Source organism: Dendropsophus ebraccatus, chromosome 8 (genome assembly GCF_027789765.1).
Source record: "Dendropsophus ebraccatus isolate aDenEbr1 chromosome 8, aDenEbr1.pat, whole genome shotgun sequence".
Taxonomy (NCBI): Eukaryota; Metazoa; Chordata; class Amphibia; order Anura; family Hylidae; genus Dendropsophus; species Dendropsophus ebraccatus.
The window spans coordinates 99,277,761-99,421,939 of NC_091461.1; the positions used below are offsets into that span (position 1 = coordinate 99,277,761).

At 44.6% G+C, this 144,179-nt stretch overlaps 3 protein-coding genes across 9 annotated transcripts; 2 read left to right on the top strand and 1 right to left on the bottom strand.

Annotated features, from left to right (window-relative positions):
• Positions 1–969: 969 nt before the first annotated feature.
• On the top strand, positions 970–28,820 carry LOC138799689 (vitamin D3 hydroxylase-associated protein-like). 3 transcript variants are annotated; one of them, XM_069981192.1, is made up of 15 exons: positions 970–1,275; positions 8,864–8,977; positions 9,068–9,211; positions 9,327–9,460; positions 22,179–22,385; positions 23,542–23,582; positions 24,324–24,448; positions 24,547–24,672; positions 24,773–24,870; positions 25,088–25,187; positions 25,274–25,317; positions 26,027–26,066; positions 27,980–28,088; positions 28,178–28,323; positions 28,574–28,820. In XM_069981192.1, exons 1-15 carry the CDS (start codon positions 1,111–1,113, stop codon positions 28,688–28,690), a joined length of 1,710 nt encoding a protein of 569 aa, XP_069837293.1. In that variant the 5' UTR covers positions 970–1,110; the 3' UTR covers positions 28,691–28,820. The 3 variants fall into 3 exon arrangements, 2 of the variants coding, with proteins under 2 accessions (XP_069837293.1, XP_069837292.1); XR_011364297.1 differs by lacking the exon at positions 970–1,275 and adding an exon at positions 2,021–2,568 and having other exon boundaries at positions 28,216–28,323; positions 28,574–28,662; XM_069981191.1 differs by lacking the exon at positions 970–1,275 and adding an exon at positions 2,025–2,568.
• Positions 28,821–37,648: 8,828 nt separating this feature from the next.
• LOC138798772 (vitamin D3 hydroxylase-associated protein-like) lies at positions 37,649–62,752 on the top strand. Of its 5 annotated transcripts, none has more exons than XM_069979359.1 (16): positions 37,649–37,828; positions 39,145–39,277; positions 46,660–46,970; positions 52,617–52,730; positions 53,101–53,244; positions 53,363–53,496; positions 53,897–54,103; positions 58,489–58,529; positions 59,452–59,576; positions 59,666–59,791; positions 59,872–59,969; positions 60,193–60,414; positions 60,738–60,777; positions 61,566–61,674; positions 61,753–61,898; positions 62,087–62,752. In XM_069979359.1, the coding sequence occupies exons 3-16, from the start codon at positions 46,764–46,766 to the stop codon at positions 62,201–62,203; spliced, it is 1,830 nt and encodes a 609-aa protein (XP_069835460.1). In that variant the 5' UTR covers positions 37,649–37,828; positions 39,145–39,277; positions 46,660–46,763; the 3' UTR covers positions 62,204–62,752. The 5 variants fall into 5 exon arrangements, with proteins under 5 accessions (XP_069835460.1, XP_069835462.1, XP_069835461.1 ...); XM_069979361.1 differs by having other exon boundaries at positions 39,148–39,277; XM_069979362.1 differs by lacking the exons at positions 37,649–37,828; positions 39,145–39,277 and adding an exon at positions 44,200–44,594 and having other exon boundaries at positions 60,193–60,292; positions 60,371–60,414.
• Positions 62,753–104,678: 41,926 nt separating this feature from the next.
• Positions 104,679–124,367, bottom strand: DMBX1 (diencephalon/mesencephalon homeobox 1). The gene is made up of 5 exons (XM_069979363.1): positions 124,283–124,367; positions 112,908–113,073; positions 112,585–112,763; positions 106,638–106,992; positions 104,679–105,234 (listed from the first exon to the last, which is right to left on the bottom strand). Exons 2-5 carry the CDS (start codon positions 113,059–113,061, stop codon positions 104,840–104,842), a joined length of 1,083 nt encoding a protein of 360 aa, XP_069835464.1. The 5' UTR covers positions 113,062–113,073; positions 124,283–124,367; the 3' UTR covers positions 104,679–104,839.
• Positions 124,368–144,179: the final 19,812 nt, after the last annotated feature.

The following is a 144,179-nucleotide window of genomic DNA, read 5'->3' on the forward strand; positions in this document are numbered from 1 at the left end:
TATACATATATATATATATATATATATATATACACACACACACTGTGCATACATATATACATACATACAGACAGACACATTGTGCATGTATATACATATATATATATACACACACACACTGTGCAAACATATATACATACATACATACAGACAGACACATTGTGCATGTATATACATATATATATATATATACACACACACACACACACTGTGCATACATATATACATACATACAGACACACACACACTGTACATACATGAATCCTATATACACACATATATACTGTACATACATGTATCATATACACACACACACACCATACATACATACAGAAATCCTTTCCTCACACAATACACATACAGGGCACATTACATACTAAGACACACTATATACACACTATCACTTTGGACACACACACACCAAACAACAAGAAACAATCACTTACTGTCCATGAATCTGAGCTGCTGACAGGCCCTCTCTTCCTCGCAGTCAGCATGGTGCTCCCCTGCCCCTCCGACTGCAGGAAGGAGATGATGACGTCACTGTGTGGGCTCAGGAGACTTGGTTGCCTGGTTACACAGCAGGGGGAGAGGGCAGGCTCCGGCTGTAGCTTGGTGGGAAGGACAGGTTTCTCCTCACCAAGCAGTGCTCTTTAATAGCAGCAAGGGCCCCCTCTGTGTCAGCAGCAGCCACTCTGTGCTGTAGGGGGCAGAAGCTGCTTCTCCTCTCTCCTCCAGGAAGCGGATCCTCTGCGGCAGGAAATGACGTCATCTGGCAGGTTGAAGAGTAGGTTGAAGCTGACGGTGCCTGTGCGGCACCTCCACTACACATGGGAGGGGGAGGGGGAGGGGGAATGTGCCGGCCCTGACCAATCCGGCAGAGGCTGAGGGAACAGCGCAGAGGCCAGCAGCGCTGCTCTCTCAGCCACTGCAGGGGCCGATGTAAGTGTGCAGGGGGACCAGCGGCCCCTCTGATTGGTAATCAGGCAGCCCAGCGGGCATTTGCCCGGCCTGCCAGATTACCAATCCGGGCCTGGCCTGGCCTCCCTCTCCCATCTGTTTCCTTCACTGCTCGGCAGGGTCGGGCACACATCACATGACCAGACTCTCATGCTGGAGACAAGCAAAGAGCCGCATAGGCAGGAGAGGAGGGGGAGGAGTCTGCCTCTGAGGTCACATGTGCCGGAAGGAAAGGGGAAGCAGTGTAGAAGAATTACAGCGATTCTGCTCTGCAAGGAACCCTGGCTGGTGGGCGGGACCTCTCTCTCAGCCGAGGTAATTACATTAGGAGGTCGGCCCACCAGAGGATCCTCCGTGGCTCAGTCCGACACAGAATGTGGGTGCAGTGAGATGTAGCTACCATGGTGGCAGGCCCGGGCCCCATAGCAACTGCCTTCCCTGCCTCCATGGTAGCTACGCCACTGGCTAAACGGCAGAAAGGATCAGAGCCGGTACTGCCAATCCCACCTGGACAAAAAACGAGGCATAAACACTATATCCCATGTAAGGTAATTATTGTGGGGCTCAACTTCAAAGATAAAAGATACTTAATCATAATATGTGTGTGGAGATGAAAAGAATTTTTTTTTGTAACTAAATTCAAAAAGTTCTTTACTTTATTCCAATATCAGTGTCACAGGTAGAGAATACAGCGTGCTATGTGGGTGGGACCACAATGAAATTATAAAGTACTGCAAATAATTCAGTAACACAATAAAACTGCAATGTGTGAACACTGCCTAGATGTTCTGCAACAGCTTTGGGCGGGGAATAGGCAGGGTGGGGGACTGTGATCATCAGCTGAGGAAACGCAATGCATTCTGGAACCTGTAGTACAGATCTCATAGACTTCTATGGGGGAATCTGTGCCTTGATCCCGTTCAAGTTATGACATGTCCTATTTTTTCACGGAATGCATTGCGGATCCGGATGGTGCAGGCTGCTGCCGTGTGCTCCTGAATCTGATCCACAGCAGCTGCAGAGATCCCTCTGGGGATTAGGAACAATTACCCAAGTTGCCCCTCCCCTGATAATTGGTCTCGGTTTACTGGATTTGGTCAGTAACCGTGCGGTATGACTCCACCTCTGATTTTTGCCCGCTTTTATTTTTTTCTGATATTTCCTGTCAAAAAAGTTGCAAAAAATTCTGTAGCTTGTGGCACAACCCTGTGACTGTGTAAACAGCAGTGAAGGAAGTGCCTAGCATAGCTATGAGGGTGTGACTATGGGGGCATGGCACCTTCCTTGAATGTCCCTCTTTGCTCTCAGCAAAAGTTGGCAGGTTTGGAGTCTAAAACACAGATGACCTTGATGTCTGCAATGCAATCAGTACTTTGGAGCTGAATCATCAGACTGTGCAGAATGCAGGTGAAGATGGCTGCTGTCCTCTCTGAGCACCTCCTGGAGGGTAAGCTCTTGGTGAGCACAGGCTGCATCTTGGCTGCATCTTTACTTGTCCTGAGATGGAGGAAGAGACGGCAAATCCGCAGAAGAATAGAGGAAGAGAGGAAGAGGAGGGAGGAGAGCGTGCGGCTGATGAGGAAGGCAATAGAGAAATATCATGAACAGGTACTGTGGTAACCAAGAGGTGTTAGGTGTTCCTTGCAAGGGCAGGTTTTGTCGTACTGTTGTAGCACTTGTCACGGGACTCAGAGTGGTATATACCCTCCCTGGGTCGCCACACACCTGGAAAAGGTGTGTCTGCCCTGGTGTTGTGTTACAGTGCAATAGAGTAAGTACAGAGTCCAGAGTACTTAAAGGGGTTGTCCAGCGGAAATTTTTTTTTCTTTCAAATCAGAAAGTTATATAGATTTGTAATTTACTTCTATTTAAAAATCTTCCCAAGCTACTATATATCCTGCAGGAAATGTTGTTTTATTTACATTCACAAACAGTTCTCTTTGCTGACATCTCTGTCCATGTCAGGAACTGTCCAAAGCAGCAGCAAATCCCCAAAGGAAACCTCTCCTGCTCAGCACAGTTCCTGTCTCTGCCAGAGATGTCAGCAGAGAGCACTGTCTGAATGTAAATAAAACACCTTCTGCAGGATATATAGTAGCTTAACCCCTTAAAGACAGAGCCCATTTTGATTTTTGCGTTTTCGTTTTTTCTTCCTTGTGCTTAAAAGGCCATAGCACTTGCATTTTTCCACCTAGAAACCCACATGAGCCCTTATTTTTTTGCGTCACTAATTGTACTTTGCAATGACAGGCTGAATTTTTGCATAAAGTACACTGTGAAACAGGAAAAAAAATAAATGTGTGGTGAAATTTTAAAAAAAAAAACCGCATTTTGTTTATTTGGGGGAAATGTGTTTTTACGCCATTCGCCCTGGGGTAAAACTGACTTGTTATGCATGTTCCTCAAGTCGTTACAATTACAACGATATATAACATGTATAACTTATATTGTATCTGATGGCCTGTAAAAAATTCAAACCATTGTAAACAAATATATGTCACTTAAAACCGCTCCATTCCCAGGCTTATAACGCTTTTATCCTTTGGTCTATGGGGCTGTGTGAGGTGTCATTTTTTGCGCCATGATGTTTACTTTCTATCGATACCTTGCTTGCGCATATACGACTTTTTGAATACAATTTTTCTGGATTTGATGCGACCAAAAATGCGCAATTTTGCACTTTGGGATTTTTTTGCGCTGACGCCGTTTACCGTGCGAGATCAGGAATGTGATTAATAGTTCGGGCAATTACGCACGCGGCGATAGCAAACATGTTTGTTTGTTTATTTATTTATTTACTTTTATTTATAACCTGGGAAAAGGGGGGTGATTCAGACTTTTATTAGGGGAGGGGGCTATTTATTGACACCAACACTTTTTTTTACTTTTACACTTATACTAGAAGCCCCCCTGGGGGACTTCTAGTATAAGTGCACTGATATCTCATAGAGATCTCTGCAGCATAGATTTGCTGCAGAGATCCAGGAGATAGGCACTCGTTTACTTCCGGCTGCTGCAGCCGGAAGTAAACGAGTGCCGAGTCGGGGACGGCGCCATCTTGGAGCGGTCCCCGGCCGGCTTCAGACAAGGAGATCGCTCCTCTGGGACAACGTCCTGGGGGAGCGATCTCCACCACTAGACACCAGGGATAAGCTGAATCTGGTAATCGGATGCAGCTGTCATGTTTGACAGCTGCATCTGATTACTGTATTAGCGGGCACGTCGATCGGACCGTGCCCGCTAATACCTGCGGTCCCGGGCTACAAGCGGCACCCGGGACCACTGCGGTTCAGAGCGGGGTCGCCGCGCGGCCACGCTCTGAACGCCCTTACCGGCAATAGGGCGTAAATATATGCCCTTTGTCGTTAAGGGGTTAAAGTGACTGTACCACCAGGCCCAGGCTAAAGCACTGGAGGCGGGCCGACCCACCCTTAGTGGGAAGAAACCCCAGCCCCTCCGTGACATGACTCCATTAGAATCAATGGAACCCTACCATAGAGGGGCTAGGGTTTCCTCCCACTATGGGTGGGTCGGCCCGCCTCCAGTGCTTCAGCCTGGGCCTGGTGGTACAGTCACTTTAAAAGGGTGCCTTTACACAGTGAGATTTATCTGACAGATTTTTGAAGCCAAAGCCAGTAATGTATTTGAAAAGAGGAGAAATATCAGTCTTTCCATTACGACCTGTTTTCTGTTTATAGTCTGTTCCTGGCTTTGGCTTCAAAAATCTGTCAGATAAATCTCTCTGTGTAAAGGCACCATAAGTATGGCAAGACTTGAGATTTTTAAAGGAGAAGTCTGTCGAAAACTTTAATTACGGTATTATATTGCCCCCCCAAAAGTTATACAAATCACCAATATACACTTATTACGGGAAATGCTTATAAAGTGCTATTTCCCCTGCACTTACTACTGCATCAAGGCTTCACTTTCTGGATAAAATGGTGATGTCACGACCCGACTCTAGAGCTGTGGCTGCTGGAGAGAATGATGGCAGGGGGATGCTCAGTGTCCCTCCAGTGCCCTGTGTCCCTCAGTGTCCCCCTCCCATCATCCTCTCCAGCAGCCACAGCCCGCACAGCTCTGGGAGTCAGGTCGTGACATCACCATGTTATCCAGGAAGTGAAACCTTGATGCAGTAGTAAGTGCATGGGGAAAAAAACACTTTATAACCATTTCCCGTAATAAGTGTATATTGGTGATTTGTTATACTTTTGGGGGGCAATACAATACTTTAACAAAAATTTTCACCAGACTTCTCCTTTAAATAGAAGTAAATTACAAATCTACAGTATATAACTCTCTGACACAAGTTTATATGAAAGAATTTTTTTTTTTAAGCTGGATAACCCCTTTAACCAGATAAACAACTTTACGTGCACGTTATTATAAAGCAACAGTACAGTGCATTTTGGTAACAAGTTCACAACAAGCAGTTTTGTCTAAGTAGTGCAGAACTCTGTCAGGGTGACTGTGTGACTTTACTTGTGGATAGGTAGAAGAGGATACTCATATCCAGGAATACGGCCTCAGTCTAGGCCAAACAGTTGGAGTTAATCCCTTGAGTTATTCCAAAGTGATCGAGCAGTAGTCAGCGGGGTACTTTGGTGAAACAGCAGCTTCTCCAACACACTGGAGATAATCTTGTGTCAGCTGACAAAAACGTAGATCAGTCCCCCTAGATGTAGACAGGTTGTCCTGTAGTGTTTCCCTGCACAGCATGATGTATCAATATCATGCCAGGAGTGGGGAAACCATTTGAAACTGAGCCGCGTGGCTCGGTCACTACAGTGCCATGGAGATACGTCATGCTGTGCAGGTAAACACTCCAGGACAGAGATTCCACGTCCGTGCCCTCCGTTATTCACAGAGCGAGCATGGATTGTGTGAATACGGCCTTATATAAAGAGCCTAGACACAGCAAATACCTCAGTGCTGACAAAATGAAAGGAGAACCCAGCAGTGGCACATAGATTTCAGGACACTGCAGGTACAATGGGCTTTATGGGAATGTATCACTTAAATTTTCTTTTAGGGCCCATTCACACTACGGATTTGTCGCAGAGATTCTGACGGGAACCTCCGTCCACAGACTCCAAGCCAGATCCCTCCTGCTATGTTTTTTTAATGGGAGAGCTCGCGTGCAGAGAGTGGAGGCGCCCGAGCCCTCCCATTCTATGACATAGCAGGAGGGATTCAGTGGCAAATTTGTAGTGTGAACGTGCCCTTACTAAATAGAACCAGATACTGAAACATATTTTTTTTCTAATATATTTTTTTTACATAGTTATCGGGGCTGTCATCACGGCCGAGATGTTTTTGACAGCATTTAGTGACATTAGTGCAACTATTGGACATCACATGTGCAGCGAGCCGGGGTAATGGGAAGTGAGGGGAATGAGGAGAGGATGATGGTGATGGTAGTCTCTCCTGAGCGTGGCGCTGAGCTCCTCTGTGAGGGGATGCACTGAGGGCTGCAGGGGGAGAGTGTGCTATACCTGCAGGATGGCTGGAACTTGTCACGGTCACAGGTGGGCACGAGGGCTTCTGCAGATACAGGGGGACTCTCTGGCGCTTCCCGGGTATCTCTCTCTCTTCTGTGGCTGCTGCAGCGGTTTCTGTAGGGGGGCTGCACCCGTGTGTAAGGTGGTCGGTGGTGTGGACCTGTAGTTCCCCCGGGGCCAACCCCAAAATACTGCTGCCTGGTAATATGGCCCTTGATGGTGGTGTGGTGCAGGTGGACCAGACAACAGGGAGACAAGGAGGGAGGCAGTGTAACAACAACTCCTTTACTGTAAGACTTGCAGGTGTTACAGTCCTTTAGCATACAGTGATGAATACTGGCGGCTTTGACTGAGCTACTGTGCTTGTGAGAGCCTGGTGGTGTGTAGAGAGACGACCTGCCTTAGGTCCTGGTCTGCCAGTACGTGTGGGACGCTGGTGAGCACTGTGATCCTGTGGACTTCTCCCCAATGGTGCTTGAGTCTGCTTCTCCCCTCCCTGTCTGCCAGGGAGCTTCCTGCAAAATTACTGGGCCGGGCCTTAGGCCACAACTTTCGGGTCCCAGAGGATCCAGGGGTCCTAGTCAATCCTACCCCCCGAATGTCAGGAAGATGGGTGCCAAGGCCTAAGTTAACTCAGCTCCCCTTACAGCCAAGTCTCTCCACTGGGTGTCTGTCTTTAGGATTCCCACTGACTGTATATGTGCTGGCCCTTTCCTGAGGGGGCACCTGACAAACTGTCTCTCAAGGTCTCTCTTTCTCTCACCTCCAGCTGTTTGTTCTCTTGCTGCTCTGTGTAAGATCTTTCTCCTTGTTCCCCTCAGCAGCTTTTCTCTCTGTGGTGATCTCCTGAGGTGATGTTATTCCCTCTACAGCTGGTCACTTGTCTCACTAGTCTCTTGTCTCAGCTAAACACTGCAACAGCTAGCCTTATATAGGGGGCCTATCTGCATAACCACACCCCCTTCTAGCAACTTCCAAGCTTACCACACTACCTAAGCAGTTCCCACTAAGGTCAGTAGATGTCGCTGTAGTGTGTTGTGTGCAGTGCAAAGCATGTAACCCATCTCTGCCTGCCAGTTACTGGTACAGAGAAATACAAATAACAGTTTAGACAATAAAACACTTGTTTACAGGTGCCATCCTCAGCCCAGCCACAGGAACCATGCTCTGGTACACTACACATGCGTCCGTGTTTTGCCACCATGGTTGTGACTTAGACTTGTCTTCTCATGTCTTGGGGGGGGGGGGGGGGGGAGTTAAAGTGCAAGGGAGCAGAAGGCTTTAGCTGTGCTCCCTGGACAACCTCATCGACGTAGATGACAGTAGACCGGACCTGCCCCCTTCAGATGAATGTGAAACATCACTTTACAGCAGCCTCCTATTTATCGTTACAGACAGAACAGGAAGTCTCAGCTTTTTTTTACACCTAGTGGTGAGAATGAAAACTGCAAGATTTCAGGATTATTTTATAATATAAATAGTGAAATGAAAAATTAGAAAGAAACAGTCTTAAACAATATGATAACAGAAAAACTTGATTTAAACAATAGGCCATATTCTGATAACAGATTCCTTTTAAACATGTCACAGGGTTATATGATGAGCAGCCTCTATACATGTTATAGGGTTAGATGAGGAGGGGCCTCCATACATGTTACAGGGTTATATGAAGAGGAGCGACCTTTATATACGTTTTAGGGTTAGACGAGGAGGAGCAGCTTGTATGCCTTTTACAGGATTATATGAGGTGGAGCAGCCTCTATACATGTTACAGGGTTATGTGAACTGTTAATAACCAACTTCACCTTCAGCAGAATTATTTACCCCAAGGCGGATGCCCACTCATGACTGAACAAGACTGATGGGAGGTGACAGGTGTGGCATCTCACTCACAGTTCATTCTTGGCATCAGACTGTAAAACAATTGGCTGATAACTTGGCTGAAAAGCTGTGCAATTAGGGCCCTATTACACGGGACGATTATCGTGCAAAAAATCGTTATATCGTTCGAATTTAAATGATCGTTCTGCGTAATTGCAGGCAAATCGTTCGTGTGTTGTTGACCGTTTATTTAGATCTGAACCTAAAATCATCGTTAATCGTTTGCTGTAATTCCACATTCGTTCGCTCTAGTTCCGCATTTTTTCAATGATCGTTCAGTGTAATTGCACATTGTTAATTGTTTTGCTGCGAGCAGTTGGAGCAAACGATCATAGTAACGATCATAACTAACGACTATCGGTCTGTGTAATATGGTGAACGATTTTGGGTTAACGATAAACAATCTCGTTTGCGATTGTTTATCGTTAGTCGTTAATCATTAAAAATCGCTTTGTGTAATAGGACCCTTAGTTTAACATTGATAACACTGTGATGGCATCTCATAACAGTTTTTCTTCCAGAATCCTGGAGTGGATGGCAGGGGGATCCTGGAGCTGACCTTACCGGAGCTGAGCCAGAAGCTTAGGGATGGGGCCCTGACCCCTGAGAGCGTCCTCTACTCCTACATAGAGAAGGTCAGTGGCTATATGTTCTCATGTCTCAGGCTCAGATATAGGGGTTCTGGTTTTTCATGTCTCTCAGATATGGCATTCTAATTGTTGCAGGCCCTAGAAGTAAATGACGACCTGAATTGTGTGACAGTTTTCCTGGGCGACTGTGAGTCACAGCTGAAGGGGTTGAGGGATTGCAGCGTGAGGGGCCCCCTGTATGGCATCCCGGTCTCTATAAAGGAACATGTTGGCTATCAGGTAATAGCTGCTCTCCAGGTCTGAACTTCTTCTCATGTGATTAGATTGTAAACTCTCCAAAAAAGGACTGTGGAAGATTGGGGGGCAACTAACTAGATCTGGGGTGCATTTTCAGGGTCACCCCTCCACCTGTGGTCTGGTTCAGTATCTGGATGTCCTGGAGGAGGAGGACAGCTTCATTGTCAATGTCCTTAAGAAGCAGGGGGCCATCGTTTTCACCAAGACTAATGTACCCCAGACTTTGCTGAGGTGAGTACAGGGTCTGAAGTAAAACAACCTCCCCCCTATTAATCCATCGATACTCTGGTATACAAATGCAGTGTCCCAGAACAGCCCTTCTCATGCTCGCACTTGTATTATAACCAGTTCTGTTCTGGAAAGCTATGGCCCACTGCAAACTGCGTGTATTGTGTTACCCTTTTCAGTATTCAGGTCTGCTATTCCATTCATTTCTTGTATATCTATTCAGGTATCAGTGCCTAATGGTATTATGTCGCCCCCCCCAGTGGTCAAGTATGGTACTTCTCATGTATATTTCTCTGTATGTGCCTAATGGTGTGATGATGCAATGGCTGGATGTCACGTGACTGTGCCCTGCTTCCATGGTATTTCCAATGGTCATCGAGCTTTGGCTGGGGTTACCATGTGACTTCCTGTTCTACCTCAGTCTTGTCCTCCACCTTCAGGGAGACAAGTGTTTTTGTCCTCTCTCCCTGCTAAGAGAGAGGCCTGCGTGTGCTCTGCTGCTCCAGTCCACTGGCTGTGTTCCTGTCTCAAGTCTCAAGATTCTCATCTGGGTGTCGATTCTTCAGTTGTTCCTCTCATCATCTTCTCTAATCATCAACAGCAAGTATTTCATTCAGGTCTCATTCCACCCAGCATCTCAACTTCAGTTTCACTACTACTCCCATCATTCAGCACGCTACTCTTACAGCCTATTGCAGCATCACCCATTACTCTGCTTTATTCAAGATTGCCTTATTCCCTGTTGCATCCGGAGAGACTGTTGCTACTAGTTACCACTGTTACAATAAATATACAACTACCGTTGTTTCTGAACCTTGGCATTGGTGTGATAATTGGTGCCCTGACTAAGGACAACGAGGAATCGCATGCCCAGTATTCCCGCATGGTCAGGAGTCCGGTTTCCAGCTGTATCACCCTTGTGCCTACACCGTGACAACGCTATACCCTGCAGCTGCACCGGTTCCTGCCTGTTAGCACCATCTACCCCCTGCCTCCTCTGTGGCCCCCGCCCCCCCCCCAGTGGCATTCTGACTGGCCCCCCTGTCTGTGGCTCCAGACTCCCCCTCCTCTCTGTGGCACTTGACACCCCCCCCCCCCCGTGGCTCCTGGCTCCTCCTCCAATTTCTCCTCTCTGTGGCTTCTGACTCACCCCTCCTCTCTGTGGCTCCTGACCCTCCCCCCCTTTATGTTCTTCCCAACTCTCCCCTCCCCTTGCTTCTCTCTGTGGCCTCTGACTCCCCCCTCCCCTGCTCTCTTTGGGTATGGGGGGGGGGAGTCTACATAGTTTTCCCACAAAAGTAGGAGGATAACTAGAAATACAGTATATGTCTATGCTGACCCCACCAGAACAACATCTCTTTGTGAAAAAATACAGTGTTAAAGCAGCATAAAAGCAGTACAAATGCTCCTCAGCTCTCCCCTAATCCAGGCCTGGATTATAACATGTTAAGGGGTGTGAGGAAGGGCTGGTACTGTAATAGGTGTCCCAGTAGTATGAAATTTTCTTTATTTAGCCCATGGGGACCATATTTTGGAGAATTTTGTATGTGATCTATGTTCCCAATACGCCAATTCTTCTAGTCTATAGATTTGATCGATTTTTGCATTCCAGACTTGTCCATTCAGTTATTTTCAGAGATAAAAGTTGTTTATAAAAAGTGAAAAGGAGACCTAAAGGCGGCCTTTTTTTCCCCTCATTCTTATCCGCTCTTGATGTCTTAAATCCTCTACTCTAGGTCCACTCTGACCATGCTCAGCTCCCTCTTCTCCCCTCCCTTTTGTTGTCACAGGACATATGATCTCCTCTGAGGGGGCTGGGTTAGCTGTCTATTGACTTAGTAACCCGAACCCCAGGAGACATTATCTGCATCATCTCCATGCACCTGTGCTGTTTGCATAAACTTACATGTGTCCCTGAGCCTAAATTTCTGTAATATAAAAAGTTATAGTTCGATCTCTGCTTGCTGTCAGTGAATGCAGGCATATGTACCTGTCTTTGTGTAACAGCTCTGTGTATTGTAAGTGTTATATATGTTCTTAGAGTCTGGATGGAACTAGAATGTTTTCATTCACAATCAGCAAGCAGAATTCTAAACCTACACAACACCCCCTGGTAAACAGATGCCCGTTATGCAGCACATAGCTACATCATGCACGTGTCAGCTCTGCTACATAATCAGCTAGTATCATAAGCAAAATTTGGGGGGTGCAGGGGGGGCAGTGGCTCCTGGGCCCACACTGGCAGGGGCCCACTGAGGTCTCAGAGGCTTAAAGGGGTTATCCAACGCTACAAAAACATGGCCACTTTTCCCCCTACTGTTGTCTCCAGTTCAGGTGCGCTTTGCAATTAAACCCTATTTACTTCAATGGAACTGAGTTTCAAAACCCCACCCAATCTGGAGACAACAATAGGGGGAAAGTGGCCATGTTTTTGTAGCGCTGGATAACCCCTTTAATGCTGTCTGCAAAAGCTATTTTTTTTTGCAGACAGCCTGCAGAGCGATGAGGAAGGACCTGTGGTGACGTCATAAGGGGCGGGGCTGAGAACTGGAGAGGATTCTTGTGGATGAAGGACCTGTGGTGATGTCATGAGGGGGTGGGGCTGAGAAGATGCTGGTGCATGAAGGACATGTGATCATTGTCCTCTTATATCTCCTCCTGTAATGTGATAGAGAGATAGATAGAGAGATAGATAGAGAGATAGATAGAGAGATAGAGAGATAGATAGAGAGATAGATAGAGAGATAGAGAGATAGATAGAGAGATAGATAGAGAGATAGATAGAGAGATAGATAGAGAGATAGGACAGATAGATAGGACAGATAGATAGGACAGATAGATAGGAGATAGATAGGAGATAGATAGGAGATAGATAGGAGATAGATAGGAGATAGATAGGAGATAGATAGGAGATAGATAGGAGATAGATAGGAGATAGATAGAGAGATAGATAGAGAGATAGATAGAGAGATAGATAGAGAGATAGATAGAGAGATAGATAGATAGGAGATAGATAGGAGATAGATAGGACAGATAGATAGGGGAGATAGATAGGACAGATAGATAGGAGATAGAAAGATAGGAGATAGAGAGATAGATAGATCAGATAGATAGATAGGTAGATAGATAGGTAGGTAGATAGATTGGTAGGTAGATAGATTGGTAGATAGATAGGTAGGTAGATAGGTAGGTAGGTAGATAGATAGATAGATAGGTAGATAGGAGATAGATGATAGATAGATAGAGAGATATAGGAGATAGATAGAGAGATAGATGATAGATAGAGAGAGATAGATAGGAAATGGATATCTAGCAGCTCATCACATATCTTGGATTGTAGATGTATGATCACAACCAGCTCACCACTGTAAATTTTTTTGTGGTTCTATATGTTAAATGTACAGAAACTTCTTACACTGCTCTTTATCCTTATTCACTATGAGTAATGTAGAACAATATTCCCTTTATTATTCAGAAAGCCTTGTCACCTGCTGAGGTTCCCTATGGGTGAGGTTGGTTGGGGCCCACTCAGACTCACTCGCCCCCCCCTAGGCTGAACCCCTAGCTACGCCCCTGGCTAGTATGGAATACATATTGGGGTGATGTGATGCAAAATCAGTGAAAAAACAGTCCTGGGTTTACTGTGCAATAGTAATGATAGCAGTGGGCAGGAAAGAAAGTTAGGGGGGCAAGTACACAAGTGGACCAATCAGGGAGATGCATAATCGGACATGGAATTTCCTATCTTGGTTATAGTTCGGCTTTTAGAAAAACTTATAACTCAGGAATGGCAGCAGCTAGAAAAACAGTAGCTCAAAATACGTAGGGGGACTTGGTGAGTAAGACCAGCTAGCATTTCATTTTTTCACTCTTAGGTGGTTACCCCTTTAAGTGCTGCTAATATCGTATGAAAAGATATCAAATCTAAGCTGGGCATATTGGTGAGCGAGCATATCTCTTCTATGGTGAGTGGTAAACCATGTAGGAAAAGTTGAACAGAATGCTTGTTAAGTCTCAATGACAAGGGGTACGTGCCCTTCTTTGAAGGGTCAGTAGGGGGGAGAACATCTCTGAACACCTGTAGAATAAGTGAGGGAACAGAGACGTATTTGGCTAGTGTAGCTATTAAGGTCCAGACCCGAAGCATTACCTTGGTGAGCATGTGTGAGTAATAGACGAAGGGTTAAAAATAGTGGGTGTGTTTAGAATAAGTTACCTTATAGGTATGGGGGCCATGTAGTCCTCAATGGAAATTCATACTTTTTGTTCTGACTGGCGTAACCAGTCCAACACCCTATTCATATGCACTGCCGTGTAATAAGATTTTATATCAGGTAAACCTATTCCGCCCTTAGAGTCTGGTCTCATAAAGGTGGAGTAAGCCATCCTGGGGCGTAAAGATTTCCATATAAATTTGGAAATCATGTTGCGTAAGAATGTAAAGAAGGCTGAAGGGATGGAAATCGGCAGTGTTTGGAAGAAGTACAGTATATTCAGGATGATCAAGCTTTTCACCATATTTATTTTAAAGCCTGAAATATGACCAAGAAAAGCAAAAAGGCATTCTATGAATTGAAGGGATGACTCCAAATTTGAGGAGATCAGTAAGATATCATCAACAAATGCTGAGGCTTTATATTCCCTAGATCCGACAGTGATACCTTTAATTTCCTGGGGTTCTCTCATTTTTTATTAGGTAAAGTTTCAATTGTGAGAAGAAACAAAAGAGGGGACAGTGGGTATCCCTGGCATGTGCCATTACTTATGGGAAAAGAAGGGGAGGAAGTATTATTAACCAAAAGCTCATGGTATGTAGTATAGATTGCGCTAATGAATATTTGTGGGCTGTAATCATAAAAGGCCAACTGATCCTGTCAAAAGCCTTCATGGCGTCTAATTCAAGAAGGACAGAGGATATTTTTGTTGTTTGTGCTAGGGAAACCAATTGTAGGACTTTATACATGCTCTCCTCTCCTTCCCAATTTGGAATGAAGCCGACTTGGTCGGGATTGATAAAGTAGTGATAATCCAACAGTGAAATGTTCTAGTTGAACCTCGAACAGTAGTGGTGTTCAGTTCGAGGTTCGACTCGAACTCGGACTTGAACCCCATTAAAGTCAATGGGAGATGTTGGGGTTAATTTTGACACCTATATGTAGTAGGAGAAACTGTAGGGGGGAATAAAATACTGCATTTCTTTCAAGGGATAAGTGGAAAAGAGGACAGTGGCATAGCTATAGGGGATGCAGAGGTACGGGGCCCTGCGGGGTACTTCACCTCTAAAACTAACAAAAGGGAGCTTTTACCCACTCAGGAAAACTTTAACCACCAACTCCTCTGTACGAAACATCAATATATCTAACAGATGAAGACATTATTTAAAAAAAAAAATTGTTCTGCTACGCAGACTGTCAAAGATAGGCTCTGTACCCACTCAGGATAAATGTAACCACCAAATCCTCTGTTCGAAACATTGATTCATCTAACACAGTGCTTCTCAAACTTTTTCTACTGGAGCCTCACCCAACAGACCAAGGCAATGCCTGGGCCTCACCAGAATGACCAAGAGGGTGCCAGGGCCTCACCAAAGTCTATTTAAAAGCTGAAAATAATGCTAGGGCTACCTTTTACCCATCTTCCAAGCTAGATACTAATAAAGCAAGTACTAAATAAATTAATAATTTTGCTAAAATTGAGATTTTTGCAAACAGCAAAAGGACTGTGGAGATTATAGTAAATTTTCTGAAAACTGGCTCCCCAGCTGAGCCTCACCAACAACTAGGGGGCGCCTCACTGGTGAGGCCCGCCTCACAGTTTGAGAAGCACTGATCTAACAGATGAAAATATTATTAAAAGGAGTTATCCAGTGCTATAAAAACATGGCCTCTTTTCCCCCTCTCTTGTCTTCAGATTGGTGGGGTTTCAAACTCAGTTCCATTGAAGTAAATGGAGCTCAATTGCAAACTACACCTGAACTGGAGACAAGAGAGGGTGAAAAGTGGCCATGTTTTTGTATAACCCCTGTAAAAAAAACAATTGTTCTGCTATGCAAACTGACAAAAATGGGCTTTTTTGCCCACTCAGAAAAAAATTGACCACCAACTCCTCTGTAACAAAGATTGATTAATCTAATAGATGTTGAGATTGATTTTTCAAAAAATTATTCATTAATGCAAACTGACAACAAATGGGCTTTTTGATGTAGTGTAGTGGAAATGTGTAATTCACATTTTCAAGAAGACATGTTTTAGTTTACTAGTCAGTGACATCGGCAACCTGGGCAACAAAATGGTCAGAGATCCACGCTTGATTAATTTTTATAAAACGTCAAACAATGTCAAACGATCCACATTGTCAGTGGATAGATGGATTTGTTTGTCAGTTATCACCCCGCCAGCTGTGCGTTCCGAGATAACATGCTGGCTGCTGTGTAAGATAACACTTCTATGGCTTGTTGAGCAAGCTCAGGCCATTCATCCAGTTTTGACACCCAGAAGTTGAATGGGTCAAGACAAAGTCCAAAAACATCGATGTTGAAGCGCAAATAGTCATGAACCATGGTCTTAAGGTGGTCTCTGTGTGTAATAATGCTGCCCTGCCTTGCCGACGTTGGTAAGGTGGTAAAAATTGATTGCCATATGTCACCCAGTAGGGTTCTGCCACACTGCCTCCTGCTGCTGCGACTACTTGTGATTCTACTGCTGCCGCGTTGCTGATGCTGTTCCGCCGTGACATTAGAATGTGAAGACCCAAAAGATGTCTTGAGTTGGTCAATGAGCACTGTCTCAAAATCCTGCATTCTACTATCAATTTCTATGGGTGGAAAGAAATTGCTCACTTTGGTCTTGTAATGTGGATAAAGGAGGGTTGCCACCCAGTATTTGCTGTTCAATTTTATTGCCTTGATGCGTGGATCATGTTGGAAGTAATGTAGCATCCAAGCTCATGTGTGAGATGTTACCGTGATCTCCCAAACTTCGTGGGTCTTCTTCCTTTTTCTTCTTCCTCTTCCTCCTCCTCCTCCTGTAATCTGGGCAAACCTCTTAACAGTGAAGAGGAATCAGTACCGGTGGTGTCCACCCCTGCCTCCTCAGCCTCCTTCACTTCTTTTTCCTGACCGTCACCAGAGGCCTGACTAGCCTTATGCGCTCTACTGTGGGAGCTGTATTGTCGCCCTGCACCCGCCCTCGACCTAGAACCAGTGCCTAAAGTAGACCTATACAACTGTGAAACAGTTGGGTCCTCTACATCCTCCGGTGAGTAAGGTTCCTTGTCTGCCTCCTCCTCTGGACGCTTGTTCCAGTAAAAATATCATCAGAACGGTGATACTGACATGGGCATTGTATTGACTGACCATTTTGGTGGCCTCTTCAAAACTGGCAAGGATGGTGCACAGATCTTTCACCTGTCTCCACTCTCTATGAGTGAACACCCCGAGGTACGTACCACTTCTAGTCAGGTCATGCGACATTTCGTACTGCATAATGGCATTACGCTGCTGGCACAATCGCTGGAGTATGTGGAACATGGAATTCCAGCGTGTTGCCACATCACAGATGAGACCATTGACGGGTATGCCCAGATCCAGTTGCGACAATGCCAGTCGTGCTGAGCAGGGTGCGAATGTTGGAAGTGGGAGCTAAGCCTCAAGCCTCAAGCCTCAAACCTCAAGCCTTCTTCAGGAGACCGTGAACACCAGGGTAGCACTTAGTAAATTTCTGCACAACCAGGTGTATGACATGTGCGAGACAAGGCACGTGCGTAAGTCTGCCGATATTAAGGGCAGCACGGAGATTGCTTCCGTTGTCGCACGCCACCTTACCTGGTGCCAGGTTCTTAGTACCTAGCTAGTGGTCGGTCTGAGTGCGCAGAGCCCTCCACAGCTCTTGACCGGTGTTGACGGTCTCCAAGACAAATTAATTTAAGAATGGCCTGGTTTCTCTTAGCACGTGATGCTACCTGTCGAGGTTGGGGATCCTAGCTGTGCACCATCCCACCAGTTTTGGAGACTGTTGACGGAGACCCAGAGGCACCAGAGGCTGTGTCAGCCACCAAAGTCCCCCAGTGAGCAGTCAGGCATATGTAACGACTTTGACCGTTCTTACTAGTCCATGTGTTTGTAGTCAGATGGACCTTGGTGGACACAGATGCAGCCAAGGCGCTTAATATATTTTCCGCAACATGCTGAGCCAGGGCAGGGACAGCTTTTCTTGCAAAGAAATGCCTGCTAGGCATCTGATACTGGGGACATGTCAGGGCCAGAACGTGTCAGAAGCCATCTGTGTCCACCAGGCGGAAATGCAACATTTCCAAAGCCAACAGCCTGGCAATGCCGACATTAAAGGGGTACTCCAGCGTGGGGGCAGTTTTTCGCTGGGACTGGGGAGGAGGTGGCCGAGGGAAAAGCGGCGGGTCCCACATCGCAGCGCTCCGGTGCCCGTTTCCGGAGGTTTCCGGGTGTCTGACGCGGGCCCAAGACGTGACGTCTCAGATCCACTCAGTGAAGGAGGCGGGATTCTAGTTTGACTGACTATGATGATGAAGAGATTTGTGACCGTGACTGAGAGGAAAAGAGGACTGATTCAGGGTCTGTTAACCACTGAAGAACAGATTGTCGACACATGTTCACTAATAAGGCGCACAGGAAACCGAGCAAGAGAGGACAGGCCTAACGGTCCTGCTGCTGACGATGCTCTTGCTTGTATGTTGGTTGGAGCACTAGAAGTAGTACCTTCTATACTACCTCTATCTCCCCTTCCTACACCTGATATTACTCGCCTACCACCTCTGGTTCTCACCATGTTCAGAAGATAGATATTATATCTATGATAGAAGATACAAAAAAAAAACAAAAACAAATCTACCCACGAAAAATCCACGTAGACAAATCATATGTACGATTAAAGGGGAACTCCAGGTACAGATTAAAAAAGCATATGCAGATTAAAAAAGGATATGCAAAAGCATATAGCATTAATTACCTATCTATCCCAGTTTTGAAACCAAAAATCCATTTGTTTGGGGAAGGGGGGGGGGGTTGTTCTGTATTGTCTTTGTCCTTCCTGGTTGAGCAGTTCCCAGAATGCAATGCTTTCCCTCAGCTGATCATCATAGTCCCCCACCCATCACAATCAGTAAAATTAGTGCTGCACCTGCTTCTGGCCATTCAGAGATGGTGGATCACTGAGGGGATTGGGGGATTCAGCCAAGCCTCCTGTGACATCACGCCCTGCCCCCTGTCTGCATCATCAGCCTGCACTCAGCAAACACACACCATGTGAGACAGAAGATTGGACATGAAAGATTTGTCTCCTAAGGGGGGATAGCAGAAGGAGCAGGAGACTATGTGAATTGGCACAGAGGCCATTTTTTTCACTTCCTGGATTTTTATCAGCTACCAGTGTGGCAGAACCGCACAGATATGGTAATACATTATATAGACACATCTATATAACTTTTAATGTACTTTTAATAGAAAACAAGTTTTTCTTATCCGGAGTTCCCCTTTAATTAACAGATGTCAAGTATTCTGTATTTTTTGTTAATGGACAGAGAACGTATGTGTGATCATAGGAATACAGCTGTAATCACTGAAAAAATCCCCGTACACAAATCAGATATACGATTAATTACTGGGTATAACAGATGTGAGCACACCAAAATACACTTTTCGGCACTATGTATAAATTTGCAAATCCAATATGCAGCCTGCAATACCAAAGCTAACTATTGCTGTTACGGCAATGCTGTCTATGGACAGGAAAATGCTTGTTGCAAAAATGCTAGTCTAAACTTGCTAAACACCCCACTAATCTCACTAATCTCACTATCTGTCTAATCGGAATGGCAGCATGCATGGAAACAATGAAACACTGAGAGAGCACTCTATCCAGCACAGTGAGTGAGCTAAAAATGGCGTCCATAACACATCACAGTAAGTTTTATATAGGATGGTCATGTGATTTTAGCAGCCAATGAGACCCCTAGGCCTCACCAATGACGTTTCTGACAGTTTTGTGTGGTCTGCACTGATTGGCTGGAACAAAGGCGCTCAAACGCTAACTTGAACTCGAACGCTAACTCGAACGAACATTAAAGTGTTGGATTTAGTTTGAGTTCAAGAAAATTGAGATGTTTGACTCGAACCTAACTTTTCTCGAACAGTTTGTTCAACACTATTGATAAGGTAAGGGGGAAGGTTCTGGAGCCTAGACGCTACTAATTTGTCAAACAGTTTGAGATCAGCGTTAACCCCTTCAGGACCAGACAAATTTTCATTTTTGCATTTTCGTTCTTGCCTCCTTGTGTTCAAAAGACCATAGCGCTTTTTTCACCTACAGACCCACATGAGCCCTTATTGTTTGCACCACTAATTGTACTTTGCAATGCCAGACTTAATTTTTCCATACAATATTCTGTGAAACCAGAAAAATATTATTCGTGCAGTGAAATAGAAAAAAAAGTAATTTGTTATCATTTTGGGGGGATTTGTTTTTACGCCATTCGCCCTATGGTAAAACTGACCATGTTATGTATGTTCCTCAAGTCAGTACGATTACAATGATATGTAACTTGTAGCATTTTTATTTAGTTTGACAGCTTTTAAAAAATTAAAACCTTTAAAAAAAACTAAATGGGGACATGTATCATCTGGCGTATCTTTGATTTTCGGCGGAAAGTGCCGATTTGCGAATATTTTATTTGCAAAACGGCCATTTTGCGAAAAAAATATTCGCAAAGCGGCACTTTCCGCAGGGTACGCCGGGGGGGGGGGCGGGGAGAATGTGTGGAGGGGGCGGAACGGGGGCGCGGACTCATAGTCCATGCGATTCATTATTTTTTTTCTCTCACAGTTATGCCAAAAACCTACTCCAGCCCTCAGCTCCGTAGCGCTGGAGATGCGGGGACATTTTTAAGTCCGGCGTAAAAAACATCGGACTTAATAAATGTCCCCCTAAATGTGTTTAAAATTGTTCTATTCCCAGCCTTATAACACTTTTATCCTTTGGTCTATGGGGCTGTGTGGGGTGTCATTTTTTGTACCATGATCTGTTCTTTCTATTGGTACCTTACTTGTGTATATGCGACTTTTTGATCACTTTTTATTACACTTTTTCTGGATTTGATGTGACAAAAAATGCACTTTGGCGGGTTTTTGCGCTTACGCCATTTGCTGTGCGAGATCAGGAATGTGATAATTTAATATTTTGGGTGATTATTCACAAGATGATACCAAGTATGTTTGTTTATTTATTTATTTAGTTTTATTTATAAAATGGGAAAAGAGGGGTGATTTAGACTTTTATTAGGGGAGGGGATATTTTATTAATAAAAACACTTTTTTTTCACAGTATACATGAACTTTTAGTCCCCCTGGGGGACTTTCAGTATAACTGCAGTGATCTCCCATAGAGATTACTGCAGTATACTTTATACAGCAATCATCAATCAGATCATTGCTGTATTACACCGCTCTGCAGCAGACCAGAGGAATCGAATGCCAAGCCGTAATCAGCATTGGAGCGATGCTGAGTCCCGGCTTGGTAAGCAAAAGGGATCTCCCCTCCGCGATTGCATCACGGGGGGGAGATCCCCCGCTAGACACCAGGGAAAGGGGGCCAGTAATTCTTTTAAATGCAGCTGTCAGTTTTGACAGCTGCATTTAAAAGTATAATCGGTGATCAGACCACACCCGCTAATATCCGTGGTCCCAGGCTACACATGGCACCCGGGATCGCGGCGGTTCAGAGGGGGGTCCCCGCGCAGCACCCCTCTGAATGCACCCTCCCGCATCAGGATGTACAGTTACTCCCGATGCGGGAATTGGTTAAGAAATGGTCTGTAATTACTACTAGTGCGATCACAACCATCTTTGGGAATAATAGAAATATGGGCCATTAATGACTGTTTAGGGGAAAAGGAGAGCCATTTAGGGCGGAGTTGAACAGTTTGGTAAGATATGGAATCAATGTAGATTGGAAAGCTATGTAGTAAAAAGGGGGGGGGGGGGTTCTGTCCAGGCCGGGACACTTATTTTTGGGAATAATTTTCAATACCCGTATAACTTCCTGTTTGGTAAATGGTTCAAATAAAGTGTCAGCCTGTGCTGGGAAAATATAAGGTAAGAGTATATGCAGATGTAGTAATTCTAACAGAAAACTCTGTGCTGCAGGCTCCATAGACTCCATTATATGCTCGGGTAGATTCTGCTGTCCGCCCAAAGAATTCAGTCAAGAGTTTTTGGTTAGGTGCAGCTTCTGATGTGAGATGGAAGGAGTATTGTTGATATCTAGGATATATTAATTCCAAATAGTATTCGGAAAATGCCTTTGCAATCGATTCCATATAATGAATTCATTGGTCGTTAGGGCTTTTAATTAATGGAATGTGGCTCCTGATTCCTAAAGCACCTCCCCATGACTCCTGACCCCCCCAAACCCAATTGGCTCCTTACTTAACCCTCTTCTCTCTGTGGCCCCTGACTCCCCCTCCCTTTAACTCCTGACCTCCCCAAAACCCCACCACCCCTTCCCCACTGTGGCTCCTGACTCACCCCGTTCTGTGTCTTATGGCCCCACCACCAATAACATGGATTTTGACTATCCCTCTGGTTCGGATTGACTCGAGCATGCTCCAGGTTTGCTCATCTCTACTTATGACCCCCCAAATACCAACCCTTCTTTAAACTTTATAATTCATCCCATCCACATTTCTCTTCCAGCGCTGAGACCAGTAACCCAATATATGGAAAGACATTGAACCCCCATAACAAGACCAAGGGGCCCTCAGGGTCCTCCGGAGGGGAGGCAGCACTGATTGGGGGTGGAGGCTCCATACTTGGCATTGGCACAGATCTTGGTGGCAGCATCCGTCTCCCATCTAGTGCCTGTGGCATTGCTGGATTTAAGCCAACTCCAAACAGATTGAGGTAAGGACCAGGAAATCCATTGGATTCATATTACATAAGGGGCACATGGTGGGTAGTGGGGTCGCTGCACGGTGGGAATGTGACAGCATAGTCCATTTGATTGGCAGCCTCCATCTTGTATGGTCAGTGTGAAGATGTGACTAGAGGGGTGCATTATTTTTATTACCTCACAAGCTTTGCTGGTGAGGACAAATTCATGCACCTCTTAGTGAATCTGGAAGGGCTATTGGGGGCTGGGACTAATTTAAGATCGGCGTACCAGTACCCCGGTCTTCATAAATGTCCCCCCCTGTAGAGGTTTAAACAGGTTGGTCGTTAGAAGAGGAAAGGTCATGTGACCAAAGTTCCATACATCCTTTACACACAGAATTCACCAGTGGAGGCAATAAAAAGCTAAGTTTTAACCCAACAGGTTATTTATACAGGTAAGGGCCAAATTGCACGGGACAATTATCATTCGAATTATCGTTACCTCATTTGGATATAAACGATAATTATTCAGTTGAATAGCAGTTAACGATTAAACATCGAACGAGAAATCGTTGATCGCTTAATAAGACCTGGACCTATTTTTATCGTTACTTGTTCGCAAATCGTTCGCATTGAATAAGAGGTCGTTTGCAGTAGCAATGAACACAATATGACAAGACGACCGCAAGAACGATCATAAGTAACTATTATCGTTCCATGTAAATGGGTGACCGATTTCAGGCTGATCGCAATAGCGGTCAGTTGAAATCGTTTATCGTTAACGATTATGCAAACAATAATCGTCACATGGAATAGGGCCCTTAGACTCACTATACTCAGATACAGACTTAGACATTTACAGAGAGCCACACAACAACTTTATACCACAGTAACTAGGGCATGGGTACCGGGACACTGCATGTACATCCTCCGCACCTTTTCAAGTCACAAGCCATTCCTCCACCCATAGAAGGAGCAGATCTCATACACTGCAGTTAGACAGTACAAGGCTTTCACACAAGTATCATCAAATGATAATGGAAGGGTTAGGTCTATGCAGGATTTCTTGCTGTTCAGTTTGATGTCCAACTGCCCTGATCTCCCCCAGGAAGGTGCAGGAAGGTGACATTATGTTGCTGCAGGACAGTGACATTATATGGCTGATAACGTTTCCTTTATGTCGCAGCACTCATGGCATCCGTCCCTGTATCGATGGAATGACTGCAGGTAAAGATGGGGTATTTGGAGTAACGGTGAAATCTTCTAGTGTTTGGGATATTGGGATAGGGGTTACTGGTTGTACACTGGCTTCTGGTTACTATAGGGAGATTACAGCACATCCATAGCCACAGGGTATATCGAGCTGGGTTCTTTCTCAGTGATGGTATGTTGGGTCCTTGGTGTAGACTGATGGCAGTGCTAGTGTCTGTAGGGTTATGCTGGCTTGTCCTAAGTGTAGACTGGTGGCAATGATGATGTCTGTAGAGTCATGGGGGGTCCTATGTGTAGAATGATGGCAAGATCAGCGTCTCCAGGGTCATGGTGGGTTGTTCTATATGTAGATTAATTGCAGAGTCATGGGGGGTCCTATATGTAGACTGATGGCATTGTGCTGTCAATGGGGTGTAAATTGATTGTAGTAATGGTGTCTGATTAGTAATGATTAGAGGTCCTCTGTGTAGATTGATGGCAATTATGGCATCTGTGGGGGTTCCTAGGTGCAAACTGATGGCACTGATGTGTCTGTGGAGTCATAGGGGGGGTCCTATGTTTAGACTGATGGCATTGTGGTGTCTATGGGGTTCTGGTAATAGGTCCTAAGGGTAGACTGAAGCAGTGATGGTGTCTGTGGGGCCATGGTAGTGGGTCCTAGGTTTAGCCCGATGGCAATGATTGTGTTTGCTGGGTCACGTAATGGGTGATAGATGTACTGTAGACTGATGGTAGTGATGGTTTCTCTTGTTTCAGTGCCGTTGTGTGTCGGACCAATGGCAAGAGATATAGACAGTCTGGTGCTGACCATGAAGGCTTTATTGTGTGATGAACTTTTCAAGCTGGACCCCAATGTTCCCCCACTTTATTTCAATGAAGAGGTAATAATGGTTTATTCAGGTCTGTCCAGTTATTTGTTATCTTATGGATGCACTATGTGTCGTCTGATCGGCCCTTCACCTCACTCCTTGCTCTGCAGAAGTTCTCCTCTGTTATTCCTCTCCGCATTGGATACTACGAGGAGGATGGATTTTTCCAGCCCAATCCCAGTATGAGGCGAGTTCTGCTGGAGACCAAGAAGCTTCTGGAGGAGGCCGGACACCAGGTGATCCTTAATCCTGTCACTCTGTTTTTTGCATCTCCTTTCTCTATAGTGGATATTTTTTCCTAATTTGCTCCTCTGTAACACTTTGCCTTCTCCTCAGCTTGTTCCCTTTACTCCTCCACGAGTGGACTTTGCCTATTACATGTTCCTGAAGACAGCGTTATTCAGTGATGAAGGGAAAACAGTAGGAGACAAGTTGTAAGTGATACTCAATGCAGCCAGAATCCTGCATCTTCAATGGTGGAGACCATGGGGCCAGCAGGGATCACATTTGTGTGATCACAGTGATAGGAGATGCCAATTGCTACACAACATTAGGATATTCTCCATTACAGAAACCTTCATCATATCAACTTTGTTGTATTGGCGCCCTTCCCACAAGGCCGCAGCTTTAAAACATCTATTTCTGTTTCAGTAATAACAATATTGTGGACCCCAACATGGAGGAGAGTCATCGACTCTACAAGATGTCAAGTGGCATGAAGCGGTTCCTAGCCTTCTGTCTGCGGCCTATAGTAAGTACAGGATACGGTCATACAGCAATTGAGCCTCCCCCGCTTTGTCCATATAATAATATAATAATGTTCCATGTGTTCCCTAGTTTCCTCGGATGTCCAGGACTCTTCTTTCTGCTGTTGGTGCCAGGTGAGAATGCACTGCGCTTCAGTGGTTGGGAAAACCATTGAACCCAGATGTCTTTGAATCTACAGATGGTCCTTCAAGTAAGCAGCATTTACTGCTAAAGATAATTAGGGCCCTATTCCACTGGACGATTATCGTTCAGATTATCGTTAAATTGTTCGAATCTAAACGATAATCGTTCGGTTGAAATGCAGTTAACGATTAACGACCGAACGAGAAATCGTTGATCGCTTTATGAGACCTGGACCTATTTTTATCGTTGCTCTTTTGCAAAACGTTCGCTTTGAATAAGACATAGTTCGGTCGTTCGCAATAGATACGAACGCAATAGCGAATAAATAGCGAAGAAAAACTATCGCAATTACGATCATAAGTAACGATTATCGTTCCATGGAAATGAGTAAACGTTTTCAGGTCTTTCGCAATAGCGGTCGTTTGAGATCGTTAATAGTTAACGATTATGCAAACGATAATCGTCCAGTGGAATAGGGCCCTTAGGCCATATTCACACGGCCCTTTTGAGACCCTTCTGGGCTTGGTCTGGCAGGATATTTTCCCTGCAGCGGCTGTGGTGAATACCTGGTTTATCAGATTGGCACAGCACATATTGTCCTTCTCTATGACCTTGATATGCCCTAATACAGTACGGAAATCACTAAGGGGCCACTAGTGTATCTTTTCTCCATTTAATATGTTTCTTCTGCCCCTTCAGGACAGTAACAAATTGTTGGCTGGACCAGACAGCTTTGCAGGTATGTGCTGTATACAGGAGGTGTATACATGAAGGGAAGAAATCTCCCAAGAATCCTTACAAAGCTTACACCCAGGGTTATATGACAAGCAAATATTCAGATGGTGTGTAGTAAGGATCCCAGACTGTGTGAGATGTGGGTCCCAGATGGTGTGTAGTGAGGACACAAGACTGTGTGAAGTGTGGGCCTCAGATGGTGTGTAGTTATGAGCCCAGACTTTGTGAGGTGCAGACTTTGGATGGTATGTAAGTGAGGAACCTTAATGGTGCATACCGTGAGGTGTGGGCCCTGTATTGCAAGTGTGGTGTCCCACCACAGGTGTTTCTATTGGTTACACCCTTCGTAAAAGCCTGTACTGTTAAGAGTAAGTGGTAATGTAGTAGTACCAGAGTTTTGCCACAAGATGTCTATACTACAAGTATGTATACCTAGATATTGCACGGCTGTAGCACCCAAAGGGTTATTGTTTGTTTGTGTACCACATGAATCTGCACACTAATGAGAGTTCTTTCTTCTCTTCACCTATAATCTCTCTCTTTACTTCTGTACATGCACTCCTCACCCCCCCCCAGCACACCTTACAGGGGCTGTAGGAGGGAAGTCACATGGGTAGAGGAAGTGTAGGGTCTTTTGCCTTTGGATTCTGTAGAGGAAGGACGCAAGCTAGAATGCTCTCTAAAGCAGTAAAGTCTAAGTTGTGCAGTCTAGACGTAGACCAGAGCACATGCAGCTAGCTGCAGTTTCCTCTCAAGTAACCTCACTCCACACTATGCAGTGTTAAGCTTCAACACAAGAGGACAAGTCAGGGATCATCCTAACTCACACCATGGTCAAGGAGAAACACAGTACAGGACAGTATCCATAAAGAAAAAAGGAACTGGATAGAGCAGAGTTGCTAGAAGCTATGAACTCTATCTCGCAGCGTGGGTGTCAGCAGGGAACCCTCAGCATTCCGCTCATCCCAGGAAACAAGGTCTGGGGCTTGTGTCACCCTCTAGGATGGGTCACTCGACATTGGTGGGCAATAGGTGTTGCAAAGACCAAAGAGTCAAAACACAGGCACAAGTATTCTCTCTACTCTCAAGTATTCTCCTATCTTTACCTCCAAAGTTCCGGCAGAGCACAGTACTACATTGGGTCAGGACTCTCTTGACATCCTCCTCTCTACTCTTCTGATCCTCTATTTCACCTCTCATCTCGCAACCCAGTCAGCACGACTGTACTACTCCTTCTACTAAGTAACTTATCTAGTGTAAAGTGTCATATCAAGGCAAAGCTGTATTATTTGCTGCCTATCTCAAGTATCTTAAGAGTAAACAAGATTGTATTTATGCTAAAGAGACTCTGTGATTCCTTGTCAAGCACCGACACAGCCCACACACCTTCCTTGGGTCATCTCCACTTTCTGTGGGTGGCAGTGCCAATAGTCTAGGTGGGTCACTACTCCACTCGGGACCACCGTGATAAGTACCCAAGGGACCCTGCAACAACCCGGCAGGTCACTGTACACAGGGGAACAAGGTATAGCCAGCCCACTTCAATAAAAGCAGGTTTGCCACCATACCTGTGTGCCCAACCGGAACTGGCGTCACGACACGGTGGTAAAGCTATATCTCGGCCAACCACCATAGAACTGGTGTCACACCTAATCATGTGGCAAGTGACTGGCCGTACCTCCACACCTGGGGTGAGTTCCACACATGTAGTGAAGCCCCCAGAGAGAGTGTGCAGAGAAGACTCTGTCCCTGAGGGGAACACCCATCCAATCAGCTTTTTGGTGGGATTTATCTATGTAGCTTCTGAAGACTCATGCACCTTCATGGCTTCACGACTACAAACAAACCCTGTGTGAATGAGCAGAAGAGACCTCTTTCTATGTTATTGTCAGTTCTTGTGGTTTCGCCCTCTTCCAGGATTATCAGACAGAATTTATCAGAGAGTGGAGGAAACTGTGTCTGGATGTGGTTCTGTGCCCCATGTTGGGTCCGGCCTTCAACATCGGTTATTATGGGCGACTGCTCGGTAAGCATGTATTGCCCTCATCAGCAGTGGTGTAAATATTTTCAGTCCCTTAGATAATGGAACAACACTGACCCTATTTGCACCCTCAGCCCCAATCTCCTATACCATGCTCTACAACATCTTACAGTTCCCGGCTGGAGTTGTCCCTGTTGGTTCTGTCACTGTAGATGATGAGAAGGACTTGAAGCATTACAGAGGGTACAACCATGACCCCTGGGACAAGCTCTTCAGAGAGGTGAGTTCAAGGCATAAGGGGAGGGGCCATTGTACCTCATGGGAGTAGTAGTCCTGCATCACTACTAGTGACTCTATTGGGAAAGCAGAACAGATCCTTGATGGCTGTCTTCCCTGTCCCATCTGGATGGATAGCTAGGTAGATAGTGTGTCACATCTGCCTCCTCTGGTGACTCTCCCTGTATAGTGGTGATACGGGATGTCTCTCTTCTGCCCCCTCTAATAAACCTCTGTACGCACTTTCTCTGCAGGCAGTTGCAGATGGGGTGGGCCTTCCCCTGTCCATCCAGTGTGTGGCGCTCCCCTACCAAGATGAGCTCTGCCTGCGCCTCATGAAAGAAGTGGAGACCCTCAGCCGCCGGCCCTGATCATGGACTGTCTGATGGGGAGTCGCGTATATCATTCGATGTAGTGGGCCACAAATGCCTCAGTTTATCTGTCAGGGAGTTGATGTGTTACATATTATATGTAATAAATACTCATCAATGTTAGAGATTAGGATTTCTCCTCATGTGCTTTACCTACAGCACAAACAGCAAAAACTTGGGTGAGGTGATGACCTCTGCTGTCTGCTCCCTCATAGTGCCTCCTTTTTCCATGGAGACACATAATGGAGTCGGTCCTCAGATCTCAGCTTCCATTTTCTGTAAGAAGGAAAAGCTGCCACCTAATTTATAGGCAACATCTCTGTGCTCCACTATAATCCATGATGATCATCTCTTATAACAACACCCAGTTAAGAGTCTGATACTTCCTCCTCCCCAAACTCAATGGACGCTTGATTATCACATGTGTGTATTGAGAATCCTGCAAGTGGGCTCCATTTTCTAGGGTCCCAGGGATGGTTTATCCGGATGGTGGCTGTTGATTATATGGTAGGTATTCAATAAATATTAGTGTCATGCTTAGATACAAGTAAAATTTAGGGCCCTTTTTACACGGCACTACATAGGGCCATGCAAGGATGCAAATAAGCAACCATCAGCAAGATTGGCGCTCGTTTGTAATGCCTTTACACAGCACAGTTAACTGATATCTTTTTGTGTTGTCCCACCACGGGTGTTGCTACTTTGCATACCCCTCGCCAAAGCCTGTACTCAAAGTCCAGTGGTAATGAAGTGATGTCTCAGTTTTGCCACTAAGTATCGCTAGTATGTATATCTGTATTCGCATATTGCACAGCTGTAGTGAACACAGGGTTATTGTTTGTGTGTGATCTGCGCACCAATTACAGCTATTCTTCCCTTCCACCTATCTCTATCCTCTTCTCTCTTTGCACTCTCTTCTCCACCACTCACAGGAGCTGTTACACACCCTATAGGAAGATGTCACATGGGGAAAGGAAGTGTAGACCCACACTTAGGGAGTTTGTTTCTCGGAGAGGCAAAACACACAGACCAGAGCCTCCTGCACAGTTTAGCCAGGAGCCTCCAAGACAGACGAGCTGAAGGGTACGGCCACTCATGGAGAACACAGAGACTCCTTTTCTTTAGAGCAACACTTATTCTTACCATGCAGTGCTAAACAAATCCAGAGAGGACAAGTCAGGGATCACCCTAACCCACGCCGTGAACGTCTCTAAAGGTGCAGTTTCTACAAGCCTACATACTCTATATTGCAGAGCAGGTGAAATCAGATAACTTTGGACACCTTGCTCAACTCAGGTAACAAGGTCTCAGGCTTGTGTCACCCTAGGAGGTCACCCTAGGAGGACGGGTCACCCGACACTGTAGGGCTACAGATGGTTAGAACGACTAAGGTGGAAACATGGGCACAAGTATTCTTCTACTTCTTCTTAAAGGGAAAAACTTGTTTTCTATTAAAAGTACATTAAAAGTTATATAGATGTATATAGATCTATATAATGTATTACCATATCTGTACGGTTCTGCCACACTGGTAGCTGTTTTAAACCTAGGAAGTGAAGAAAAATGGCCTCTGTGCCAATCCACATTGTCTCCTGCTTCCACTGCTCTCCCACCTTATGAAACAAAGATTCCATGCCTCTGTCTCACATTGTGTGTGTTTGCTGAGCACAGGCTGATGATGCAGACAGGGGGCAGGGCGTAATGTCACAGGAGGCTTGGCTGGATCCCCCAATCCCCTTCACCATCTCTGACCGGTCAAAAGCAGCTGCTGCACTGATTTCAGGGCTATGTTCACACATGTTGGAGTTTTATTGCAGTACTGCAGCGATGATGCAGTAACACAAGTAAATTATGCTAAACGGCACAGAGGATCAGAGCGGGCACTGCCATACCCACCTGGAGAAAAAACGAGGCATAAACAGATCCCATGTAAGATAATATGGGATAAACTCCTTATTGTGGGGCTCAACTTTAAAGATAAAAGATGCTTGATCATAACATGTGCGTGAAAATTAAAAGCAAAAAATAAGTATATTCAAAAAGTTCTTTACTTCCAATATCAGCGTTACAGGTAGAGAATACAGCGTGCTGTGTGGAGTTACAGGTAGAGAATACAGCATGCTGTGTGGTGTTACAGGTAGAGAATACAGCGTGCTGTGTGGTGTTACAGGTAGAGAATACAGCGTGCTGTGTGGTGTTACAGGTAGAGAATACAGTGTGCTGTGTGGAGTTACAGGTAGTAACTATGTGCTGTGTGGTGTTACAGGTAGAGAATACAGCGCGCTGTGTGGTGTTACAGGTAGAGAATACAGCGCGCTGTGTGGTGTTACAGGTAGAGAATACAGCATGCTGTGTGGTGTTACAGGTAGAGAATACAGCGCTGTATGGTGTTACAGGTAGAGAATACAGCGCGCTGTGTGGTGTTACAGGTAGAGAATACAGTGTGCTGTGTGGTGTTACAGGTAGAGAATACAGCGCGCTGTGTGGTGTTACAGGTAGTAACTATGTGCTGTGTGGTGTTACAGGTAGACAATACAGCGCGCTGTGTGGTGTTACAGGTAGAGAATACAGCGCGCTGTGTGGTGTTACAGGTAGAGAATACAGTGTGCTGTGTGGTGTTACAGGTAGAGAATACAGCGCGCTGTGTGGTGTTACAGGTAGTAACTATGTGCTGTGTGGTTCCAAGCCAACGATCGGCACACCAGCTCACCGAGGTGCCAAGGGAATAATCGCACATGTATAAAGAAATAAATCCCGGCACTCACGTATTGCGAAGTAAGATAAGGCTCTGTGTTTATTCACACATGGGACGCTGCACGCGTTCCGGCCATCAGGCCTTTTTCAACAGCATACAGATGAACACAAAGTGCAGCTTTTTATCAGCAAACAGGCTCACAAAAATGACGTCATCAGGTAAGTCATGAGAATGGCCCACGAAATCCTGAGTCATTAACCCATGACTGGCCCTGTTACAATTCACATGGAAAATATATAACAAGACGTATAACATCTAGTCTTCCGATTTAGTATTGATTTTCTCCCGATTGTAGAAGCTGTGAATAAAATGTGCAAAACACAATAAGTATAAAGAAAAAGAAAAAAAGAAAGAAAAAAGAAAGAAGAAAACACTTATGAAAACTGGCTGACTTCATAATCTCTGTTCAGACCATGCGGTTCTAATGTGTTTAAGACATGAATCCAGTAAGCCTCTCTATATAATAAAAGTTTTTTAATATTACCACCACGTCTGGGAGTTTGTACTTTCTCGATAATCTGAAACTTAAACTGTGATAAGTTATGATGACATTTTTCAAAGTGTGCTGGCAAAGGAAGTAAGGTATTATGACATCGGATAGTGGACTTATGCTGGCTCATGCGCTGTCTAATTCTTTGCATAGTCTCACCAATGTATAGAAGCCCACACGGGCATTTAATCAGATAAATCACACAACTACTGTTGCACGTATGGTGGCCCCGAACATTGAACTCTTTCCCAGTGTGTGGGTGATAAAATTTATCACCCCGAATAATATTAGAACAAGACTGGCAATTCAGACATGGAAAAGTACCATTCTTCTGAATTGTCAGTATCCTTTGACGCCACGCTTTTTGTTCAACCCCTAAGTCTGCGCGTACCAATTTATTGTGTAAATTGGGTGCTTTCTTGTTGCACATAAGAGGAAAGTCCTTAAATTCTGGAATGTCAGGATGGGAATCCCGTAAAATGTGCCAATATTTCCTTATGGTGGTATCAACTTTATAATTTAGAGGATGAAATTTCCTCACGAATGGAATACGGTTAGACTGTTGCCTCGGCTGCCTGGGGCCCTCACTAAGTGCAGATTTTAAAATGTTACTGGGATAACCTCTCATGAGGAACTTCTCTTCCATTTACGTGCAACAGTAGTGTGATTTATCTGATTAAATGCCCGTGTGGGCTTCTATACATTGGTGAGACTATGCAAAGAATTAGACAGCGCATGAGCCAGCATAAGTCCACTATCCGATGTCATAATACCTTACTTCCTTTGCCAGCACACTTTGAAAAATGTCATCATAACTTATCACAGTTTAAGTTTCAGATTATCGAGAAAGTACAAACTCCCAGACGTGGTGGTAATATTAAAAAACTTTTATTATATAGAGAGGCTTACTGGATTCATGTCTTAAACACATTAGAACCGCATGGTCTGAACAGAGATTATGAAGTCAGCCAGTTTTCATAAGTGTTTTCTTCTTTCTTTTTTTCTTTTTCTTTATACTTATTGTGTTTTGCACATTTTATTCACAGCTTCTACAATCGGGAGAAAATCAATCAGATAAATCACACAACTACTGTTGCACGTAAATGGAAGAGAAGTTCCTCATGAGAGGTTATCCCAGTAACATTTTAAAATCTGCACTTAGTGAGGGCCCCAGGCAGCCGAGGCAACAGTCTAACCGTATTCCATTCGTGAGGAAATTTCATCCTCTAAATTATAAAGTTGATACCACCATAAGGAAATATTGGCACATTTTACGGGATTCCCATCCTGACATTCCAGAATTTAAGGACTTTCCTCTTATGTGCAACAAGAAAGCACCCAATTTACACAATAAATTGGTACGCGCAGACTTAGGGGTTGAACAAAAAGCGTGGCGTCAAAGGATACTGACAATTCAGAAGAATGGTACTTTTCCATGTCTGAATTGCCAGTCTTGTTCTAATATTATTCGGGGTGATAAATTTTATCACCCACACACTGGGAAAGAGTTCAATGTTCGGGGCCACCATACGTGCAACAGTAGTTGTGTGATTTATCTGATTAAATGCCCGTGTGGGCTTCTATACATTGGTGAGACTATGCAAAGAATTAGACAGCGCATGAGCCAGCATAAGTCCACTATCCGATGTCATAATACCTTACTTCCTTTGCCAGCACACTTTGAAAAATGTCATCATAACTTATCACAGTTTAAGTTTCAGATTATCGAGAAAGTACAAACTCCCAGACGTGGTGGTAATATTAAAAAACTTTTATTATATAGAGAGGCTTACTGGATTCATGTCTTAAACACATTAGAACCGCATGGTCTGAACAGAGATTATGAAGTCAGCCAGTTTTCATAAGTGTTTTCTTCTTTCTTTTTTCTTTCTTTTTTTCTTTTTCTTTATACTTATTGTGTTTTGCACATTTTATTCACAGCTTCTACAATCGGGAGAAAATCAATACTAAATCGGAAGACTAGATGTTATACGTCTTGTTATATATTTTCCATGTGAATTGTAACAGGGCCAGTCATGGGTTAATGACTCAGGATTTCGTGGGCCATTCTCATGACTTACCTGATGACGTCATTTTTGTGAGCCTGTTTGCTGATAAAAAGCTGCACTTTGTGTTCATCTGTATGCTGTTGAAAAAGGCCTGATGGCCGGAACGCGTGCAGCGTCCCATGTGTGAATAAACACAGAACCTTATCTTACTTCGCAATACGTGAGTGCCGGGATTTATTTCTTTATATATGTGCTGTGTGGTGTTACAGGTAGAGAATACAGCGTGCTGTGTGGTGTTACAGGTAGAGAATACAGCGCGCTGTGTGGTGTTACAGGTAGAGAATACAGCGTGCTGTGTGGGTGGGACTACAATGAAATGATAAAGTACTACAAATAATTTTGTAACACAATGAAACTGCAATGTGTGAACACAGCCTAGATGTTCTCTAACAGCTTTGGGCAGGGTGGGGGACTGTGATGAACAGCTGAGGGAAAGCATTGCATTCTGGAGCCAGTACTGCATTCTGGGAACTGCTCAACCAGGAAGTACAGAAACACAACATAGAACAAAAAACCCCAAAACAAATGGATTTTTGGTAGTTTCAAAACTGGGATAGATAGGAAAGTAATGCTATATAATTCTGCAGAAGTTTAATTTTTTTAACCTCTACATGGAGTTTCCCTTTAAGTTCTGGCAGAGCACATAGCACTCCTCCCCACTACTCTGAACTCACCCTGCCTTCTCAGCATGCAACCAAGTCAGCACTGCTATTCTACCTCCTGTTCTTAGCGCAGATCTAGTAAAATCAAGATTGTATTACACTATTCACTTGTTTCACGGAAGATCTACTTGTAAAAGAAGAATTTATTTATTTTACCGGATTTCAGTGGTTATTGCACAAGCACCTACACAGGCTACACCGTCCTTCGTTCATCATCCCTTTCTGTGGGTGGCAGTACCGACAGTCCGGGTGGGTCGTTACGCCACTCTGGACCACCATGATAAGAGCCCAAGGGATTCATCACAACCCAGCAGGTCACGACCATTGGGGAAAAGGGTATAGCCAGTCACAAGAACTAAAAGCAGGTGTGCCTCATACCTGTTTGCTGGATCAGCACTGGCGTCACAACAACATAACATCTGGCTGAGCTATACTCCACCGACCAACCACCACAGTGGCGTCACACAGTACCATCTAGCAAGTGACCGGTCGAGCATACACCACACTTGTATTTTATATATTTTCTGGTAGATGCATACTGGAAACATTTTACTACTGCTCCCATGATTTATACTACTACTCTCAGTGGGCTATAAAGAGTTGGGGAGTCCCTCTCCGCATGGCAAGGCTATAGGTGTGATCAGTAAAGTCACACTCTCCTTTATCTGTATGGTCAGGTTCACACAGTGCATTACATGTCCTGACCGCAAGTTCACTGACCTGGAGAGGAGGCCATTACTCTGAGAGCTCACCTTGTGGTCAGGACTTTGGCCTTCTGGAGGAGAAGATCATGGAGGCCACCAGTAGGTGAGGAACACAACATGTGTTTAGCATATGAATGGGGCACAACACATATACTGTTCTCTGGCCAGTACAGAGGCATGGAGGGAGGCCAGTAAGAAAGGAGGCAGCAGCCATTGACTTCTATTGGGGAACAAAATCACATGCAGTTCCATAGGTTATTAGGTCTTTCCAGAGTGCAAATAATAGGCTTGTGTGGCGGCCAGTATCCTGGTATTACTGGGGGCTCCTCCAGCTGTGTAACTTTGCACATAACCTAGAACCAGGGCCGGCGTTAGGGGGGGGCAAGCAGGGCAAATGCCCAGGGCCCCCATCCCCCAGGGGCCCCCTACCGCAGTTCCAGTAGGAGAGGAGAGCACAGGCAGCGTCCTGCAGCGTCTGTGAATGATCCCTGGCTGCTGCCATCAGGGGTCACGCAGAGGCTGCAGGACGCTGGGCTCGGTGTCTGTTCTGTGTGTGTAGCTCCCCCTCCCTCCAGCTCCTCTCTGCACGTGACTTCCTCCTCTGGTGTGGAGCTGTCGGGACGATGGAGGAGAGGGCTGCCGGGTGAGGATGACAGCCTGCTGCTGCTGCAAGGTACATGAGGGAGATTCACCACTACACCCAGCATGCTAGAGGGGGTAAGTATACTGTACATGTAGTGTGTAATGTGTATGAATGTAAGTGTATAATGGATGAGTGTAGTGTGTGTTACATGTCCTGTGTATAGTGTATGGACTGGATGGTTTGAATCTGTATAATGTGTTTTCATGGATGTGTGTGTGTGTATATATATATATATATATATATATATATATAAATATATATATATATATAATGGTGTGTGTATATATATATATATATATAATGGTGTGTATATACTGTATATATATAAAATGGTGTGTGTGTGTATGTATATATATATATATATATATATATATAATGGTGTGTGTGTGTGTGTGTATATATATATATAATGGTGTGTGTGTGTGTATATATATATATATATATATATATATATATATATATAAATAGTGTGTGTGTGTATAAGCACTGCTGACTCCAAGTGTTGAGGTGAATAGACTGTATATAGGAGCTGCAGCCATTCTCTGGCCTCATCAGTCCTATGTAATTGCTGCAGGTGACCACTGAGGCCGCTGATTGGCTGCAGCTCCTATGTATATAAGGCAGTACGGTGAGAAAAAAAAATAAGGTGGTATTCAGTCCTTAGGTGGTGGTCACTGTATGGCGGTAATATTGGTCTGTATATAGAGTCATTATGCAGGGGTCACTCTTTGGCATTAATATTGCTCTGTATATAGTGTATATATAGTCATTACTGCCATAGATTGACTACCACATACTGACACTATATACAGACCAATATTACCGCCATACAGTGACCACCACATAATGACTATATACACTATATACAGACCAATAGTACAGCCATAGAGTGATCGCCACATAATATTGGTCTGGATACAGAGTCATTATGCAGTGGTCAATCTATGGCGGTAATATTGGTCTGTATATAGTGTGTATATAGAGTTATGTGGCGGTCACTCTATGGCGGTAATATTGGTCTGTATATAGTGTGTATATAGAGTTATGTGGTGGTCACTGTATGGCAGTAATATTGGTCTGTATATAGAGTTATTATGTGGTGGTCAGTCTATGGCGGTAATATTGGTCTGTATATAGAGCCATTATGCGGTGGTCACTCTTTGGCAATAATATTGGTCTGTATAAAGTGTCATTATGCAGTGGTCACTCTTTGGCAATAATATTGGTCTGTATAAAGTGTCATTATGCAGTGGTCACTCTTTGGCAATAATATTGGTCTGTATATAGTGTATATATAGTCATTACTGCCATAGATTGACTACCACATAATGATACTATATACAGACCAATATTGCCGCCATACAGTGACCACCACACAGTGGCGAAATTTGGTGGGGGCAAAGGGGGCGGTCGCCCCCGGGCCCACTCAGGCAGGGGCCCACTAAGGTCTCAGACTGTTAATGCTGTCTGCAAAAGCTATTGCTTTTGCAGACAGCCTTAACACATGTCTGTAGTGGCCCCCAAGAAGGCAACAGCACCTGACAATAGCGGGCCCCCTGCTCCTGAGGGGCCCGCTCAGCAGGTCGGATGCAGAGCCCGGCCAGGGCTGGATCTTCTCCCTGCATCTTCCTGCTTCTTCCTCACACGCTGCTGCTGGCCCCTCCCCCTCACTGTCCTACAGAGCTGGTATGAGGGGGAGGGGAGGGACCAGCAGCTGGAGGGATCCTCACCGTCTATGGCTGCCAGGGAGAGACTGAAGACGTCCAGCAGCAGCTCTGACAGGAAGTGAGGCTGCCCAGTGCTAGAAGATGTCAGGTACTGAGTGAGGACTGTGAGAGGAGTGACAACACACAGACAGACAGACAGAACCACATACCCACCCCACTGACCAAATGATCAGGAGGAGATATATTATATATATATATATATATATATATATATATATATATATATATATATATACACACACACACACAGTATATGTCTCCTGCTGCTCACTTGGTCACTGCTGTTTATATACGGTATGTGTATATATATATATATATATATATATATATATGAGCAAGTGAGCAGCAGGATATATAAGTGATAAGTGACCGGCAGGATATATATATATATATATATATATATATATACAGCTCTGACTTGCAACAGCTGGAGGGACTGAGTGTGACATCCTTGCTGTAGTCAGTGTGTAATGGAGGTCACCCAGCTTTCCCAGTGTCCTGTCGTCAGTGTCATGGAGGCCACCCAGCTTTCCCAGCATCCTGTATGTCAGTGTGTAATGGAGGTCACCCAGCTTTCCAGCATCTTGTACTTAGTATGATGGAGGTCACCCAGCTTTCCCATCATTTTATAATGGAAGTCACACAGCTTTCCCAGTATCCTGTAGTCAGTATAATGGAGGTCACCCAGCTTTCCCATCATCATACAATGGAAGTCACACAGCTTTCCCAGTATCCTGTAGTCAGTATGATGGAGGTCACCCAGCTTTTCCAGCAATAGTACTCAGTATGATGGAGACTGCACAAGGGTCTGTACTAGGGATGGTCCGAACCCGCCGAGGTTCGGGTTCGGCTGAACCCGAACGCTCGGCATCGGATTCCCGCTGTCTGCCCGCTCCGTGCAGCAGGAGGACCGCCTGGAAAACTGGGATACAGCCTATGGCTATGGCTGTATCCCAGTTTTCCAGGTGTTCCTCCCGCTGGATCCGCCTGCTGCACGGAGCGGGAAGACATCGGTAATCATTGCGGATGGTTCGGGTTCGTACGAACTCTGTTCGGACCATCCGTAGTCTGTACTAAACGGAGGAGAGGAGTGTACTACACACGGGGGCATTACTATAGAGAAGCCTACACCCCAGAGAGGGGGGGCAATACCACAGAGAGGCCTATACTATACAGAGGCTACATAGAGGGGGCTACACTACAGAGAGGCCTATACTACACAGAGGCTGCATAGAGGGGGCTACACTACAGAGAGGCCTATACTACACAGAGGCTGCATAGAGGGGGCTACACTACAGAGAGGCCTATACTACACAGAGGCTGCATAGAGGGGGCTACACTACAAGGGAGTTTGTATAGAGATGAGGATAATGCTGGAGCGAGGAGCCTAAAATGTCTCTCTAGCAGATCCTGTGGAGACAAGTCATGGTCGGAAAAGTCTTCATGATGGCCGGAGCCAGGCGGAGACCAAAGGAAAAGTGAACAACCTTGAATATAAAAAAAAAAAATCGCAATCCATGCAGAGAAGCCGCCTTCTGTGAGTGACTGAATGATGTTTTTGTATTTGGTAGAACACTGCTCTATGCCGTAATTCACACACTGCTTCTTCCAAGTAACCCCAATCTTCATGAAAGCCCCCCTTCCTTCCCCAGTGCTGAACTGAGTAAGGTCCGGGGGCCAAAGGCCCCCCACATCGACTCTGATCGCTAGCCTTCCTCCTCATGCAGCACCCACACTCTCTCAGAGGCCATGCTAACTTGTGTCCCTTTTTTAGAGCTCTTACCATGGTGAACGCTCTCCCTCCCTCTGCTGCTTGGCCCTTACCACATTTTCACAAGCGCCCCCAACACATTTGACCCCCTTGCTATACCTGCTCCATCATGTAGTTGCAAATGCAGGTATCTATACACCTTATGCTAAAGTAAGTTAAAGGGGTACTCCAGCTATTTTTATTTTTTTAAATTAACTGGTTTCAGAAACTTATATAGATTTTTAAATTACCTCTGTTTCAAAATCTCAAGTCTTCCAGTACTTATCAGATAGATAGATAGATAGATAGATAGATGGGAGATAGATAGATACATAGATAGATAGGAGATAGATAGATAGATAGATAGATAGATAGATAGATAGATAGATAGATACATAGATAGATAGGAGATAGATAGATAGATAGATAGATAGATAGATAGATAGATAGATAGGAGATAGATAGATAGATAGATAGATAGATAGATAGATAGATAGATAGGAGATAGATAGATAGATAGATAGATAGATAGATAGGAGATAGATAGATAGATAGATAGATAGAAGATAGATAGGAGATAGATAGATAGATAGATAGAAGATAGATAGATAGATAGTGAGATAGATAGATAGATAGATAGATAGATAGATAGATAGATAGATAGATAGGAGATAGATAGATAGATAGATAGATAGATAGATAGGAGATAGATAGATAGATAGATAGGAGATAGATAGATAGGAGATAGATAGATAGATAGGAGATAGATAGATAGATAGATAGATAGGAGATAGATAGATAGATAGGAGATAGATAGATAGATAGATAGATAGGAGATAGATAGATAGATAGATAGATAGATAGATAGATAGAAGATAGATAGATAGATAGATAGATAGATAGATAGATAGATAGGAGATAGATAGATAGGAGATAGATAGATAGATAGATAGATAGATAGATAGATAGATAGATAGGAGATAGATAGATAGGAGATAGATAGATAGATAGATAGGAGATAGATAGATAGGAGATATATAGATAGATAGGAGATAGATAGATAGATAGATAGGAGATAGATAGATAGATAGATAGATAGGAGATAGATAGATAGATAGATAGATAGATAGATAGATAGTGAGATAGATAGATAGATAGATAGATAGATAGATAGATAGATAGGAGATAGATAGGAGATAGATAGATAGATAGTGAGATAGATAGATAGGAGATAGATAGATAGATAGATAGATAGATAGATAGGAGATAGATAGATAGGAGATAGATAGATAGATAGATAGATAGATAGATAGATAGATAGTGAGATAGATAGGAGATAGATAGATAGATAGATAGATAGATAGATAGATAGATAGATAGATAGGAGATAGATAGATAGGAGATAGATAGATAGATAGTGAGATAGATAGATAGATAGATAGATAGATAGATAGATAAATAGGAGATAGATAGGAGATAGATAGGATAGAAGTGGATATCTAGCAGCTCATCATATATCTTTGATTGTACATACATGTATAATCACAACCAACTCACCCCTTTTAATGTCTAAAAGCTTATTACCTATACCACTATTATTTTTAGGCAAAGATAATCTGGTTAAAAGGGTTCTCTAGAATTAAAAGAAAAACAGCATATTTGTTTTCTTCCAAAAACAGCGCCACCCCTGCTCTTAGGTTGTGTGCGGTATCACAACTTGGCTCCATACACTTTAGTTGAATACCACACACAAACTGAGGACAAGAGTGGTGCTGTCTGTGGAAGAAGGCAGCTATATTTTTCTAATCTTAAGCCCTTTTACTTTTTTTGTGGTTCCATATTTCAGATGTAGAAACCTCTTACACGGCTCTTTATCCTTATTCACTATAAGAAATGTAGAAGAATATTCCCTTTATTATTCAGAAATCCGTGTCACCTGCTGAGATTTCCTATGGGTAACAATGGTTGGGGGCCCACTTAGACTCACTCGCCCCCCCTAGGCTGAACCCCTAGCTACGCCCCTGCCACCACATAATGACTCTATATATAAACTATATACAGACCAAAAGTACACATAATATTGGTCTGTATACAGTGTATATAGAGTCATTCATTATACAGTGGTCAGTCTATAGCAGTAATATTGGTCTGTATATAGTGTATAAAGCAGGGGTGGGGAACCTCCGGCCCGCAGGCCGCATCCGGCCCCTGACACCTCCGGATGCGGCCCGCGGCACCCCTGTGACATGCGCTACTCTGGAGGAGAAGGAGCCGGCATTCACAGCTTCCTCCTGTGTCTGTGACAGTTACCAGACACAGGAGGACGCTGTGTATGCCGGCTCCTTCTCCTCCAGAGCGGCACACGTCTTCTGCGGTTTGCGGCTCTCCTGTCATGTGCGCCGCGGTGGTGAGGCAGGAGCCGACATACACAGCATCTTCCTGTGTCTGTGCCGGCTCCTTCCCCAGCAGAGGGGCGCACGTCTTGTGACTCCTGCGGGCCGCGCGCGATGACGTCATTTCACCGCGCGCCGCCTGCAGGAGAAGACCGGCACAGAAGAGAGGAGGGAGAAGAGGACCTGGATAGCGTGGGAGCGGAGGAAGGGTGAGTGGGATGTTTATTTTTTTTTTATTTGGGGCAGGCACTGGGGATTAACTAGGCCACCAGGGACATGACTGGGGGGGATGGGGGGCTAAGAAGGCCACCAGGGACCTGACTGGGGGGTTAAGAAGGCCACCAGGGACCTGACTGGGGGGTTAAGAAGGCCACCGGGGACCTGACTGGGGGGTTAAGAAGGCCACCAGGGACCTGACTGGGAGGTTAAGAAGGCCACCAGGGACCTGACTGTGAGGTTAAGAAGGCCACCAGGGACCTGACTGGGGGGTTAACTAGGCCACCAGGGACATGACTGAGGGGGTTAAGAAGGCCACCAGGGACCTGACTGGGGGGTTAACTAGGCCACCAGGGACATGACTGAGGGGGTTAAGAAGGCCACCAGGGACATGACTGGGGGGTTAACTAGGCCACCAGGGACATGACTGAGGGGGTTAAGAAGGCCACCAGGGACATGACTGGGGGGTTAACTAGGCCACCAGGGACATGACTGAGGGGGTTAAGAAGGCCACCAGGGACATGACTGGGGGGTTAACTAGGCCACCAGGGACATGACTGAGGGATTAACTAGGCCACCAGGGACATGACTGAGGGGGTTAAGAAGGCCACCAGGGACATGACTGAGGGGCTTAACTAGGCTACCAGGGACATGACTGGGGGGTTAACTAGGCTACCAGGGACATGACTGGGGGGTTAACTAGGCCACCAGGGACATGACTGGGGGGTTAACTAGGCTACCAGGGACATGACGGGGGGCTGACTAGGCTACCAGGGACATGACTGGGGGGTTATCTAGGCTACCAGGGACATGACTGAGGGGCTAAACTAGGCTACCACGGACATCACAGAGGGGCTTAACTAGGCTACCAGGGACATGACTGGGGGTATTAATTAGGCTAGCAGGGACATAACTGGGGGGATTAACTAGGCTAGCAGGGACATGACTGGGGGGATTAACTAGGCCTACCAGAGGCATCATTGGGTGTGGGGGGGGGGGTAATTAGGCTACCAGGGACATGACTGGGGGGTTAACTCAGGCTACAGGGTATCACTAAGGATTCACATCAGGTACAAGGGGCATCACAGAGGGTTAACTACAATAGCAGGGGCATTAGGGGAACAATACTTTGCCTTGCCCCGGGTGCTGCAAACCCACGCTACCCTGCTGCGCATGGTATGCGGCCCTCAAATGATTTTATAAATGCCCGACCGGCCCTCGACATGGAAAAGGTTCCCCACCCCTGGTATAAAGAGTCATGCGGTGGTCACTCTATGGCGGTAATATTGGTCTGTATATAGTGTATATAAAGTCATTATGGGGTGGTCACTTTATGGTGGTAATATTGGCCTATATATAGTGTGTTTTCTTCAATAACGGTATGGAGGTAATATTTGGTCCTGATTATAGTGATTTTTTTATTTTATTTTTTTAATGCAATTCATATAAATAGTTCTTGTGTTTACACCACTAGCGGCAGTCCTGGCATGTAGTGGCAGTCCCATAATGTAACGGCAGTCCCAGAATGTAGCGGCAGTCCTGGCATGTAGGGGCAGTCCCAGAATGTAGCGGCAGTCCTGACATGTAGCGGCAGTCCTGGCATGTAGGGGCAGTCCTGACATGTAGCAGCAGTCCTGACATGTAGTGGGAGACCCATAATGTAGCTGCAGTCCTGACATGTAGCGGCAGTCCTGGCATATAGCGGCAGTCCCAGCATGTAACCTTCTGAACTGAGTAAGGGCCCTAATACATGGAGCGAAAATTGTCCGAATCAGGACGCTATCGCTCTGAGAGGACACCGGGGAACATGATCAGGTAGTATATATCTTTATTGTTTACTATATTGTTTACTATATACAGCAAGGATTGCACACACATCACTAATGATATACTGTATATATACACATAGGGGGAGATTTATCAAACATGGTGTAAAGTGAAACTGGCTCAGTTGCCCCTAGCAACCAATCAGATTCCACCTTTCATTACTCACATTCTAAGTAGGTGGAATCTGATTGGTTGCTAGGGGCAACTGAGCCAATTCTTCTTTACACCAGTTTGATAAATCTCCTCCATAGCTTTTGCTGCATCATAAAGGAGCCATGTAGTAGGCTCTCTAAGCGAGCTCCATTCTACCAGATTGGCGCTCGCTTCTGCGGAATATCAGGCCTTGTAATACGGCCTTAAAAGTGGCCGTACACTTCCAATAACTGCTGGCTGAACAATCCTTCAGCTGACAATTATCTCTCCCATCCGGTCCCGTCCTCCCCATACACAGAAATTTGGCACATCTGAGTGTTCCTGTGTTCTCTATGAGAGGGGAAAGCCATAGCCATACAGATCTGATGCCGGCTTATCTCTCTGAGAACAAAGAGGTTGGGCGTTGATTTTCCATCAAGCTCGACCCCCTATGTCCACTGATATCATCTGTCAGAGGACTGTCCAGAGAGCCCCATACACTTTACACTGATGGCCGAACCCACCAGGAGCAACAGGTACCACCAACAAAAGAGTCAAATGTATAGGGACCTTAAATTGTTGCTAAAATATTTCAGCATTTGGGGCCCCACCTTCAACTTTGCCCAGGGCCACATCTAGTCTAAAACCGGCCCTGCCTAGAACCTACTGTGTGGATCCAGAGGAAGGCAGAAGCTGATCACGTGGCTTCATCTATAACAAAAAGGTGTCGGGGCTCCTCCCATATTATGGTATACCCTGTCCTACAGCTATCAGGGGTAGCCAGTCAGGATCCTGGGCCTAGTGAAATTTGTGTGATCTGCAGACACAATCAGTATGCCTCCTGAAATATATTTATAATAATGCTTCTCAGATATTAGACAAGCATAGAGACTTATACAGGGACGCAGCTTCTGACATTGTGTGGGTCTCCGCAATGTTTTCAATGGCAAAGCTGCCATTCACAGGGAAAGCAATATGAAGCTGACTCCACATTCCATATACAAAGAGTGCAGATCTCCATATAGTTCTATACTAAGTCATACAAAATAAGGGCCCATTCACACTGAACAATAGGCAAGGAATTGAAGAGGAAAGATTTCTGCTTGGAATTCCTCACCTGTTCAGCTTTGGCAGCATAGGAGCAGAATTTGAGTAGAATTTAGGAAGAATTCAAGCGGAATTCAAGCCCCATTCTAAAGGATTCCTCTAGCGGAATCCACCCCAAGAATTGACACATTATTTCCGCACAGAAATTCCTCCATGTGAACAGCACTGTGGAAATCTCATTGAACTTTAAGAATAATTGCTTTGCAACATTTTTTCAGGAGGAATTTTTCATGCGGATTCAGCGAGGATATTCCTCGCTTTTTGCTCAGTTTGAACTGGCCTTAAAGGACAACTCTGGCCAAAAGTATTTTTTAATGTGTTATTACTTAGACAAAGTTAGACAAATTCCTAATGTACATTAATTATGGGAAATGCACATGTAGGGCTATTTCCCTTAATTTAATAGATCACGTAGACTTCAAATTCTCTCAAAAACCGTGACGTCTCGAATCAGGTGTAATTCTAATGGAGTGTCCAGCAGGGGGCGCAGTATATGTAAAAGCCTATGGACTGTATTGAAGTATATGGCGTATGAAATGTAATGTAAAAAACTACACTTTATTAATGGACTATGTGCATGGAATAATTTGGGGAGCAAGGATACTTGCTCCCCAAATGGAGGGCACCGATCAGGGAGGTAGAGAGGTGCATCACCAAATCCCCCACCCACCCCACACCCGCCGCTGCACACAGTAACCTCCTGGTCCCCATCAGCAACCCCCCAGCCTCCCCCCATACTATAAGCAGATGATGGGAGGAGTAGTGTCTATCTGTCCCACTACTCCAAGCAGGGAGGGAGGGAGGAGGTAGTTAGATACACCGGCACCTCTCTCCCTCCCTGATCGGTGTCCTCTATTTGGGGAGCAAGTGTCCTTGCTCCCTACATGATTCCATACACATAGTCCATTAATAAAGTGTTGTTTTTACTTTACATTACATACTTCATATACTTCAATACAGTCCATAGGCTTTTACATATATTGCGCCCCCTGCTGGACACTCCATTGGAATTACACCTGATTCGTGAAGTCACGGTTTTTGAGAGAATTTGAAGTCTCCATGATCTACTAAATAAGGGAAATAGCCCTATGTGTGCATTTCACATAATTAATGTACATTAGGAATTTGTCTAACTTTCCATAAGTAATAACATATTAAAAAAATACTTTTGGATGAAACTTCTCTTTTAAAGGTCACTTAATGCCAGCCTCATGCTGAAGATAACTTTCCCTAATCCAGGGATCCTTACGGTTGCTCCTGATGAGTCTTTATCAGTCTTTATCAGTTACATTGGGATTATTTTAGGCTGTGGTATACTGGATTTTAGTAATGGTATTAGTCACTAAGTGGGGATAATATTTGTTTCTTATTTTCTGACATTGTAGGTCTTGGTCAGTAACAGTGTGAACAGCAGTGGGAGAAGTGTTTGGTAGGACTATGGGGCGTGGCTATGGGGGCATGACTCATTCCTTGAATTTCCCTCTTTGCTTTCAGCAAAAGCTGAGAGGTTTGCATGATGTGCTTAAAGGACGGACAACCTTGATGTCTGGAATGCTATCAGACCTGTGGAGCTGAATTGTCTCCGCTCAGAGTGCAGAATGCAGGAGAAGGTGGCTGCTGTCCTCTCTGAGCACCTCCTGGAGTGTAAGCTCATCGTCATTGCCGGCTGCATCTTAGCTGCGTCTTTACTTGGCCTGGGATGGAGCAAGAGACGGAAAATCCGCAGAAAAATAGAGGAAGAGAGGAAGAGGAGGGAGGAGAGCGTGCGGCTGATGAGAAAGGAAATAGAGAAATATCATGAACAGGTACCATGGGCTTTAAAGGGAATGTATTGCTTAGATTTTTTTGTACTGAGTAGAGCAAGATCCCTTAACAGGTTCTTTTTATGTAATCTGTTTCTTTTTTCTGGTTGTCATTTTTTTTTTTTTTTCATTTTTATACATTATTATGGGGGCTGCCATCTTATCGACTTGCTTTAAGGCAACACAGGCAAAAAAGACAAATTTGGTCGGCTGTCCTACAACACCATTCACTAGGCAGAAGCACGTTGCTATAGCTGAAATTATAAACACACAAAAACACAAGAAGTGCAACAGCTCACCGCAGTGGCAAGATACAGACCCAATACAGATATGAAGATCACTAAAAGCTGCCCCCCCAACTGCAAAAAAATCTCCATAAAAATAATGAGGCTCTTAACACCATTTGTAAATAGTGTAAACCATCCCACCAACGATAAGGTGGCCTCATGCCCGGACATGCTTTAAGGCATCCCTTAGACCATGAGGTGTTATATCGGAGGAGCGGACGGTCACTTGCTAGGTGTTGTGGTGTGACGCCACTTCTGTGGTGGATGGCCGAGATACAGCTGGACCTTATTATGTTGTCACGTGACGCCAGTGCCTGGTGGGCACACAGGTGCGATCAGCTGCCTGCTACATCCTTCAGCATGACTGGTTTGACAGTGGGTCAGTAATGGTGTGGGGTGGCATTTCTTTGTAGGGCTCCATGTGCTCGCCAGAGGTCGCCTGACTGCCATTAGGTACCGAGATGGGATCCTCAGACCCCATGTGAGAACATATGCTGGTGCGGTTGGCCCTGGGTTCCTCCTAATAAAGAACAATGCTAGACCTCATGTGGCTGGAGTGTATCAGCAGTTCCTGCAAGATGAAGGCTATGGACTGGACTGGCTGTTCTTCTGGAACATCATGTTTTGCTCCATCCACCAACATTACGTTACACCAGACTGTCCAGGAGTTGGGGAGGAGATCCCTCAGAAGACCATTCACCACCTCATCAGGAGCATGCCCAGGCATTGTAGGGAGGTCATACAGGCATGTGGAGGCCACACACAAAACTCAGGCTCATTTTGAGTGGTTTAAGGATATAACATCAAAGTTGGATCAGCCTGTAGTGAGTTTTTCCACTATAATTTTGTGTGTAGCTCCAAATCCAGGCCTCTATTGGTTAATAAATGTGATTTCCATTGATGATTTTTGTGTGATTTTTGTTGTCAGCACATTCAACTCTGTACAGTATTCAGTGAGAATATTTCATTCATTCAGATCTAGGATGTGTTATTTCAGTGTTCCCTTTATTTTTATAAGCAGCGTATGAAAATATTGTAACCTGAGGCCATTGTAAGGGAGGGATTATCGTATATATATATTTATTTATTTTATTACTTGTCCCACTAAGGGAATTTGAGAAGCAATCGGCAAATCACTGCTATAATACTCCATGTGGCCACGTAGCCAGAGACCCTTGTGAGGTCAGGGGGCATTCACAAGGTTTTTTTTACTGCGTTTTTTTTTTCTTTTGCTATTTATTTGGTGTTTTTTTTTTAATTTAAAGTGCATTAGTATTGGCATTTTTTATTTAGTGTTTTTTCCTTACGTTTTCTTTCATTATGTGACTTGTCACATAAGAGTCATGTAACTCTTTCATGATGTGACTTCTATTGAAGAATTGGGGCAAATAACGCCAACATACATAAAGTACATACATTTAATTTTTCCCACCTGTGGAACTCTATCGAAGTAAAAACCACACTATTTATTAAAAAAGAAAACTATCATACCCTGAGCATACTGTGACTTATCATACCCCAAGCAAACAGTCTGAACTTAAAATGTCACAAAAGTGTAAAAAAAAAACGATAAAAACCAAAATGCAACTGTGCCCTGTCTGTGGACTTGGGACATTACTGTGGGTAGGTAGTGCCTGGGGTCTGTGTCTTCCTTGTACCTTTTTCATCAGCTGTGCATACAAACAGGGTAAAGTGAGACGTCAAGTGGTGATTGTCATGATTGTGCCTGAAAAGACATCAGTAGTGATAGACAGGGTGGGCACCACCAAAAGAATATATATTGAATAATAAGATATTCAGCATTAGGGTGCCACCCCCTCCCCTATGAATAAGCTTTATATAAACAAGAGGAAAGGAGAACAATAGGGTATATCAGTAAGGCGCACACCTGAGTAAATCATAAAATAGCTTTATTGGCACCGGCTACAAAAAATTTAAAAACATTAAAATCACTATACGGCAGCCTCCTATGATGCAGGAAAGTGCTCACTGCTACACCCAAGCTGAATTAGCAAAATTTGGACTAAACAAAGAGATGATTAGCAAATAATAACAAACGATACCATATATATAACATGATACAAAAACATGGTAGAAGAAAATATTACCCCACAGTATACAGTCCCAATGTAGCAGGAGCTAATTCAGCTTGGGTGTAGCAGTGAGCACTCTCCTGCATCATAGGAGGCTGCCGTATAGTGATTTTAATGTTTTTAAAAAATTTTGCAGCCGGTGCCAATAAAGCTATTTTGTGATTTACTCAGGTGTGCGCCTCACTCATATACCCTATGGTTCTTCTTTCCTCTTGTTTATGAAAAGACATCAGTGCCACCCAGGGGTGAATTAACTTTACCATAGGCCCCAAGCTGTTCACCATGCTTGGCCCCACCACGCCCCACTGTAACTATGGCAGCACTAGCGTGGTGTTAATAGTACAGGATAGATAATGTCATGATGCCCCGATTTGTGCAAAATTGTGATAAAAAAGCAGTGATTTTTTTTGCAAATCATGGCAGAACTGTAGCCAGGAGACAATACACCACTGAAAGTATAAGTCTTTTTGGGTGGCCATGGGCCCCCAGGAGCTCAGGGCCCTGGACTACCGCCCGAAAAGGACCTATTATAATCCGCTACTGGTGCCACCCTCTGGGGTGAAGATCTGATCTCTGTGCCAAAGACTGCGCTTTTGGCATTAAGTCCGTGCCTGGTTTTGTTCTGTTCTTTGCTTATGTCTTCTGTGATCCGGTCTATGTTTTCTCAGTTCTCCCTGCACTTTCCTTGCTGTGGTCTATTCACTAATTGTCTCTGCTGTGTTCTGATTGACAGGTCTCTTCACCTCTGGCTGTCTGTGATTCTCTTGTGTGTTTCTCCTGCTCTAACTATTAGCTTTGAGATCCGGGACTTCTGTTCCCTTATAGCTTGGTCTCTCCCTTCACTCTGTGCTCTTTATAGCTTTGTCCAGCTTGTCTGTTCAACTAGATCCAGCCTTTTTTGCCTGCAGTCTGTGTTCCTGGTTTCCTGACTGTTTTGCCTGTTTCTTGCCATTCTTTGTCTTTTGGTTCTGTGTCTCGCTTTGTCCTCAGTGTATCTAACTTAGTCTTCAGTTTACCTTGCTTAGTTCTCAGTGTGCCTCGCTTAGTTCTCAGTGTTTCTTGCTTTGTCCTTAGTTCATCTTGGTACTATCTCTGGCTTTCGGTTCTCTGTTTACCTTGTTGCATCTCTGGCTTTTGTCCTCCATTGGTTTGGTCCCCTGTTCCTCGCTGCCTTCTTGGTCCTCTCCTTCTGTGTGACTTTGCCTTGTCTACTGTCATTATACCTTGTTCGCCTGTACTGTGTCTTGTCTGTGTTTTGCACTTATTTGAGTGCAGGGACTGACGCCCAGTTGCAGACTGTCATTTAGGACCTGCACTGCAAGTAGGTAGGGACAGTGTGGGGGGGGGTTAGCCATAGGGCCCATTTGTCCTTTGTCTCTTTGTTCCCCGGGGCCTGACATTATCAAGAGCCTATACATTTTTTTACTCCTTACCTGAAGCCAGTTATGGATTCAGCACAGGAGTTTTCTGCCCGCTTTGAGGGTCTTGCTACCCTTGTTTCTGAGCTGGCGAAGCTGGTCCAGCTATTGGCCCAGCAGCTACCTGCTACCACTCCTGCCACCCCAGTAGTCTCTCTTAAGGAGTCTGACAATTTTTCAAGGGACCTAAACACATATGTGTCATTCAGAGAAGCTTGGGTTAGTCACCCCACCCCTAGCTACCTTGAAGAGGCCATATTCCTGGCGATTACTATTGATCACACGCTAAGACCAAGCCAAGACCACCCCTGTGTCATTGATGTTCCTTCCTCTGTCCCCTCCAAACCATTGCCTACTATGTCTCGTCCTCTGGTCACCATGGAGGAACCTTCAGATCTGGGCAAAATTAAAAGATCTCTGGCCCGTAAGGAAGAAGGAGCGGACTTTGTTTTTATTGCGGCGAAAGTGGACACTACATCAGCTTTTGTGCAAGTGTCCTTCAAGGACCGGATCAATGGAGGACGAAAGCCAGAGATGAAACAAGGTAAACAGAAAACCAAAAGCTGGAGATAGTAGCAAGATGAACTAAGGACAAAGCAAGAAACACTGAGAACTAAGCGAGGTAAACTGAAGACTAAATAAGATACACTGAGGACAAAGCAACACATAGAACCAAAAGACAAAGAATGGCAAGAAACAGGCAAAACAGTCAGGAAACCAGGAACACAGACTGCAGGCAAAAAGGCTGGATCTAGCTGAACAGACAAGCTGGACAAAGCTATAAAGAGCACAGAGTGAAGGGAGAGACCAAGCTATAAGGGAACAGAAGTCCCGGACTGTAAGCTGATAGGTAGAGCAGGAGAAACACACAAGAGAATCACAGAAAGCCAAAACCTCCTTTTACTGCTTCGATAGTCCCTCTGTGTTACTAAGTTATCCCTGTTTTTTTAACTCCCCTAAAGGTATTCTAGCCAGACATAGCTAGCTAGATAACTTATATAGATAACTAGATGACTTATTTGCAGAAACCTTTCTCTACTACTCTCATACTAACTTCTCTCCAGCAATACAATAACTAAAACTATGTCTAGCTTAGCACACTACAAGTGTTCCAGAGAGAGAGAGTTCTTTCCAGGCCTTGAAAAACTGTTTATTTTCCGCAAAAGACTTACTACCGTTATGGCCTACTAAACCCCAACAGGGGCAACTACCACAAAAGAGGGACCCAAACCTGTCTACATCTAGGGACACCATCTTTCTATGAGTTTCTGCAGGAAGTCCTTCAGCTACATAGGACTGTCCACATTGTCGAAGTACCACGTTGACCTTTGTTGGATCTCCTTGGGTAATCTTGAGAGATTAGCCTTACTAGGATGTATCCTCCTGGGGCCAAGAGTGTTACCATAGCCTACTGTACAAGTCACAAAACTTGACACTACTTAAGAGACCGTTGAAGTCAAGAATAACCTTTTCAAAGCTTCTCACCAGTATTCAAGGAAAAACACTGGTAATTATTTCTTAAGCGCAAAGTGCTTATTGTAAACTTGTTCCTAAACTCCTGTACTGTTCCTTTAAGATTTCTGCCCATAAAAGTATTCAACTGGTTAAGCACTTAGTGATGAGAATAAAGACTGCAAGATTTCGGTATTATTTTACAATATATACAAGAAAAATCTGGAAAAAAACCACCAGAAATTCTTAAACAATATAACATAAAAATTTTATCTAAACAAAAAGTAATTTTTTGACAGTTTTTTGAGGAGGACACGTTACAGAGTTATATGAGGTGAAGTGGCCTTTATACATTTATGTATACTTGATGGAATCTGATGACATCATTTGTTCTTCCAGAATCCTGGAGTGGACGGCAGGGGGATCCTGGAGTTGACCTTATCGGAGCTGAGCCACAAGCTTAGGGATGGCGCCCTAACCCCTAAGAGCGTCCTCTACTCCTACATAGAGAAGGTCAGTGGTTCTATATGTTCTCATCTCTCAGGATCAGATATAGGGCTTCTGGTTGTTCCTGTCTCTCTGGCTCAGATTTGGGGTTCTAGTTTTTTCAGTCTGTTGGGTTTAGATATAGGGGTTCTGGTTGTTCGCATCTCCCTGGCTCAGATTTAGGGGTTCTGGTTGTTCCCATCTCTCCGGCTCAGATATAGGGGTTCTGGTTGTTCGCATCTCCCTGGCTCAGATATAGGGCTTCTGGTTGTTCCCATCTCTCCTGCTCAGATATAGGGGTTCTGGTTGTTCCCTTCTTTCAAGCTCAAATATGGGGTTCTGGTTGTTACCATTTCCCAGGCTCACATATGGGATTTTGTTTGTTCCCATCTCGCAGGCTCTAGAAGTAAATGACAACCTGAATTGTGTGACGGTTTTCCTGGGTGACTGTGAGTCACAGCTGAAGGGGCTGAGGGATCACAGCTTCAGGGGCCCCCTGTATGGCATCCCGGTCTCTATAAAGGAACATATTGGCTATCAGGTAATGACCGCTCACCAGTTCCTTACTTCTTCCCATGTGATTAGATTATAGACTTTCAGAGGGAGGACTGTGGGAGATTGGTGAGGGGCTCCTTACCAGATCTGGGGTGTATTTTCAGGGTCACCCCTCAACCTGTGGTCTGGTTCAGTATCTGGATGTCCTGGAGGAGGAGGACAGCGTCATTGTCAATGTCCTGAAGAAGCAGGGGGCCATCGTTTTCACCAAGACTAATGTCCCCCAGACTGTGCTGAGGTGAGTACAGGGTCCGAAGTATAGCAACCCCCAACCATTAATACTCCTGACTCCCCCCTCTCTGTGACCCTCTGACTCCTCTTCTCTCTGTGGCCCTTTCCTACTCTTTGTGGCCCTTTAATCTGACTCTACCTCTCCTCTCTGTGGCTCCTGACCCCCCCCCCCCCCACACACACACACACTTCGTGGCTCCTCTGACCCCCTCCCCTCTCTGTGGCTCTTGATTCTGCCCCTCCCCCCTCCATGGCTCTTCCTCCCCACCCTCCACTGTGGCTCCTGACTTCCCCCCTCCTCTCTGTGGCTCACACCCTCCTCCTTTCTGTGGCTTATGACCCCAACTCCCAACCCTTTCTTATGTTGTTATGCGCTATAATCCATGACATCCACATTTCTCTTCCAGCTGTGAGACCAGTAACCCAATATATGGAAAGACATTAAACCCCCACAACAAGGCCAAGGGGCCCGCAGGATCCTCTGGAGGAGAGGCGGCACTGATTGGGGGTGGAGGCTCCATACTTGGCATTGGCACAGACCTTGGTGGCAGCATTCGTCTCCCAGCCAGCGCCTGTGGCATCGCTGGATTTAAGCCAACTCCAAACAGATTGAGGTTAGAACCATAAAACGCACGTGATTCATATTACATAAGGGGAACCCTATCGTGGGATCACTTTCTAGAGGAAAGGTGAGACTGCATGGTCCATGTGATTGGCAGCTTCCATCTTGTATGGTCTGTGTGGAGATCATAGAGGTGCATTACTTTTATTACAAGTAGAGATGAGCGAACCTCGAGCATGCTCGAGTCGATCCGAACCCGAACTTTCGGCATTTGATTGGCAGTGGCTGCTGAACTTGGATAAAGCCCTAAGGCTATGTGAAAATCATGGATATAGTTATTGGCTGTATCCATGTTTTCCAGACAACCTTAGAGCTTTATCCAAGTTCAGCAGCCCCAGCTAATGAAATACTGAACGTTCGGGTTCTGACCAACTTGAACCCGAACCCAGTTCGCTCATCTCTAATCACAAGCTTTGCAGTTACAACTGTGGTACCCACAGGGAGGATGGCTGGGGTTGCTCCGATGGCTTTGTGGTTGAATAACCCTATAAGTTCCTTGTGGAAAACGAGGAGGTCTGTACATTATATAAAGTCTCTGTCCCTGGGGTACACTTGGTGAGGTGTTGGAGGTTATTTTTCCATGATGCATTACTGGATTGGGGGGCTGTATCTGTGACAGTCCAGACAAACTGGCAACTTAAAAGTGGGGATAAATTTTACAGGAAGTCACTGGGAGAGATTTATCAAAGGGTGTAAAATTTAGACTGGTGCAAACTTGCCACAACAACCAATCACAGCTCCTCTTTTCTTTCACCAGAGCTGGAAGCTGAGCTCTGATTGGTTGCAGTGGGCAGTTTGCACCAGTCAAAATTTTACACCCTTTGATAAATCTCCCTCACTGTGTACAATCCGGCATTCTTAATTGCTTCTCCTTCCAGCACAGGCTGCAGAGTTAGGCCTTATACACATGTTCTGTGTTTCACGGACATGCCGTCCTTGGAAGGCCGGAAGTGGAGTTCCCCCCGGACGGCTTCAACTATCAATATGCTGCCGGCAGAGGGGAAAACGTTTAAATATTTGTGATACTATAATAAAGCAGTCATGCAGGTGCTTTATTGCAGTGCTGTGAATATTCAAAGGCTTTCCCCACTCCCAGGAGAATATTGACAAATCACACGTGTGTGTGTGTGTGGTGAAGGGGAGGGGGGGGGGGATAGGAAACTCCGCGTCAGGCCTTCCACAGACGACATGTCTGTGAAACACTGAACACGTGTATAAGGTCTTACACACTTGAAGATGAATTAATGGGAATTGCCTTGGTAGTTGATTTGTAAGCCATTGTACTGACTTCCTCACTATGCCTCATGCACTTTATGCTGCTGGTAGTGATGTGTATATGGCCTGGTAAGATTATTGTCTCCTGTAGAGGCTTAAACAGGTTGGTTCCTTGTCATAAATGTACTCAAGAAGAGTTTACCCACGGTTAGACATGGCACAATGGTTGTAACATGTAAGCCATGCAACGCTAATTCCAGCCAGAAGACCACAAAGAGTTTAGTGATTGAAGAGTCTTTACACAGATATACCCTCTTCTGACTAAACTATTTGCTGTGCCTCAGAACCCATGTGCCACTGCTATTTATTTTGTATTAGAGATGAGCAAACTTTTACAAAACTTTGACAAAAATGCTTTTAAATGTCTACTAGTTTTAAATTGCAGAAGAGACTGAAGGTCTGTGTCTGAGACCATTGCCAGGAGCAGAAGCTATCCCGACAGCTGCCAAAACCCCTTTGCCAGTCCCTTCTACTTGCAAGGGTGTCCCCAAGTCGGCAGAGATCATCTACCTTCCTTCTGCTTTAGTAGCAGTTGTTCCCCCGGAACCAGAGGGAATATCTTTCACCATATTGGCTACAACTTCAAAATCTACAGGCTCCCAACTGTCTGTGCCAGAGTGAGAGGATGCCGAAATATCTCAGGGGCCAGAGGTCGAGCTTATATCTTTGCCCTGCATAAGTGACTTGCTAATATGAGACAGTTCTAGAGCCTCTTCTGCCCTAATGTTATGTAGGATTTGTTTTGAACTTGTGCCATGTTGGCTAGATGTAACATTAAAGAAATGTGCCTGGTTTTCGGGCCAAGAAAGGTAATGCTTGATGTAGTTTTAGTCCATTATACACAAGAGAGATGGGTCATCTTAAGTGACACCACAGATCTCCACAGGTCATCTTAAGTGACTCCACAAATACAAGACTGTAACCTGTTTTACCTGATGTTCCAGAAATCTCACTGTTGAACCATAATAGCTTGTTTCCCTGTTGGCCCCAGGTAAAACTACAAGATTTATCAATATCACCAACACCTACAGCAGGTGCAACCCTCCTTCAACTTCTGTGGTACATCTCCTCATGAAAGAAAGTTATAGGAACTGCCTGTCTGTAACAAGACTTTATTATTGCTTCAACATATTCTGTCCCTAATAACAGGGTTAACTTCACCCAGGAGAGATGTGAAGCACCTGCTAGTTTACATCAGATGGACTGTTGTAAAACCGTGCCTGGCAGCAGAATAATTGTCATTGACAAAGATACTTATTCTGCTGCCAGGCTGCCATGGTTTTAGGACAGGCCACTGGATCTACCTGGTAGGTACTTCACAGGATTAACTTGAACATGGGCATTAACTATAGAATAACGTAAAATGTGCACCTGCCATCTTGGACCGGGTTTGTACAAAGTTCGGTTTGGAGAGCACCCAACTGTCCATGGAGGGTGCCCACTGACTGTATGTGGCACCTCCAGGCAGGCGTTTGGTCTTTTACCACTTCCCTTTGCTGTGGTTCCACCAGGAAAGGATTGATATGCTCCCTTTTTTCTCTCCACCTTTTCTTGTAGCAGCCCAACCCTATCTGTTCCTGGGTTTTCTGGCTTATCCTGAGCCACTTCACGTCCCTCTTCCTATATATATCACGGCTGCTTTCCATAAGTCCTCCAGTCCACAGATCTGAGCTTAGCTGGTTGTCCGTTCTCCCCCTGCCCTTTGGTTCAGTAGTTGCTTTGTTGATCACCACTCAGCAAAAGTTAACTTTGTGTGATGTGATTTTTATTCCTGGCACAGAGTTTTAAGAGAAAAGGGTAGGGGGTCGTTTATGGGTTTGGTATGGAGTGTACAAGCAGGCCTTAAACACACCAACCTTTTTGCGACATTCGTAACGATTCTCGGTTCAGAAAGTTCAATTCGCTCATCTCTAGTATGTGTGTTTGTTGGTCAGCACAGTTATGTCTATTACAGTGTTTTATCAGGAGATAAGGATGTAGTACTGCATCAGTACAAGTCACTAGATGTCACTATATGCTCTTCTTTTGCAGCAGGCACCAGCTAAGGTCTATGTATGGGTTAATGTATTACTGTGACTAAGCACTTTCTGTAAGCCACCTGTAGAGCAAATGGTTTGTCAGCCAGCTCTCTACCTATGGTCCTATGTCAGCACTGCTAAAATTATACCATAAATTCTAACCAATACTGGGTCGAGTTACCTGAGGCTCTTCACCACCAATAGAAGGTCACCAGAAAGTCTAAAATTTAAAGGGGTTTTCCAGCGCTACAAAAACATGGCCATTTTCCCCCTACTGTTGTCTCCAGTTTGGGTGGGGTTTTGAAACTCAGTTTCATTGAAGTAAATGGAGCTTAATTGCTAACCGCACTGGAACTGGAGACAACAGTAGGGGGGAAAGTGGCCATGTTTTTGTAGCTCTGGATAACCCCTTTAGGGTACGTTCACACTTACCGGATCCGCAGCAGATTTGATGGTGCAGATTTGATGCTGTGTTCAGTTATTTAAATGAAATCTGCTGCGGATCTGCTGCGGATGCGCAGCAGAAAATACGCTGCAGATCCGGTAAGTGTGAACGTACTCTTAAGGTGGAAAGGGTCATGTGTGGTCTATTGGCTGTGCCATCTGTGGGGGTGGCCTATTGAGGGTGCCATCGGGGGGGGGGGGGTCTATTGGGGTGTGGCGTTACAGTTAAGACAATACAGAGAGAGAGCATATTAATTACCCCCCCCCCCCCACCCCCACCCCCATTAAAAAAAATAAAAATACATGCTCACCTGACTGCAGTGCTGCAGTCCTCTGGTGACTCGGCTGTTACTCATATGCCTGGAAGCTGAGGGGAAAGAGCGGCCTCGTGTGGCTGGAGGCAGAATACTGCTTGCGGATACTAGAGTGACTGCCAGAGCGGAGAGTCAATAGTTTCTCTGTCAGTGAACCTCTTTTTTTATAGGCACTCCTAATGAGCATTTATAGTTATAATCAAAAGCACTCATTAGGAGTATTAAAAGCATAGGGGTCAGGCGGGTGGAAGCTGCAGCAAGATGACATTATGTTGCTGCAGAAGGAATGGCATTATATGGCTGATAAAATGTCCTTTATGTTGCAGCACTCATGGCGTTCGTCCCTGTATTGATGGAATGACTGCAGGTAAACATGGGATATTTGGGTAAATGGTGGAATATTCCAGTGTTTGGGATATTGTGATGTGGGCAACTGGTTGTTTACTGGGTTCTGGTTACTACAGAGATGGTGCATCATGTCTATGATATACAGCGCTGCATATGTGGGGTCTTAGATGTAGACGGATGGCTGTGATGGTATCTGTGGGTGGGGGGGGCGGTCAGGTGTAGACTCATGGCAATGATGGTGAATGTGGGGTTATGGTGAGGGGTCCAAGGTATGGATTGATGGCAGTGATGGTATCTGTGGGTCAGAGTGGGGGACCTAGGTGTAGACTGATGGCAGTGACAGTGTCTGCAGGGTCATAGTGGGTGGTTCTAGGTGTAGACTGATGGCAGAGGTGGTGTCTGTGGGCTTATGGTGCGGGGTCCTAGGTGAAGACTGATGGCAAGGTGATGGCATTAATGATGTCTGTGGAGTCATAATGGGAGTCCTAGTTGGTCCTTGGAGTAGACTAATGGCAATGATGGTGAAAGTGGGCTCCAAGATATGGACTGATGGCACTGACAGTGTCTGCAGTTTCATGGTGGGTAGTCCTAGGTTTAGAATAATGGCACTGATGTGTCTGTGGAGTCATAGTGGGGGTTCTAGGTATAGACTGATGGCATTGTTATGTCTATGGTCTTATGGTGAGGGCTCCTAGATGTAGACTAATTGCAGTAGTGGCGCCTGTGGGATCATATTGATGGTTCCTATGTGTAGACTGATGGAACTGTTGGGTCATGGTGGGGTTGTCCTAGGTTTAGACTGATGGTAGTAATGGTATCTGTGGCGTCATATTGGTGGGTCATAAGTAGAGACTGATGGGAGCAATGGTGTTTGCTGGGTCATGGTGGTGGGTCCTAGATTCACAGTAGACTGATGGCAATGATGGTTTCTCTTGTTTCAGTGCCATTGTGTGTCGGGCCATTAGCAAGAGACGTAGACAGTCTGGTGCTGACAATGAAGGCTTTATGGTGTGATGAACTTTTCCAGCTGGACCCCAATGTCCCACCCATTTATTTCAATGAAGAGGTAATAAGTACCTTCTGGTCTGTGCAGTTATTTGTTACTTTATGGATGTGTCCCCTGATCGGCCCCTCACCTCACTCCTTGTTCTGCAGAAGTTCTCCTCAGTTGCTCCTCTCCGCATTGGATACTACGAGGAGGATGGATTTTCCCAACCTAATCCCAGTATGAGGCGAGTTCTCTTGGAGACCAAGAAGCTTCTGGAGGAGGCCGGACACCAGGTAATCCACAATCCTCTCTGTGTTTCTAAAGTGGATATTTTGTCCTAGTTTGCTTCTGTAACATTTTGCCTTCTCCTTAGCTTGTTCCCTTTAGTCCTCCACGAGTGGATTTTGCCTTTGACTTGTTCCTGAAGACAGCGTTATTCGGCGATGGAGGGAAAACAGTAGGAGACAAGTTGTAAGTAATACTCAATGGAGCCAGAATCCTGCATCTTCAGTGGTGGAGACCATGGGGCCAGCAGGGATCACATTTGTTTCACAGTGGCCCCTCTGATAGGAGATACTTACCTCTACATAACACAGGGATATTTTTCATTACAGAGACCTTCATCATATCACCCTTATGGTATTGAGGCCCTTTTTTCTGGGCTGCAGCTTTATAACATCTATTCCTGTTTTAGTGACAAAAACATTGTGGACCCCAACATGGAGGAGAGTTGTCGACTCTACAAGATGTCGGGTGGCATGAAACGGTTCCTTTCCTTCTGTCTGCGGCCTATAGTGGGTACAATATACAGTCATATGGCCATTGAGCCTCCCCCACTTTGTACATATAATAATAATACACATGTTCCCCAGTTTCCTCGGATGTCCAGGACCCTTCTTTCTACTGCTGGTGCCAGGTGAGAATTGTCTTTATTCACTGGGCTTTAGATACACCGGGCATTACCAGAGGAGGGGTAGATCATGGCACCCAGATGTCTCTGAATCTGGCCCTACATATGGCATTTCCTTGTAGTCTCAGACACAGAGATGGTCAGACCACATCCATGTGGTCCCTGCAGCGGCTATGGTGAGTAGCTGATAATATAGCCCACCAGAGTGGCACAGTGCATACTGAGTTGTCTTCCTCTGTGACCTTGATAAGCCCCAATACAATATAGAAACCACCCAGTGGTCACCAGTACATATTTTTTCTTTTAATCTGTCTCTTCTGCCCCTTCAGGACAGTGACAGATTGTTGGACTGACCATATTGCTCTGCAGGTATGTGCTGTATACAGGGAGTGAATGGTATATGAAGAGGAGAAATCTTCCAGAAATGTGCAACATCATTAGAGACCCAGTTCCTCAACATTGACAAGCAAAGATTCACATAGTGTGCATTGGAAGAAGGCTCTAGACTGTGTTAGGTGTGGGCCCTGGATGGTGTGTAGTGAAGATCCCAGACTGTGTGAGGTGTGGGCCTGAGATGGGTCTGAGATGGTGGGTAGTTAGAACCCTAGACTCTGTGAGATGTAGGCCCTCAATCGTATGTAATTCAGCACCCTGAATGGTGTATAGTGAGGACCCCCGACTGTGTGAGGTGTGGACCATGGATGGTGTGTAGTGAAGCCCCCAGGCTGTGCAGACTGTGTGAGATGTGGGCCCTGAATGGTGTGTAGTGAGGACTCCAGACTGTGTGAGATGTGGGCCCTGAATGGTAGTGGGGACCCCAGACTATGTGAGGTGTGGGCCCTGAATGGTAGTGAGGACCCCAGACTATGTGAGGTGTGGGCCCTGAATGGTAGTGAGGACCCCAGACTATGTGAGGTGTGGGCCCTGAATGGTAGTGAGGACCCCAGACTGTGTGAGGTGTGGGCCCTGCTGGATGTGTAGTGAAGCCCCCAGAGTGTGCAGAGAAGGCCCTGCCCCTGAGGGGCACACTCATCCAATCAGCTTTGAGGTGGAATGCAGTTCCTCAATGTGTCTTCATGACTACAAACAAGCCCTGTGTGAGTAAACAGGGAGACCTACATGTGATTGTCAGCTCTTGTGCTTTTGCCCTCTTCCAGGATTATCAGACAGAATTCATCAGTGAGTGGAGGAAGCTGCACCTGGATGTGGTTCTGTGCCCCATGTTGGGTCCGGCCTTCAACGTCGGCTATTATGCGCGAGTTCTCAGTAAGCATATGCAGTTGTGTGAATGTTGTCGGCCCCCCCCAGGTAATGGAGAAGCACTGACCCTGGTTTTACCCCCAGCCCCAAACTCCTATACCATGCTCTACAACATCCTGAACTTCCCAGCTGGAGTCGTCCCTGTTGGTTCTGTCACTGAAGATGATGAGGAGAAGCTAAAGCATTACAGAGGGTACAGCAATGACCCCTGGGACAAGCTCTTCATAGAGGTGAGTATGAAGCATGAAGGGAAGGACCATCATACCCAACTGTAGTAGTCTTAAATCACTACTGGTGATATAAATATACAATGGGATGAGTCTTTCTTCTGTCTCTCCTGGTGACTCTATATATAATGGTGATACAGGATGTCTCTCTTCTGTTCCCTCCGGTAAACCTCTGTGTGCACTCTCTGCAGGCAGTTGCAGATGGGGTGGGCCTTCCCCTCTCTGTCCAGTGTGCGGCACTCCCCTACCAGGATGAGCTCTGCTTGCGTCTCATGAAGGAAGTGGAGACCCTCAGCCATCGGCCCTGATCATAGAAACCATAATCGTAGATGATCTTCTAGACGACACCAGGATCTCTATGACATCATTAGCCAAACCTCTCTGTATCAAGCCATTCCGGTCAACTTAAAAACTGTGAGATAAGGATTTTAAGGACAAGGATAAAAGAAGCCCTTCTGACTAACCAGGTCTGGGGGTAGTGGTATCTCCTCGTAGCATCCCTGTGAAAACTTCAATATGAGAGGGAACCAGGTCCTTTTGGACCAAAACAGGATAATCTTGATAGCTGTGACTTTGTCCTCCTGGGAATCCTGGGGATGAGAGGCAGAGATGGAAATATGTTGATCAGATTGCTGCTCCACCTGATCATTAGAACTGATCTAAAATAGTCCCTGTATTTTCTGTACAAAGCAATAGTATCAATAGTATCAACTATGAATAAAATAAACTTAAAAAATAAAAATAGAAATATCTTATAAGAGGAAAATGCCTCTACCGTCACCTATCAGGCTCCTTCCACATCATTCTCTATGAAAAACTGCTAACATCCATCTTCAGAGAGGAGATAGGTCAGACTCATTATCTGAGGGATCACATTACATCCCTAAAAAATCTTAAGGGGGGGGGGGGGGGGTCCTCAGGAGGCAGACAGCTACTGCAGACTAAGGGTGAGTACTGTATAAAATCCCCCACAGTGCTGAATTAACAGCTTATACTGCTTGCTACTGTTTTGTAATGTCATCCATGATGCCAATATAAGTCTATGAGGGAGGATATAGAAAAGTTGCTAAAGAGTAACACAGCAGTAGAGAAGCTGCTTAAAGTTCTAGTAACTGTCCCACTACAGGTTTTTCTGTCTTCACACAGCCAGGTAAAAATAGTTCTGTCAGGTGTCACAGTGTAGTTAGCTGCTGTGCCCTACTCCAGCCACTAGGTGTCTCACTGCCCCTGTGCACAGCTGCAGTTTTGTGATGGTGTGTGAGAGAGTGTGTAGCAGGCTAAACCTTCCAATTTCTTCCTGCAGAGTTAGTTATTTGTGTTCCAGCTAAAGAAAAGTAAAGTTTTTTTTTTTTTAAGTGTGAGAGACTACAACAGTCATGCACTGCTGAACCCAGCCCTGGGGTAACCGGAGTTACAGTTGTAACCCCCTTGCCTATACCGTGGATTCTTACTTCAGGACAGTCACCCCCTTATGAAGGAGAGAGAAAAAGGCTGATCCGCAGTAGAGCACAGATGCAAGTAAGCCGCTCTCTACTGACTACGCTCGATTATGCAGGAAAGCTTCTACTAGTTAGCTTCACCCAGAGACAGAGGCCTGGGACTTGTACTACCTTTCAGAGCAGTCACCGATACTGAGAGACAGGAGGCGGTCAGATAAGAAAAAGTTGTCTAAATGTGATTACAAGGAGTTCTTCAAATCACACACTTCAAACACATCCCAGCAGAGTACAAGACTAATTAGTGCTACAGTTTTTCCTTATTTTACTTCAGCTCAAGCTGCTGTTGTTATTGTAACTGATTATTGCACCAAAGTCCTGTTACTTTTCTGTATTGCACTGAAGATATTTTCAAGTAAAGTTATGCATTGTTTAAAAGGGTTGTCCAGCTAAAAAAAAAAAAAAAATCCAGGTCCAGTCTCCTGATGGCAGCTTTTTAGTCTGTTGGAAAAAAGAGAGAGTAAACACATGGAGTTCCGGTCGGCACAGAGAGTCACAACTCAATGTGTCCATCAGTCAAATGACTGCCTTCTCTGTGAGTGCAGCTTACCTGGAAAACACTGGACTTTCTGTGTTTAGACTCTTTGAAAATTAAAGAGACTAAACACAGGAAGTTCTGTGTTTTCCATGACAGAGAGAGAGAAAAAGAGAGATTTTTGTTGAGTGGCAGCAAAATAAAAAGTTCAAAGTAATATAAACTTATTAAAGCAATGCATCCCTTTAAGGGATGTCATCCAAGTCTGGCCAAAAGGGTGGAGGGCATGTCAAGCGTAATTGGAAACTACGAAACCTCTTCTTTCACGGCTAGATAGAAGTAATTAGCATAAGGCACAAGTGCCATAACCTGGGGTTGTTAGATGTTGTTAGCAGTGGGCTAGTTGTAGCGGTAATGACTAGGCATATTAGCACTAGGCTTTGAAATGGTAGAACCAGGTGTATGGGGGTGCAAGTGGAGAGGGAAAATGAGCACCAAGTCCAGCACTTAACCAGAATAATACTTTACTCGGCTGGGGTCCGATAAACCGGCGGTTCAGGGGTTTGACCCCCTGCAATCTCCTACTTTTCCCCTATCCTGTGGATAAGAGAAAAGTAAATTTTTCCCGAAATACCCCAATAAAGTGTCACTGTCATTAAAAAATTTTGTGCAGAAATCAATAGTACAGGCGATTTTAACCCTTAGGCGACCCTGGACGTACTCGTACATCCAGGGTCACCTCCATGTGTTCAGAGCGGGGCCGCGCGGCGGCCGCGCTCTGAGTCGCAGCGGTCCCGGATGCCACTTGGAGCCCGGGACCGTGGCTATTAGCGGGCACGGTCCGATCCCCGTGCCTGCTAATAAAGTAATCGGATGCAGCTGTCAAAGTTGACAGCTGCATCCGATTACTTGAATGCAGCCATCCCTGGTGTCTAGTGGGGTCGAGTGGGGTTGTCCCGGAGGAGTGATCCACGCGTCCTCTTTGGTCCGGGCTGGCTCGGCACTCGATTGCTTCCGGCTGCAGCAGCCGGAAGCTATCAATGTGCCTATCTCATCAATCTACGCATGCATATCTATGCAGCATAGATCTCAATGAGAGACCAGTGTACTTATACTAGAAGTTCCCCAGGGGGGCTTCTATTGTAAGTGTAAAAAAAAGTGTTATTATCAATAAAAAGCCCCCTCCTCTAATAAAAGTCAGAATCACCCCCCTTTTCCCATGTTATAAATAAAAATAAATAAATAAGCAAACATGTTTGCTATCGCCGCGTGCGTAATCGCTTAAACTATTAATTAATCACATTCCTGATCTCGCACGGTAAACGGCGCAAGCGCAAAAAAAACACAAAGTGCAAAATTGTGCATTTTTGGTCGCATCAAATCCAGAAAAATTGTAACAAAAAGCGATCAAAAAGTCGCATATGCGCAATCAAGGTACCAATAGAAAGAACACTTCATGGCGCAAAAAGTGACACCTCACACAGCCCCATACAGCAAAGGATAATAGCGCTATAAGCCTGGGAAGGGAGCGATTTTAAGGAACATATATTTGTTAACAATGGTTTGAATTTTTTACAGGCCATCAGATACAAGAAAAGTTATACGTTACATATCGTTGTAATCGTAACAACTTGAAGAACATGCATAACAAGTCAGTTTTACCCCAGGGCAAATGGCGTAAAAACGAAAAAACCCCAAATAAAAGAAATGCGTTTTTTTCAATTTCACCACACATTGAATTTTTTTCTGGTTTTGCAGTGTACTTTATGAAAAAATTCAGCCAGTCATTGCAAAGTACAATTAGTGGTGCAAAAGATAAGGGCTCATGTGGGTTTCTAGGTGAAAACATGCAAGTGCTATGGCCTTTTAAGCACAAGGAGGAAAAACGAAAACGCAAAAATTTTAATTGACCCGATACTCTAAGGGTTAAGAAACTTTGTAATTGGGGTTATTAGCCGAAAAATGCATTTTTATCATGAAAAAGCAGTTTAACCCCTTAAGGACAGAGCCAATTTCGATTTTTGCGTTTTAGTTTTTTCCTCCTTGTGCTTAAAAGGCCATAGCACTTGCATTTTTCCACCTAGAAACCCACATGAGCCCTTATTTTTTGCATCACTAATTGTACTTTGCAATGACAGGCTGAATTTTTGCATAAAGTACACTGCGAAACCAGAAAAAAATTCAAAGTGTGGTGAAATTGAAAAAATAAGCATTTTGTTTATTTGGGGGAAATGTGTTTTTACTCCATTCGCCCTGGGGTAAAACTGACTTGTTATATATGTTCCTCAAGTCGTTACGATTAAAACGATATGTAACATGTATAACTTATATTGTATCTGATGGCCTGTAAAAAATTTAAACCATTGTCAACAAATATACGTCACTTAAAATCGCTCCATTCCCAGGCTTATAGCACTTTTATCCTTTGGTCTATGGGGCTGTGTGAGGTGTCATTTTTTGCGCCATGAAGTGTTCTTTCTATCGGTACCTTGATTGCGCATATATGACTTTTTGATCGCTTTTTATTACAATTTTTCTGGATTTGATGGGACCAAAAATGCGCAATTTTGCACTTTGGGATTTTTTTGCGCTGACGCCATTTACTGTGCGAGATCAGGAATGTGATTAATTAATAGTTCGGGCGATTACGCACGCGGAGATAGCAAACATGTTTATTTATTTATTTACTTTTATTTATAACCTGGGAAAAGGGGGGTGATTCTGACTTTTATTAGGGGAGGGGGCTTTTTACTATTAACAACACTTTTTTTTTCACTTTAACACTTATACTAGAAGCCCCCCTGGGGGACTTCTAGTATAAGTGCTTTGATCTCTCATAGAGATCTCTGCAGCATAGATATGCTGCAGAGATCCAGGAGATAGGCACTCGTTTACTTCCGGCTGCTGCAGTCGGAAGTAAACGAGTGCCGAGCCGGGGACGGCGCCATCTTGGAGCGGTCCCCGGCCGGCTTCAGAAACGGAGATCGCTCCTCCGGGATAACATCCTGGAGGAGCGATCTCCGCCACTAGACACCAGGGAACAGCTGAATCCGGTTTGTTTGACAGCTGCATCTGATTACTGTATTAGCGGGCACGGCGATCGGACCGCGCCCGCTAATACCTACGGTCCCGGGCTACAAGCGGCACCTGGGACCGCCGTGGTTCAGAGCGGGGTCGCCGCGCGGCCCCGCTCTAAACGTCCTTACCGGCATCAGGGCGTAAATATACGCCCGATGTCGTTAAGGGGTTAAAGCTCTTCCCCCCCCCCCCTGTCTTCATTGTTCTCTATGGAGAGGGGAGAGATGAGGCACCAAAACAGGACAACAAAGAGTTAATTTACAGCTACATCACCAGGCTCTCTCCTCTGACATCGGCACTGGCCTCTCTGACCTCTGAATAAACCCAATTACAAAGTTTCTTAAAATCGCCTGTACTATTGATTTCTGCAAAAATAATAATAATAATAATTTAACGACAGTGACACTTTAAGGAATCTTCAGTTCAATGCAGTTTAAGGCTATGTTCACACTATGTATATTTGAGGCTGTATGTTTGAGGCTGTATAGCAACCAAAACAAGGAGTGGATTGAAAACACAGAAAGGCTCTGTTCACATAATGTTGTAATTTAGTGGATGGCCGCCATTTAATGGCAAATATTTGCTGTTATTTTAAAACAACGGCTGTTATATTGAAATAATGGAAGTTATTTACCGTTATATGGCGGCCATCCACTCAATTACAACATTATGTGAACAGATCCTTTCCGTGTTTTCAATCCACTCCTGGTTTTGGTTGCTATGAGGACCTGACATGAGGACCAAATACAGCCTCAAATATACATAGTGTGAACCCAGGCTAAGCTGGGTTTACACACAGTATATTTTAGTCAGTATTGGATCTCATATTGCTACCAAAACCAGGAGTGGATTGAAAACACAGAAAGGATCTGTTCACACTATGTTGAAATTGAGTGGATGGCCGCCATTTAATGGTAAATATTTGCTGTTATTTTAAACCAACGGCTGTTATATTGAAATAATGGCCGTTATTTACTGTTATATGGCGGCCATCTACTCAATTTCAACATTGTGTGGACAGAGCCTTTCTGTGTTTTCAATCCACTCCTGGTACTATGTATACTGTATAGATGCACTGCATATAGACGGAGAGCTGTCAATCAGCAGTGGGTGGGCAGAGGGTGCTAGATATTGACACGATGGCTGCATAGATTACTGTCATTGATACATCACTCACAGGATATGTTCACACAACATACCTAAGCTGTGTTCACACGTACCTTTTTATGAAAAGAACGGATGTTAAACAACGGCCAGAAATAACGTTCATCAACATTATGTCCACCCATTGTTTTACAACAACAGACATTCTTTTCGAACTTTAGTACGATGTGGGAACATAGCCACAGTCTGTATCGCTAGTATATTCTGACCTCAGCTTAGTCCTTGGCCCCCTCCCCCCACATGAGTTTTCTTCTGCTTTTTGTTCTTTCCAAATATAGACTGGGTCCTGGCATGGTTTAGGGCTATCAACAGTCTCTCTGTAAAATGAGGCAAGAATCCTCGTACAGGAAGCGTTCACACGTACAGGATCTGCAGCAGATTTGATGGCCCAGGTTTGAATCTGCAGCAGATCTGCAGAAGATTTGATGGCCTAGAATTTATTTGCTTTGTATCTGCAGCTTCAAATCTGCTGCAGATCCTGTACGTGTGAACGCACCCTTAACATGACTGTTGCACTAATGCTTGTATTCATCTGTGACCCTCGCTGTGTCTGTCTGCTTAGTGTGCTGCAGTGTCATGTTCTAGCCACTAGATGTCACTGCACACAACTCCCTGGTATTATTCTGCACCAGTCTAAACCAACAGATAGTAGTAAGCAGTGGCGTAGCCACCGTGGTCGCGGGGGTCGCCGCCGCGACCGGGCCCGCCACAAGGGGGGCCCGCGGGGCCCCGCGATCAATCACTCTTGTGACCGCAAGCATTGTTTTGCTTGCGGTCACAAGAGTCTGGCTCCGTCTTTCCCACGGCTGCCGGGGGTGTCGCGTCTTACCCCCGGCAGCGCGCGCATCCCAGAACTCCCGCCTTGGGCCCTGACTTCCGGTTTCCGGCGCGCAGGGAGTTCTGGGATGCGCGCGCTGCCGGGGACAGACCAGGAGGAGTGAGAATCAACGTGGGAGCGCGATGTCAGGTGAGTTAAGTTTTGTTTTTTTTATCAGCCTGTACGGGTGGGGGGAAAGGAGGGGGGCATCTATGAGGGTGGGGGGAAAGAGGGGGCCATCTATGAGGGTGGGGGGAAAGAGGGGGCCATCTATGAGGGTGGGGGGAAAGAGGGGGCCATCTATGAGGGTGGGGGGGGAAGGAGGGGGGCATCTATGAGGGTGGGGGGGAAGGAGGGGGGCATCTATGAGGGTGGGGGGGAAGGAGGGGGGCATCTATGAGGGTGGGGGGAAGAGGGGGCCATTTATGAGGGTGAGGGGAAAGAGGGGGGCCATCTATGAGGGTGGGGGGAAGGAGGGGGCCATCTATGAGGGTGGGGGGAAGGAGGGGGCTATCTATAAGGGAGGGGGGAAGGAGGGGGGCCATCTATGAGGGTGGGGGGAAAGAGGGGCCATCTATGAGGGTGGGGGGAAGGAGGGGGCCATCTATGAGGGTGGGGGGAAGGAGGGGGCCATCTATGAGGGTGGGGGGAAAGAGGAGCAATCTATGAGGGTGGGGGGAAAGAGGGGCCATCTATGAGGGTGGGGGGAAAGAGGGGCCATCTATGAGGGTGGGGGGAAAGAGGGGGGCCATCTATGAGGGTGGGGGGGGAAGGGGACCATCTATAAGGGAGGGAGGAAGGGGACCATCTATAAAGGGGGGGAAAGGGGACCATCTATAAGGGAGGGGGGAAGGGGACCATCTATAAGGGAGGGAGGAAGGGGACCATCTATAAAGGGGGGGAAAGGGGACCATCTATAAGGGAGGGGGGGGAAGGGGACCATCTATAAGGGAGGGGGGGGGGAGAGGGGGCCATCTATAAGGGAGAGGGTATAGGGGGCCATCTATAAGGGAGGGGGTAGAGGGGGCCATCTATAAGGGAGGGGGTAGAGGGGGCCATCTATAAGGGAGGGGGTATAGGGGGCCATCTATAAGGGAGGGGGTAGAGGGGGCCATCTATAAGGGAGGGGGTAGAGGAGGCCATCTATAAGGGAGGGGGCCATCTATTTGGGGGGGCAACATAGGGGGAGAGGGAATACACAGAGGGGGGCATATATAATTAGGAGGTCACAGAGTCAGGGCTACCCACTAAATGAGGGTGTAAAGGGGCCAATACAGATGTGCAGTGTGTAGAGAGATGGAGATGGTGTCAGAGTGTGGAGCCTAATATGTCTGTCTGGCAGATTCTGTGGATTCGTGGCTTGGAGAAGTTCTCATAACGGCCCAGGACGGATGGAGAAGATGATGAAAAGGAAAGAACTCCGATCAGAGAAGACGTCTCCTGTGAGTCACCTGACATAACTGCACTGTAATGTATATGGTGTATAGAGCCTGTGTAGAGCTGGGGCCACCTCTATATGACTGGATGAGGTGATTTAGTATACTGGATTTGGTCAGTAACAATATGGTGGTGATGGTAGTGGTTGTGGTGTGGCGGTAATGTTTCCTCCCTATATACTGGTATTACTGGTAATATTGGTCTCAGTATACAGGATTTGGTCGGTAACAGTATGGCGGTAATAGGTAATATCTGTCTTGGTGTGTGTGTGTGTGTGTGTGTGTGTGTATATATATATATATATATATATATATAATATACATACATACATACAGTGGTACCTTGGTTTAAGAGTAACTTCGTTTAAGAGCGTTTTGGTTTAAGAGCTCACAGTTTTTCAAAATTGTGACTTGGTTTAAGAACATTGCTTTGGTTTAAGAACTTCCTGTATTGGGTGGGAGCGCGAGTGGAGAAGGGGCATGGCCTGCATAGCGGGGTCTACAGCACTGTACTCTAAACACCTTCCAAATCATAGCAGATCCCCTTCAGGCTGGGGCTTACATCAGGGGACAGGACTGTGGGGGGGGGGTAATCTCTCCATAGCTGTAACCCCTCTCTCCCCGGACAGAGATGCTGCATGTATGTGCCCACATCTGCCCTGCTCATTCCTTCATGCTCCCTGCAGTCTCTGTCAGCCCTTGTGTTTCCCATCCTCTCCATTACTGTACAGTACAGAATAATAAATATATTTGGGGTGCGGAACCAATTGTCTGCATTTACATGATTTCTTATAGGAAAATTTGCTTTGGTTTAAGAGTGGATTTGGATTACAAGCACGGTCCTGGAACGAATTATGCTCATAATCCAAGGCACCACTGTGTGTGTGTATATGTATATATATATATATATATATATATATATATATATACACACACACACACACACAACAATAGCATCACTTGGTCGTGAAAGGAGGGGGGGGGGGGCCCAAGTTGGCCTCTCGCACCAGGGCCCAGGAGACATTAGCTACGCCCCTGGTAGTAAGAGTCCTGTATCTCTCACTTAGAGGGTCTTGCCTCAGTCCTTGGCTTCCTTCCGTACCCACCGATCATTACATTCTGCAGCCATCCTCAGCGGCCAAATGCTTTCTCCTCGTGTCCAACTCTGGTATCTGCAGAAAATGAATGAGCTAGGAGCCTTGCGTCTCATCTTCCAGTAGATTGCATTTGGAGGCTGAAGGAGGAGATGGGATTTTTAAGAGGTTTTTCGCTTTCCCTGGTAGGACACAATCAGCCGCTGGTTCCGCACCTCTGACCCGGGGCCATTATCATCTCCGCTTACAATGACATTTACATGATTCCTCAATGTGTGATCTACGCAGGTAAATAGGTCACAGCTGAGCGACGGCCATTAACCCTTCATCTACAACATATACTGTACCTCCAGCAGTACAAGCTAAAGCGTGATCTGTAAATTCTGTCATGGAGATGCCATGATAATAGTGACAGAATGAGGTCAGACATATACAGTATATAAATATCCTATATATTAAATAAAACTTAATGACTATGCAAATATCCTACAAGGTGTGACCTCATCGTACACCGTGATCACCGTCATCTTGTCACATATAATGACCTCATCATATATGAGAAGTAGTCTCCCGGCTCTTCTCCTCCTCTCCCCTCACCACCTTCTCTAGTGACCTTATTCCTTTACACCTTGTCTAGTCTTTCTCCAAATGTCATAACTACTAGAGATGAGCGAACCTGGAGCATGCTCGAGTCGATCCGAACCCGAACTTTCGGCATTTGATTAGCGGTGGCTGCTGAAGTTGGATAAAGCCCTAAGGCTATGTGGAAAACATGGATATAGTCATTGGCTGTATCCATGTTTTTCAGACAACCTTAGAGCTTTATCCAAGCAGCCCCAGCTAATCAAATGCCGAACGATCGGGTTCGGATCGACTTGAACTCGAACCCGGTCCGCTCATCTCTAATAACTAACCTAACGAAAATAGTCTTTTACTCGACTTTCAAACATCCCGTCAGTATCCCATCTTTAATGTTCCATTCATCTCTTAACCCTTGGAACATCTGGACTATTCCCACCCAACCCCATCTCTTAACCCCTTACACTCTGGTTTCCAAACATTTCACTGAAAACAGAAACTGCCCTAAACGGGGTCACTAATGGTCTGGCTGCCAAATCTAAAGTTGATCTGTAGTATCTACTAATTCTTCATGATCTCTCTGCATGGTTTGACACTATAGACCACCAGCTCCTTCTCCGCTCTATCGATCTGTGGCTATGTTCACACATAGCGTTTATTTAGCGAATTGCACACTTGCAGTAAAATAGCAGTAATTAACGCTAACTAAACGCTATGTGTGACCATAGTCTTAAGAACTCTGCCTTTTTCTAATAATAATGAGGGGGGCACAGTGTATTATATCCTAATAAGGAGAGGGGCACAGTGTAATATATCCTAATAATGAGGGGGGCAAGGTGTATTATATCCTAATAATGAGAGGGGCACAGTGTATATATCCTAATAATGAGGGGGGCACAGTGTATTGTATCCTAATAATGTAAGGGGCACAGTGTATTATATCCTAATAATGAGAGGGGCACAGTGTATTATATCCTAATAATGACAGGGGCACAGTGTATTATATCCTATTAATCAGCGGGGCACAGTGTATATATGCTAATAATGAGAGGGGCACAGTGTATTATATCCTAATAATGAGGGGGCACAGTGTATTATATCCTATTAATCAGCGGGACACAGTATATATATGCTAATAATGAGGGGGGCACAGTGTATTATATCCTAATGAGGGGGTAAGGTGTATTATATCCTAATAATGAGGGGGGCAAGGTGTATTATATCCTAATAAGGAGAGGGGCACAGTGTATTATATCCTAATAATGAGAGGGGCACAGTGTTTTATATCCTAATAATGAGGGGGCACAGTGTATTATATCCTATTAATCAGCGGGGCACAGTGTATATATGCTAATAATAAGGGGGGCACAGTGTATTGTATCCTAATAATGAGGGGGTAAGGTGTATTATATCCTAATAATTAGAGGGGCACAGTGTATTATATCCTAATAATGAGGGGGGGGGGGCACAGTGTATTATATCCTATTAATAAGGGCGCACAGTGTATTAAATCCTAATACTGAGGAGGTAAGGTGTATTATATCCTAATAATGAGAGGGGCACAGTGTATTATATCCTAATAATGAGAGGGGCACAGTGTATTATATCCTAATAATGAGAAGGACACTGTGTATTATATCCTAATAATGAGGGGGGCACAGTGTATTATATCCTAATAATGAGGAGGTAAGGTGTATTATATCCTAATAAGGAGAGGGGCACAGTGTATTATATCCTAATGATGAGAGGGGCACAGTGTATTATATCCTAATAATGAGAGGGGCACAGTGTATTATATCCTATTAATGACAGGGGCACAGTGCATTATATCCTGATAATGAGGGGGCACAGTTTACTATATCCTAATAATGAGAGGGGCACAGTGTATTATATCCTAATAATGAGAGAGGCACAGTGTATTTGTAAGCCGTGTAACGGGGTGGGCTCCCCAGGATACAGCGAAGTCAAGAGCGAGAGAGACGACTCTAACACCAAGTTAACCGAAATATAATTTTACTGAAATGCACCAATACTAGTACCACAGGTACCAATAACCCCCAAACCCTCACAACAATAAAACTAGTGGAGGCCCCTGTGCTACACAGCGTGTCGCCACACTGTATCTAATCCGGATATTCACATCAACTTTTACCTACCAGCAGTCTCAGATAGACCGGACGCTATTTACCTCTTAATACCCTCACAAGACAGGAACGATTGTGTATGGATGCGTTCCTCGGGCGCACTCGCGGTGTAGCACAGCGGTTTACAATCTTAACAATAAATCTAAAACCACAATTTGACAATAAGACAACAATCGGACGAGAATATTGTCAGACAGGCAATGCTGTGGTATATGAGTCCCACACGTGTGTTCTGTGGAGAAAGGCTTGTGGCCTAATACGAACAAGAAACCTAACTAACTAACTACTTGTAGGCCGTGACTCTCATACGTTGGCGTGCACGCTACTGTCTCACTGTGTCCAGTTGACAAGCTCCTCTGCCAACATCCAGTCCCACGATGGCGACCACTGCAGCACGATCCAACTCACAGAGGATCCAATCACCAGCAACAACAGCTGATCTGCACCGCAACTAGAAGTCCCAGCAAGCCGATTCCCAGCTTGGATGGATCAGGATCTTCACCAACAGCTCACAGGGAAAAAGGCCGCTCTCTCCTTGACAACCAAAAGACCGTTAGAGATGTCACAGACATGTGACCAGTCACTTGTACTTAATGTTAATGCTCAACAGTTGCATCTTGTGGCCAAAATAAAGAATTGCAGGTACAGTTACAATGACATCGCCTACATATTATATCCTAATAATGAGGGGGCACAGTTTACTTTATCCTAATAATGAGAGGGGCACAGTGTATATATGCTAATAATGAGAGGGGCACAGTGTATTATATCCTAATAATGAGGGGGGCACAGTGTATTATATCCTAATAATGAGAGGGGCACAGTGTATTATATCCTAATAATGAGAGGGGCACAGTGTATTATATCCTAATAATGAGAGGGGCACAGTGTATTACATCCTAATAATGAGGGGGGCACAGTGTACTATATCCTATTAATGAGAGGGGCACAGTGTATTACATCCTAATAATGAGGGGGGCACAGTGTACTATATCCTATTAATGAGAGGGGCACAGTGTATTATATCCTAATAATGTAAGGGGCACAGTGTATTACATCCTAATAATGAGGGGGGCACAGTGTACTATATCCTATTAATGAGAGGGGCACAGTGTATTATATCCTATTAATGAGAGGGGCACAGTGTATTATATCCTATTAATGAGAGGGGCACAGTGTATTATATCCTATTAATGAGAGGGGCACAGTGTATTATATCCTATTAATGAGAGGGGCACAGTGTATTATATCCTATTAATGAGAGGGGCACAGTGTATTATATCCTATTAATGAGAGGGGCACAGTGTATTATATCCTATTAATGAGAGGGGCACAGTGTATTATATCCTATTAATGAGAGGGGCACAGTGTATTATATCCTATTAATGAGAGGGTCACAGTGTACTATATCCTATTAATGAGAGGGGCACAGAGTATTATATCCTATTAATGAGAGGGGCACAGTGTACTATATCCTATTAATGAGAGGGGCACAGTGTACTATATCCTATTAATGAGAGGGGCACAGTGTATTATAACTGAGGAGGGCACAGTATAAGTATTGCATAGTTATAAACATATCACTGACCTGAAGTCAGGATCAAAGACTATTTTTCTTCACTCTCATTCTTATATATTATACTGTTTCTAGGGGCTTTCAATAAAGTTTTATTAAACGTTCACGCATGCTTTGTATTTGTCTCCTCTATTAAATTTACTCTTTATATTTGTCTTCTCTATTTTTCATGTTGTGGGGACAAAAAAACATTTTCTTTTTAGTTTGTGCTAGTTTCTGTTTCTTTCTCCCCTAAAATAAGTTAGGCCCCCTCAGCCACACAGAACAAAACCTACAAGGGACTTTGCAACCCCTAAGACAAGGGGGATCTTACATCAACTTTGTAACTACTGGGTCATCCACCTGCTATAATTGTTACTGACAGTTACATCACAATCTCTACTGGCTCTCGAGTTAACTGGGATCCTGTTCTTTCGAAGTATTGAAAAAAAGTAGTAGCCTTCTGAGTAACTGTGTCACATGCAACAGCCATTACGCAACAAGAACTCTACTGCTGCCATCTAGTGGCTGTTTAGTATTACTACATTGCTCCTAATTTTGCTGGGGTAAAACATCTTCCTCTATTATACCCCTATGACTAAGGGCCCTATTCCACGGGACGATTATGATTCACATTATCGTTAACGATAAACAATCCAAACGACCACTATTGCGAAAGACCTGAAATCGTACACCCGTTTACATAAAACGATAATAGTTACATATGATCATTCTTGCGGTTGTCTTGTCGTCGCTATTGCATTCGTCACTACTGCGAACGACCAAACAACGTTTTATTCAATGCGAACCATTTGCGAATGAGCAACGATAAAAATAAGTCCAGGTCTTATTAAACGATCAACGATTTCTCGTTCGGTCGTTAATCGTTAACTGCTATTCAACCGGACGATTATCGTTTAAATTCGAACGACTTAACGATAATCTGAACGATAATCATCCTGTGGAATAGGGCCTTAAGCATACTCAAGCATAAACAAATTCCTCAAGACTAGGAACTAGCACAGCAAATGTTATCTCATCAGTCCCTAATGCTATAGTAAGTTATGCTATAAATGCCGCAGACAAGATAGCCACCTGTTTTGTTTTTGTTTTTAATAAAAGATTCTCCACCACTTTAATACCTTATATCACCTGCTGGGGCTTAGCTCTCCTCAAAAGAGCCCCCACCGTCCTCAATCCCTAAAGGCAACAATACAATAATTCTAAAAGAGGGTAATTCGCCAAATTCATATGGCTGTTACTGCCCTATATCATTAATAAATGTCAATATGAAACTATAGGTTAAACTGATGACTACCCCTTTTAGGCTACATTTACACATCAGTATATTTTCAAGAATAAAAATTTGTCATCTGCATTTTTTTCTTTGCAATCCACAAAATATCCATAGTGCATCCGTATTGTGCTCCGTATTTTGTGTATCCACAAAAAAGAATGGGGGGTGGCATAGAATTATGTCACTAGCCCAACAAGCCAGGAGGAGCTTCAATGGTGATGTCCCAGAATAGCGAAAGACAATTGCGTATGGTTTTGCAGAGTGCTTAGGTGTTCTCCACAAAATATTCTTCGTACAGCAAAACAAAAAAATAATACCTCCACACCAGAACAACATATTACTACTGCAGTGACTAGATTATACCACCATACTAAAACTGAATAAAAAGCACTGCACACAGACCACTATCCCACATGCAGTACCCATGTAGAAGTGAACCCGGGCTCTACACAGGGTCTGCAAACAGTATAAAAGATTACACTGCAGTTGCATCCAGTGGCATCTTCTTGCAGTTTTTCTCTTCATTTTTCTTTCCTGTCTGGCTCCGACCTCCAAGAACACTTTTTGCAAACATGACCCATTTAGGGTCTGCACTTTTTTTTCCACCTTCCTGACCTTTTTCCTTCCATTGATACCCCCAAATAATGCCTCCATTGGTGCCCTGCTTTGTATGGGTGAGTAGCTAAGTGGGTTGGGGGCAAGTAGGGGAATTGGGTGGGCATGTAATTCCCCGCCAATTAGGTATATTCCCCTAGTAGGTATATAACCCCCTCATTAGGTAGAAGGTCCAAGTAGGAAATCTCACCCTATTAAGTACTCCCCCCAATGATATTAATGGTGCCAATAGGTGCCCCCCCCCCTTAATCCCTCCTTAGGTTGGTAATTACCCCTGATTAAGTAGATGCTCTCTGTAGGCAGTTAGTCCCTTTATTAGGTAGGTGCTTCCTTTGGGTATAGATGTAGTCTGTAGATAAAACACATTATAGAATTAGCATAACACATTTTACAAGGAAGGAACATCTACATTTATCAAATTCATAGTCAACACATTGCCACAGGGCAGTGCCAAATCCTTCTGCTTCTGCCTTGTGGCAGTAAGCAGAGACAACACTGCAGTGATAAGTATGTTTTTTTATTTCTTACAGGAAGACGATAAAGAAAGATTTTATTTTTATTTAACCCTTTAGTGACCTCCAGCGAGGAATGATAACAGAAGACTTTTCACATCGTCGTTGACTAGTTTGGCGCTGAGGACCGCCCACATGCCTAGCTGGAGGTTATTTGCTTACGATTAAGAACATGTGATTTTAAAGGGGATATCCAGTGCTACAAAAACATGGCCACTTTTAACAAGAGACAGCCCCGCTCTTGTCTCCAGCTTAGGTGGGGTTTTGCTGCTCAGTTCCATTGAAGTGAGTAGAGTTTAATTGCAAACCGCACCTGAACTGGAGACAAGAGTCATGTTGTCTCTGAAAGAAAGTGGCCATGTTTTTGTAGCACTGGATAACCCCTTTAACCCCTTTAACGACAGAGCCAATTTCGATTTTTGCACTTCCGTTTTTTTCTTCCCTGTGCTTAAAAGGCCATAGCAGTTGCATTTTTTCACCTAGAAACCCACATGAGCCCTTATTTTTTGCGCCACTAATTGTCCATTGCAATCACAGGCTGAATTTCTTCATGAAGTACACTGCAAAACCAGAAAAAAAATAAATGTGCAGTGAAATTGAAAAAAAAACCACAAAAAAACGCATTCTGTTTATTTGGGGGGTATTTGTTTTTGTCCCGTTAGTACTGAGGTAAAACTGACTTGTTATATATGTTCCTCAAGTCGTTACGATTACAACGATATGTAACATGTATAACTTTTATATTATGAGATGGCTTGTAAAAAATCCAAACCATTGTTAACAAATATATGTTCCTTAAAATTGCTCCATTCCCAGGCTTATAGCGCTTTTATCCTTTGGTCTATGGGGCGGTGTCACTTTTTGCGCCATGATGTGTTCTTTCTATCGATACCTTGTTTGCGCATACGCGACTTTTTGATCGCTTTTTATTACAATTTTTCTGGATTTGATGCAACCAAAAATACGCAATTTTCCACTTTGGTTCTTTTTTAGGCTTACGCCATTTACCATGCGAGATCAGGAATGTGATAAATTAATAGTTTTGGCGATTACGAGTGTGGCGATACCAAACATATTTATTTATTTATTTTTATTTATAACATGGGAAAAGGGGGGGTGATTCAAACTTTTATTAGGGAAGGGTTTTTTTTTATTAATAACAACACTTTATTTGTTTATTTTACACATATTAGAAGCCCCCCTGGGGTTAGGGTTATTTCCCCTGGGGGACTTCTAGTATATGCACACTGATCTCTCATTGAGATCTATGCTGTATAGTTATACAGCATAGATCAATGAGATAGGCACTCGATTGCCGAAAGCAATCGAGTGCCGAGCTGGGATCAGCGCCATTATGGCACAGACCCCGGCCCGAGCAGGATGTGTGGATCGCTCCTCCGGGACAATGTCCCGGGGGGGGGGGGGGAACCACCCCACTAGACACCAGGGATGAGGCTTGCCTGCCGTATCAGATGAGTGTGTGTGTGTAGGGGGGGGGGGGGGGGGGGTTGGTTGCGGCAAGGAGGCGTGGCCTCCTCCTGCACCTCATTTATCATGATTTACGCTGTTTGCAGGCTAAATCATGATTCAAATCTACGCCTGTTGGAAGCAGGTATAGATTTGTTAGGAGCATGGCTGGCCAGATCCAATAACAGGTGTGCACCTCTTAGTGAATTTGGCCAGAGAAAAGGGGGCAGGGCCCAATTTAAGTCTGGCGTTCGAGTATGCGGATCTTAATAAATGTCCCCCATAATGTCATACTGAACTCTGCAAAATCATCATTTTATGTACTATGTAATATACAAATCACTCAATGTTTTTTCTGCTTCTAAAACCTTATTGCATTTTTTTTGGCCAAAAACCCTGCAGCTCAAATTCTGGGAGTCACTAGACTAGTGACTAGAGTAATGAGATGTCATGCCCACATTCATACCCACTATACCCACATTCCTGCATTCATACCCTTCATACACACTATACTCACATACATACTCACTAAGCCCACATTCATACCCCTCACACTCACATTGTTTTTTTTTTTTATTTTTGGCATCTTTTAGCTCAGGGATAGTTTTTCAGATTAACCCTTTGAGGACCAGGCCCAAAATGACCCAGTGGACCGCGCAAATTTTGATCTTAGTGTTTCCGTTTTTCCCTCCTCCCCTTCTAAGAGCTCCAGCACTTTCAGTTTTTTATCTACAGGCCATGTAAGGGCTTATTTGTTACAGGAATAGTTGTACTGTGTAATGGCGTCTTTCATTTTACCATAACATGTATGACGGAATTCCAAATATATTATTTATGAAGATATAAATTGGTGAAATCGCAAAAAAGAATGCAATATGGTAACGTTTGGGGGGTTCCTGTGTCTACGTAATGCACTATATGGTAAAAGCGACATGATACCATTACTCTATAGGTCAGTCCGAACACAACCATATGCAGGTTTACGCAGATTCTCTAATGTTATATATTTTTTTTAAATGAAATCCTTTTTTTTGGCAATTAATTATAAATAAAATGGGACTATTGTGACGCTTATAACGGTTTTATTTTTTCACCTACGGGGCTGTATGGGGTGTCATTTTTTCCGCCATGATCTCTAGTTTTTATTAATACCATTAATACCAGGGACTCCCCCTGTCACTTACACTTAAACGCCGCGGTCGTGCCGCGATCGCGGCGTTTAAGGAGTTAATGACACGCGGCAGCGCGATCGCTGCAGCGTGTCATTACCGGTGAGGTCCCGGCTGCTAATTGCAGCCGGCCCCCACCTGCTATGAAGCGCGTTCCGCTCCGGAGCACGCTTCATAGCGTGAGAAACACCCAGGGCGTACAGTTACGCCCTAGGTCGTCTGGGGACAGACTTCCATGGCGTAACTATACGCCCTGGGTCGTCTAAGGGTTAAAGTGTCACTGTCGTGAATTTTTTTTTTGCAGAAATCAATAGTCCAGGCGATTTTAAGAAACTTTGTAATTGGGTTTATTATCCGAAAAATGCATTTTTATCATGAAAAAGCAGTTTGAAGCTCTCCCCCCTGTCTTCATTGTTCTCCTATGGAGAGAGCTAAAGAAAAGACCAAAACAGGACAACAAAGAGTTAATCTACAAATCCCTCACGGGATATCTCCTGTGACAGTCACCAGTGACCTGTCTGAGCTCAGATTACAGCTGTCACCCAGCTCTGTGCCTGTAATCCTCTGTTATCTGCTTTCTGCTGCCGGCTAACTCCCTCCTTCCTCCTCCCCCCTCCCCTCTCCCTAGAGCAGACAGGGGACGTCTCCTGCAACAAGTCACAATTTTCAGATTTTTCAGAGTGGATGAAAAAGAGGAAGGAGGGGGGGACCTGGGAAAAGGCTTTTTACATGCAGATAATGGCAGATTTGGCTAATAAACCCAATTACAAAGTTTCTTAAAATCGCCTGGACTATTGATTTCTGCAAAAAAAAAAAAAAAAAATACGACAGTGACTCTTTAATTCCCTGCTTTGGCTATGACATTTTTTCCAAGATTCCCCATAGGTGGATAAATTGTCAGAAAAAAAACATTGCTGAAAGAATGTAATAAGATCAAGATACATGGTGGAGTACAGAGAAGCACAGTACAGACTCCAACATGGCTGCAGCTTACATCTCAGTGTCCTGAGGAGCCTCAAAGCAATGGAGCATCATGTGACCCGTGAACTCATTCTGAGCTACAGGAGGATGAATCAGGAGAAGTCTACTTCACTCATTGAGCTGTGAACTATATGAACCAGGAGAAACAATCAGGAGAGTCTAGTTCCATCACATGTATATGACTGTGCTCAGCAGTGACACCTGTGGTGGTTAGAGGTACTGACTAAAATGAATGTGTCTGGGAGCTGAAAAGCAGTAAAAGCTACAAGTAGCATATACAGCACTGAGTGAGGATACAGGAGCCAGAGCTGGCAACAAGACAGGAACTCTGGGCTAACAAGATGGCTGCACTACAGGTGAGCTGGATGAACATTCTCTCACACACAAACTCTCACACACACACACACACTATAATTGTGTATAGGCAGTGCAGTGATATAATTTTTATTTTATTAGATTAGTATGGGATTTGCTGTGTTTTACTACTTTTATTTTCCAGCATGGGGGACTGAAAAGCAAATAACAGTGTGACAGTGATACAGCCAGGGGTGGAACTACTGTGGTAGCAGCCATAGCGGCTACTACGGAACCCGCCACATCAGCGGGCCCGGTGACCTTCTTAGCTCTGTAATGTCCCCGACCTTTGTTATGAAACTGGCTAACCAGGGATGTGTAATGTACTATAGTCGGGCCCACCCATCACATTAGGGGCTAGACACCTCAGACTCCCCTCCTCTGGCTCCCGAAACACTGGGCAGGCTAAGTAGGGGCTGCAGACAGAGGGAGAGAAAAGTATGACCCGCAGGTCCTAAAATTTACTCTGTGGAGATGGGCCTTACTGCAAAAGAGGGAGAAGACTGAGCTGCAATTACTGCATGTCAGTAAGTATATGTAGGTGTGTGTGTGTGTGTGTCTGTATGTTTGTGTCAGTGGTGTCTGGGTCAGTGGAGTGTAGGTGTGTGTGCAGTATACATGGCATGTGTATATGTGTGCAGTATACATGGCATGTTTATATGTGTGTGAAGTATGGATGCATACCTCCCAACTGTCCCGGATCTGGCGGGACAGTCCGGCTTTTGGGGTCATGTCCCGCCATCCCGGGACAGCCCCCATGTGTCCCACTAGGCCCCCCAAGCCTAGCCCCGGCACCCCAGTTACACTGGCAGAGCAAGTAACATCGTCTCCCTGCTCTGCCAAAACTCTTGTGGCCGAAGGCGTCACTCTGCCTCTGGCCACAAGAGGCCGCTCTCTCCATCATAGCTCCACTGCTCGAGCTATGGGGGCTGTATGTGCAGTATGCATGTCATGTGCATATGTGTGTGTATTATACGTGTGTGTGTGTGTGTGTGTATGAAGTATGCATGTATTGATTTGTTAGAAAGGGTGGGCCGGTGGGTTAATCTGTGTACTGAAAGTAATAGTTTTGCCCCCAGTGCACCAAACCTCCTCATTACATTCACTTGTACAGAAGGAAGATGGGCCCTCAAAAGTAATACGTTTTATTCCCCATACAAAATTAATTGTTACATTACATTACATAACATTTAAAAAATCCTGAAAAAAAACTATGTATTTGGTATTGCCATGTTTGTAACAGCCCAAGCTATGAAAATATAGCCTTATATGCAGAATTGCTCGATTTTGGCGATCCTCAACATAGAAAAAAACATGAAAGAGATCAAAAAGTCATCCACATATATGTGTGTTTAAAAATTGATATTAATGAAAATTATACATTCTCCCGCAAAAAAATAGCACAAAACCTGCTCAGTTACAAGAAAAATAGGAACTCTGTGCATCTTGGCTCGCACCGCATTATAAGTCCTGTTGATGAGTTACATGAGAATGGGCAGTGTTTGTACTGCGATGAGGGGGATGAGCAGCAGATGGAGGTGGAAGACATGATGGTTAAAAAGTATAGACAGAGGACTTGTGGGTGGTATGAAGTATAAGGTGTAATGTATGATGCAGGTGCTATGAAATATAAGGCGTAGGGTATGATATGGAGCGTATAAGGTGTGGTCTATGATGTGGGAGCTATGAGGTATGATGTATAAGGTGTGGTGTATGATGTGGGAGCTATGAGGTATGATGTATAAGGTGGTGTGGTGTATGATGTGGGAGCTATGAGGTACGATGTATAAGGTGTGGTGTATGATGTGGGAGCTATGAGGTACGATGTATAAGGTGTGGTGTATGATGTGGGAGCTATGAGGTATGATGTATAAGGTGTGGTGTATGATGTGGGAGCTATGAGGTATGATGTATAAGGTGTGGTGTATGATGTGGGAGCTATGAGGTACGATGTATAAGGTGTGGTGTATGATGTGGGAGCTATGAGGTAAGGTATGATGTATAAAGTGTGGCGTATGATGTTGGAGCTATGAGATATGGAGTATATGGTGTGGTGTATGATGTTGGAGCTATGAGGTATGATGTATAAGGTGTGGTGTATGATGTGGGAGGTATAAGGTAAGGTATGATGTATAAAGTGTGGTGTATAAAGTTGGAGCTATGAGATATGGAGTATATGGTGTAATGTATGATGTTGGAGCTATGAGATATGGAGTATATGGTGTGGTGTATGATGTTGGAGCTATGAGGTATGTATGAAGTATAAGGTGTGATGTATGATGTGGGAGGTATAAGGTAAGGTATGATGTATAAAGTGTGGTGTATAAAGTTGGAGCTATGAGATATGGAGTATATGGTGTAATGTATGATGTTGGAGCTATGAGATATGGAGTATATGGTGTGGTGTATGATGTTGGAGCTATGAGGTATGTATGAAGTATAAGGTGTGATGTATGATGTGGGAGGTATGAGCTATGATGTATAGGGTGTGGTGCTTGAGGTTATGCTGGGTTTACATGGAACAATTATCGTGCAAATTTGCACGATAACGATCGAATTCGAACGATAGTCGTACGTGTAAATGCAGTTCGCAAAAAATTTGCCGATCGTTCCGTGTAAACAGTCGTTCACTGATTTTACCTATGTGCGAGATAGGCTTAAGCAATCGCAAAACGATCTGAAAACGAATTTTCTGTACGATATATCGTTCCATCTAAACGCTGATCGTTATAAAAGAAAAATCGTTACTTAGAAATCGTTAATCGTACGATTGTACGAATTATCGCTCCGTGTAAACCCAGCATTAGATTGTACGATAGATCCAGTCAGCAAATGGACGAGGTTCACCTATTTGTCAGCTGATCGTGTTGGTGTTGAGGCCTCAGCTGTCACATCAGATGGTGTGTTAAGCCATGCCCCCAAAATGTTGTACCCTTTTTCATTGGCCATTAAAAAAGCTGACAACCCAAATTACACCTTATACCTCGTACCCCCTTTCATCATACTCTCACTCTTTGCTTCATTCCTCCTTCATCATACATGACAGCATATACTTCATATTTCATACCTCATAACTGCTGCATTACACAACACATCCTATATACACTTTATACTGCATACATCATGCGTCGCACCTTTACCTTCATACATCATACATCATACCTTATATATCATACCTCTTGCATCATACGTCACACCTTATGTGTTCTACCCATATATTACACCTTATACTTCATACCTCTGGGCTCGTGAGCTTGCTATCAATCTCCTCCCTATCATCAGTCAGGTCTATGGGGCTCAGAGGTAATCACATCATCTGCATTGTTAATGAGCTGCTGCATTTTTTATCAGTGAACTTTTAGCCGGATCCTCAGAGCTCCTCACTGGTCCATCACCAGGATCAGCCTCCGGCTACAGACGCAGCATCAATACCTGATCATGAAAGATTCAGCAGCTGATGTGGGGAGAAATCATATATTATCACAACCACCTTTACAGTCCATAGACAGACACTAACACTCTGCAAAAACGACTTAAATGATATTAACCTCATCTCCTTGAATGTAGACTATACTACTAACCTTATCCAGACTACTTCTCCACCTAGGCTGGTCCTCTTTCTATACTCCTTCTCCTAGTCAGGTTCTCTAGCTGTAATCCTCCTCATCTTACGCCAATCCTACATATTGGGCTCCCCCTAGTGGCAGGCGTTCACCTGTATTTAAAGACTCAGCAGACAAGTTCTAGTAAATTCTAGATCACCTGAGGGTATTTATAGCCATCACCTCCAGACCTCTGTGCTCAGTTGTTGGTGTGTTTCAGTCAGAAACGTCATCTATGCTCCCTGACTATCTGCCACTACTTTGCTTCTTAGGGACCTTCTAGCCGTTTGGATCTTGTTCCATTCCCAGTTCTCTGCTCAGCTCCAGTCTGAACAACATCTTCACATTGCATTTTAGAGTTTGCCCGCAGAAGAAGAGCAGTTGGTTCCAGGCTCCAGTACTCCTCCATTTCTTCAGGTGGTATCCGGGGACCTTCTCTGAGGGTAGCAACCTGTGAGTTTCCCCACAGTGAAGTCCATCCTGCTCTGGTGAAAACTGGGGGCTCCTTAAACTCCGCTCCATTGAGAAGGTACATCAGCACTCCTCAATGACCCAGGGGATCCCCCTCCTCATACCTGGTCCATCCGTTATAGTCAGGTTAAGGCTTCTGGTAAAAATGCAGTCTCCTAAACAGAAGAAAGTTTAAGATTGCCCCTCAGCATGGATAAATTCTTGTCCCTGTCGACAGTAGCCACACCGCAGGTTCACTAGCCCAACATGGCTACGGTGTAGGAGTGCTTGAAGTGGAATATTCTGAAGAAGTTTGGATCTGCATGCACCCTCTGACTCAGTAAAATACTCAGCATAGGGTCCTGGCCAGCAGACCAGGCCCAGGAAAGTCTCTCAGGTACACACTATTATCTGGTGCTCACTAACACTAACTACCAAATGGCAGAGAACAACCTTGTTTCCTTGAAAATAAGACAGTGTCCCATATTAATGTTTGCTCCCAAAGATGCGGTAGGTCTTATTTTCAGGGGATGTCTTATTTTTCCATGAAGAAGAATTCACACATATTGTTGAACAAAAAAAAAAAAATCAACATTTATTATATACTGTATAGTAGTTGTCATCACAAACCAGCATAACTAGGCTCTGAGCTGGTGTAGGTTTCCCTCCAGGTGCACAGGATTTATGTAGAGGCAGTGCACCTACAACAAATTTGCGAACCATTGGCACTGCAGGAACATTTTTATGCCGGACTTAATAATGTCCCCCTTAGACTGTGGCTTCCTTTCAGTGCTGACCTACATAGAGACTAAATAGGAATGGCACATTGGTTCTCGGACATTGTATCTACACTTCTTTAATCCATTCCCTTTCTCTATGCCCTTTATGTTAGCCAAGGAGGAGGTAGAGTATAGATAAGGGAAAAAGACTAGTATAGATAGAGGTCCAACCTAGGAGGAGGAGTATAGATAGATGACCTGACTTGGAGGAGGAGTATAGATAGATGACCTGACTAGGAGGAGGGGTATAGATAGATGACCTGACTAGGAGGAGGGGTATAGATAGAGGACCTCACTAGGAGAAGGAGTACCTGACTAGGAGAAGTATAGATAGAGGACCTCACTAGGAGAAGGAGTACCTGACTAGGAGGAGGGGTATAGATACAGGACCTCACTAGGAGAAGGAGTACCTGACTAGGAGAAGAAGTATAGATAGAGGACCTCACTAGGAGGAGGAGTACCTGACTAGGAGAAGAAGTATAGATAGAGGACCTCACTAGGAGGAGGAGTACCTGACTAGGAGAAGAAGTATAGATAGAGGACCTCACTAGGAGGAGGAGTACCTGACTAGGAGAAGAAGTATAGATAGAGGACCTTACTAGTAGGAGGAGTATAGATAGAGAACCTTACTAGTAGGAGGAGTATAGATAGAGGACCTTACTAGTAGGAGGAGTATAGATAGAGGATCTTACTAGGAGAAGGAGTATAGATAGGTGACCTGACTAGGAGAAGGAGTATAGATAGGTCACCTGACTAGGAGAAGGAGTATAGATAAATGGCCTGACTAGGAGAAGGAGTATAGATAGGTGACCTGACTAGGAGAAGGAGTATAGATAGATGGCCTGACTAGGAGGAGGGGTATAGATAGATGACCTGACTAGGTGGAGGAGTATAGATAGAGGACCTCACTAGGGAGAGGAGTATAGATAGAGGACCTCACTAGAAGGAGAAGTATTAATAGACAACCTCACTAGAAGTAGAAAGGAGTATAGATACAGGACCATCTATACTCTATTGGACCAGACTATAGATATAGGACAGACCTTGGAACTTCCATTACTTATCTAGCATTTAAGGTCAGTATAACATTAAGTCTCCCCCAAAGGAATCTGTACCCTCAGTTACCTCCATAACTCATAACCTTGTCTTCTCACTCCTCCACCCTTCAGGACTTTCCCACTGTGAAATTTCTAGTCGATACTTTGTTCTTCAAGCCTACAACTTAAAGTGTCAGCTTGTCAGGCAAGGAGTAAATTTGCCACAATATTTGTGTCAACGCTGACAGCTCCCCCTATCATGGTTAATTAGAAAGTGAATTAGGGTAAAAGGGGAAAAAAAGTAAGCTTGACACCACCTGCAGTACTAATCTCCACCACCAGATGTCAGAGATGTCAGGCTGTGCCAGTTGAATGGGCTGTACAACAGAGATAGGGAATTCTCTGCTCAGATAGACCCACAACTTGAGATCATAGAGCAGAGTCCTTGTGCTCTGGTTCCCTGTACATGCAGCTTTATATCCAGAGAGAAGGACAGAATTTGCCATCAATTACATCACGACATTAGTGGGGCCCTTAAAGTGTCACTGTCGGTATAACTCTAAATCAACAGTAGATGTAAAGCAGGTGTGCAATATACATTCATTAATTTTTTGTTGTTAGGCTGTGTTCACACAACGTTCTTGCTAAGTTTTTTTTTTTTTTTCATTTGTTTTTTTGCAAAAGACGGATGTAAAAAATGGATGCGTGTGTGCATCCTTTTTTATCCGTTTTTCTATTGAATTCCATTATAAAAAAAATGGATCAAAACAGATTAGTTTTTTTAACGCAAATACGTAGTCAACCTTATTTTTGTGTCCGTTAAAAAAAAAGGATCTGTTTTAATTCGTTTTTTTTTTTTATAATGGAATTCAATGGAAAAACAGATCAAAACGGATGCACATACATGCATCCGTTTTTTCATCCGTTTTTGATCCGTTTTTTGCAAAAAAAGAATGAAAAAAGGATGAAAAAAACTTAGTGTGAACCAAGCCTTATCATGCTGTAGAACTAAGCTGAACTTAACAGAAATCCAGGTCCAGTCTCCTGAAGGTAGATTTTCTGACTTGTGCTGGTTGAAAAAAACAGACTAAACACCGGAATTCTGGCCAGTACAGAGAGTCACAGCTCAATGTGTCCATCAGTCACATGACTGCCTTCTCTGTGAGCGTTCAGATGGCCTGGGATACAATGGACTATACTATAGAGGGAGAGGCAATATATATATGGGGAGGGCTAATATACTAGAAGGAGTGGGGGAATATACAGGAAGGAGATGGGTAAAATATGTGGGGGGGACTATGCAGGGTAGAGGGTAAAATACAGATAGGGGGATAATATAGAGCAGAGAGAGGGGTAATATACAGCATGTGAAAATGTAATATACAGGGAGGGGAAATATATAGGGGAAGTAGTAATATACAGGGGAAGACACATACAAAAGGGTTGAATAGGGCAAAGAAAGGGATTAAATACAAGATGGGTGGGGTAAACACAGGAGGTGTTGCATAATATACAGAAGAGGGAGGGGTAACATATCAGAAGTAGAGGGGTAACAAACAGGTGCGAGGTAATATGTCTGAAGCGGTGAGATGGACAGAGGTCTCAGCAGAAAGCACTGGGTAAGACTGGAAAAATACACCACTTCCTGCAGCACATACAGCAGCTCATAAGTTCTGGAAGACTTGAGTTGTTTTTTTTTTTACATAAAAGTAATTTTCTAAACTATATAACTTTCTGGCACCTGTTTATCTGCAACACCTTTTTTTCTCTGGAGTATCCCTTTAAAGATCATATTAGATTATAGTCTTTGTCATAAAGGACAGACTAAGAAGCAGCATGAGTATAAGTTTTTTAGATCAGGAATCAGTTGCACAGTATGAGTGTAAGCTCCTTAGATCAGGAAACAGCATTCGCACACTATGAGGGTAAGCTCTTCAGATGAGGAAGCAGCTGCACACTAAGGCCACGCAGGGCCGCTTCTGCCATGAGGCGGAATGAGTATTCCGCCTCAGGCGGCAGATTCTGCGCCCCTGCAGGGGGCGGCAGACAGCAGCCCTGCAGCCGCTCATCTGTCTTGCTGCAGCCGTCCCGTCCCGCCGCCAACGCTCACCACTGTTCCCCAGCCACGTTCCTGCGCTGTCAGTCAGCAGCTGTAATCATCCTGCCCGGGGGCCGCGATGGGGGGACAGCAGTGAGCGTTGGCGGCGGGACAGGACGGCTGCGGCAGGACAGGTGAGCGGCTGCACGGCCGGAGCACGGGGGGTGATTACCGTCTGAGGTTTGCCTCAGCCGGCAAAGACCCCAGAATCGGCCTCGAGGCCACGTTCACACAACGTAAGTTACTTACGTTATTTAATCACAGCGGCTGATCGCATTGAACTCTATGGAATTTATGGATTACATGCAGCCACACAAAAAATTGATATGTCAATGGGGCTGAACTTCAAAAACAGCAGCCGTTCTATGAAATGTCGGTTTCACAGAACGGCCGCTGTCTTACATAGTGTGAACGTGGCCTTAGAATGTAAGCTCTTCAGGTCAGAAAACAGCAGCCTCACAATAAGGCTATGTTCACACAACGTAAGCTTAGTATTAATCACGGCTGTTGTTGCAACGGCCATGATTAATACTAAACTTATGTTGCACTGCAGTCTGAGGGAATCAGACCGGAGTGTATACACATAGTATACGCTCCGGCTGGAATCCCTTGCGGCCACAGTGTCAGTTCACACAATAGAGAGTGCGGCTCCGGCTGCACTCTCTATTGTGTGCAATGGGAATTGGGATGTGGGCTCACATGCACCCACATCCGAAATCAACAGAAATGAAGATCCTCCAGCCGGTATGATCTTCACTTCACTAAAACCGGCCGTTCTGTGACCCGGCTGGGTCACAGAACGACAGGTGTTAGATGTTGTGTGAACCTGGCTTAAGAGAGTAAGCCTCCCCAGATTAAGAAACAGCAGCCTTACAATATGATTGTAAGCTCAAGAAGCAGCAGCCGCACTGCATAAGGATGAGAACTTCAGCTCAGGAGACAGCAACTGTGCAGAAGGAGTGTAAGCTCTTCAGATCAGGAATCAGCAGTCACACAGAATGAGTGTAAGCTCCTCAGATAAGATCTGCTATTAGTAACGGATTACACGATCTTCCGGGCTGGGATGTGGACGCCATTTGTCTGTTGCTGACAATATCGCTGACAGGACGCAGAATTTCCAGTTCAGGCGCTGCACTGATGTCTCATTTGCTCCTGGTTCTGCTTTATTAATTTCTCATATACCGGTCACTGGGGACGCCATAGCTCCTGACAGCTCCATTAGTGGCGGCCGCAGCGCTGGGCGGTGAGTGGAGGATCTGCGGCTGTGATTCTACAAGTGATAAATGTGAAGGGTAAAAACAAAGAAGACCATGCGACAATTACAGGGAAATCGCCATCACTTGTACACACTGCCACGCCTCCAGGCCATGTGACCGCCTGAGTATTGGAAACGTTATCTCAGCACAGCCCCCGACACAGCACCAGACACGGCCTCATGTCCGGACCTGACACAGCACCAGACACGACCTCATGTCCGGACCTGACACAGCACCAGACACAACCTCATGTCGGCCCTGACGCAGCATCAGACACGACCTCATGTCTGGACTGACACAGTACCAGACACTACCTCATGTCCGGACCCAACACAGTACCAGTCATGACCTCATGTGCTGCCACAAAACAGCTCCAGACACAATCACAGGTGTAGACGTCTACACAGCACCAGACACAAATACAGTTGTAGACCCCGACACAGCACCAGGCACAACCTCAGGAGCAGCCCCCAATACAGCACCGGGCACAACATCATGTGCAGACCCTGACAGCACCTGACAAAAACTTCATGTCTGGACCCTGACACAGCACCTGACACAACTTCATGTCTGGACCCTGATACAGCACCTGACATGGTCTCATGTCTGGACCCAGACACAGCACCAGACACGACCTCATGTCTGGACCCTGACACAGCACCTGACACAACTTCATGTTTGGACCCTGACACAGCACCTGACATGGTCTCATGTCCGGACCTGACACAGCACCAGACACGACCTCATGTCCGGACCTGACACAGCACCAGACATGACCTCATGTCTGGACCCTGACACAGCACCTGACACAACTTCATGTTTGGACCCTGACACAGCACCTGACATGGTCTCATGTCTGGACCCAGACACAGCACCTGACATGGTCTCATGTCTGAACTCGACACGGCACCAGACACAACTTTATGTGCTGCCCTGAAACAGCACCAGACACAACCTTAGGTGTAGACGCCAACATGGCACCAGGCCCAACCTTAGGCGCAGCCCCCAACAACAGTACCAGACACAACTTTATGTGCGGAGCCCAACACAGCACCTGACACAACCTTATGCACAGCACCAGACACAGCCACAGGTTTACACAGCACCAGAAACGACCACAGTTGCAGACCCCAACACGGCATCAGGCCCAACCTCAGGTGCAGCCCCCCACTCAGCACCAGTCACAACTTCATGTGCAGGACCCGACACAGCACCAAACAGGACCACAGGTGTAGACCCCACACATACACACAGGTGGTGTCTCTTACCTCTGGTTGTCTTCACTAGAGAGAGCTTTAGCTATACTGGTTTGACTTTGAGCCAAACTTGAGAGCAGAGTCCAAGTGCCCTTTAGGTTTTCACCCTTCATCCCACTCTAGGACGGGGAAGCTGGGCTTCTGCAGATATGGGATACTAGGTGGTGTCATAGAGTTAGTAGGAGATGGAGCCATAGGATAGGTAGGAGATGGAGTCAAAGGGCTGGTAGGAAGTGTAGTCACAGGACTAGTAGGAGATAATTCATAGGGCTAGTAGGAAGTGTAGCCATAAGGCTGGTATGAGATTGAGTCATAGGACTAGTAGGAGATAAAGTCAGAAATAAAAATTTGGTAGCAGAAGTCATAGGACTGATAGAGGAAAATATCATAGGATTCATAAGAAATTAAGTCATAGGACTAGTAGGGGATGGAGTCATAGAACTTGCAGGAGGTTACGTCACAAGACTAGTAGGGGATGGTACCATAAGACCTGCTGAAGATGGAATCATAGGACCTGCAGGTGATGAAGTCACAGGTAAGAGGTGTCATAAGACCTGTAGGAGATGGAGTCATAGGATTGTTAGAAGATGGAGTCATAGGACCAATGGGTGATGGAGTCATAAGACTGGTAGAAGATGGAATTACAGGACTGGTAAGAGATGGAGTGATTGTAGTGGTAGGAAATGGAGTAATTGAGCTGGTAACTATAGGACTGGTAGGTGATGAGAAATAGGATTGACAGGAGAAGGAGTCATATGGCCAGTAAGAGATGGAATCCCTGCACCGTTAGAAGATGGACTCATAGGATCGGTAGGAGATGGAATCATAGGAATGGTTAAAGATGGAGTCATTGGAATGGTAGAAGATGGAGTCATAGAATAGGAAGAAAATGGAGCCATAGGACTGGTATGAGACCAGTAAGAGATGGAGTCACTGCACTTGTAGCAGATGGATTCATTCGCCCTTCTGTAATAGTCCCAGTATTGTAGCTACTATAGTTTTTGCTGTTTTAATGAAATTCGTTAAGATTCGTTTTGCCTGAAGTTTGACTGAAAATTTGTGACGCTTGCACAATGAATTTCCGGCTGCTTCTCTCATCTTTAACCCTAACAAAAGTTTATTACTCTATGTACCATATTTCTATATGATCTTTTTTATATGATTTATTTACTGAATTTTTGGAGCCTATTAAGTAAAATGGAACCTTGCCCAGAGTTATCTTTTCTCTCTCATCACACAATAATAAAACCTATTCTGATCTTTATAAAGCAACAGGCTTCCTTCTCAATCAAGGTTTTTGACCTTGAGGACCAATTCCTTTATCTGTCTATCTATGTAAAGTTTCCCAAATTCCCCCGCTGCCTCCAACATACAGGTGGCATGTATGATAATTCTCAGGTGATAAAGTCTGCTGGGGTTCACATACGTTCACGTGCTGGCGGAGAGATCAGAATAGGTGTAATCATGGCCCCGGGCGCCTGGCAGGGCCCGCCCTCCGCTGACACCTGATGGGATTACTGTCGCTCCTGTCTGGGAGGTGGTGACGGAAGTCAATTAGCAGAAGTCTGAGGCGGTGATTTCAGACTCCGATCTGTCGCGCACCTTTGTTTTCTGGGGGGTGCGGATATTCCTTTGGCTTGAAATGATAACGTTACTGACAGCACAAAAGGAATCTGGATATGAACGTAAAAACTGAGACCAAGCTGCAGAGGTCAAAAAGCAGGCAATGAGTAACAGAGGCCTCAGTGTGGGGGGCCAGGCATGAGGCTCACCGTCCCTGGCACTTATTGGAGTATAGCCACAGTGGACGCAGAAGGTTCACTACTAATGTGTTTGCTTCTAAACAGTGCAACATGTCTGACATACTACACCCTGGATACTACAGATGTGCACCACGGGGTGAAGACAGCGCAGAGGGCGCAGCTCAGGGCACCAGATCATAACATCACCATATATGCAACTGTCATATTCCTATTATGTTTTATTGTATTGTGCCTAGAAATGGCGAGCTCTGCTAGACAGATCCTACACCGAACAATGCATCAGTGAGACAAACCACTTTCAGGCCCAGACCACTACACTTGGGGGGGGGGGATTACTTTTGGAAAATGGAAATGGGCCCAAGATCTTACGAAACCAGTTTTATTCTATGCTAAATAAAACAGCCATGGATTTGGGGGGGTTGAACAAAATGGACCAAAAACAGGTAACACACAAAAGACTTACCAGTGAAAAAATGGAGTGAGGCTAGCCATGATAATTCATAGGTTATTTTTGGTTGGTGATTACATGGGCACTAAAAGGCACTGGCTAACACATGGGAAGGCAAATATGTGATCTGTACTTAGGATATGATCTGTACGGGATTTGATCTGTACTTGTTAGGATGTGATCTGTACTCCTCTGGATGGGTTCTGTACTCCTCAGGATGGGTTCTGTACTCCTCAGGATGGGTTCTGTACTCCTCACGATGAAATCTGTACTCTTTAGGATGGGATCTGTACTCCTCTGGATGGGATCTGTACTCCTCTGGATGGGATCTGTACTCCTCTGGATGGGATCTGTACTCCTCAGGATGTGATCAGTACTCCTCAGGATGGGATCTGTACTCCTCAGAATATGATCTGTACTCCTCTGGATGGGATCTGTACTCCTCTGGATGTGATCAGTACTCCTCAGGATGGGATCTGTACTCCTCAGGATGGGATTTGTACTCCTCAGAATGGGATCTGTACTCCTCAGCATGGGATCGGTACTCCTCTGGATGGGATCTGTACTCCTCTGGATGGGATCTGTACTCCTCTGGATGGGATCTGTACTCCTCAAGATGTGATCTGTACTCCTCAAGATGTGATCTGTACTCCTCAGGATGTGATCTGTACTCCTCTGGATGAGATCTGTACTCCTCTGGATGAGATCTGTACTCCTCTGGATGGGATCTGTACTCCTCAGGATGTGATCAGTACTCCTCAGAATATGATCTGTACTCCTCAGGATGTGATCTTTACTCCTCTGGATGGGATCTGTACTCCTCAGGATGTGATCAGTACTCCTCAGGATGGGATCTGTACTTCTTTAGGATGCGATCTGTACTCCTCAGGATGTGATCAGTACTCCTCAGGATGTGATCAGTACTCCTCAGGATGGGATCTGTACTCCTCAGGATGGGATCAGTACTCCTCAGGATGGGATCTGTACTCCTCAGAATATGATCTGTACTCCTCAGGATGTGATCTTTATTCCTCTGGATGGGATCTGTACTCCTCTGGATGTGATCAGTACTCCTCAGGATGGGATCTGTACTCCTCAGGATGGGATTTGTACTCCTCAGAATGGGATCTGTACTCCTCAGCATGGGATCTGTACTCCTCAGCATGGGATCGGTACTCCTCTGGATGGGATCTGTACTCCTTAGGATGGGGTCTGTACTCCTCAGGATGGGATCTGTACTCCTCAGGATGGGATCTGTACTCCTCTGGATGGGATCTGTACTCCTCAGGATGTGATCTGTCTTCTTCAGCATGGGATCTGTACTCCTCAGAATGTGATCTTTACTCCTCTGGATGGGATCTGTACTCCTCAGGATGTGATCTATACTCCTTAGGATGTGATCTGTACTCCTCAGAATGTGATCAGTACTCTTTGGGATGAGATCTGTACTCCTCATGATGGGATCTGTACTCCTCGGAATGTGATCTGTACTCCTCAAGATGTGATCTTTACTCCTCTGGATGGGATCTGTACTCCTCAGGATGTGATCAGTACTCCTCAGGATGTGATCTGTACTCCTCAGGATGTGATCAGTACTACTCAGGATGTGATCTGTATTCCTCAGGATGTGATCTGTACTCCTCTGGATGGGATCCGTGCTCCTCAGGATGTGATCTGTACTCCTTGGAATGAGATCTCTACTTGTTAGGCTGTGATTTGTACTTGTTAGGATGTGATCTGTACTCATCGGGATGTGATCTGTACTCCTCTGGATTTGATAATCCCTCATAATACATTATTCAGATCCCAACCTCCCACCCAATATTATTGACAAGAACAATGATAAATTGTGGTTTGGGAAAACTAAATAAATAATCCGTCATGGGACATCTATCATGACAAATGATAAGGACCCATGAGGACCCATGCCTCCAGGAGAGCTTGTTCTCAGGTCTCTATGTTTTATCTGGAAGTTGTGGCCTCCATTTCTCTTGGCCTCTATTTCTGCTCCCTTATACTTGCCATGGTGCTCTCGGCTCTTTCACATTTAAGATCATCCTGCAGGATTGTGGTATCACAGAGTTCCTTGGCGTCCTCTGGTGTAATCATAGTATAATGGTGACTTCTTATCTGATGGAAACCATTCACTGGATCAGTCATTATCAGATTTTCTGTTTCTATTTCCTATAATCCCCTCACAGGAGCTCTGTGACCTTTCCTGCCCTAAGAAGATCAGATTCTTCCAGCGTTTAATCAGAGACCTCAGAGAACAGAACTGAAAAGCAGAGCATGCTAATCCTGTCACCAGCGTAGTGAGGTGGAGGAGACACCATGACAGTGAGTGGACAGCACCTCAATACCCCACCCGCTATGTGGTCAGAGAGATTTATTAGGCTCTGACTCCTCAGAAAACATCATGATGAGTTAAAGGGAATGACAGCTGCAATTCATGATCCAAACTGCTGACACTGTTAAATAGCTGTTAGGTCAAGGAGGCACAGGGTACCTTTCATATATCTGCCTGTGCTTCCAGAATGTAGCAAAATGCTTTTATTATCTGGTACAAAGAGTCAAAGAGGCTCTTCCAAGCTTCCGAATAGTTTCAAGCTGTAATGTTTCCTCTCTCTTCCTTCTTGCATGATTGCCACCTAGAAGCCGAGTCTCAAGCAGGATCAGGTATGGAAGGGGGAGTAAGGAGGTTAGAGCTTGGTGCACTTAGGAGCTCAGAAAAGCCTTTTTGAGTTTTTGTACTATATAATACAAACATTTTTCTGCATTCCGGAATCACAGCTGGATATATAAAAGATATCATGTGTCTCCTTTACCTAATGGCTATCCAACAGTTTCAGCAGTTTGGAATGTGAATTGCTGCTAAAGATTCCCTTTAAATCTCACGCGTCTCATGTTTGCTTGGGCCATTTGTATCTTTCCTCTCCACTGTCATAAGATTGTATAACTACAGTGTGTGTTATGTGTCTATCTGCAGTCTCCCAGAACCCATATGCCACTGCTTTTCTTTCTGTATGTAGGTCGACTCTGAAGGTATATGTATTATTGTCTTTAAACTGAGACTGAAGGTGTCATTCTGCATTTTGGTCACTAGATGTCACTGTCTGCTATTCTATACCGACAGCCAGCTCACCCTTATAGGGGTTATCCGGGTAACAAAAACAATATTCTAAGCAATCCCCCTTCCCAATACCACCCTATGTCTAATATACATGTATAACCTATTTTGCACCATTTCCCTGTTTCATTCTTAGCCGCTTTGAGGGGGGGATTTATGAAGACCGGTGTACAAGTACGCCGATATTATATTAGGCCCCGCCCCCTTTTCCCGGCAGGATTCACTAAGAGGCTCACGCCTCTTCTCCGTCTTGTCACACCCCCAAGCTCCCCCAGCCCACCCATCGGGCGAGCGGGGCATACAGCAGGCGTACACCAGGGAGAAGGGGCGAATCTGCACCTTCTCCCTGGCGTACACCCCGGGCGGATGTTTTATAAACGTCCTCCCTGAATGTTTAAAATCCTTTACTCTGGGTCCATTCTGACCACGCTCAGCTACCTCTTCCCCCCTCCCTTTGTAGTGACAGGACATGCGATCTCCTCTCTGGGGTCCGGTTAGATGACTATGGACTTGGTAACCTAAACCTCAGGAGACATTGTCTGCATCATCTCCATGCAACTGTGCTGCTTCCATGGCGTTACATAGGTTTCTATAATATGAAAAGATATAGTTCCATCTCTGCTTGCTGTCAGTGAACAGAGGCATATTTACCTGTTTTTGTGCCTCAGCTCTGTATATTGTAAATGTTATAGATGTTTTTAGAGTCTGGATAGAACTAGAATGTTTTCATTCACAGTCAGCAAACAGAGATCTAAACCTACACTGCACCTACCCCCGGTATACAGATGCCCATTATGCATCACACAGCTACACCATGCGCACATCAGCTCTGCTACATTGCCAGCTAGTATGGAATACATATTGGGGTGGTGTGATTAAAAATCTAAAAAAAAAAAAGTCCTGTATTTACTGTGCAATCAGGGGCGGAACTACCGCCGTAGCAGCCGTAGCGGCTGCTACGGGGCCCCGCCGCATCAGGGAGGCCCGTGGCGCGTGCCCCCGGAGCTGACATAGCCTGTAGCACCCGGCGGCTGAGCAGGCCTCCTGGGTGCTGCAGCTGTTTGGGGTCCGGGGGTGTCCTGGTACCTGGGGGCAGCACTGGTACCGGACTCAGCGTCCGCCCGGGTCACGGAGCGTCTGTGCCGGAAGTACAGGCTGGGGGGCGGACTCTTAGCTCTCTGGTACCTGTGCTGCCGGGGATAGGACGGGGCGCTCGAGGGGCCCCCCCTTGTCATCCCGTCCTATCCCCGGCAGCACACGTACCAGAGAGTTCAGAGTCCGCCCCCCAGCCTGTACTTCCGGCACAGAAGCTCCGTGCGCCGGAAGTACTAGCCCGGGCGGACACTGAGTTTGGTAGCAGTGCTGCCCGGGAATCCCCGGGACACCCCCCAGAAAGCCCCCTGGGGAGAAGCAGAGAAGACAGCCGACGGTGGAGTTAGGTGAGTTGTGTTTTTTTTTTATCTGCTTAGCAAAGGGGGATGATACAGGGGGCATCTATGGGGATATACAGGGGGGGGGGCATCTATGGGGGATATACAGGGGGGGCATCTATGGGGGATATACAGGGGGGGCATCTATGGGGATATACAGGGGGTGGCATCTATAGGGGATAATACAGGGGGTGCATCTATGGGGGATAATACAGGGGGCCATCTATGGGAGATATACAGGAGGAATCTATGGGGGATATACAGGAGGGGCATCTATGGGTGATAATACAGGGGGTTCATCTATGGGGGATAATACAGGGGGCCATCTATGGGAGATATACGGGAGGCATCTATGGGGGATATACAGGGGGCATCTATGGCGGATATACAGGGGGGGGCATCTGTGGGGGATAATACAGGGGGCCATCTATGGGGGATAATACAGGGGGCCATCTATGGGGGATAATACAGGGGGCCATCTATGGGGGATATACAGGAGGCATCTATGGGGGATATACAGGGGGGGGCATCTATGGGGGATAATAAAGGGGGGCATCTATGGGGGATAATACAGGGGGCCATCTATGGGGGATATACAGAAGGCATCTATGGGGGATATACAGGGGGGCATCTATGGTGGATAATACAGGGGGGCATCTATGGGGGATAATACAGGGGGCCATCTATGGGGGATAATACAGGGGGGCATCTATGGGGGATAATACAGGGGGCCATCTATGGGGGATAATAAAGGGGGGGCATCTATGGGGGATAATATGGGGGGTGGCTTCTATGGGGGATAATACAGGGGGGGTGGCATCTATGGGGGATAATACAGGGGGGGCATCTATGGGGGATAATACAAGGGGCCAGCTATAGGGGGATTATACAGGGGGCCATCTCTAGGGAGACAACATAAGGGGCATTTATAGGGGGACCAAATAAGAGGGCATCTATAGGGGCACAACACAAGGGGGCTATCTATAGGGGGACAACATGAGGGGCATCTATAAGGAGGGGGGGGCAACATGGGGGACCATCTATGAGGGGGATGGAAAACACAGGGGGGTCTTCATAAGGGGCTAACACGGGGGTATCTGTAAGGGGGAATACACAGAGGGGCATATACTATTAGGGGGTCACATAGTGTTAGGGCTACCAACTAAATGAGGGTGTAAAGGGGCCAATACAGATGTGCAGTATGTATAGAGATGAGGATGGTGCCAGTATAAGGAGCCTAATATGTTTGTCTGGCAGATTCTGTGGATTCGTGGCTCGGAGAAGTTCTCATAATGGCCCAGGGCAGATGGAGAAGAAAATGAAAAGGAAACAACTCTGATCAGAGAAGACATCCCCTGTGAGTCACCTGATGTAACTGCACTGTAATGTATTTGGTGTACAGAACCTGTGTAGAGCTGAGTGTGTTGATGGCGTAGTGGTCAATCGATCGAGGGAGGGGGGGGGCCCAATCAAAAGTTTGCTATGGGGCCCAGCCATTTCTAGTTACACCCCTGTGTGCAATAGTAATGACAGCAGTGGGCAGTAAGGAAATCTAAGGGAGCGAGTACGCAATTGGACCAATCAGGGAAATGCGTGATGGGAAATGTAGTGTTCTATCTTGGTTATAGATCGGCTTTTAGAAAAACTCAGGAATGGCAGTAGCCAGAAAGACAGGAGATGGCTCAAAATACTCAGGGGGACTTGATGAGTAGACCAGCTAGCATTTATTTTTTCGCTCTTAGGTGGATAACCCCTTTTACTGGGGCCTGTACTACTGGACGTATCACTCTGTGCCCATGCCCAGTAATAGACGGATCATCATAGCCGTGAGCACAGGTTGTTGTTTAAAGAGGATGTACCACCAGGTACATCCTCTTTAACCTGAAGCCACGGATCGAACGGGGCCGGCCTGGGAAAGCCGGTGCCGCGGTCCGTTTTCCGGACCGAGGCCCGGTTCCTGTGCACGGCGCCGTTCTATGCACCGGAATCGGTCGGTGCTCAAGCACTGGAGTCCGGCCGGCCCGCCCCCAGTGGAGGGGAATTCCCTCCCCTGTATGACGCGGCTCCATTCATTCTAAGGGAGCTGCGTCATGGAGGAGAGGAATTCGCTTCCACTGGGGGTGGGCCGGCCGGACTCCAGTGCTTGAGCACTGGCCGGTTCCGGTGCATAGAACAGCGCTGTGCACGGGAACTGGGCCTCGGTCCAGAAAACAGACCACGGCACCGGCTTCCCGGTGCCGACGCCGTTCGATCTGTGGCTTCAGGTTAAAGAGGATGTACCTGGTGGTACATCCTCTTTAAGTTTATCGTCCTGCACCACTACACTACTGGGGACCCAGGACTACCTTTTAACGGGCGTGTGTTGGAACTTGGAACTGTATAATAGTAGATGGCAGTGTTGTATATCTGATAAAGATTAGAGATGATCAAACATCTGAAAATCGTAGGCTCGATCGAACTTGAACCTTTCTCGAACCTGCCGCATTTGATTGCTGATGCCTTCCCGGTCCGTGGGGAAGGAGGAGAGTGCCCGGGGACCGCCTGGGTATTGAGCCTATTACCTAGGCTGAATCCCGGAATTCCAGGCGGTCCCCGGGCACGCTCCTCCTTCTGCACGGACTGGGAAGGCATCAGCAATCAAATGTGTCAGGTTCGAGAACGTTTGAGTTCAATCGAACCTACGATTTTCCGATGATGTATGGTAGTTAAAGGGAGCTGTCATATATAAATATAGAATAGTAGATGAAGGTGTCATTTATCAGATATAGATGTATATGGAGGTGTCATATATCAGGTATAGATGTATAGTAGTAGATGGAGGTGTCCTATATCGGATACAGTTGTACAATAGATGGCAGTGTTGTATATCAGATATAGGTGTATAGTAGTAGATGGCAGTGTCTTATATCAGATATAGTTGTATAGTAGTAGATGGCAGTGTCTTATATCAGATATAGTTGTATAGTAGTAGATGACTGTCGAACATCAGAGGTTCTTCTTTTGATTCCCCTTGCGGTTCCTCTTTTGATTCCTTTTTGTGGTTCCTCTTGTTCCTCCTGCAGTTCCTTTTGTGGTCACACTTGGGGTGACCCCACATATTTTCCTTTGCTCCACATATCCTGATCCTTGTATGTTCTGCTCACTGTGAGGACGCCCAGGACATTGTGTAGAGGACACTGAAGATACTTTCCCCTCGGATGCAGCTCCCGGCTCCTATTGGCTTGTATGGAAATCTCCTCTGTGCTCTCAATGTTTCACACGGTGATGTACGAGCAGAGCCGGGGCTGAGGTCTAGGAACACATTACAAGCCTGTAACCTCCTCCACCTTCTACCCGGCCTGAGGCCATCACTATGTGATATGTTCCTGCACAATCTGCCACCTGGGACCGATCCACACACAGCCGCGCTGCCAAACACGTGAAGGGCATCGCTTTCCATTTCACCTCTATACAAGTGGGAGCCTCTTTTCATTTCCTACATCCCTTACGTACATCTGTTCCTATCGCACACAGACCCCCACTCCACCGCAGCCGCCCGCCCATCTCTGCTCTCCATCTTCTACCACTTTAACTGTTCATAGACATGACACAGCCACATCTATCCCTGCAGAGCTTATGGTCCTACAATCCTGGCAGGAGACACATACCCAGTGATGACACCAACACACCCATCCCTGACCATTTCTGTACCTCACCGTTATGTCCTGCAGAGGTCATGGTTCTACGCATACCCAATGACATGCAAGTGGTTTGGGGTTGTACCCATGTTTAGGTTTTGCTGCATTTTTTGTTGTCATAGCCAAGAATGAGTGCAAATGGAGGAGACGTCTCCATCCTCCTCTGTCCTTCATAAATCATCTTTTTCCCTCTTTAGCTGCATCAAAACCTGAATATGTGATGGGGACGGTGCAGACGTGACAGATTCCTTGTCACAGTCACCTCCTTGTCTATAGATCTTATAATACGTGGTTATTTTATAGAAAGTAAAGTCCCTTTGTTAACTCCCTCCCTGTGACCTCCTCAGCTTTCCCTCAGGAACACTGTACAACAACACCCCCCCCCCGTGCTCTTATATGTGTCCCACAAGGCTCAGCCATGTTGCCAAACCTTCTAACTCTCTCACTTTCACAATCAGCTACAGCAGGAGCTTTCCCCCACTAGGATCCCAGGGATATGCAACCCCTTCCTCCCTCCTTTTTCCCATGGCCTCATCATGTCTTGCATAGAGTTCTCCTATAAGTGTCCCAGGAGGTCAGCCATGCAGCCAGTCCTACTTAGGGCCCTATTCCACCGACGATTATCGTTTGCATAATAGTTAACGATTAACGATCTCAAACTACCGCTATTGCAAAATACCTGAAAACGTTCACTCATTTCCATGGAACGATAATCGTTACTTATGATCATATTTGCGATCGTTTTTTCTTCGCCATTTCTTCGCTATTGTGTTTGTATCTACTGCGAACGACCGAACGACTTCTTATTCAATACGAACGATTTGCGAACGTTTTGTGAACGAGCAACGATAAAAATAGGTCCAGGTCTTATAAAGCGATCAACAATTTCAACCGAACGATTATCATTTAGATTCGAACGATTTAACGATAATCTGAATGATAATCGTCTGGTGGAATAGGGCCCTAACTCTCCAACACATAACCTCTCTCTCACTGTAAGGCAGCTTACTGCAGCAGGAACTCTCCCCCACTAGGATCGCAGGGACACTGTGCCGCATGTTCCAGAATGAGAAAGACTAAAGGCCCTATTCCACCAACAGATCTGATGACAGATTATCTGCCAAAGATTTGAAGCTAAACCCGGGAGTGGATTTGAAAAGAGGAGAAATCCAGTCTTTCCTTTATGACCTGTTCTCTGTTAACAGTCTGTTCCTGGGTTTGACTTCAAATCTTTGGCAGATAATCTGTCGTCAGATCTGTTGGTGGAATAGGGCCTTAAGCCTTAAGACCCTGCAGACAGACATTACCACCAGCTTCCCTTCTGTTTTTCCTCTCAAGGGTTAGTTACCCTTAGAGGGGCCATGTTAACGGGCCACGAGGCCTTATAGAATTTCTGCAGATGACCTACATCACTGTTACCGCTGTCATGTTTTGTGTCAAGTTTCATGGGTGTTTGGTGCAATTTTCAAAAAGAAAATAGAATTTGGTTTGATGGTCAGAAAACACGGTGAAAGCTCATCGTACGATACAAGACACGGACATTGGCAACATGGAGATAGCGTGACAGGCCGAGGCCCTGCAGGCGGGTTTATTATACATTCACATGACAAGGGATTCTCATCCGGACACTGACGGCGCTCAGTTCTCTACGTACATTCATTGACACCACAATGAGATTCACATGGGTTGGAGCACATTATGGCTGACACATTGTCCACTGTGCTGTAGATACTGATCGTCCTTTTATCAGGGACATGGTGGCACATGGCCGTCCATCAAGGCTCACACTTAGTTGGGTAACGTGTCCAGTCCTAAGGAAGCCGCGTGCTGTTTTGCCCGTAGCCTCAGATTCTCAATACTTGTTGTTTTGCTGTTGAGACTGGGAAGGGCCCCGGAGCCCTGCAGGATGGGTGAGGACCAGACCTGCTGAGCATGGGACAAGGATTGGTAATAGGACTGACAGTGCAGGGTGCTGAGAGGCGTCATGTTCATACCCAGATAGGGCACTGCTGGAGGACTAGCCATGTCGAAGGAAGAGTAATGGACCAAGTTGTTGGTGGCCGCCATGTGTTGCCGGAACTGTTCTTGCAGGCGGAACAAGCTGAGCGGAGAGGAGGAGTAGGAATGAGTCGGAGGAAGACAATTACTGGACGTTGGGGTCATTGTGCTGCTGACAGGGGATTCTGCAACAGAAACAAAACCTCTGTTATTAACAGTAGACTGTTTCAGGACTGTAAAGAGCTACAATATTAATTCAAAGGACTACAGATACTGTGCCGTACATCCACCAAAAATCATATATTTTATAGAGAGTGTCCTCCACTGCACATATGGCAGTCCAGGACCCCGCAGAGCAGCTCACCAAGACACCCACATTCTATGATGATTGACCTCCGCTGCACGTGTATCAGTTGTAGGTTGGAGCAGCTCACAAGCACACTCAGATTCTGCTCTATAGTGATTGCTGCATGTATGGATGTCAGGAACCATGTGGAGGTTGGAGCACCTGAATGTAACATCCAGATTCTGCTCTATAGTGATTGCTGCATTCATGGAGGTCAGGAACTTTGTAGAGGTCGGAGCACCTTACCAGGCTGTCCAGATTCTGCTTCTTAGTTATTACTCTTAGCTGCATGTATAGGGGCCAGGAACCACATAGAGGGTAAAAGACCTCACTGGGACACCAAGGTTCTATAGTGATTATTCTCCACTGCATGTATGGAAGTCCAAGACTATGTGTTTTTCCAAATTAGCTGTAAAAAGGACAGCTGGTTTAAGGAACTGCAGTGAGAAACTATCTCCCTTTTCAACTGTATCAGCATCCTTAAATGCTGATATAATTGAATAGCATAGTGGTGACAGGAACAAGAGAGCGCTTTTCCATTTGACATTTCCTGTGTGATTCTGGCAGAGAAATGAGCACTGTCTGCATTACAAAGAATCCAGACCTGACCAGAAGAGGTTAGAGAACCAGAGTGGATCAGGAGAAGAGAGGTGACAGTTAATGATGGGAGTTGTAGTTTTGCAACAGCTGGAGAGCAACAAATTGGAAAAAAATTATTTGGAGACAGTACATTAGAGGGGACAGTGTCACCGTAAAATAGAGAAGGCAGTGGTACAGTGCAGTAGAGGGGTCAGTGGTACAGTGCAGTAGAGGGGTCAGTGGTACAGTGCAGTAGAGGGGTCAGTGGTACAGTGCAGTAGAGGGGTCAGTGGTACAGTGTATTAGAGGGGTCAGTGGTACAGTCTATTAGAGTGAGCAGTGGTACAGTCTATTAGAGGGAACCATGTGGAGGATGAAGCACCTCACCGGGACACCTAGATTCTAATCTATAGTGATTGCCTTCAGCTGCATGTGTGGAGGTTGGAGAACCACACTGGGACACAAAAGTTCTATTTTCTCCACTGCATGTATGGAAGTCTGGAACCACATGGAGAACAGAGCACCTCACCAGGACACCTGGATTCTGCTCTATAGTGATTGTCCTCCACTGCATGTATGGTGGTTCAGGACCATGGTCAGGTCTGAATGTCTCACCAGTAGACTCATATTCTGTATTTTGTATTGCTGTGCTCTTCAACTCACCTGTTTTAGGACTTGCTCTTTTATAGTTCAGGACTTTGGACTCTGCAGGGGAAGATTTTTCACTTTTGGTTTCTTCATGTGGGGTCTTGGGCTCATCCTCTTTATCTGTCTGTTCCTCTGCTGCAGACTCACTGGCAGACTGATCGGACAGAGCGGAGTTCAGCTCCAGGTTTGTGTCACTTACAGAACTGTGTAGGGTCTTGGAATCCCGGATGGGTGCTGCTTGCTCCTCAGGGGCGGGGTCAAGCTTGGCCTCGCTGCTGCCTATTTCTGAGTCTTTGTGTTTTTGAAGTTGCTCTTTCTGGAGACTCCGCTGCTTCTTCCGGAATTTGGCTCTTCTGTTCTTAAACCAAACCTGCAATGTAAGGAAACAATATGGTGAGTGTAAGGAATATGGACAGCCCTGTCCTTATTCATGAATATGTAAAGTGGTTTTAGGTGTGGTGTGGTTTATATGTATTCATGCAGTAGATATTTTATAGATTGTGATTGATATTTTATAGATTTAGTCTAATGGCAATAACCCATAGCTGACGCAAGTTAATCATATGGACTTATTGATTAGCTTGGAGTCAGGCCGTCTGATTACCTTGTGTAAAAGACCAAAAGTCTCTCTGCATGGGGGAATAAGCATGGAGCTGTAAAGAAGATGGTGGAGTAGATTGTGACTAGAGTGTTGACTTCGCACCTCTGAGGCAGGCTCACTGACTCCATGCCAGCAGGGGGTGAACTCTCTTTGAGGAAAGGAATAGGAATATGAAATCTTCCATAACTTTCTTCAGATAAAACATAGAGCCACAGAACCAATTTCCTAGTGTCGGTTATGATGAGGACATCGCGGGGAGTCCAAACATGGCCTGTCTACCTGTCCTCATCATGCCATAAGGGGTATCTCACCTTCTGAGTGTCCGAGGCATATGATGTTTGATATGCCAGGAATCAGGATGACGAGATATAAATTATGAACAAGGGCTGGGGCCCGTACCATTGATATGGTGCCTGGGGAAGTATCTTTTTTGATATGTCCAAGTGTGTTCCCTTGAGGGCTGAGGGGGGCAGCTGAAGCTCTGCCCAAAGGGGCTGAGTTACAGATGTCAGGTGACGCCCTCAGCCCAACCCTTTCAGGTCTTACATAAAAGTGAGACCTAGGGAACATGTAATTGTCACAAAGTTGGGGATCCAATCGAATTGGTTTGTGCACCACTTTCTAAGCCCAAATCCCCTGGGAAGGAAGAACCCATACGACGCATCCTGTGCTAAGTATTAGAACTTTCTTATTTTATCCCTTTTGTTTTCATTGTTTGCAGTGTCTGTATGTCTTTTTGTAACCATCTTTTTGTAACCAAGTACTGTCCATTTTAATGCATTAAACCTAAAAGTTTGATGGTTTGTCTTGTAGCCTAAACGAACCTAGTTAGCTCCAGGAAGAGTGCATGTGCGGTGTGTGACCGTATAGTGTATGACCGGGTGGCTTACTCTACCTTGTGGGTGTGTCTGCTTGCGGGTGGAACACTCTTGGGGTTCCCTGTCTCCCCAGTAAGGTAATAGATAGGGTGGTGGCAGCAAAGTTGTGTATGTATGTTGTGTTTGGGTGTCTGGCAGCGGCTGGAAGGTTACGTGTATGACGACAGCCGGTGGGTCCCAACATAGCAAAGTTCTGTGTGCGTGCTTCGTGGATGTGTGTCTGGCTGCGGTCAGTGGGTCACGTGTATGACAGCGACTGGTGGGTCCAGATACAGCGAAGTGTCGTGTTTGTGTTGGCCAACGTGCAGGCAGTGTTCGTGGCCAAGTGGGTGTCTGGTGTCTGGGTGTGCGGAAGGCGGCAGGTGGCGATTTACGCTCGAGTTACGGCCCGGCAGCAGGGCGTAAAGCGTGAGTGCGTGAGGTGAATCGACCTGTAGGGCTAGTGCAACCCAGGGGAGTCCAGAGCCCCAAGTTCCTTTGATTCCCTTGTCTTGTCCCCCCCCCCCCCCCCCTTTTGATCTTTGTTTTAGATCCTTTCCGCCTGGCGTGGTTAGGACTCCCCTCCCCCTTGTCAGGGCCAGCGCAGGTTGGCGCGCGTGTTCGTGACAAATTGGTGGCAGCGGTGGGATTTCACCTTTTTGTGTGATTAGGCTTTAGTGTCTGGTTTACGGAATTATTCCTAACACTAAAGGCTGGTAGATACCTTGCGAGGTGGACCAGCATACAAGACAAACACAGTGCTTGATTTTTGTTCTATAGACATACGTGCAAACAATTCCCCTCCCCTATCTTGTTTTTCTTTTCTATCTTTTTATTTGTAAACCATGAGGATCATGGATATCTGCCTGCGAAAGTACCTGCGGAATCTAAGTATATATGAGCCCCTGATACGCCTGAAATACGTCCAACCCGAGATAGAAGCTATGAGAGAAATCCAGAGGAAGTTGACAAAACTGCTTGGGAGCCGTGTGGGGGCAATGCTGTATGGGCCCGATCCTGACTATTTGCCCATCATGGAGACAGATGAGGACCTACACACCCTGGGGCCTCTGTTTGAAGAGATTTGTCTACAATTCTATGTGCCGGCGGAAAAATGGGCACACAACTTCATCTGCTGCCTTAGGGGAAACCTGCTGGAAACTTTAGTTTGCTTACCTGCGGAGGCTTACCAGGACTATAACACCATTAAACGTGCACTCATCCAAGAGTGGGGAAAAAGGAGTGCCAAGATGCTAAACCCCAAGGACACTGTTATTACAAGGACTGTGCCAGAACAAGAGGTGGCTACTAGTGTGTGGCTGGGAACCAATGTGGAGCCGAGGACACTCCAGCATGTGGAGACCCCAGTTATGGAAAACACAGCAGCACCTGAGGAGGAGATCAGCAGAACCAGCCAGGTACTGTGTGATACCGATGGCAAGGACTGTAATATTACAACATGTGGGCCTGTGGGAAATGCTGGAGGAGTGTTGGACTGTTCCAAGGATCTGGGAAGTGCTGCAACCACTAGCATCTGGTGTAACCCCTCCCTGGAGACACCACTTTATCTAAATGGACTGTCGAAGGAGGATATTGCTTGTGAACCCACTGATGCTGAGGTGGTGGGTACCCAAGAGGCTGACTGTCCTTTTGAGATGTTTTGCATGGTGGAGGTGGTGCAAGGAACCCTGATGTCTGTAACAGGAGATGGGGTGGTCAGCCCGGAAGCCCCCATAAGTTTGAAAATGGACTGTGTTCCTGCCACTATGGATTCTGTGTCTCAGCAGTGTGAAGAGTCCAAATCTGTGCAAGGGACAGCCTCCCACCCTGGGATTAGGGAGCTGTCCCCAAAAAGCTGTGTGGAGTCGGAGGACTCCAATGTCCAGGAACCTGGTGGAGGTATGGACATTAGCGTGGAGTATCCCATTGATAAAGCAGATACTGATGTGGGAGACTGTGATATATGTAAAGGGCCCTGTGATGCCGGGGCTGAAGATTTTTCTTGTGTTGCCATACAGGAGGGACATCCTGCAGCGGAGGCTGTTGTCCATAAGCCAACTGAGGAAGGCATGGACGGTGTTCCTATAGCTAAATGCAGCCTGAAGTACAAGAACATTTCTAAAGAGTTCCCAGATGCAGAGACTAGGAACTGTGTGGAGGAAACCATGGAGGTGATGGGAACCGTTGGAGTCCTTATTAAAATGGACTATCCAAATGGATTACAAGGTGGAAAAAGTTCAGTGGATCCATCTGGATCATTGGGGTCCTTGGTCATTGAACTTGTTGTCTCTCTAACTACAAGAGGAGTCAAAGATGAGAGGCCCTTCAACATCAAAACTGACCCCCCAGATATCAACAGTTTGTGGGTGGCCGGGACGAGACCTCTTCATGAGATGCCTTGGGATTCTAGGAAGGTAGAGGACTTTCTTAAGATTGGAGGATGTTTCCTGTACCATTGCTATGTAAACTCTGTAATTGTGGCCACCAGTGGTTATGATATACTTGATATCTGTGTGAGAGGTCGGCTGACCTCCACTCATAATTCTGGGGCTTGGTCAGAAAGGATGTGCTTCCCCCTGCTAATGGGTTGTCCCATCAGAGGAAAGGAGCATGGAGATGGCCGGGAGATGATCTGTGAATCGATCTCCCTTGCCATCTCATAAAAGGGGGAGGTGTAAGGAATATGGACAGCCCTGTCCTTATTCATGAATATGTAAAGTGGTTTTAGGTGTGGTGTGGTTTATATGTATTCATGCAGTAGATATTTTATAGATTGTGATTGATATTTTATAGATTTAGTCTAATGGCAATAACCCATAGCTGACGCAAGTTAATCATATGGACTTATTGATTAGCTTGGAGTCAGGCCGTCTGATTACCTTGTGTAAAAGACCAAAAGTCTCTCTGCATGGGGGAATAAGCATGGAGCTGTAAAGAAGATGGTGGAGTAGATTGTGACTAGAGTGTTGACTTCGCACCTCTGAGGCAGGCTCACTGACTCCATGCCAGCAGGGGGTGAACTCTCTTTGAGGAAAGGAATAGGAATATGAAATCTTCCATAACTTTCTTCAGATAAAACATAGAGCCACAGAACCAATTTCCTAGTGTCGGTTATGATGAGGACATCGCGGGGAGTCCAAACATGGCCTGTCTACCTGTCCTCATCATGCCATAAGGGGTATCTCACCTTCTGAGTGTCCGAGGCATATGATGTTTGATATGCCAGGAATCAGGATGACGAGATATAAATTATGAACAAGGGCTGGGGCCCGTACCATTGATATGGTGCCTGGGGAAGTATCTTTTTTGATATGTCCAAGTGTGTTCCCTTGAGGGCTGAGGGGGGCAGCTGAAGCTCTGCCCAAAGGGGCTGAGTTACAGATGTCAGGTGACGCCCTCAGCCCAACCCTTTCAGGTCTTACATAAAAGTGAGACCTAGGGAACATGTAATTGTCACAAAGTTGGGGATCCAATCGAATTGGTTTGTGCACCACTTTCTAAGCCCAAATCCCCTGGGAAGGAAGAACCCATACGACGCATCCTGTGCTAAGTATTAGAACTTTCTTATTTTATTCCCTTTTGTTTTCATTGTTTGCAGTGTCTGTATGTCTTTTTGTAACCATCTTTTTGTAACCAAGTACTGTCCATTTTAATGCATTAAACCTAAAAGTTTGATGGTTTGTCTTGTAGCCTAAACGAACCTAGTTAGCTCCAGGAAGAGTGCATGTGCGGTGTGTGACCGTATAGTGTATGACCGGGTGGCTTACTCTACCTTGTGGGTGTGTCTGCTTGCGGGTGGAACACTCTTGGGGTTCCCTGTCTCCCCAGTAACGTAATAGATAGGGTGGTGGCAGCAAAGTTGTGTATGTATGTTGTGTTTGGGTGTCTGGCAGCGGCTGGAAGGTTACGTGTATGACGACAGCCGGTGGGTCCCAACATAGCAAAGTTCTGTGTGCGTGCTTCGTGGATGTGTGTCTGGCTGCGGTCAGTGGGTCACGTGTATGACAGCGACTGGTGGGTCCAGATACTGCGAAGTGTCGTGTTTGTGTTGGCCAACGTGCAGGCAGTGTTCGTGGCCAAGTGGGTGTCTGGTGTCTGGGTGTGCGGAAGGCGGCAGGTGGCGATTTACGCTCGAGTTACGGCCCGGCAGCAGGGCGTAAAGCGTGAGTGCGTGAGGTGAATCGACCTGTAGGGCTAGTGCAACCCAGGGGAGTCCAGAGCCCCAAGTTCCTTTGATTCCCTTGTCTTGGCCCCCCCCCCCCCCCCCCTTTTGATCTTTGTTTTAGATCCTTTCCGCCTGGCGTGGTTAGGACTCCCCTCCCCCTTGTCAGGGCCAGCGCAGGTTGGCGCGCGTGTTCGTGACAGTGAGTATATAATGTATGGTATGTGAATTATGGGATATGCTGGATGGTATAGGGCTGCAATATTGTCATGAGTGGCAGAACAGGGGTTATGGTGGAACATTTGTTTTTCCTAGGACATCAGGTTGTCTCTATACTCGTACCTGCACTCTGGCCTCTGGCAGGTTGGTGCACATGGCCAGCCGCTCCCTCATCACCACATCAGGATAGTGCGTCTTCTGGAAAGTCTTCTCTAGAGCCTCAAGCTGCTGAGCAGTGAAGGCTGTGCGGCTCCGTCGTTGTTTGCGGTGCTGGGACCCATAGCGGGCTTCCAGGATGATGTCTTGAAATGTACAGCCGTTGGAAGATAAAACAGCGCCAATTTAATTACAAGCAGAAGCAATGTGATATATCTTGCACCCCATCTTGAGGGCCTCTACCCCCCCCCCCCCCCCCCCAGAATCTCATAAATGTCCCATAATCTTACCAGCCAGTCTCTCTGCCAGGGTCAGAGCGTGCACTGAGGGCCGGTAGTCGGGGGTGTGCTGCGCCTGTTGTGCTGCCTGTTGGTGCAGGTTGTACATGGCGCTGAGGGAGTTCATGGCATGCAAGGAATATCCGTTCACTCCATAGTGCTGCATGGCTGGTGATTCCTGTGGAGAGAGTCACAAAAGTCAGCGACTCATACAATGGTAGCTGTAGGTGTCACTATACAGAGTCTATATACACCTATCATACAACATCCAAAATATAATGTCCACCTTAAAACGGTCATCAAAAATGTCCATTATACAGCATCTATCATAACGTACATGACCGGTGAATAAAAGCACAGATCTATTCTACTTTATACTGGAGTGCCGCTTTCTTTGTTGATTTTGTATCATGTTACATGTGTCATACAACATCCACCATGTAGTCATACAACGACCATCATATAACATCCATTATACAACTGCTATCATACAATGTCCATCATATAAAATGCATCACACAATGTCCACCACATACTTATCATACACAATCTATCTATGGCTCATTATATACCCCCATCCCCTGTCTTATTGTGTGATGATTATGGTGATGGAGGTGGTGATGAGGATGGTGTTGGTGGTGATGATCATCATGGTAATGGAGGTAGTGATAAGGATGGTGTTGGTGGTGATGATGATCATGGTGATGGAGGTGGTATGAGGATAAGGTCATCATCATCACCACACCACCATCATCATCATCATCACCACCATCATGATTATCCTCATTACATCACCACCATCTTCATTGTCACACAACCATCCTCATCCTCATGGCACCATTACTACTACCATAATCCTCATCACACTATTACCACCACCATCATAATCTCACAACCATCATTATTACCACCATCATCCTAATGATCTTCATCATCATTACCATCATGAATGTAATCTCACCCCTGATATAGGGATCCATGCGGTTTATTGTGCTATGTCTGTTGCTGGTGGGGGGAAGGGGGGTTCCTGTAAGTGTTTCCCTGTAGCAGCCATGACACAAGATACGGCGCTAATTAATGACTTAACCCATAATCTTCTTACAGCCGACGCCATTGTACTTCTCGCCGCGTTTCCTTAATGCAATTAGCAGACGCTTTATGTGGAGATTTGTGACTCTGAATGTAAATCTCCTCAGATGAATCAAATAAAACAAGACTCATTACTGATCAGTGAGCGCAGTAAGCACCAGATCAGCTCTGCTAGGTCCCAGGAGGCAGAATGCTTTAATCCCAATAATATATCTGCAAACGTATCAATATCTATCTATCTATGGCTCATTATATCCCCATCCCCTGTCTTATTGTGTTCCCCCATCTCATCATGTTACCCCATCTCATTGCATCCTCTCATCTCATTATGTCCTCCCATCTCTTTGGGTCTCCCATTCACATTGTGTCCCCCCATCTCATTGCCTCATTTTTTTCTCTATCTCACCATTTCCCATATCTCATTGTTTCTCGCTTCTCACTGGGTCCCCCATTTCATTGTGTCCCCATTTTTTTCCCTCCATATCATTTTGTCCCTTCTTCATTATGTCCCCCATCTTATTGTGTTTACCCTCTTGATTTCCCATCTCACTGTATTCGCCACTTTGTGTCGCCATCTTTTTTTTTATCTCCACCTCATTGTGTTGCCCTCATTGGGTGCCCCCCTCTTATTGTGTCCTGATATCTCATTGTGTTTACCCCCTTGAACCCCCCATCTCATTGGATGCCCCCATGTCATTGTGTTTACCATCTGGGGTCCCCATGTCATGGCGTCCCCCCATCCCATGTAATGTTGTGGAAAACTGGTGCGTTCTTCCCACAGAGAATGAGGCTGATCCACCATATAAGAGCCTCTGTTGAGTACTGTTAGCATCATGGTATGATTACCACTCGGCCACTTTTTGCCCTCTCCCCCTGATCTCTCCCAGGAAGATGGTGACTTCACTGCTGAATAGCAGACAATCGTGTCTGTGTACCTGGAGAAAGCTCGATGAGTGGAAATGACGCAGTCAATGTAATCTGATCTGACCAAGCTAATCTGCTTCAGAGAGTGTGAGAATTAGGAGGAGATTTTGGCTGCAAGCACAAGTCTCATTGTTCTGGGACATTGTAGTAAGACTTGTAGTGGGACTTTTCTCAGGGGTCCAGCGAACCCCATTCACACCTGCACCAACAGTTGCCCCAACATTATATTCTGCACAGATTTATTCTATAAGACCCTTACAGCCTTTGTCTGTTTCACCATTTTTCCCACAGATTTCTCTTAAATACTTTTATGTTGGACAAGAACTGTATGAGAAAAAGAGCTGCCACAATATAGAAATGCAATAATATAGAGGAGACTGTGTGGTGAAGAGGTCGAAAGTAGTAGAAATGGAATACACAGGGTGGGGAGAAAGTAATTGACGGACAGAGAGACTGAGCCAAGAAGGAGTTATAATACAACATAGCACCATCACCTCCTCCTGCGACTCATCACACAGACCACACACAGAATACCTCAACACAATGCTGTGGATAAAATGCCATAATCCACCCTGCAAGAAACCTGAGAACATCAATCACCTGAAAGCTTCACTTCTCTGAAAGTCACGGAGGAGGCATCAGACATATAATAGTCATAACTGGATAACAGTCTCCTACTCAGCCTGCTCATACCGGGAAAACTCCTCTTGTGTCCAGAGACCATACAATCCCCCAAAGTTTCACATACACATCCCCTCCAAAACATAATAGTCTACTACATGTGTATTTGTTATATTGAAGAAACCTAGATCACAAGCTCTGCTAGGGTGAAATTACTTCTCTCAATAAAACTATGGCAATATAGAGAAAATCACTGGCTGCGGAGATCAAATCCTTCATCTACCATCTTCACCTACACCACCTCATCACCTAGTCCATCTAGTGTACTTACACAACCTATCCACCTAGTCCATCTCCACACCTCTTCATCTAGTCCACCTCCATGTCCATAACCTCTTCATCTAGTCCAGCTCCACACCTCCACCACCTCTTTAGCTAGTCCACCTCCACCACCTCTTCACCTAGTCCACCTCCACACCTACACCACAACTTCACCTAGTCCACATCTACACCACCTCTTTACTCAGTCCACTTACACGCCTAAACAACTTCATCTAGTCCACATTCACACCCATACCCATACCACCACTTTACCACTTCACCTAGTCCACACCAACACTCATACCACCTCTTCATTTAGTCCAAATCCACACCTAAACCCCCTCTTTACATTGACCACCTCCACACCTACACAATCTGTCCACCTAGTACACATTTTCACCCACAACACCTCTTCATCCAGTCCCCTTTTACACCTACACCACCTCTTACCTAGTCTACCCCCAACCTAGTCTAGCTCTACACCATCCACACCCCCTCCCAATGTAGTCCATCTCCCCACCTGCACCACCTCTTCACCTAAACCACCCCCACACCAATAGCACCTCCACACCTATATAACTTCCACACCTACATAACCTCTTTACCTAGACCACCCCTTCATCTACATCACCTCTTCACCTTGTCCTACTCAACATCCACACCACCTCTTTATCTAGTCCACACCTTTACATCACCTAACTAGTCCACCTTCACACTCACACCATCTCTTTAGCTAGTCCACCTCAACACCCACACCACCTCTCACCACCTACTCCATCTACACCACCTCTTCAACTAGACCACCCCTTCACCTAGTCCACTCCACACCTACACCACTTCTTCATCTGTCTCCATACCAACAACACCTCTTTTCCTAGCCCACCCCTACACCACCGCTTCACCTGGTCCAGGGGGCCCAGTGTATTGCAGGAGTGGGCCACTGGGCACCCTCATGTGGCAGGCCCCGTAGCAGCCTCTAGGGTAGTTACACCCCTGCCCTCTTTTAAATCTCCCCCTTCACCTAGAACACCCCCTCACCTTGAGCACCCCATCATGTAGCTTACCTTTAACCCCAGATCACCCCTCCACCTAGATCATTTCCTGACCTAGATTACCCCCCCACACATCACTTTGTCACGTAGACTACCTCTTCTGCTAGATCATCTCCTCATCTAGATCACCCCTTCAATTTACCTTACCTTCTCACTTAGATCAACACTTCATGTAGATAACCTTTTTACTTAAATCAACTTCGCCTACAGCACCCCCTTCCTCTCGATCACCCCCTCACCTAGATGACTTATCAATAATAATAGCACTAGAGATAATACTATAAATAATAACTGTGATAACACACATATAGGTAATAAGTAATAATAGGGCAATAAAATTGCAGGTTTGCACATATAGTCGTCGCCATAGTTCTCCATGTCAGCTGCATGGTTCTCGCCCTGGGGTCTGCAGGGATGTCCCCTGTCGCAGGGACTGCGGGGTCCTGGCAGCTGTGACCGGGCCTCTCCCCGAAGCCGTCAGGGTGATGGGAGTTGTATTTCTCACTTCTTTGTGTATAGGGGGAGGGGTGCAGGGGCGGCTGCATGAAAACCCTGATATGACTCCAGACTCACAATAACTCTTCTCCATTAACATCCAATTATCATTCAGCCGCCGCCATTAATTATAAATCAGCCGTAATTGGGATAATTCGCTTTCTTTGGGTAACGCAGCGTGACGGATGGAGCTTAATCACCTCAGTCCCCGGGCAGCGAGGGACGAGCAAAGGATTCACAGCAATTTCATCACCACAATTAAAAGCTCTTTACGCCTCTAATACAATGTTTGCAAATAGCTGTGAACAGTGAATCAACGACCCTGCGAGATCTGGAGTCCAAATCCGTGTGAATGAGCTGAGGAGGGGCCCCGAGGGGAAGGGCCACATATACTTTGTGTATCCACACAATTCACAGGGGGCAGATTTACACACAGCATCAGAGAAATGTATTAATGACATTATCCATTATAAAACAAGCAGCGGTCTGACCTCTGCCACACGAGCGCAGCTCCAGAGGACGAAAAAGGTGGGAAACCCCCGCCACAGCCACACACTCCAATACCACAACCACCGCCTGTCTATCTGTATCTAAACGTATCACCGAAAGATAGAATCGTCAAAGAACATCACAAAGTGGAGAAATCACGTCAACCATAAACAAAAGGACAAAATATCTGATAAAATCTATTAAAGCCTAAAATCAGAAATAAATCAAGCTAAATAAACTAACATAAAAATAAAGGAAGCAACAAAAAACTGTTTCCAAGAATAACAAAAATGATTAAAATACTAAAAATTAAAAAAATAATAAAATCAATCAACATGAAATGACCACTAAATTTAACAAAATGTTATGAAAACGTTATATAACAAATAGCCAGAATAACAATGCGAATCACAAAACACCTTTACTGTATTTACTGTATTTCTTTTCAACTTGTTTCAATGATTTTCTATTTGACTGTTTGGACCCACAGATGTAGCGGAGCTCAGTCCCCACTGCTGTTCCTGCCCCATATTTTTGCATTTGGCTGTATGGACCCACAAGTCCTCACTGCTGTTCCTGTTCCGTATTTTTTTCTATTTGGCTCTTTTGGCCCACAGATGTAGTTGAGCTCAGTCCTCACTGCTGTTTCCGTCCCATATTTTTTGCTATTCGGCTCTTTGGACTCACAGATGTAGCGGAGCTCAGTCCTCACTGCTGTTCCTGTCCCGTATTTTTCTATATGGCTGTTTGGACCCACAGATGTAGTAGAGCTCAGTCCTCACTGCTGTTCCTGCCCTATATTTTTCTATTTGGCTGTTTGGACCCACAGATGTAGCAGAGCTCAGCCCTCACTACTGTTCCCGGCCCATATTTTTTGCTATGTGGCTCTTTGGACCCACAGATGTAGCGGAGCTCAGTCCTCTCCACTGCTGTTCCCGCCCCATTATTTTCTATTTGGCTCTTTGGACCCACAGATGTAGCGGAGCTCAGTCTTCACTGCTGTTCCCGTCCTGTATTTTTCTATTTGGCTGTTTGGACCCACAGATGTAGCAGAGCTCAGTCCTCACTGCTGTTCCCGTCCTGTATTTTTCTATTTGGCTGTTTGGACCCACAGATGTAGCGGAGCTCAGTCTGCACTGCTGTTCCCGTCCTGTATTTTTTTATTTGGCTGTTTGGACCCACAGATCTTAGAGCTTTGAAGTCCCTGAGGTGGGTCCTGACTAAACTGAAGCAAAGTGGCAGAAGATGATTTTGTGGGTTCTGCAGCTCCTGGTATGTGTCACAGGATGAATTCCTTTTATTTGACATACATTTCATAACCCTTGAGACAGGAGATGGTTAAGTCACCAACTTTATCTTTTTGTCATGTTCCTCATTTTTCAACAATGTCGCTAGTGTGGCCAGGGCATTATCCTGCGGAAAGAGGCCGCTGCCATTAGGGGGTTCTGCTGACATGAGGGGGGGACTTGGTCTGCACAATAGTTATGTAGGTGGTATGAGTTACAGTAACATCCACATGATGCCAGGACACAATGTTTCTAGCAGGACATTACACTGACCCGCCGGCTTGTCTTCTTCCCATAGTCCATTCTGGTGCCTTCTCTTCCCCAGGTAAGTGTCTCTCACACACATCTGACCATCCACATTATAGAGAACATGATCCCTCAGACCAGAAGCCATCCATTGTTCACACATATGAGGGAGGACAGGGGTCACATAGGTCCTCTGACCAGTCTGTGGGGCCCAAGTCCTGTTTTATCTGATTCCTTTCTATCATAGCCAGAAGGAAGTTTTTCAGCAGTTCGCTGTACAGCAGCCCTTCTGTTAGATCAGACCAGACCAGGCAAGTCTTTACCCCACATCAATGAATCTTGGCCCTCCTGACCATGTCTAGAGTCCCTGGCTGCCCTAACTTGGGGATAAGTTTCTATCCCTAGTCACTGGTCGTCATTCCTTGGACTCCATGAGCCGATCCCCAGTCTTTGGTGGTTCTTCTTTCCATGGACCCCATAACCCCTGTCCTCTCTCCCCATTTGTCCTTTTTGTCGGTACTGACCACTACACAGCAGAAACACCACCACACACCAGACTGACCACTCTGGAAATGATCTGACACCAGTGTTTACACTATTCCACCCCCCCCCCCTTTTATTTTCCTGCTTCCACAGAACTAACCAGTCCCTTATCTTGGTATATCCCGCCACAGCTGCCATTGTCACCAGATAATTTATGTTATTCACTTTGCCTGTCTGCGGTTTTATTGTTATGGCTGATCAGTGTGTATAAACAATGTGACTAAATCCATTGTATATCCACTGTGACTAAATCCATTGTATATCCACTATGGTCATTATTATTCTGTCACTGTTATCTACTACCACAGGTAAAGTTTTATAATCCACATTGCCTGCTAATATCATATATTCCCCAATTATATACATGACTGCTATATGGAACATTATTTCTAAAAATTTTCAGATAAAACCCTACTAAATGTTGAAACAAAGATCAGGCAACTTTGTGTATGTGTGTACGGGGTGAAACAGATGAGAGCAGGTATTGAGTCTTTTCGCTACGTGTATGGGGCAGTACAGTTTAGTTCAGGAACGGAGCATTATTCTATATGTCTGTAGAAGTACAGATGAGTGCAGGAACAGAGCCTTTCCTCTGTGTATGGGGGAGTAACAGATAAGTGTAGAAAGAGCCTTTTTTCTACGTGTTTGTGGGAGTACAGAGGAGTGCAGAAACAGAGCTTTTGTTCTACATGTATGGTGGAAGTACTGATTGGTGCAGAAACAGAGCCTTTCCTGTATGTTTATGGGTCAAAACTGATGAGTGCTGGAAAAAAATCTGTTCTCTATGTGTATGGGGGGTACTGATGAGTGCAGGAACAGAGCTTTTACTATATATATAGGAAAAGAGCCTTTCCTCTAAGTGTATGGAGCAGAATAGATCAGTCCAAGAATACTTTCCTCTATGTATGTAGCAGTACTTATGAGTGCAGGGAAATAGCCCATCCTCTATGTGCATGGGGGAGAAGAAATGACTGCAGGAACAGAGCCTTTCCACTATGTGTACTGGGCAGTACTGATGAGTGCAGGAACAGAGCCTTTCCCCCATGCGTACTGATCAGTAATAATGAGTGCAGGAACAAAGTTTTCCCCCCATGCGTACTGAGAAGTAATGATGAGTGCTGGAACAGAGCCTTTTCTCTATGTGTAGAGCCTCCTGTACAATATAACTCTATAATAAATCTGAGCCTCCTGTTTAATGTAAGCATATAATAAGTCTGAGGCTCCTGTACAATGTAACCATATAATAAGTCTGAGGCTCCTGTATAATATAACCATATAATAAGTCTGAGCCTCCTGTATAATATAACCATATAATAAGTCTGAGTCTCCTGTATAATATAACCATATAATAAGTCTGAGTCTCGTGTATAATGTAACCATATAATAAGTCTGAGCCTCCTGTATAATATAACCATATAATAGTTATAATGGTTATATCATACAGGAGCCTGTGACGTATATGTTTTTTTCATACACAAGGCTCAAAATTATTATAGGGTTATATATCATATATTATAATGTTATATCATACAGGAGGTTCATACTTATGATGATACGGTTATATTGTACAGTAGGCTTGAACCTGTTATACGGTTAAATCATAAGGAGGCTCAGACTTATTATATGGTTATATCGTCTGACTTGTTATAAGGGTATATCATACAGGAGGCTCAGACCTATATGGATATATCATACAGCAGCCTCAAATCTATTAAACAGTTACATCGTACAGGAGGCTGAGACCTATTATATGGTTATATCGTACAGGAGGCACAGACTTACTATAACATTATATTATACAGGAGGCTCAGACTTATTATCTAGTTATGTAGGAAGAGAGGGTTCCAACAGCACTGATAGTTCCACCGATAGTTAGCGTAGGTAAAGGAAGGGTCCAGCAGCATCAACTGTGGTGAAAAGTCTTTGAACTTTATTCAGCAACCAAGCATATACAACGTTTCGACCCTCACTTGACAAAGACCCCTGAGAGGGTCGAAACGTTGTATATGCTTGGTTGCTGAATAAAGTTTGAGGACTTTTCACCCCAGTGGATGCTGTTGGACCTTTCCTTTACCTACGTTATTATCTGGTTATATCACACAGGAGGCTCAGAGTTAATATATGGCTATATCGTACAAAAGGCTCATACTTATTAAAAAGTTATATCACATGGAGGCTCTGAATCACTATACGGCTATATCGTACGAGAGGCTCAAACTTAGTATAAAGTTATATCACACAGGAAATTCAGACTTATACAGTTACTCCATACAGGAGGCTCAGACTTATTATACAACTATATCATACAGGAGGCTCAGACTTATCCTTACATGCATCCATAGAATCCATACATCCATAGAAGATAGATAGATAGATAGATAGATGCAGCCCTCCAGATATGGTGTAAAGCAGCGTGCTACCACATAACCACAAGTGCAACAATACAATAAATAGAAGAAAAAATTTGGTTTTTATTTACTCAAAAAAAAATAATGTTTCCACCTTTTATTAAGGCTTTTATTGAAAAATGGAGGGCTGAAATACTGTGATTTTTGGATAAAAACCAAATTTTTTAAATGTATTTGGGTGCTACGGGGATAGATAGATAGATAGATAGATAGATAGATAGATAGATAGATAGATAGATAGTCAGAACTATAGATAGATGATTGATTGATTGATTGATTGATTGACTGACTGATAAATAGATAGAAGGATGGATGGATAGATAGTCCCAAGAAGAGCTCTTCATCCAAAGGCAATAATGTAGGTGCTTGCAGAGAAAGTCCCTAAAGTATGTAGCGAAAGTCCGCAGCATACCAGCACAAAACTTTTGGAGAGCCAAACTTTGGATGGAATAAACTTTTTTTATTTCACTTTAAGTTAGTGTGCTGCAGACTAAGGGGGAGATTTATCAAACTGGTGTAAAATAGACCTGGCCCAGTTGCCCCTAGCAACTAATAAGACTCCACTTTTCTTTCCTCACAGGTACTTTGGAAAATGAAAGGTGGAATCTGATTGGTTGCTAGGGGCAACTGAGCCAGGTCTACCTTACACCATGTTTGATAAATCTCCCCCTTAGGGTCCATTTACACAGAAAGATTATCTGACAGATTATCTGCCAAAGATTTGAAGCCAAAACCAGGAATGGATTTGAAAAGAGAAAAAATCTTAGGCTTTCCTTTATGACCTGATCTCTGTATATAGTCTGTTTCTGGCTTTGGCTTCAAATCTTTGGCAGATAATTTGTCAGATAATCTTTCTGTGTAAATGGACCCTTAGATTGATAGATAGATAGATAGATAGATAGATAGATAGATAGATAGATAGATAGATAGATAGATAGATAGATAATGTCCACAATAGAGCGCACTCCCAGTTTCAGTGCTGGAGTGCCTAGCACTTGCTTTTTGATGTACCAATAAATACCACAACTTTTTTTCACTATACAGATGTGCCGCAAAATTCTTAGATTGATATAGATAGATAGATAGATAGATAGATAGATAGATTACTGCAGCACACCTCTTGAGTAGTGTGGAAAAAAAATGACTCCCTCAAAACTAAGTTTTCAAGAGACAGGGTTTTCGCTGACCCATGCAGTCATTAATAGGTGTGAGACAGCTGAAACATTGTTTTGATGGAATAAGAAGGGTTATTTTTCACAGAAATAGACAGGAGATAGATAGATAGATAGATAGATAGATAGATAGATAGATAGATAGATAATAGATAGATAGGAGATAGATAGATAGATAGATAGATAGATAGATAGATAGATAGATAGATAATAGATAGATAGGAGATAGATAGATAGATAGATAGATAGATAGATAGATAGGAGATAGGAGATAGATAGGAGATAGATAGATAGATAGATAGATAGATAGATAGATAGATAGATAATAGATAGATAGGAGATAGATAGGAGATAGATAGATAGATAGATAGATAGATAGATAGATAGATAGGTAGATAGGAGATAGATAGGAGATAGATAGGAGATAGATAGGAGATAGATAGATAGATAGATAGATAGATAGATAGATAGATAGATAGATAGATAGAGAGATAGGAGATAGATAGATAGATAGATAGATAGATAGATAGATAGATAGATAGACAGGAGATAAATAGAAGATCATAGGAGATAGATAGATAGATAGATAGATGACAGATAGATAGATAGATAGATAGATAGATAGATAGATAGATAGATAGATAGGAGATAGATAGATAGGAGATAGATAATACTAGATAGATAGGTAATAGTTGTGCCCCTAACACCCCACACGCACGGAGTCCCGGTCCCCTCTCCTACCTCTCCCGGGGTTCAGGCTCGGGATCGGTCCCTCTGCTGTGTTCTCACTTCTGGGTCTGTCAGAGCTCCGGTCCCAGGTGCAGTCACTCTGCCATGTGCTGGGGGGAGGGATTAGACTGGACTTTTAACTCAGGCTGTGACTTGTGACTGGTCCTCCCAGCTGTCAATCATCGACTCCAGCTCCCACAGCCTGTTCCGAATCTTTCAATGACTGAAGGGGTCACACAAGCCCAGAGGGACAGGGAAGAGACCAGAGGAGCAGAGAGACCAGAGGAACAGAGAGAGGAGCAGAGAGACCAGAGGAACAGAGAGAGGAACAGAGAGACCAGAGAGACCAGAGGAGCAGAGAGAGGAAAAGAGAGACCAGAGGAGCAGAGAGACCAGAGGAGCAGAGAGAGGAGCAGAGAGAGGAAAAGAGAGACCAGAGGAGCAGAGAGAGGAAAAGAGAGACCAGAGGAGCAGAGAGAGGAACAGAGAGACCAGAGAGCAGAGAGGAACAGAGAGACCAGAGGAGCAGAAAGAGGAACAGAGAGACCAGAGGAGCAGAAAGAGGAACAGAGAGACCAGAGGAGCAGAAAGAGGAACAGAGAGATCAGAGGTGCAGAGAGAGGAACAGAGAGAGCAGAGAGGAACAGAGAGACCAGAGGAGCAGAAAGAGGAACAGAGAGACCAGAGGAACAGAGAGACCAGAGGAGCAGAGAGAGGAACAGAGAGACCAGAGGAACAGAGAGACCAGAGGAGCAGAGAGAGGAACAGAGAGACCAGAGGAACAGAGAGCAGAGAAGAAAAGAGAGACCAGAGGAGCAGAGAGCAGGGAGAGGAACAGAGAGACCAGAGGAGCAGACAGAGGGACAGAGACTAGAGGAGCAGAGAGAGAAACAGAGAGACTAGAGGAACAGAGAGAAGAGACATGTGAGAAAGTATATGTCGCCCGGTAAATGTCGCACAGAAGCTGCTGCCGGTGCCTGTGAGGCTGGAGGTGGGGGGGGAGCAGTGATTGTCAGCTCTGCGGTTCAGGGGGAGAGGACGCCAGTGCCGGGATAAGAGGATTAGAGGAATAAAGGCTTCGCTTCTTCAAGGGGCTTTATAAGAAAAGTCTCTTCTCCTGCAGGAAAAGCGTTTAGGGGGAATTAAAAGCCTTTTACTTTAATCCTGGATCCTGCGCCTGTCACAATGAGGAGATGAGAAGCCGCGACCCCCAGCCCGAGAAGGAGCCGTACGGGGGGCGCAGGAGGCACAGCCACAACTCATCCTCCTCCTCACCCTCCTCATCCTCCTCCTCACCCTCCTCATCCTCCTGCACGGCGCCGGGAGCCGAGCACAATGCGCTGCACTCTGCTAAATCCCGACACCAGCCCAGAAATCTCATCCTGCAAAACTTTATACAACAGACTGGAGATTATAAACTCTGTAACGTGGCCATAATATGTAACTGGAGATTATACACTCCGCCACATCTCTGTAATATAAAGCTCTGAGACAACTCCTCCATATATCACTATGTATATCTCCATAATATATACCTGTGTATTATGAACTCTGCGACATCTCCATAATATATACCTGGGTATTATAAACTCTGCCTCGTTTTCTTAATATATACCTGTGTATTATAAACTCTGCCTCGTCTCCTTAATATATACCTGTGTATTATAAGCTCTGGAACATCACTACAATGCATACCTATGTATTGTAAACTCTGCCTTATCTCTGTAATATATAACTGTATATTATAAAGTCTGCGACATCTCTATAATATATTCGTGTGTATCATACACTCTGTGACATCTTTATAGTATACAACTGTGTATTTTAATCTATTTATTGTAAGCTCTGGTACATGTCTATAATGTATATAAGTGTATAATAAACTCTGCAACATCTCCACCGTGTATACTATAATTGTAATATAAACTTTGCTACATCTCTATAATATATAACTGTATCTGTATGTTATAAAATCCTACCTCCTATATAATATATAAAACTGTAATTTTTATAATATCTAACTGGCTAATATGAACCCTCAAATCATGCCTCCTAAATATATAATCTCCTCTATATAATATATAACTGCATTATAAATCCCCTCTTCTCTACATAAATATGTAGCTGTGTATTATAAATCCTGCCTTCTCTATATATAATATCTAATTTTATGTTATAAATCCCCTCTCCTCTACATAAATATATAATTGTGTAATCCTGGCTCCTCTATATAATATACAACTGTGTATTATAAATCCTTCCTCCTCTATATAATATACAACTGTGTATTATAAACTCTGCCACATTTCTATAATATAGAACTGTGTATTATAAATCCTGCCTCCTCTTTATAATATGTACCTGTGCATTAAAAGTCCTGCCTACTATTTAATATATACATTATCCTGTCTACTCTATATAATACATTACTGTATATTATAGATCCTGCTTTCTATGTATAATATATGCCTAATATGTATTATAAACTCTTTCCCATCTTTGTAATATACATTTGTGTATTATAAGCCCTGTGAATTATAAATCCTGATATATGTATTATAAATCATGCCTCCTCTATATAGTATATAAAATAACAAAACTGTGTATTATAAAGTCTGCTACATCATATATATATATATATATATATATATATATATATGTTTAATAAAACCTGCTTCCTCTATAGCTAATATATAATTGTGTATCATAAATCCTGCCTCCTCAATATAATATATTGGTGTATTAAAAATCCTGCCTTCTCTTTATAAATTATATAACTGTGTAATTTAAATTCTGCCTTCTCAATGTATAAACTTTATCTCATATATGTAATATAAAACTGTGTATAAATAATTTCTCATCTATATCATATCTACCTGTGTAATATAAACGCTGCCTCCTAAATATAAAATGTAAATGTGTCTATTACAAATTATGCCTCCTAAATATAAAATATATGTGTGTATTATAAATCCTGCCTCCTCTTTATAATATATAACTGTGTATTATAAATTCAATATCCTCTACATAAAATATATAACTGTGTGTTATAAATGCTTCTTCCAATATATAATATTTATAACTATGTATTATAAATTCTGCCTCCTCTATATAATATATAACTGTGAATTACAAATAATGCACCATATATACAATATATGTAACTGAGTATTATAAATCCTGTTTCCTTTATATATTATATATACTTGTGCATTAAAAATTCTGCTTCCTATATATAATATATGGTTGTGTAACATAAATTCTTCCTGATCTATGAAATATATAACTGTGTATTACAAATAATGCACCATATATATAATATATGTAACTGAGTAATATAAACCCTTTTTCCTCTATGTAATACATACCTGTTTATTATAAATTCTGCCTCCTATATGTAATATATAACTGTGTATTGTAAATTCTACGTCCTCTATATAATATAATTCACTGTTTGTCATGAATCCTGCCTCCACTACTTAACTGTGTATTATAAATTCTGCCTAATGTATATTATATATAAATATCTATCCTCCTCTATGATGTATAGTAATATATTATATATCCTGACGGGCTAGTATATATTACACATCCATCATTACTATCTGACTCTATCATGTACTGTACTAAATGGTATATCCTGCCTAAGTAATATAAATAAGATATTATATATCCTGCCTGACTCCTCTATAATGTACAGTAATATACCAGATACCCACCCTGACTCCTCTATATTGGTTAGTAATACATTATGTATCCTGCCTGACTCCTCTATAATGTAAAGTAATATACCAGATATCCACCCTGACTCCTCTATATTAGTTAGTAATACATTATATATCATGCCTGACTCCTCTATAATGTACAGTAATATAGCGGATATCCATCCTGACTCCTCTATATTGGTTAGTAACACATATATCCTGCCTGACTTCTCTATAATGTACAGAAAGATATAATAAACATTTACCTGATGCTTCTATAATGTACAGTAATATATTCTATATCCTGCCTGACTTCTGTCTAATATACAGTTATATATTATATATCCTGCTACCTCCTCTATAATGTACAGTAGTAAATTACACATTCTTTCTTACTCCTCTATAATAATTAGTTATATATTCCTGCCTGCCTGACTCCTTTATCATGTAGTGTTGTAATATATATCCTGCCTGACTTCTCTGTATTGTAAAGTAATATATATCCTACCAGACCACCTTACAATGTACAGTAATTCAGTAATTACTGACTATTCAGTCATGTATATTAACATATTATGTATCCTGCCTGACCCCTGTATAATGTATAACAATACATTAGGTAGCCATGCTGAGTCTTCTATAATGGTTAGTAATGTATTATATATCCTGCCTGACTTCTATAATGTACAGTAATATATTATTTTTCCTGTCTGACACCTATCATGTACTGCCCTATATGATATATATTGCCTGACTCCTGACTACTGTACACATTATATATCCTGCCTTTATAATCCTTTATAATGTACAGTAAAATTGTATATCCTGCCTAAGTGCTTTATAATGTACAGTAATAAATTATACATGTTTCCTGACTTCTGATTAGTAATATATTATATTTCCTGCCTGAAGACTCTAACATTTATAGTACTATACATCCTGCCTGACTCCTCTATAACGTATAGCAAGATATTATATATTATACCTGCTTCCTTTATCATGTACAGCACTTTATTATATATACTGCCTGGCTGCTCTATAAAGTACAGTAAATATTATATATCCTGCCTGACTCCTCTATCCTGTTAGGTACTATAATTTATACCCTGCCTGGCTCCTTTATCATGTACATTACTGTAATTCATACCCTGCCTTACCCCTCTATAATGTACAGTAATGTATTAAATATCCCACCTGCCTCCTTTATAATGTATAGTAATATATTCTAAATCCTGCCTGATTCCTCTACAATGTATAGTAATATATTATATATCCCCTCTGACTCCTCTATGCTGTAAAGTACTGTAATTCATACTATGCCTTACCCCTCTATAATGTACAGTAATGTATTAAATTTGCCACCTTTCTCCTCTATAATGTATAGTAATATATTATATATCCTGCCTAACTCCTTCATAATGCATATTAAAATATTATCTATCCTGCCCAACTCCTCTGTAATGTATAGTAATATTTTACATATCCTTCCTCATTCCCCTATAATGTATAGTAATTGTTTATATTTTTTGTATGACTTCTTTATAATGTACAGCTATGTATTATATATTCTGCCTGACTCCTCTATAATGTTTACTGACATATGTCCTGCCTGACTCCTTTATAATGTACAGTAATAGATTATATATTCTACCTTATTCCTCTATATACAGTAACATATTATATATCCTGCCCGACTACTTGATAATGTTCAGCACTATATGATATATGCTGCCTTATTCTGCTATAAAAGTAACATATTATATATCCTGCCTTACTCCTTTATAATATGTAGTAATTTATTAGAGGATATGCTGTCTGACTCTATAATGCACAGTAATGTATTATGTACCTTTTCTGACTCTTCTATAATCTTCAGTGATATATTATATATCTTGCTTTATACCGTAATATATTATATATCTTGCCTGACCCTTCTATAATGTATGGTATTATATGATATTTCCTGCCTCAGTATAGTAATATATTATGCACTGTATCTTGTCAGACCCCTCTATAATGTACAGTAATGTATTATTTTGCGACATGGAGAGAAAGGAGCTGCTGCACATCACACCTATGGCTGATACTAATGCCGCTAGGCTATGTTTAAAAACCAACACCAGGATGTTGGTATATAATTTGATCAAACCATATTGCCCCATGTACCACGTGCTGGTCTCCTGGTTCACATGGGTCCCTACTCTAACTCCACACTGTGTCGGTTAGCGACCGCCAACCCCACAAAGCGTGCACATGCTTTATATGTATTTATAATGTATTATATATCCTCCGTGACTCATCAATAATGTACAGTAATATATTATATAGACTTTCTGACTCCCTCTAATGTACAGTAATATTTTATATATCCTGTATGTTTCCTCTATATTGTACACTACTATATTATATATTCTGCAAAATTCCTCTATAATGTGCAATAATATGTTACCTAGGCATGACTCCCCTATAATTTATAGTTATTAGAGATGGGAGAACCTTGTGCAACCTAGAGCGCTCTGCATTTGATTACCGGTGGCTGAAGAAGTTGGATGCAGCAGTAAGGCTGCTTGGAAAACATGGATACAGCTGTAGGCTGTATCCATGTTTTCCAGGATTCCCTAGGGCTGCATCCAAATTCTTCAGCCACTGGTAATCAAATGCACAGAGTTCAGGTTCAGAACAACCTGAGCGTGCATTATATATCCTGCCGGACTCCTCTATAAGGTACGGTAAAATATCATATATCCCACCTTGCTCCTCTAGAATTTATAGTAATATATTTTATTTCTATAATATATAATAATTTATAATATACAGTAGGGAAATAAGTATTTGATACACTGACGATTTTGCAAGTTTACCACCTATAAAGAGTGGAGAGGTGTGTAGTTTGTATCGTCGGTACACTTAACCTGTGAGAGACAGATTCTATTTAAAAAAAAAAAAAATCCAGAAAACCACATTAGTTGATTTTTAAATATTTATTTTGCATTTTATTGCAATAAATAAGTATTTGATCACCTACCAACCAACAAGAATTCTGGCTCTCACAGACCTGTTAGTTTTTATTTAAAAAGCTCCTCCCACTTTGCACTCATTACCTGTATTAATTGCACCTGTTTGAACGTATTACCTGTATTAAAAAACAAACAAACAAAAAAAAACTGTCAAGTGATTCAGTCACACCCCAACCTCTCCACCATGGCCAAGACCAGGGACACCAGGGTCAAAATTGTAGACCTGCACAATGCTGGGATGGGTTACAGGACAATAGGCAAGCAACTTGGTGAGAAGATAATATCTGTTGGCACAATTATTAGAGGAATAGAAGAATAGAATAGAAGAAACACCAGATGACTGTCAATCTACCTCGGTCTGGGGCTCCATGCAAGATCTTGCTTCTTTGTATAAGGATGATTCTGAAAAAGGTCAGGAATTTGCTCAGAATTACACAGGAGGGCCTGGTCAATGACCTGAAGAGAGCCGGGACCACAGTCTCAAATATTAATATTAGCAACACACTACACCATCATCAAAGAGGACAGGATGACTGCACTGTATTGAAAGGAGGATGGATGGGGTCATGTATTGCAAGATTTTGTCCAACAACCTCCTTTCCCCAGTAAAAGCATTGAAGATGAGTCGTGGCTGGGTCTTCCAGCCTGAAAATGACCTGAAACACACAGCCAGGAAAACTAAGGAGGAAACACACAGCCAGGAAAACTAAGGAGGAAACACACAGCCAGGAAAACTAAGGAGGAAACACACAGCCAGGACAACTAAGGAGGAAACACACAGCCGGGGCAACCAAGGAGGAAACACACAGCCGGGGCAACCAAGGAGAAAACACACAGCCGGGGCAACCAAGGAGGAAACACTCAGCCAGGGCAACTAAGGAGGAAACACACAGCCGGGACAACTAAGGAGGAAACACACAGCCGGGGCAACTAAGGAGGAAACACACAGCCGGGGCAGCTAAGGAGGAAACCCACAGCCGGGGCAACTAAGGAGGAAACACACAGCCAGGACAACTAAGGCGGAAACACACAGCCGGGGCAACTAAGGAGGAAACACACAGCCAGGACAACTAAGGCGGAAACACACAGCAAGGGCAACTAAGGAGGAAACACACAGCTGGGGCAACTAAGGAGGAAACACACAGCCGGGGCAACTAAGGAGGAAACACACAGCCGAGACAACCAAGGAGTGGCTCTGTAAGAAGCATTGCATGGTCCTGGAGTGGCCTAGCCAGTCTCCACACCTGAACCCAATAGAAAATCTTTAGAAGGAGCAGTAGCTCAATGTCAGTGACAGCCCCGAAACCTGAAAGATCTGGAGAAGCTCTTTAAGCAGAAGTGGGACACAATCCCTGCTGCAGTGTCTGCAAACCTGGTCAAGAACAAAAGGAAATGTCCGACCTCTGTAACTGCAAACAAAGGTTTCTGGACCAAATATTAAAGGGGTAGTTCAGAAAAAAAAATTCTGCCAAAGCAGCTTGTGCCAGAGATTTGTAATTTACTTCTATAAAAAAAAAAAAAGGCTTACTTTACTTATCAGCTGCTGTATGTCCTGCAGGAAGTGATGTCTTCTTTCCAGTCTGGGGAGCAGGAGAGGTTTTCTATGGGGATTTGCCACTGCTCTGGGCAATTCCTGTCATGGACAGAGGTGGCAGCAGAGAGCACAGCGTAAGACTTGAAAGAATACACCATATTCTGCAGGACATACAGCAGCTGATAAGCACTGGAATTTTTTTTTTAATAGAAGTAAATTACAAATCTCTGGCACCAGATTTTTTTTTTCTTAACTAACCCTTTAAGTTATGTTTTTCTATTGTATCAAATACATATTTCATGCAATAATATGCAAAAAAAAAATTAAATTAAGGATTTTATGGGTTTTATTTCTAGATCTCGCTTGACACCTATATAATATACAGAAATATTTTGTATATCCTGCCTGACTCCTCTATAATTTACTAATTTGGTATGTATACTGTTGGACCCCTTTACAATATGCAGTTATTTTATATCCTGACTAACTCCTCTATAATGTGCAGTAATATACAGTAGTTTAGATCCTGACTCCTTTGTAATATTTTTTACTTCCTGTCTGAGTCCTCTATAATGTTTCGTAATATTTTCTCCCAATTCCTCTGTAATATATTGTATACCTTGTCTAATCCATAATGTTTAGTTGCATACTTCCTGTTTGATTCTTTTTTTATAATATGGATAGCATCCTGCCTCACTGTAATATACTTTGGCTCACTTTACTAATAGTTTATTTCTATACTTTTTATTTCCTGTCTTACCCCATTGTAGGGCTGGAAAGTGGAAAGGCAGACAAGGCACAGATGTAGGTTAGTCTGGTAAGGCAGAAAGGTGGGCCAGGGTTAGAAAACTAGAGTAGAGAGAAAGGATAAGCAGCTATGACAGTCAGGCAAGGCACAAAAATAGGGCAGGAAGGTGTGACAGGCAGGCAGAGCAGTGATGTAAAACAGGCCTGTGTGACATGCAGGCAGAGCAATATTGTAGGACAGGCAGGCTGTATACGGTGGTATACAGGGCTCAAAAATAGGACAGGAAAAGATGACATACAGGCAAGGGCAAAGAGGTAGGACAGGTAGGGCAGAGAGGACTAAGGGCCCTATGAATCGGGAAAATTATCGTTGAGATTATCGTTAAGTCGTTTAAATCTAAGCAATAATCGTTCGGTTGAATAGCAGTTAATGACTAACGACTGAACGAGAAATCAGTGATCGTTTAATGAGACCTGGACCTATTTTTATCGTTGCTCGTTCGCAAATAGTTCGCATTGAATGAGACGTCGTTCGGTCGTTCGCAGTAGTGACGAACGCAATAGTGACTACATGACTACCGCAAGAATAATAAGACCCCAAGACGATAATAAGTAACGATTATCGTTCCATGCTAATGGGTGAAAGATTTCAGGTCTTTCGCAATAGCGGTCGTTTATTGTTAACGATAATTCGAACGATAATCGTCCCGTGGAATAGGGCACTAAGGCAGGTGTGACAGGTAGGCAGGACAGAGAGGTGGGGCAGAGCAAAAGGTAAGCAGGGCAGATAGGCAGGCAGGACAGACTCAGGGAGAGGCAGGCGGAGACTCCAAGAAGATCACGCAGAGCACAGAGGAGGCACAGAATCAGGAAAAGGCAGGACAGATTTACAGAGAGGCAAGCAGGGACGAAAGTTAGAACAAAACCAGGAAGCGGCATGACAGACAAAACCAGGCAGAGGGTGGTATTACACGGGCCGATGGGGGCCCCATAATACCTGTAAACGGGCAGCGATCTGCTAGATCGTCGCTCGTTTACTGGGCCTATTACACGGCCTGATAATCGTTTAACAAGGGCCTTGCAGCCCTTGTTTAAACTACATACATTACCTATCCACGTTCCAGGGCTGCTTCTGCGTTCCGCTCCTCCACAGGTCCCGCGCGTTTTAGCTTCAAAGTGGCCTGTCAGCTGACAGGCCGCTCAGCCAATCACAGGCCGGGGCCGCCGCGGCCTGTGATTGGCCGGGCGGCCTATCAGCTGACCCAGGGAGAAGACCGCAGGAGCAGCCCTGGAACGTGGATAGGTAATGTCTATCGTCAGTCGCCGGCCGCGCACTGCTATTACAAGTGGCGGTGTTTTGTCAGCACCTGACAAAAATAGGTCAGAACCTATATTAACGATCAGCTGATGATCGTTGTCATCGGCTGATCGTTGTATTTATTACATGGAGCGATAATCGACCAAATCGGCCCGATTCGGCCTATTATCGTCCCGTGTAATAGTACCCAGAGAGGGCAGAGAGTTGGACCAGACTAAGGGAAAGGCAGAACAAATTCAGGGAGAGACGGGCAGAGCAAAGACACAGGCAGGAAAGAGCAGACAGATTCAGGGAGAGGCAGGATGGCTAGAGCGGCAGACAGGGCTAAGAGGCAGGATAGATTAATGAGAGGCAGGCTGGGCAGTAATGACTGACTCAGGTGAAGGCAGGATGGCCAGAGCAGCAGGCAGGACAGAGAGGACAGACTGAGGGAGAAGCAGGCAGGACACAGAGAGAGGCAGACAGAACAGAGAGGACAGACTGAGGGAGAGGCAGGCAGGGCAGAGAGGACAGACTGAGGGAGAGACAGGCAGGACACAGAGAGAGGCAGAGAGGACAGACTGAGGGAAAGGCAGGCAGGACACAGAGAGAGGCAGATAGGACAGACTGAGGGAGAGGCAGGCAGGACACAGAGAGAGGCAGATAGGACAGACTTAGGGAGAGGCAGGAAGGACAGAGAGAGAGAGGCAGACAGGACAGACTGAGAGAGGCAGGCAGGGCAGAGAGGACAGACTGAGGGAGAGGCAGGCAGGACACAGAGAGAGGCAGGCAGGACAGAGAGGACAGACTGAGGGAGAGGCAGGAAGGGCAGAGAGAGAGGCAGGCAGGACAGAGGACAGACTGAGGGAGAGGCAGGACAGAGAGGACAGACTGAGGGAGAGGCAGGCAGGACACAGAGAGAGGCAGAGAGGACAGGCTGAGGGAGAGGCAGGCAGGACACAGAGAGAGGCAGAGAGGACAGGCTGAGGGAGAGGCAGGCAGGACAGAGAGAGGCAGAGAGGACAGACTGAGGGAGAGGCAGGCAGGACACAGAGAGAGGCAGGCAGGGCAGAGAGGACAGACTGAGGGAGAGGCAGGCAGGGCAGAGAGAGGCAGAGAGGACAGACTGAGGGAGAGGCAGGCAGGACAGAGAGAGAGAGGCAGGCAGGACAGAGAGGACAGACTGAGGGACAGGCAGGCAGGACACAGAGAGAGGCAGAGAGGACAGGCTGAGGGAGAGGCAGGCAGGACACAGAGAGAGGCAGAGAGGACAGGCTGAGGGAGAGGCAGGCAGGACACAGAGAGAGGCAGGCAGGGCAGAGAGAGGCAGAGAGGACAGACTGAGGGAGAGGCAGGCAGGGCAGAGAGAGGCAGAGAGGACAGACTGAGGGAGAGGCAGGCAGGACAGAGAGAGAGGCAGGCAGGACAGAGAGGACAGACTGAGGGAGAGGCAGGCAGGGCAGAGAGAGGCAGAGAGGATAGACTGAGGGAGGGGCAGGCAGGGCAGAGAGAGGCAGAGAGGACAGACTGAGGGAGAGGCAGGCAGGACAGAGAGAGGGGCAGGCAGGACAGAGAGGACAGACTGAGGGACAGGCAGGCAAGGCAGAGTGAGGCAGGCAGTTATCGTTATGATCTTTATTTTCTGCTGCAGGACTTTATAGGTCACTTAACCCTTTCTGGCATCTGCAGGTCCACACATCATGCAGCTGCTTATCACCTTTACCACCATCCTTCTCCTCATGAATACATTACTTTTCTTCTTCAGCTTCTGCTCATTTAGGGGCAATTAATCATTTTGATGAATGGAGTAAAGTGACTGTGTCCCGGGGACCCTCTGACAGGAATAACAAAGCAATTTGCCAGGAGCTATCTCTAGGACAAGTTATTAGCAGGAACCTTCCCTTGCACAGGGTCCTTGTTTGGTGCCTGATATCTCCTTATAGGAATCGCTGGACTAAGGAGCCACCATACAGATGACATGTATTCAGTATTTCACAGACAATAAGGATCTGGGCCCCTAAATACAACATGGTAAATGAAGCATCTGCAGGCAACATATGAGCTGGGTGTAAAACTGAGGGGGTCCCCAGGAGAGGAATGTAGAGGTGCATGTAGATGATAGACTAAATAATAGCACAATGATAGCCATGACATAATAGTGATAGCTGTGACATAATGATAGCTTTGATAGCCGTGACATAATAGTGATAGCTGTGATAGCCGTGACATAATAGTAATAGCTGTGATAGCTGTGACATAGTGATAGCTGTGACATCATAGTGATAGCTCTGATAGGAGTGACATGGATAATCACAGAGGAGATAGTTCCTCCTCTAAATAGGAAAGCCATCACATCCTTAGGCTGCTTGTCCTCTGTGCTGACAAGGCACTTAGACTTTACAACATCAAACAAGTGAAAAATATGAAAATTATAAACTTACTGGAAAAGCTAATAGGAGATGTCTGTAAATCAGACACTGATGGGATGTAGGTGATCAGTGATGTGTGTCTATAGGTCAGACACTGATATGATGAGGCTGATGTATTTTAAGGCCATGTTCCCACTGCGTATGTTTGTTTTATAATAATCGCGCCGTTGTAACAAGTGCAGAGTTGCACGACATAGTGGTACCTTCTAAGGAATCCTGGAAGGAGTGTATACACGTAGTAAACACTCCGGCCGTGATCCCTAGCGGCGCCGCAAGAAACTGACGTCATTTCACACAATGGAGCCTGCGGCTCCGGCTGCACGCTCTATTTTGTGCAGCAGGGAATTCGGATGTGGGTGCGCATCTGAATTCAGCAGCAGTAAAGATCATCCGGCCAGTACTGCAGTACCGGCCTGGATGATAATTTCTGACACCGGCCGGGTCACAGAGCGGCCGATGTCTTACACAGTGAGAACATAGCCTAAAGGTGAACTCTGAGGAAATGTAAAAATTCAGGGGGGGCAGGGGGTGGGGAGAATGTAATAATGAATCTATACTTACCCGTCCCCATGCCTCCGCAGTGCGACCTCACCAGCTTATTGACAGCCTCCCGTCTTCAGTTTCTCCCAGCTTCCTGTATCGTCATGTCCTGGCAGGAAATACCCGCTCAGCCAGTCAGTAAAAGTAGCGGTGTCCTGCCTCAGTCACGTGATGGCTCAGGACCGGGATCTGCAGGAGACTGGTGGGGGTCCATGAGCGGTGATGCTGCACTGTGGGGACATGGGGACAAGTAAGCATAACTTCTTTATTATGTTCCTTCCTTTTTTGCCCGGAAGTTTTACATTTCCCCGGAGTTCTTCTTTAAGGTAAGGCACTGATAAGATGAAGTTGATAAGTGATGTGTCTATGGGTCAGACATTGATATGATGAGGCTATGATGTGATAGATAATATAAGTCTATAAATCTATTGTCTATATAGATTAGATGCTAATAAGATGAGGCCCAAAAGTGATATGTGTGTATAGGTCAGGTACTGAAAAAATGAAGCTAGTAAGTGAAATTGAAGGGGTATTCCGCTCAAATTAAACTTCTTCCATCTTCAGGTCCCTCCTGAATGATCCCACCTCCACTTCCAAGAAAGACTTGTCTCAACAGTGAAAGCCTGCTCAGTCAGTCATTGGCCACGCTGCTGTCCCATCTCAGTCAGTCATTGGCTGAGTGGGTTGTCACGACCAAGATGATCCTCAGAATAGGCTCTTTGTTATGTTTTTCAAAATTTTTGTTTGAGTGAAATACCCCTTTAATTAAGCTGATAAATGATGTGTCTATAGGTGAGATACTAAAAAGATGAAGCTGATAATTGATGTCTGTCTATATGTCAGGTACTGATACAATACATCTGGTTAGTGACTAGTGTCTATAGGTCAGATACTGATATGATGAAGATGGGATGAGGCTGATTAGTTTGTATAGATCAGACATTGCTATAATGAAGCTGCAAGTGAACAGTGTATAAAGGTCAGATACTGAGGAAGATGGTAAGTGAAAAGTTTCTATTGGACAGCTGCTTCCTTGAATTAATCTGATAAATGACGTGAGTCTTTAGGTCAGATACTCATCAGATAAAGCTGGAAAGTGATCAGTTGCTATAGGTCAGATAAGGATAGGATGAAGCTGATAAGTGATGTGTGTCTATGAGTCAGGTACTGATAGGATGAAGCTTTTCTTTACCTAAAACACCCACCCACCCAGACAGGATTATGTCTTGCCCAAACTGTTCTTCCCCAGGAACGGATTTAATACATGGGTTACTAGAATGCCCCAAGGTGCCCCAATATTGGGAAGCCCTGGCCAGTCTCATACAGCGTAAACTGAACCTACAGTTGTTTATAGATCCACTGTCCATACTTTTACATATTTCTCCAGAGAGGCAGCTCATGCCCCACCTGCTGCACATCTTTATCTTAGTGGCCAAAAGGTGTTTACTGGCAAAATGGCTGACTGCTGACATGCCTTCTATGTCTGAAGTTCTGGTTCAAATTAAGTATTACCTGAGAAACGACCAACTTGAAGCTGTACAACAGAAGAAAAACTGATGAAGTCATTCTTTAAAAAGTGGAATTCATTTATTTGTGCCTTTCTCACAACACAGGAAATCAAGCAAGTGGTATCACCCTTCAAACAAACTGAATGGTATTTGAAAAAGGCACTGGTCATCCTTAGTAAATATTTCTAAGAAACTATTAGGTCACGCTGTTTCGGTAGTTTAGAGTCTCCCTCGCAGGAAAGGAGGGGGAAGGGAGGGAAGGGAGGGAATAAGGGAGTTGGGAGGGGGGGGGGGGTTATGTGAAGTTGGCTTTTATGTTTACGATGGTCAATGGAGACCTCAATATGATCTGCAGCAAATTCGGCCATAGAGTTTGTTATCAAGGTATCAGACTGATCAGAGGCGTACTCCAGTATTATGCTTGTTGTACTTATCATTGGTACCATGTTGTATGTATAAATGTTATATAGAAAAAATAATAAAAAAGATATTTGTAAAAAAAAAAAAAAAGGACAACGATCAGCCGACATTGTGCATGTCGGCTGATGGTTGTCTTCTATTACACTAAAGACCGTCTGTAACGGCCGATATCAGACAATAATTGCTTCGTGAAATAGGGTCTTTGGGCAACAGCGCCTTAGGGCACTATTACACAGAGCGATAATCTGCTCTGACAATTCTGGCCCTGTATCTGTACTGACAGGCCAATCAGCCAATCACCTGCCACAGGGCTGTCCCGTCTTGGCCAGTGATTTACTGAGAAGCCTGTGACTGAACAGATGGGGCAGAAGTGTCAAAGGCAGCAGCGGGGAGAAGGAAACGCAGGGAAAATACACCAGGACACTGGGGGAGCATGGGTAATTATAAACGTATATTATATTCTATGTGAAAGCAGGGGCTGCATGGACAACGTTTTCAATGTCATTGCATGCACGGCCGATGGTTGATGACTGTGTAAAGCAAAATACTAAAGATTATACTTCCTCTCCACCATTGGCAGATCAGCGCTTACATTGTGCATTGGGCCGTGTAACAAGTGGGCATTTGCTTAATCGTTGTCTGTTGCTGGCACACAGGTCACTAAGGCTGGGTTCACACTGCGTTTTTGCAATCCGTTTTTTTCATCCGTTTTTGCAAAAAACTGATGAAAAAAGCGGATGTATTTGTGTGCTTCCTTTTTTTCAACCGTTTTTCATCCGTTTTTTGCAAAAAACGAATTACAAAAACAGATTGCAAAAACACATTGTGAACCCAGCCTTAGGCCTTTAGTAGGCCTTTTTCAGAGCAACTCAGGGCAGCTGCTGTGAAACAGAAAGTACTGATGTAGAGTCCAAGAGCAGGTGTGCCACTGGGCTGAAGGCCTGTACTTTACTGTTCCCACCACTTGGTGTCTCACTATATTCTATGCTCCAAGTACAGCTGAAGGTGAAATAATTGTAAGGGGTTAACTCTGCACTTGTGATTTTTTGATGTTTGTCACTGTTACTGTCCAATCCTTCAGCTGAGTGCCACACACTTACACCTATCACAGGCTTGGGTTAGGGCCTTCCAGAAACTTCCTGGCTAATCCTAGGTGACCAGGTTCTACAAATTGCTATTCAGGATGATCAGACTGTCTGCATCAGAGCAAAGAGCACTTAAACCAGACATACTCCATTGATCCCCGCTCAGCCTTCTCAAGCAATCTTGAGCGCTTAGCTACACCTGGTTGTGCAAGCCCGGGGTCGTGCTACCAGACCTGGCACTCCATGAACTCTTCTGGTAATAGGCAGTAGTCTCTGAAACTTTGAGTACGGGTTATTCTCCTATCTGGTCTTCTACAGCCAGATCATCCTGACAGAGTTCGGAACTGCTTAGGCAAGGTTTCCTTGCTAAACCCCTAACTCCTTCAGACTGGGTTCACACTACGTATATTTCAGTCAGTATTGTGGTCCTCATATTGCAACCAAAATCAGAAGTGGATTAAAAACACAGAAAGGATCTGTTCACACAATGTTGAAATTGAGTGGATGGCCGCCATTTAATGGCAAATATTTGCCGTTATTTTAAAACAACGGCTGTTATTGGCTGTTATTGGCAGTTATTTACTGTTATATGGCGGCCATCCACTCAATTCCAACATTGTGTGAACAGATCCTTTCTGTGTTTTTAATCCACTCCTGGTTTTGGTTGCAATATGAGGACCACAATACTGACTGAAATATACATAGTGTGAACCCAGCCTCAAAGTGTATCTCCTAGTCAAGTCTAAAATAACCTCAAGTATTCAGAGACTGTCCTAAGTGTATATATATATATATATATATATATATATCCACCAGCGAAAGGCTGAGAGTATTCTGTATACCGATACACCTAACACAAGCACCCAGCTTAAGCTATCTGTGCTGTCTTCACTTACCGCAAAGTATGTTTGGACTGCACCTCTAAGATTCAGTAAACATTGTTGTTTCTGGTTCAGTGATGAACTCTACTCTCTAATCTCACACCTACACCATGACCACTACTATAATCACAATTCTGGTACTGAAAATCCAGTGACTATATATATATATATATATATATATATATATATATATATATACACACACACACACACACACACATTTTCTGCCGATTGTAAAAATGAAAGTTGACTGTAAAAATTATGACAGTAACTCATGTAGGTAATTCCCCTGTAGGTAGCCCCCCCCCCCCCAAGTAGGTATCCCCCTTGAAGGTAGTCCATGTAGTACTTGTCTCCACCAGTAAATATTATCTCCAATATGGGGAGCCCCCCCCCCCCTGTAGGCAAGTGTATCTATAGGTCAGCTGCCAATATGGACATCTCCACCAGATCCTGGCTCCCTACATACTTCTTCTAGAGACTTGAGCTTGACAAAGGCCCATGAGGACCGAAACATTGCTTATTGCAAAAATGTTCTCTCTTACCTGTACTATTTGGTTGGACTGAAAGGAGCTTATGTTGTCATAATAAAACTTCCCATAGTATTCTTATTTTGTGAATTAAGGTTAAAGAACCTATATCCACTGAGCACCTACTATGGCATAGCATAGATCAGTATATGCAATCTAATGATTGCAAATTTTACTGTAAATGAAAGTGTTAAAAAAAAGTGTGATAAATTTTTTAAAATACCCCCTTGCCCATTATAAAAATATAAATAAATAAACATATTACATATAGTAGCGTGCAGAATTCTCTGATCAATTAAACTATTACATTATTGTTCCCGCACGGTGAGCGACATAAACGGAAAAAAAAACGCACCAGGATTGCTGATTTTAATAAATTATATATGACCAAAAAATTAATAAAGAGCAATTAAAATTTTTCTCCTACACCAATGTGATATTAATAAAAACTAAAGATCATGGCGCAAAAAAATGACACCCCAACCAGCCCTGTAGTTAGAAAAATAAAAGCGCTATGGCTCTTAGAAGGCGGGGAGGAGCATTGCATTATTTTGACCCGGACTTTTGTGCATCAAAGGGCTGTGTCTTGAAGGGGTTAAGTCATAGGGCTGGTCGGAGATGGAGTAATAGGACCGGTAGACGATAAAATTTTGCTGTTTACCGTTCCACCCCAACAACCATTTGCTGGGATAAGTGTCTGTGGGGCAGACAGTAAGCAGTGATCTATAGAGATTGCCGGTTACTGTAGAGGAGAAGAACATCATTAAAAAATAACTGGTGTTTTCCACCTTAGTAGGGAAGCACTTAACCCTCCCGACTCCTGTCTGTGTCTTCAGCTGCACTGCTGCCTTTAGCGACCATCACATGATCACTAGAGGCTATAGTGTGGAGAAATATACCATGTAGATAGGAGCAGGGAGGGGTAAGTGTTAAAGCGACTCTGTACCCACAATCTGACCCCTCAAACTACTTGAACCTTCGGATAGCTGCTTTTAATCCAAGATCTGTCCTGGGGTCCGTTCGTCAGGTGATGCAGTTATTGTCCTAAAAAACAACTTTTAAACTTGCAGCCCTGTGCCCTACGAGAGTATCTGTGCCCTCACTTTGCACCACCCCTCCGTCCCTCCTCCCCACCCTCTTCAGCATTAGGAATGCCACTGAAACATTTTCTCCATGCTGAACACAGGGTGCCGGGCTGACACAGGTGGGGAATGGGAGGCAATCTTCCTGGAGCATTCCTAATGATGAGGAGGGTGGGGAGGAGGGACGGAGGGGTGGGGTTGGGGTGGGGTTTTTAATCCACTCCTGGTTTTGGTTGCAATATGAGGACCACAATACTGACTGAAATATACGTAGTGTGAACCCAGCCTAAAAGTTGTTTTTTAGGACAATACCTGCATCACCTGCCGAACGGACGGCAGGACAGATCTTGGATTAAAAGCAGCTATCTGAAGGTACAAGTGGTTTGGGGGGTCAGATTGTGGGTACAGAGTCACTTTAAGCTGTGTTCCCACCTTGCATTCATATTGAAAACACAATATGGGAACAAAACCTTACAGTACTTTATGGGTTATCTATCCTGCTGCACTAGCTACTACAGCTAGAAGAACCATTGGCGTAAAGTAATCAACAAGAGGTATTGGGGTGTTTTCATTTAAAGAAAACCTTTTGTCTGGTGTATTTAGTTTTCTTATTTACTAATTTTACAAGCTTAGTAGTGTAAGCTGTCTAATAGACACTATCCGTTGCTAAGCTGGGGCTTAGTGCTAGCCTGTAAAATGATTAACCCTAACCACTGCATTATTACCCCAGTGCCCTCTGCTACAGGGGTACTGGGAAGAGCTGGGAACAATCTGTTCTAGAGCATCCAAAATAGAGCTCCAGATCTGGAATGATAGCAGGCTAGTAGTATTAGGATGGGAAGGGTCAAAATAAATAGCCCTTTCTGCTGTGATGTTAATAGGCTGCTACTGTTTTTTTTTTTTTTACCAGGCTGGTTATAAAAAAAAAAAAAAAGAGGGAAATTCTACATGCCCTTATTGCGACTCTGTAGCCACAGTCTGCCCCCCAAACCACTTGTACCGTCATAGCTGTTTTTAATCCAAGATCTGTCCTGAGGTCCTTTCGGCAGGTGATGCAGTTATTGTCCTAAAAAGCTACTTTTAAACTTGCAGACCTGTGTCAAACTGGCGTGGCCTACTGTGTGTGTGCCAAAGC

Excerpts from the sequence above, each read along its gene's own strand:
- LOC138799689 (XM_069981191.1), top strand. The coding sequence starts at position 2,362 with ATGCAGGTGAAGATGGCTGCTGTCCTCTCTGAGCACCTCCTGGAGGGT. Across the intron at positions 8,978-9,067 it reads TCTACTCCTACATAGAGAAG|GCCCTAGAAGTAAATGACGA; the intron begins GTCAGTGGCTAT and ends TAATTGTTGCAG. Across the intron at positions 25,188-25,273 it reads CCTTCTGTCTGCGGCCTATA|TTTCCTCGGATGTCCAGGAC; the intron begins GTAAGTACAGGA and ends TGTGTTCCCTAG.
- LOC138798772 (XM_069979359.1), top strand. The coding sequence starts at position 46,764 with ATGCAGGAGAAGGTGGCTGCTGTCCTCTCTGAGCACCTCCTGGAGTGT. Across the intron at positions 46,971-52,616 it reads TAGAGAAATATCATGAACAG|AATCCTGGAGTGGACGGCAG; the intron begins GTACCATGGGCT and ends TTGTTCTTCCAG. Across the intron at positions 54,104-58,488 it reads CCAACTCCAAACAGATTGAG|CACTCATGGCGTTCGTCCCT; the intron begins GTTAGAACCATA and ends TTTATGTTGCAG.
- DMBX1 (XM_069979363.1), bottom strand. The coding sequence starts at position 113,061 with ATGCAGCACTATGGAGTGAACGGATATTCCTTGCATGCCATGAACTCC. Across the intron at positions 112,764-112,907 it reads CCTGGCAGAGAGACTGGCTG|ACATCATCCTGGAAGCCCGC; the intron begins GTAAGATTATGG and ends GTACATTTCAAG. Across the intron at positions 106,993-112,584 it reads TGCCAGAGGCCAGAGTGCAG|GTTTGGTTTAAGAACAGAAG; the intron begins GTACGAGTATAG and ends CTTACATTGCAG.